At 38.6% G+C, this 144,179-nt stretch overlaps 2 protein-coding genes across 4 annotated transcripts; one reads left to right on the forward strand and one right to left on the reverse strand.

Annotated features, from left to right (window-relative positions):
- Positions 1–31,851: 31,851 nt before the first annotated feature.
- On the reverse strand, positions 31,852–61,787 carry rnf114 (ring finger protein 114). Its single transcript, XM_039734466.1, has 6 exons — positions 61,578–61,787; positions 56,617–56,767; positions 46,767–46,873; positions 46,008–46,122; positions 37,449–37,556; positions 31,852–33,348 (listed from the first exon to the last, which is right to left on the reverse strand). The coding sequence occupies exons 1-6, from the start codon at positions 61,712–61,714 to the stop codon at positions 33,283–33,285; spliced, it is 684 nt and encodes a 227-aa protein (XP_039590400.1). The 5' UTR covers positions 61,715–61,787; the 3' UTR covers positions 31,852–33,282.
- A 12,986-nt stretch (positions 61,788–74,773) lies between these two features.
- On the forward strand, positions 74,774–94,044 carry spata2 (spermatogenesis associated 2). 3 transcript variants are annotated; one of them, XM_039734957.1, is made up of 3 exons: positions 74,774–74,864; positions 85,747–86,178; positions 88,864–94,044. In XM_039734957.1, the coding sequence occupies exons 2-3, from the start codon at positions 85,834–85,836 to the stop codon at positions 90,100–90,102; spliced, it is 1,584 nt and encodes a 527-aa protein (XP_039590891.1). In that variant the 5' UTR covers positions 74,774–74,864; positions 85,747–85,833; the 3' UTR covers positions 90,103–94,044. The 3 variants fall into 3 exon arrangements, with proteins under 3 accessions (XP_039590891.1, XP_039590892.1, XP_039590893.1); XM_039734958.1 differs by having other exon boundaries at positions 74,860–74,912; XM_039734959.1 differs by lacking the exon at positions 74,774–74,864 and adding an exon at positions 74,957–75,619.
- Positions 94,045–144,179: the final 50,135 nt, after the last annotated feature.

The raw sequence follows: 144,179 nt of genomic DNA on the forward strand, positions 1-144,179 counted from the left end.
TTACGGTTTGACAAATAAAGCAGTGGCACCGTTAACAAAGCTGTCTGCGTCTCGCAGGCACTGCTCCGTTTGGGAGGCAATTTATCACGCCTGAGTGGCTTTTTTCCTGGTAAATCTTGCACACAGGTATAAATCATTCACTTTGATTTCAGGGTTTTGTGTTTAAATAATTAAAGAGCTTTCATTTGTCAGGATTTAGTTACTTATAACTGGTGGCATGCATTTGTGCATATTTATGTGTCATTTGAGAAAGGTAGAAAGGATATATTGTAAGAGGAAATGAGAACCATAATCCATGACAAATTTAACGATAACATTACAGTGGCTGTAGTATCTGAGCGAGGGGTGGTGTATGCTTGAGTGTGCCCTGCAGTGGGCAAGTGCCATGTCCAGGGCTGTTTGCAGCTTTGCACTCGGTGTTGTTAAGATATGCTCTGGCTTCTGGAACAATAAAAAAGACTTAGAAAAATGAAAGGATGGATTCTGTTTTCATAGACATATGTTAACAAATATTGCTAGGGTGTAGTCTGGCACAATGTCTAGGGTTACTGCCTTGGGCTGAATCAGGCTTTGCCTCCTGTGACCCCGAGACCACATTAAGGCAGTTTAGAAATGAATGGATGGATGCTTTTATCATTGACTTGCGTGAAGGAGTGTACAGAAAATTGGACTGGCACAATGTCCAAGAGTTGGTACCTGACTTGCGTCGATGCTTCTAGAATACGTTCTGGCTTCAGCAAAACTGAGACTGGATTAAGAGAGTTAAGAAAATGAATGAAAGAATGGAAATTCTTATCGCTGACATTTTTAAATGGGTGTATCAGACATTGGGCTGGTACTATGTCCAGAGATGGCCCTTGTCTTGTGCCAAACGATTCCTTGATATAGACTTTATTTGCTGTGGCACTAAGATTAGATTAGGTGGTTTCAGAAAATAATAATAATAATTCTTTGCATTTATATAACGCTTTTCTCACTACTCAAAGCGCTCAGCAATTGCAGCTTAAGGGCCTTGCTCAAGGGCCCAACAGAGCAGAATTCCTATTGGCATTTACGGGATTCGAACCGGCAACCTTCCGATAGTCAGTGCAGATCTCTAGCTTCAGAGTCACCACTCCACCTGGATGGTTGTTATTATCAATGAAATATGTGCCCTGGACTCTTGTCCAGAGTTGTTTGTTCCCTTGTATATATTGCTGGAAGGATGAAGTGATAGACTTGAGATCCCTGTTAGAAAAATGAATGTGTGAATGACTGTCTTTGTAGAACCATAAATTCATGTAGGCTGTGGTCAAATAAATAAAATGAAGATTGTTATTCATCAAATGCAAAATATAAATTTGACTGGATTTTAAAGAAATATGACCAAGATACCCTATATGGACGACAGTATTGGGATACACCTCTTAATTATTGAATTCAAGTGTTCCAATCAGACCCATTGCCACAGATGTATGAAATCAAGCACCAAACTATAAAGTCTCCATTTACAAACATTCATCAAACAAAATGGGTTGTTCTGAATAGCTCAGTGGCTTCAAGCATGGTACTGTGTAGTGTGCCACCTTTACAATTAGATGGTTCGAGAAATTTGATCCCTTCTGGAAATTCCATGTTCAACTGTATGTGGTAATATTGGAAAGTGGAAGCGTTTAGGAACAACAGTAACTCAGCCACAAAGCAGAAGACCACGTAAATTCACAGAGCGGGGTCAACGACTGCTAAGGTTCATGATGTGTAAAAGTCACCAATAAACTATTGAATTCATAGCTGAAGAGTTCTAAACTTCCACTAGCATTAATGTGAGCACAGAAACTGCTTCATGGAATAGGTTGCCATGGCCTAGCAGCTGGATGCAAGCCTCATATAACCAAGCGTCAGATGGAGTGGTGGAAACATGTTCTTTTGATATCCCATGTGGTGGGAAAGTGACCAGAACTTACACTCTGGACATCTGACAGATTATGAGCCGGATGGGTCAGAGGAGAGAAGGGACACAGACCAAAATTGAAGGGTGAAAGGATCAAGTTTGTTTACAAAAAGTGCTGTACAAAAAAAAAGCGCAGTGTCAGGTGGGCTTTGTTTTATAGTCCTTGAGCGCTGGTACAGCATCAAGAGCAAATAGAGACAAAAAGAGAGAAAAAAATGCTTTTACAAGTCCCGTGCACTTCTACAGTTCTATATACAAAAAATGCACATAGACACTCCAAAAATCAAGGCAGTCTTCCTTCTTTGTTCCTGGCTCACTAAGCTCTTCTAAGGGAGGAAAAACAGAAAAAAGATATGCATAAGAAAAAAAATCAAGTATGTATGTGTGTGTGTATTAGAACTGCTTTTAAATTTTTATTAAGAAGAAAAGAAAACCTTTTTAAACTGAGGGAAACTATACCAATAACTGTCTGTTAAGGATCTCTTTGTATACCACGTTGTCAGTTCAGCAGTCCGGTTGTAATATGACCAAGCTGTGCACTGAGATTACTTTTGAGAACGTATAGTTTTGTCCAGGAGGAAACCAATGTTGCCTCAAATCAATGGCAACCTTTTGTAGGGTCCGTCCCTGAGACTTATTAATTGTCATTGCTCAGCATAGCCTTACTGAAAATTGGAGGCATCTGAATTGAAATGGGAGATCAGAGGGTATAAAGGGGATGCGAGGAAAACATTGAGTGTGGAGAAACTCTAGAGACAGCGTGTGTATTAACTTGTGGATTTTTCTGTGAGTATTTGGTAGCAGCGTGATGAAGTTGCTTCCGCAAGACCGTGTTAGCTGTGGAGCTCAACTCGGAGCATATTCTTTTCCTACCTTTTCAATTGTGTAATGAATTTTTTTGAACAGGTTTGATGCATGGAAGTGATCACTCGTACTGCGTTCAGTCAGTTCACGTGAGCTGCTCTCTTGTGTGATGTTGCGATGTCCACGGCTTTATTTAATGTTAGCTAAGACCCGGCACTTAAAAGTTTCTCGCTACAGCAATTTTAACTCCGTTACAAAGTGATCCAAAGTCTCGTTTATACCTCGTGTCTTCTCATTAAACTTGAATCTCACGAATAAAGTATTTGGCGTTTTTCTTCAGCACTCTTTGGGAGCTCTTCCTTCTTTTCTACGTGCTGCGGTCACAGTCAGTTCACGTAATTACGTGGGAGGCATGATGCTGTCACATGCAGCTCCGCCCCCCACGGCCATTGACCTAACGTCCATTACAGCATATGGAGAAAAATAGGTTCCAGTTATTACCATTACACGTAGAATTTCGAAATGAAGCCTGCCCAACTTTTATAAGTAAGCTGTAAGGAATGAGCCTGCCAAATTTCAGCCTTCTACCTACACGGGAAGTTGGAGAATTAGTGATGAGTGAGTGAGTGAGTCAGTGAGTGAGTGAGTGAGTGAGTGAGGGCTTTGCCTTTTATTAGTATAGATAAAATTGCACCAATCCCAAAAGAAAAACTATCCCAAAGCCAAAAATGTATATATACCTTCACCAAAACCACCAAAAAGGTAAAAGAAAGTATTAAAAAAGCCGTCAAGTAAAACAATTGCACCTTCAAAAGCTCCGCAGTACCTAACCAGACCTCTTCCTCACCTTTAAGTTGACTGATGACACCTGTTGGCCGACACCTCCTTAAATATAACCGGCAAGATAATCCAGCCAATATGACACCCCCGTCTGCCCCGCATATCTATCCAGGTAGACGCTGGCATGTTGACGCCACACCCCGGGCATCCTTCTATTTAAAATCGAACCCCTGCAGGTCACGCGAGCGTAAGCACCACCAACATGTTAAAGGCGCTATATAAATAAGATTTATTATTCTTATTATTATTATTATTATTTATTACAGCTATGCTGGTTGCCGACGCTACAGTAAGCAAACTTTATTTACTTAGAATTACGGGATCCCCGTTTCTGACAAAATCTCAATTTCAAAAGCAGATGCCGTCTTTCTGTTCCAGGTGCGATGGCCAGGCTGTGGGGACACTCACTCGTGACGCTGAACACCTGCGCAGGAGCTCATACTGACCATTACACATGTGCTCAGACCCGCTGAAACTGCACAGCATTCCTTCAACACACAAATGATAAGCTCCCTTCCTTTACAATGGCGTATTTTTACCCATATAAGCAATGATGTTCAGTTTTGTGTTACTTTTAAACTTAAATTTGTAATGCACAGAGACGCGCTTTACTACAATTAAATGGAGTGATGAATTGCACTTCTCTGTTTTTCAGTCAGTTGGGCGAGTCTGGGTTTGGTGAATGCCAGGAGAATGTCATCTACCTGAGTGCATTGTGCCGTGAAGTTTGGTGGAGGAGGGATAATGGTGTGGGGCTGTTTTTCCGGTTTTGGATAAGACCCCTTGTTTCCAGTGAAGGGCCATCTTAATGTTTCAGCATACCAACCCATTTTGGAGAACGCTATTTTTCCAATTTTGGAAAAATAGTTTGGGGAAGGCCTTTTTCTATTTTAGCATGACTGTGCCCCAGTGCACAAAGCAAAGAACCATAAAGACATGTTTGGATGAGTTTGGTGTGGAAGAAAATGACTGACCTGCACAGAGTGCAGTACTCTACAAGGGATGAAGACACTCCAGAAATGTTTTCTCAATGCCGGCAAAAACTACTGCCTTTATTATTGAATGTGCTTAAAACTATATACATAATTGTTGCCTATCCACTCATCATCTTACCTCCTCCTACATTGTGAATTGTGTCTTTACAGAGGCACAGCATTTCTAGCCGCTACACAGAACCCCCACCCCAGAATTCACATGCACGGGCAATGTTAACTTTGTTGGGGCACGTACAATGCACCCTGTCCGAGTGCGGGTAGGCAGCACTGGGACCGGACCCAGAGAACTAACATCTGAATGCCCGGTAGGTACAGGTGTGTTAGGGGAAGCAGGGGACGGAAAAGAGTTGAGACTAGAGGAATGCATGTGTGCTGGCTTTAGGCGATCCACCAAGACTGTCTGCTGTTTGTCACCAATGTCAAGCACAAATGTTTTGTCTCCACATTCTAGGATTTGGAAAGGGTCATCATAAGGTGGTTTCAGTGGGCCACGATGTGCCTTGTGTGGGACAAACACGAACTTTGTTGATTGTAGGTGGTATGGAAACCAGGAGTGAGGAGAGCCATGCTGGGCAGGAGATACCAGCTGGAAGGTGACTGCTCTGTCTGGGAGCAGAGATTGGTTTCGAGATGAAGTCCAGGGAATAGAACTCTGAGGGATAAAATCCCTGGGCAAACAGAGAGGCTGACCAAACACCAGTTCAAAGGATGAGATGTGCAGATACTCTTTCGGAGCTGTATGTAACCCCAACGCCACTCATGGCAGATGGTCGACCCAGCTGTCTTTGGTAAGAGAGACCTTGAGGGCTGACTTTAATGACCGGTAAAATCGCTCACAAAGGCCGTTAGCCTGGGGGTGGTAGGCAGTGGCATGGTGCAGGGTCACCCCAAGGTCCTCTGGCATTGCAGCCCAGAGCTGTGAAGTAAACTGTGCACCTTGGTCGGATGTGATTTGGGAGGACGCGCCACGCTGTACAACCCAAGTACTGATAAAAGCTGTCAATACTTCTGCTGCAGTTGTGGACATCAAAGGGACAGCTTCAGGCCACCTGGTAGTCCTGTCAACCACAGTGAGCAGGTGTGCAAAACCGTGAGAAGGAGGAAGGGTACCTACCAGGTCCACATGAACATGCTTGAAATAGTGAGCAGGCATCGGGAAAGGTGTCAGTGGGGCTTAAAAATGGTGATGTATTTTAGCCCTCTGGCATGCAACACAAACTGCTGCCCGGCTATGAACATCTTCTTCTTTGAGGCCCCGCCAAACAAACATTCAGCTGTCTTCCACCCTGGATGTGAGAGGCTGTGTATGATGTCAAAAATATAGTTGCTGGGGACAGTTGGGCATGGGTAAGTTGTCCTGGTGTCACACAGGAGCTTAGCAGTGCTGCTGTAAAACTGCAACTCTGACAAATGTAGGCTGATTTCTGCCGCGTGAAGAGCTTGGACCTCCAGGTCCTCAGCTTGGTCAGCTGCCTGCTGGGAGTAGTCAATTCCAATGTGTATGGTTGCTAGTGCGGGCCGAGAGAGACAGTCAGCTACCACATTGTTGTAACCCTCAACATGCTGGATGTCTGTTATGAAGTCTGATGTGTAAGCCAGGTGTTGTTGCTGCCAGGCAGACCATGACTCAGTGACCATGGACGCTGCAAGGACAAGTGGTTTGTGGTTGACAAATGTAGTGAATAGCCAGCCTTCAAGCAAGAAGTGGAAAAGTCAAATGGCCAGACACAAACTGAGTAGTCCCCAGTCAAAAGTGTTATACTTGCGTCAATTGGGCTGTAAATGTCTGCTGAAAAATGCCAGTTTACTGCCGTGCATCATCAGCCCACTGTTCAAACGCCGCCCCCACTACATGGTCTGACGCATCAGTTGTAAGAGCAAGTGGGGCATTTGGCAGTGGGTGTGCATGCATGACCTCGTCAACTAAAGTACGTTTGGTGTTTGTAAATGCCTCATCCAGGTCTTTGGACCATGTGATAGGGGACTTCGCGGACTGGCCCTGTAGTGCCTCATATTAAAGTTGCATAATGAGTGCTGCCTGAGGAGTGAAGCATTGGTACAAATTGATCATGCCCAAGAACACCGGGAGAGAACGTACGGTGTGGGGTTGTGGAAAATCAGTGACAGCAGAGACTTTGGAAGGCAAAGCAATCACACCCTTTTTTGAAATGTGATGCCCCAGGAAGTCTATGACAGGCACTCCAAATAGACACTTAGCAGGATTGATAATCAGCCCAGGCAGGCTCAGGCGTTCAAACAAGGCAAGGGGTTTCCACTTTGGAAGAGCAGGCAACTAAGATGTCGTCTACGTTGATGAAAAGGAAGTCAAAATCACTGAGGACAGAGTCCATCAACTTCTGAAATGTTTGCGTAGCGTTTTTAAGGATGAATGGTGTTTGCAGGATTTCATACAATCAGAAGGGGGAGATGACTACAGTTTTGGGGATGTTCACTGGGTGCACAGGTACTTGGTGGTAGCTGCAGACCAGGTAAACTTTTGAAAAGATTACTTGCCCGGACTGCCGTGCTGAGAAACCCTGTATTTGTGGAATCGGGTAGCGGTCTGGGACAGTATGATCGTTCAGGCAGCTAAATTCCCCACGTGGTCGGAAACCTCCACCTGCTTTGAGCACCATACGGGAGGGGTGATACCCACAGGCTGTTTGATTTGCACACGATTTGCCCATAAGGATTTAGATTTAGAACTTTTGAGACAAAAAGTTTTTACTAGGCAATCAAATAAAAACTTTACAAGTAGTATGTGTTGTAAAATGTGGTAAAATATTCCAACAAGCATCTCTTTAAAGATCCCATTAAGTGGAGAAGTCTGTGTACAAGCAAATCATCTGAATTTTCACATTAATTGTTAGTGAATGTAAGGTGGTTGATTGCAAAAGGTAAATACTTTCTTTTTAATGGCCTTGTGCCTTTTTGAAACGTGGAGACACGGCTTGCTTGTGTCATACAATAAACATTGCAGGTAGCTGGCCTCACTCAGTCACTAAGTGCTCTTGTCACTGGCTTCTACCCTAGCAATAATTTTAACGTTTTCTAGCTTCTTATTTGCAAGTGCTCAAATGGTTAAGTCAGTTTTATTTTTATTTATTTAGATTTATGTTTTTATTAAGAATTCATCTTGTTAACTAAAGGCCCTGTACGCTAGTTCATAGGTTTGAAATGTCACAGTGCTAATGTAAGTCATTTAGTTTGGTTATCTGGATGTCATCTTTATCCTTTCCAACTGGTACAAATTTGCATGGGTTCAGAGAATAAGCTAAAAGTAAAGTAATAAGTAATGTGAGTATTTTTTATAGCAAGTAGTACGTACATGTAAATCCAATTACAATTTGAGGGAAGTAATTAGTAATTTGTAATGGATTACTTTCGTTGAGTACTGTAACAACGTCAAAGTGTCCTGACTTGCTCCTCATGGTTTTACAATTATATAGACCAAGACAAGAGAAAATAATAATGAGGGAGAGACATATGGAATGAGATACACTGTAATTTATAATATCTTTATTGGTTGTCTTATTGTGTTTTACAATGTGTAATCAACTACATTTGCTTAACTAGTTTACAGTCAGAGGAGCAATAACCAAACAATGTTATATAGACTCCATCCAGGATTATTTCCACACAAAAAAACTCACAATGGGCATTGGTTGACCGCACAGTGTGTCTTTGATATATGACAGAAGGCTGAAGAGTGTGATGATAATGCATGCAGTCACAGAGAGACCAAAGAAGGCTCCCCAACATGTGCCCATGTGCTGGCAGATGGTACAATAACTGCTGCACTGTTGTGCTGCTCTAAAAGTATTAAAAACTGTATATGAATGAATCCATCCATTTCTGAACCCACTTAATTCAATTAAGAGTTATGAAAACAGAAGCCTTTCCAGAAGCATGAACCAACTCTGAGCAAGGCTTGGGCCAATTTAGACTCACCATTTAATTTAATATGGACATCTTTGGAATGTGGTTGTAAAACCAGAGTATCCAGATAAAAATACATATAGGAACAGCATGCCAAATACACACAGACAGGCATATGAGTCTAACCTGACATACCGGGATAGCTCAATATACAGTATACCTATGCTTACATTAATCTTTCCATCCATATTTTATTTTGCACATAATTCAGTTCAGTGGAGGTAGATTTATTTTTTCAGCAAACCGCACAAGGCAGGAACATGACCTGGAATCATATCTATCCATCATTTACATATGCACCTTGACTTCAACATTTACTTCCTGCTTTTCCAATTGAGGGCTGCAGGATTCTGGAGATCATCTGGGTGTATTTTTCAGGGGCACAATGTTCTAGAAGCCATTAACTGACTGACGAGGCACTACATGCAGTTTTCATATACTGTGGTTGTACAGGCCAAAATGAACAGGTAATTTGCAGCAGTGTCCAGTTTTCCTAACATAACTGTGGAAATTGACTGAACCCATAATGCAATAAGGCTTGTTGTTGTCAACAGGTAAATCTGTTAATTATATATGTGTGATGTTGATTAGCATGGCCCATATGTAGTTTTTAATTTTTAACAGGTATATTGCATACAAATGTGTGTTGGCCAGGTCTCAAAAACTGAATTTTCTGTGGTATACGCATATTCTTGGTTTTTGGAGTATACATATTTTCACACTCAAATCTATGCAAAGTTTTATAAATGAGAGGGGAAAAGTCAGAAACTCATATCCAAGAAACAGACATTTCTCTTGTTTAATCAAAAATCAGTAAAAACAGAAGCCAATGTCGGGGACTGGGAAATCTAAATAGCATTGCTCTAACAAATGCATGAAAGGTTTTTGATTAGCCAGTCCGCAAACTTGGATATTAAGCTACAATAACATAAATGTCTGCACAACCAATTAAAGTATGAATCACAGTTATATACTAATTATTAATTACATTTGCTGCACTCTGCACCATAGATACTGTAGATACTTAACATTCAACCCCTCCTTGGGTGAGGTTTCAGAGGCAGCATCTGGTGTTGTATTTTTCAGGAGGTTAACTTCACATATCTTCTATTCCATGCCTGATTGTTGTCTTTCAGTCCTAGTGAACACACCCAATGAGGTCTGTTTCTCGCACTCATATTCTGCTTCCATCATAAATGGAATATCAGTGCTCTCTAGTGGCCATAAATGGTATAACCAGTGAAAGTATCTGTACCCAAGCCCAGGGTAAGGAAATTACTTAAAAATGCTTCCTTGTAGTATAGAAGGAGGAAAGGTAAAATGTAATAAAATGTGAAAAATGTTTTATGTACATATCTGACACTAACTCAAGCCACTCATTCTGATGTGAGTGTGGATGTGTGTGAGTGTGCCTTGGTGACAGCTTTGCAACCAATGCTTCTACATCCCTATGACTGGACTAATTGGGTTTGAAAACAGACAGATGTAAGTATGGCCATGGCCAAACTACAGTAGAAAATACTGAAAGTAATTTCTATAGCTGGTAAAGTAAGATCAGCTTTGAACTATTCTTGGATATGCCAGGATCACAGAAATTTCTGAAAATTCATAAGCAAGATATAAACCTATCTAAGGATGCAATATATGCTGAGGTTTCAAAAATGAATCTTCATAGTGCAGTTCCAGAGTTAGCAGTAACCTTTGAAGGAAGGAAGGAGACTGAGCGTACAGTAAACTAGTGCAGATTGTTTGCTAATAGGAGAATCCTAGATTTGGCACCATATTTTAAATGACTCTTCATATACCTACAAAAATTGTTGTTCATTATCTTGGCCTAAGCACTTTCACAAATGGACTATTGTTAACATTTTCATGCATTACATAAGATATAGCCATAGATTCAGTTGGGAATTTTAGAGGTATGAAGATTAAATTGTTAGTTTCTTAACAAGAATATTTCTCATAGCTGACCTCTTGAACTCTTCTTTTAGGGCACATGTGCCCCATGACACAGTATACGTATTCAGCAGATATAATTTTACATAACAGTTAACTGCAGATTGCTGACTAACCGATACATCATGTATGATTACAAGCTATGTATATAACCATTTTGTATTTTAGATTCCAAAGTCTTGACAGTATTCATCATTCATCAATAATCATTGATTTTGTTCCTAAGATTTTGAAGAAATCCAGAGAAGGGTATATACACTTTGGGCCCCTTAGTAGCAACTGAGAATTGTTCAAATGCCACTGGCTAGCTGAGTATTGTTACTGACTATGTCCAAACCTTTCTTGCATGTGACAGTGAGTTCACTGTACTCAAATGTCCTCCACAGTCACCAGGGGCCTCATGCAAAACACCATGCGTAGAATTCACACTATAACAATACAATTAATTTTTTGTATAGCCCAAAATCACACAAGAAGTGCCACAATGGGCTTTAACAGGCCCTGCCTCTTGACAGCCCCCCAGTCTTGACTCTCTAAGAAGACAAGGAAAAACTCATGAAGCGAAAAAAAGGAAAATACCTTGGGAAAGGCAGCTCAAAGCGAGACCCCTTTCCAAGTAGGTTGGGCGCACAGTGGGTGTCAAAAAGAACGGGGTCAATACAATACAGTACAATACACAGAACAGAACAAATCCTCAATACAGTATATATAAAAATTTTAGAAGTACGGAGTAGAATTTAACATGAGATGATATCACATAATATGATTTAGATTTGTTTAGAGTCCTGGGGCCTCATGTATAACGCCGTGCGTAGAACTCGCACTATAACATGGCGTAAGCACAAAAGCTGAAATGTGCTTACGCACAGAAAAATCCAGATGCAGGAATCTGTGTGTACTCCAACTTCCACGTTCTTCCGTTACATAAATCCCGATCAGCGTGAAAAGTAACGCTCGTGCACGCGCTTTATGTAACGCCCCAAATCCTCCCAGAATTACACCTCTTTGAATATGCAAATCAATATAAATCGCCCTTAAGCGCAGCCTTCTGTGAAAAGACAATGGGAAAAGCACGGGGAAAATATAAGAATTTCAGCGAATACCAAGTGGAGGCAAAGGAAAAACATACTATGTGGTCAAATAAACCGTGGTATAATCAACAAAAGGAAGTTGATCAAGTGACATAGCGTGTTGGAGAAACTTGAAAGCTCACGTTCACAAAATCACACAGTGCCGGAAATAAAAAAGAAGTCATGTATCAAAGTCGCCGTGAAAAGGCGCGCTGTAGCCCACTGTCTGAGTGTCATATGAAAGCTTATTAGGGTACAGAGAAAAATAGGCACACAGTGGGGAAAAAGCACAAAATGTCAACTTCAATTTCAACATTTCCACTTTAATCACGTAGTTTATTTTGTCATTAAAGTAGAACATCATAAACTTCATCTTAAAATCGTTTAATTAACCAGTTTCTCAAATCACATCGTAATTAAAGTAGCACGTTAAATGCTTTGTTTTGTATTTGATCTTCTATGTGCCTATGTGTGGGAATCACTACTTGCTTTTTAAACCGGCTCTCTTCCTCCGACTGGACACAGAGTCCATTACATTCGTAATATTACAGTTCTCTGAATAACTCAAAAACTGAGATGTATACGTGATATCATTTTCATGATGATAGGAGTTAAAGCACGTTATTAAACATGTGTTTCACTTCGATGAAATAATTTATTGCAGCAGTACTCGGGGCGGCTCTAGGCTTGTGGTGGCACTGGGCAGAGGAAGAATCGGTGGCTCCTTCCCCCGTCAATGTTAGTAAAGTATCTTATGCACGGTGGATGGCCACGTCCGTTGCAGACACTGCATAGCCGCCTCGTGCTCATGACACAAGCATTTAACTTTTGCCAAAATTTCAATCAATCAATCAATCAACATTTATTTATATAGCACATTTTCATACAAAAAAATGTAGCTCAAAGTGCTTTACAAAATGAAGAATAGAAAAATAGAAGACACAAAAAATAAACATAAGTCAACATTAATTAACATAGAATAAGTAAGATCCGATGGCCAGGGTGGACAGAAAAAACAAAAAAAAAACTCCAAAAACTGGAGAAAAAAAAAAATCTGTAGGGATTCCAGACCAAGAGACCGCCCAGTCCCCTCTGGGCATTCTACCTAACATAAATGAAACAGTCCTCTTTGTATTTAGGGTTTTCATGGAAGGACCTGATGATGATGGTCACATAGACTTCTGGCTTTCAGTCCATCAATGGTGGTGCATCATGATGCATTGAGTAATTGGTGGTGGCGCAGGCCGCCACCACAAAGAAATCGGAAAACGAAACAGAAGAGAGAGTTGGGGTCAGTACGCATTTTGGAGCTACTGTGAATAGTTATTGTGATGAATTGAACATACAGAGTATCAGGATTAAGTTAAAGTGAAGTTATAAAAAGGCCATGTTAAAGTAATGTGTTTTCAGCAGTGTTTTAAAGTGCTCTACTGTATCAGCCTGGTGAATTCCTATTGGCAGGCTATTCCAGATTTTGGGTGCATAACAGCAGAAGGCCGCCTCACCACTTCTTTTAAGTTTAACTTTTGGAATTCTAAGGAGACACTCATTTGAGGATCTGAGGTTACGATTTGGAATATAACGTGTCAGGCATTCTGATATATAAGATGGAGCGAGATTATTTAAGGCTTTATAAACCATAAGCAGTATTTTAAAGTCAATCCTGAATGACACAGGCAACCAGTGTAGTGACATCAAAACTGGAGAAATGTGTTCGGATTTTCTTTTCCTAGTTAGGATTCTAGCAGCTGCATTCTGCACTCGTTGCAAACGATTTATGTCTTTTTTAGGGTAGTCCTGAGAGGAGTGCGTTACAGTAATCTAATCGACTAAAAACAAAAGCGTGAATTAATTTCTCAGCATCTTTCAATGATATAAGAGGTCTAACTTTTGCTATATTTCTTAAGTGAAAAAATGCTGTCCTAGTGTTCTGATGAATATGCGATTTAAAATTCAGATTACAGTCAACAGTTACCCCTAAGTTTTTTACTTCCGTCTTAACTTTTAATCCTAATGCATCAAGTTTATTTCTGATAACCTCATTGAATCCATTATTGCCAATTGCAAAAATTTCAGTTTTCTCTTTATTTAGTTTGAGAAAATTACTATTCATCCATTCAGAAATACCAGTAAGACATTGTGTTAGTGAATCGAGAGAGTCGGAGTCATCAGGTGCTATTGATAAGTACAGCTGTGTGTCATCAGCTTAGCTGTGGTAGCTCACATTGTAACCTGAGATAATCTGACCTAACGGGAACATATAGATTGAGAAAAGCAGCGGACCCAGGATAGAGCCTTGTGGAACACCATATCGGATATCATGTGTCTTTGAGATTTGATTACCACAACTCACAAAGAATTTTCTACCTGCCAGGTAGGATTCAAACCAAACATTTGTCGCTGCGTTTTTAGCTGTGTTGTTGTTTTCTCTTTCTGTTTTATATTAAATATATATTGGCGTAGCCGCCACTGCAGTCTTTGCTTTTCTTTCCCCAAGTAACAGATCGCCACACAATCAGCTCTATAATAGAAGTTAAGCCATCTGTAAGCTTAGCGCCGATTCTTCAAAACGTTTAAGGATCATTGAAATATCTTCGTAGTACATGTTTAATTATTCTATCCTTCACGACACTCCCAGTGAAGAATATAGATTATTTAAATGAAGTTAAAGTTTTATCTGTATAATTTAATAAACATATTTTGCTGCATTTCACCTTAAAATGATATCGTCATTATATGTAAATACGCGCTTTATAAAGTGGCTCAGGTTGTGCGATATTATAACTATAGTGCAAGTTTACAGTGGGGTAATTGTACTTATAAGTACAAACAGTTCTACAAGGTGCAATTGATTGAGTGCATTTAAAGTTCTTGGGATGAAACTGTTTCTGAACCGCGAGGTCCGTACAGGAAAGGCTTTTAAACGTTTTGCAGTGGCTGAGACAGCGTGTCCTTGAAGCTGTATACCGATAATTGTCTTTCTGATCAGCTGCTGCTGTGATTCACACTCAGATACAGTGATATAAATACTCCGAGTAGTGCAGTGAGAGTAATATGGAAAAAGATGATCTGCTGTGGCAACTCCTAACAGGAGGAGCTGAAAGGAGAAGTGAGAGTAACAACGCTAAAGCAGTTATGGTATTTGGAATACTATGGCTGTTCCCTGGACCATTATATTGTTACAAGTTAATTACAATCAGATGCGTTACAATAATAAACAATATGTGGTTAGTTTCAGTGTATTTATAAAGCCGCATTAGGAAAATAAGATGTAACCACACAGGAACAGTAGCACTGCTTTGACGCTAGGTGCCGCCAGTCTGCAAAACCGAGCGGAGAACTTGCGTACGACAAGGTATGAGGTACCGTGGAAAAGTGCGTGGCTTTACGCCAAGTGTAGGTTTTATACATCGCGATTTGAACGTGGAAAAGTTTTTACGCAACATTTCTGTGCGTACCCACCGTTTATACATGAGGCCCCTGGAGACCTCATCCATCAAGCTGCCTCCCCCATTTGGCCATTCCACAGCTGAAATAGCGCTAATCCGATGAAAGGACCATCAGGGAGGATCATGGCATACGGACAAAAGCGGAAATGTGCTTACGCACTAAAAAAATCTAGATGCATAAATCTGTGCGAACGCCAACTTCCACATTCTTCCGCTTCATAAATCCCGGTCAGCGTGAAAAGTAACACACGCGCCTGCTGTCCCGCCCCGTTTCCTCCCAGAATTACGCCTCTTTGAATATGCAAATCAATATAAATAGCCCTTAAGCTCAGCATTCTGTGAAAAGGCAATGTCAAAAGCACAGAGGGAAATAGAATTTCGGCGAATACCAAGTGGAGGCAAGGAAAAACGTACTATTTGTTGATTTAAACAGTGGTATAAACATCAAAAGGAAGTTGATTGAGTAACATAGAGTGTCGGAGAAACTTGAAAGCTCAAGTTCACAAACTCGCACAGTGTCCGAAATAAAAAAGAAGTTGTCAGATATCAGAGTCGCCGTGAAAAGGCGAGTCGTAGCCCACCGTCTGAGTGTCCTATGAAAGCTTATTAGGGTACAGAGAAAAAAAAAATAGGCACACAGTGGGAAAAAAAGCACGAAATGTCAACTTTAATCTCTAAATTTCCACTTTAATCACACAGTTTATTTTGTCATTAAAGTAGAACATCATAAACTTCATCTTAAAATCGTTTAATTTACTAGTTTCTCAAATCCCATCATAACTAAAGTAGCACGTTAAATGATTTGTTTTGTATTTGATCTTCTATGTGCTCTAGGTGTGTGAATCACTACGTGCTTCCAGGCTTTCTCTTCTTCCACAGAATCCATTACATTCATGATATTACAGCTCTCTGAATAATTAAAATACTGAGATGTATACTTGATATCATTTTCATGATGATATGAGTTAAAGCATGTTATTATACATGGAAACACAGTGGTACAGTGATTGTTCATGCCTTACGCAAGATGCTTGCTGTGCCGTGCGCGACCTTTGATGAAATAATTAATTGCAGCAATACTGTCTCTTTCAAACATACTAACCTCCAATTCCTGTCCTTCCTTTTCTTTCTCCAAGTAACCAATCGCCACACAATCAGCTCTGTAATAGACGTTACGCCATCTGTAAGCTTATAACGCTGATTCTTCAAAACTTTTAAGGGACACTGAAATATCTTCGTAGTACATGTTTAATTATTCTATCCTTCCAGTGTCGCGCCAGCCCCAGCAAGAATACAGCGCGAGGCAGGAACATTCCGTGAACGGAGCGCCAGCTCCTCTCTAGTGCTGCGGCACCGTATTCTCACATGTTTAATTATTAGCAATATAGATTATTTAAATAAAGTTAAAGTTTTATCTGTATAATATAATAAACATATTTTGCTGAATTTCTTCTTAAAAATGATATTGTCATCATATATAAATATGCGCTTTATAAAATGGCTCAGGTTATGCAATATTATAACTGTAGTGCAAGTTTACAGTGAGGTGATTGTACTTATAAGTACAAACAGTTCCACAAGGAGCACTTGATGGACTGATTGAGTGCGTTTTTAGTTCTAGGAATGAAACTGTTTCTGAACCGCAAGGAAAGGCTCTGAAGCGTTTGCCGTATAAGAGCAGTTCAATAAACAGCATGGCTGAGGCAGTGTGTGTTAGATGCTGTATACTGATAATTCTCTTTCCAGTCATATGATGTAGAGCTGTGATTCACCACTCAGATACAGTGATGTAAATACTCCGAGTGGTGCAGTGAGAGTAATATGGAAAAAGATGATCCACTGTGGCAACCCCTAACAGGAGCAGCTAAAAGAAGAAGAAGGTGCAGTGAGAGCAACAACGCTAAAGTAGCTATGGTATTTGGAATAGTTTGACCATTCTGTGGGCCATTATATTATTACAGCTTAATTACAATCAGATGCATCAAACTAATAAACAGTATGCAGTTAATTTCAGTGTATTTATAAAGCCACGTCAGGGATGTGGATCTAAAAAAGAAAGGGAAACCACACTGGAACAGTAGCACTGCTTTGACACTGGGTGCCACCAGTTTGGAAAACTGAGTGGAGAACATGCGTACTCCAAGGTTGGCGCTACTGTGAAAATGTGTGTGGCTTTACTCCAAGTTTAGGTTTTATACATCGCGATTTGAACGTGGAAACGGGTTTATGCAACCATTTTTTTGTGCATAATCACCGTTTATACATGAGGCCCCAGATCTCAATCCAGTGGAGCACCTTTGGGATGTGGCTGACTGAGTAAAGCATTGTGTGCATTTGTGTAGCACTTTTGTTTTCTGGTTTAATATTACAGTAACGTATGCATCTAGCAGCTTTAGATAAGGATAGGAGGTAAAATAGCCACTTGCAGTTGAAAATGTATTGTAATACAAGTAAAAGGAGACAGATAATTTTATAATCAAGTAAGCTAGAAATATTCTCAAAACATACTCAAGTAATTTAACAAAGTAGGTATAAAATACTGCTCTTGGCTATCAGCTCCAATGAAAGGTATGGATTAAAATATATATAAAAAAGGAAAATGAGAATGCCAATTAATACAAAAAACAGAAAAAATCAGGATATTCCCAAAAGCAATTTTAATCAGTAACAAAAATACCTGCAGTATTGATATACACAGACCTTTTGTTGGACAGTAGCTCAAAAGGGGAGAAGGGCACTTTACAGAACAGGGTTTGTTACATTTTAATAATGGATACAAATAAGTTCTCATTTTTATTTCTATGGGTTTAATTATATTGTAATTTTGAGTGCAACTTTAAGGCCATTATAAAATTCCTAAACATGGCAAAAACGTCCATGATTGCTGATTACATCAGACTATCAAAAATGACACATTTTAACAAGATTGAAAGGCAAGTAAAAGAATCCCATCTAGTTACATGGACCATAACAGCAAGAGTTCACATTACAGGAAAACAAATGAACTATTTTTTCTTGTAAAAAAATGACTATTTTGGGTCTGACACTGGAACTAATTATTTGTTACTGTATATGACCATAATATTCTGTGCATTAGACATTTAGCAATATGAAAGCTCTGAACCGCACAGTGAAAAAAAATTATGGGATAACCCTTATCTTGTACGTACGTGAAAATATCTTGTACGTACAAGATACTTTCACGTACGTACGAGATGTTTTCACGTACGTACGCGATAAACTTAGAGATAAACTTAGATTAAAATATTACAAAAGTGTGCTTCGGGGCTTCCTAATTAACAAGGCCGTGGCGCTTCAGTTTGACATCACTTCCAGCGCTTGTAGCGCGGTGATATAAAAAAGCAGACAGATGAGCTTTTATTTATTAAAGGAGTGTGGGATGATTAGAGTTGGGTTTAACAGCAGCATGCAATACTGCATTCATATTCATATTCATTTCTGTGGACTGTAACTGTGTGAGGAAAACATCAGATTGTTCAGTGATATGTCCTGTTTCCAGAAAATGATGTACAGTAGCATGCAACGGCATTTGGTGCTCATCTGAAAGTATGCGGTGCACACGCAATATTGGCAGGTGCGACTTTAAAGAACCTGGTGCACAGGCTATGGTAAGTGGTGGGCACGAGATAGTAAGTTGTACGCACCAAATTGTTTCCCATGAAGAAACAAAACACCATATCTCCTCAGGTACTCCGAACGAGTGTGCAGACAAATACCTGTAAACTAAACCCTTACCCTCCCACAAGCGTACTCTTTAACCATAGTGTAATGGGGTATGTGATGGGCATTTCGTGACTGACGTTCTGGGCATTACCTGACGTAGGTATTGCAAGCTGCTGTTAAACCCAACTCTAATCATCCCACACTCCTTTAATAAATAAAAGCTCATCTGTCTGCTTTTTTATATCACCGCGCTACAAGCGCTGGAAGTGATGTCAAACTGAAGCACCACGGCCTTGGTAAGGTCGTAATTAGGAAGCCCCGAAGCACACTTTTGTAATACTGTAATTTAATCTAAGTTTATCTCTAAGTTTATCGTGTACGTACGTGAAAACATCTCGTACGTACGTGAAAACATCTCGTACGTACGTGAAAGTATCTTGTACGTACGAGATATTTTCACGTATGTACGAGATAAGGGTTATCCCGTAATTTTTTTTCACAGTGCGGTTCAGAGCTTCAGTAGGATTTAGAACCATGAAGTACAATGTAACATTACTTTATATATGCTGTATGTATTACGATTGTTTAGTAACAATAACAAAAACTCTTTATAGGCTTTGTCAGCTTTTGGGTTTTATACCAAAAAAATTATTATTTAGGTTGGTCTCCTGCCTCAGGCATATTTGTACTAGAAGAAATAGATTCAAATAAAGAGAATTGAACCAAATATAGCAGTAATGACATTTTCACTCATTTAAACAGAACCTTTAATATAAAAATCAAACAAAACTGTTCCAAAATCTATTCTTCAAAAATTGTCCTGTCCTTTATTCATTGTGTAAGTGTACCAATAAAGCCTTGTAAATTAAAATTTAATGTCACTTGGCAGTCTTTTGAATACAAACACATTATTTACTCATTACATTGCAGGTAATGTCTTTGTTGTGTCTTACTGTTAATACATTTATTGTTAATTTATTAAGACTGTTATCTTTTAAAGATGCTTTCCTGCTTCGCAAGAGTTCTAATGTTGAAACTAAAAAAACAAAGAATGAAAAAGAAAAGAATACATTCGATAGATCTCTGTGTTCTGTCTCTTCACTACAGCCTATGCCAGCCTGGGCAGCAGTACACAAGTGTCCACTGTCACTCTCACACATATCTACAAGTCACTGAAAGTACCAGTACATATTTTTTTGAACTGCAGGAACAAGTTGGAATCAAAATGAACACATTTAAATACCAAGGGATTGTGTAATCAAGGATATGAATTTACTTTAAAGAAATTCAAAAAATTACTACTCATTTTAAAACATTAGGTTCAACTGTGCAGCATAACCTGTGTTTGTTGGTGACTTATCACAAGCAGAGGACAAAGTGCAAGACCTCATAAGGTAAAATGTATTTGGTAGCGTATTTGGTCCCTGACTTCAGACAAAACAGCTAATGCTGACTGGCATTTTGCAGAAGATGCCAAACAGCCTTTTTATGATGCATCCTTAGCTGGTGCCTACTAACTTGAGATTGTTATTCTGAGAACACTTAACAAAGCCACGTAAAACAGTATCCAGCGCAACATGAACAAAATAGTTACACACCTTATTTGTCATTTCATCCTGGTTTCTGTCACATGGCAGAAACTTCTAGTGTTTTGCAGCTCCAACACCATCATTTTTTATCTTTCAATGTTAAAGTACCGCTTAGTCGCAGTCACGGACCTAAAAAAAGTGCCTCTCGCGAGAACTCAGTTGCATGAATTTTACACAGAAGCAGCAGACAACTAAAGTCATTTGGAATGATTTTGCTTAAAAATGCATAAAGGTGACTTCACTTATTTAATAAATCTCAAATAGTGGGGAGTGGCCGAAAACCATAAGAAGAAAGCTAAAAAAAGCTGGTACTGTAATCAGTAACCTACATGAGCCCGACCCCTTTGACTTCACTTCATGTCTTCGCCTTTAAAAGCCTCCACCTTTTCCCTATTCCCTCAGTTCTGTTTTGGTCTTGGTTTTGTGCACATCAGTGCTGTATTTATTGAAAACTACTTTTGCAACCAGGAAACCAGATTATACAGGTGGCTGCCCCAAACCTTTATACGACTCTGTCTCGAGTTTGTGACAGTGCATAAGACATGAAGCACAGTGAGTGACCTGTACTATTAGAAACTTGACATGAACATGCCACTTGCGCAGATGAGAGAGAAAAAAGAAGGCAGCTGAACTTCGTTGAGACCAAAAAATATATAATTTACAAGATGAACAGTCACAGAAGAGAGTCAGCAATTGAACCAAAATAATAGACAAGAATTTCTCTTAAATATCCACCACTTTCTGTTAAACCACTGTTGAAAAGCAACTTCATCTGTAAGGCAATGTCAAGAGTGGTTTACTTACCTAACATGTGGAAGTTCTGTTAATTGTGGAGAAATACAGTTATTGTTGGTCAAAGGTTGGCCAAACTGGCTTGGTTTATGGCTGATATGAGGGGATACACCCTGTTACCCACAGTTAAGCAGCAGACCACATGGAGAGGTACAGATCCATTGCCATTCTCTTTGAAAAAAACATCTTATATAACGTTTCTAACACTACAGTCCTTTGTCAGTCAGTGATCCAAAACCTGGAATTTTGATTTTGTAGACAGAAAAACATTTCTGGAACAGGCTATTGAACATTTATTTAGTTTGTGCTCTCAAAGCTTCCTATTGTGATTCTGGAAGCATAATGTCAGTTAAACAGAGAGGGTGGTAAGGAAAAATAACTATTATTTAACATGGATGGACCTACTGGAATTTTGCTAACCACTGCTTGCATGCCCAAAAGCCCTGCATTTCATTTGCCATGAGTGTGCAAATTATTAAGAATACTGTTATCTTAATTATTAAGAATACTGTTATTCTTAAATTATTAAGAATACTGTTATCTCTCTCTCTCTCTCTATTGTCACACACGTGCGCATGGGGGGCAGCTAAAGGGCTTGAGTGTAGGCAGTTCGGAGGTATGCCGGGATGTGGCAGAGTACACTGACTCTTTTTCTCCCTTGCCTGTAGACCATTCCCAAGGGATTCCACCTGGCTCTCCTGACATCACTTCCGGGACCGAGCCAATGGAAGTGGACCACACCAGCTCCAGCCCCTCTGATGTCACGTCCGGCTGTGATCCAATGGCTGAAGACCACGTGCTTGATCCTTATGACCTCACTTCCTGCCTTCCCCTTTAAAAACCTGCCCCTTTTCCCTTTTTCCTCAGTCTTGTTTTGGACTCCGTTGTATGCACTTCAGTGCTGGTTATTTTAAAAAAAAAAAAAACTTTTGCAGCCAGGATACAATATTACACGGGTGGCTGCCCCAAACCTTTATCGGTTTATGTCTCGTTTTTGTGACACTATATATATATATATATATATATATATATGATGTGTGTATGTATGTATGTTCCAGCATCACTTCCGAACGGCTGGACCGATTTTCATGACACTTGGTACACATTTCTCATTGGTCGACTAAAAATAATGTGAAATCAACCCTAACCCACTCTTCTGGGTACGGTGGGGGTTATCTTGCGGTCTTGTATGCATGTTATCAAACAGTTGACACTTGGAACGACCACCAGAGAGCGAACTGGAGGTGACTGCCAGCATTCTTTATGTTTGAGCACCACCACACCCCTGTTGCTTTTGAAATTAAATAGAGTTGGCTGGTTCCGCGCATCAACTAGATGATAACATATATACAAGACCGCAAGTGAGTCTTCATTGTTTGTTAATTTGTTTATTTTTATTTTTAAAGTTGTGGTTTTTTTAATTATATTTTTCTCAAACAAATAAAAAAAAAAAACTTTATTTTCCTCCTGGGCAACGCTGGGTATTTCAGCTAGTGGAAAATAAAGAGAAACTGAAAGTTTATCATGTATCAGAATGATCATCCAAAACACACAAGCAAAATGATAACGGAATGGTTAAAAATGACTCCATTTACTATTTAAGTGACCAATCAAAACACTTTTGACATTATTAATTCTATATATACACTGTGTCCAGATATTAGGGGAGTGGAGTTTTTTTAAAAATGAGGGAAAAAAACACAGGTCAGGTCATGGAAGTGTATTGTGTATTGTCATGTGACATGTGCTTTCATGTCTCCTTAGAACAGTTGACAAAAATACATAGAAAAATAAATAAAAAGTATACACAGCATGCAACATACAGTATATACATGTAAACACAGTATGTATTCCCTTCTTGGATTAATATAGTGTACCAAATACTGATATTTGCTCTAATGATTGACTGTTCGGCAACCTTACAACCTGTGGGTAGAAACCATCTCTAAATCTACTATTGTGAGTGCCAATGGCCCTGTACTGTTTCGGAGGAGGTAGAAGTAAAATAAATGGCTGTGCAGGGTGGCTGAGGTCTTTACCTGTTTTGTCTGCCTTTCTAAGGTAATCCTGAACAAAAAGATACCAAGCTGAACGCAAGTAACATTCTCTGCCTTCACAGCCCTTTTGTGATGGTGCTTGTACTGCTTCATGCTCCCACTACTCTTCTGGGAGCCTCGCAACACAACACCGTCGGTAATGTAACCAGATGAGCTGGTCTGATGGGGACAAATCTAACTGAGCAAGGGGATAGTGGAAAAGTGCAACAGTGCTTTTATTAAAAAAAAAACAAACAAATCAGTGTCCAACTAAAGTGTAGTGCATCAAAGTTGCATTAATAAATAAATCCATAAAAAAAGCTAAAAATCCAAATGTTTAAAGTAAGGCTAAAACACAAGAATAATCTGCAGCAGTCATTGGGGCCACACCAGCCAAACACAGCTCCTTCCAGTCTCTCCAGCTCACCCAAGGGGTGCTCAGCTAAAGAGACTTCAGCAGTTACGGTCCTCTCACTATCGACCCCTGTCTTGGCTGCTTCTGCTGGTGTCTGCCAGATCACTCGGGGTCAGTTGTCCTCCCATCTTCCTTCTCGCACATGTACTCGCTCCTACACATTGTCAGTGGGCACGATCCGTCCCTCGAGCGCCAATCCTTCGCTCCACACAGGACCCCTGACCACGCTGACCTCACTCTTTTTGGTGGCTGGCTCGTCCACTCTCTTTCACCTCCCATAATGTTGCACTCTCGCTCTCCAAGCTTTTCTTCTCTTTTGTTCTGTTTTTCCTTTTTTCCTCCCCTTCACCCATGCCAGTCCATACTTATATGGCTCCGTGGGTGCAGCAGCTCAATTACGCACTGCAGGAAGCCAATTAAGCAATCCTCACGTGCAGGTGCGACTCGCCCAATTACCTCATCACCTCCCCGTGGCTGCACGATCACACCCACAGAGACTGACCCGGCCAAAATGGATTATTTAAAAACTGGCCTTTCATTCAGAGCTGTGGACCCGCTATACCACATTCCTAGCCCCTTAAGCCATCAGTTGCAGGGGGGCTCCACACCACTACCAACCCAGTGCAACTGGCTGCCCGGGTTCGCAGCTTGGCCCTGACACTGCACTAAAACCAATAAAAGCACCAAAACCAACCCCACATTAAAATCAACCCAAGCCCCCCTTGCTAAAACAGGACATAAAATAATAAGAACTTTAAAAGACAATAAAAGCAATCAATAAATAAATGTCCATAAAAACGTTTAGTCTCTAAAACATCCTCCTCCGGCTTGGTTCTGTGGGTTCTTTTTTTCGATGTCTGACACCTATTCCAGTTGCTGCTGCTGTTTTTGTGACATTAAAGATGGGATTTATTGTCCCAGCATCACTAAGTTAGCAGGTAGACCTCTTCTCTGCAAGCCGTCTCATCATTGTTGGTGATCAGGCTGATGATAGTGGTGTCTTTAGCAAATGTAATGAGGTTGCAGCTTTGTCTGGTCATGCAGTCAGAGATGAACAAGGAGTACAGAACGGGGCTCAGCACACTACAGGATAGAGGATTTAATGCTGCCAGTCCATATATGGTGGGGTCTATTAGACATTTAAATATAGAGATCTTGTTTAGTTTTGATTTGGATCAGAGGTTTCCCGATTTTCCTCTTCTCCATTTTTATTAACATTTTGAGACTTATTATTTTGGAGCCTTATCCCCATTTTGGGCCTTTGTAGGCTTTGAAGTAAACATGTTTTATGAGATTAGGATCACACTGTGTGGGATGAGGCCAATCACTGTGGTTCAGACCAGAATTAAAAAAGAAATGCCCTTTTCTGTTGGATTTTTGGAGACCTGCTCTGCCTTTGGTATTTCATGTGGAAGATTCTGGAAGACTGGGGTCATGTTTAGTATTGGTGCCTGCCTTGTGACTGATATGACCCTGTGTAATCAGAATATAAGTTTAATATGTCACTTTGCTCTGTACAAATATTTTATAATTCTACTTTTCTTTCTACTCGCATGCACAGCTAATACAAAGCCAGATTTAGCACGGGGGCTCATCATTTAGAACTGCTAGGCAAGCATTAGAAGACAAGACAGGGACACCTGTGAAATGGGCATTGTATACTATTTTTGTGTGTCGAAGTCAACATGAAACTGTATCCTCTTTGCCTTGTTTGGAATGGCATGATTCACCTAAGTGGGGGCCTGCACATGAAGAAAGAGTATAAAGCCTTGGAGAATTGCCCGGCGCACCTTTGAAGCCAACAGATGGATGGGAGATAACATCATCTGATCCAGAAAATCCTTTCAATGAAACAATGAAAATGGCAGACTCTATACATCGGGCCCCCACTCCAAAACTGGGTTCTTGTCATGGCTTCCTGCATCTGTTATGTAGCGTAAACTGTCATTAAAGAAAGCTAAGTTACTCCTCTTATGTGATTTCCTGCCACCGTATCACTAAGGGAGGGGTATCGCCTTTTTATATTATATCTACCGTATTTACTCGTGTACCACGTGCCCTCGTGTAAGACGCGCACCCATAATTTTTACAAAGAAAATCGCAAAAAAAGTTTTGCTCCATGTAGGACACGCGTTGTGATTGTATAGGAAGCATTTAGAGAGAGAGAGAGAGCGCTGTCGAGCGAGAGTGCAAGTAAGCGAGCAAGCCAGAGAGAGAGAGAGAGAGCGCATGAGTGTGCAAGCAAGCAAGCGAGTGCGCGAGCAAGCGAGAGAGAGAAAGAACATTACATTACATCTCCTCGTGTATGATGCACACCTGATTTTCTAATGCTAATTTTCGGGAAAAAATGTGTGTGTGGTACATGCATAAATACGGTCTATAGTTTTGGGTTATGTAACATGCCGCAATTACAAAAGAACTTATTCCAACAAGGGAGCAAACGCCCCCTGCTGGATACACTCTGTTGTTAAATGTATTTACTAATGGATGAATATAAATTCTGCTTTGAGATGTGGGCATGATTAGGCCTAGTGATAGTGATGGACTGACACCCTATCGAGAAAGGGATTTATGCCCTGGAGTTATGTAAATGGGTTTTTAGAATGCTGTTAAATGCCTTAATATTTGGCAATTTAGTTTGGTTTAGTGTGGGTAAATGCAGACAGAGACCATTTATCTGTTCTCATCCTCCTAGATCTGAGTGCCGCATTTGACACCATTGATTACAATATTCTTAAAAATCGCCTTAGTCAATGGGTGGCCCTCCCTGGCAGGGTCCTAAATTGGTTTGAATCCTACCTGGCAGGTAGAAAATGCTTTGTTAGTAATTACAACTCAAAGACACATGATATCTGATATGGTGTTCCACAAGGCTCTATCCTGGGTCCGCTGTTATTCTCAATCTACATGCTTCCGTTAGGTCAGATTATCTCAGGGCACAACGTGAGCTACCACAGCTATGCTGATGACACACAGCTGTACTTATCAATAGCACCTGATGACCCCGATTCTATTGATTCACTAACACAATGTCTGACTAGTATCTCAGAATGTCTGAATAGTAATTTTCTCAAGTTAAATAAAGAGAAAACTGAAATTGTATTGATTGGCAATAATGGATACAATGAGATATCAGAAATAAACTCGATGCATTAGGATTAAAAGTCAAGACGGAAGTAAAAAACTTAGGGGTAACTGTTGACTGTAACCTGAATTTTAAATCACATATTCATCAGACCACTAGGACAGCATTTTTTCACTTAAGAAACATAGAAAAAGTTAGACCTCTTATATCATTGAAAGATGCTGAGATATTAGTTCACGCGTTTGTTTTCAGTCGACTAGATTACTGTAACGCACTCCTCTCAGGACTACCCAAAAAAGACATAAATCATTTGCAACTAGTGCAGAATGCAGCTGCTAGAATCCTAACTGGGAAAAGAAAATCCGAACACATTTCTCCAGTTTTAATGTCACTACACTGGTTACCTGTGTCATTCAGGATTGACTTTAAAATTCTGCTTATGGTTTATAAAGCCTTAAATAATCTCGCCCCATCTTATATATCAGAATGTCTTAACACTTTATATTCCAAATTGTAACCTTAGATCCTCATATGAGTGTCTCCTTAGAATTCCAAGAACAAAACTTAAAAGAAGTGGTGAGGCGGCCTTCTGCTGTTATGCACCTAAAATCTGGAATAGCCTGCCAATAGGAATTCGCCAGGCTGATACAGTAGAGCACTTTAAAACACTGCTGAAAACACATTACTTTAACATGGCCTTCTTGTAACTTCACTTTAACTTAATTCTGATACTCTGTATGTTCATTATAATAACTATTCATGGTGGCTCTAAAATCCGTACTGACCCCTACTCTCTCTTCTGTTTCTTTTTCTGGTTTCTTTGTGGTGGTGGCCTGCACCACCTCCACCTACTCAAAGCTTCATGATGCTCCAACAATGATGGATGGATTAAAAGGCAGAACTCTACGTGGCCATCTTCATCAAGCCCTTCCGTGAGAACCCTAAATCTAAAGAGGACTGTTTCATTTATGTTAGGTAGAATGCCCAGAGGGGACTGGACGGTCTCATGGTCTGGAATCCCTGCGGATTTTATTTTTTTCTCCAGCTGTCTGGAGTTTTTTTTGTTTTTTCTGTCCTCCCTGGCCATTGATCATGTACTCTTATTCTATGTTAATTAATGTTTACTTATTTTATGTCTAACTGTGTCTTTTATTTTTCTATTCTTCATTTTGTAAAACACTTTGAGCTATAGTTTTTGTATGAAAATGTGCTATATAAATAAATGTTGTTGTTCTTTAGTTGCTTTGTTATTAAATGTCACAAAGACATTACCTTCAAACCTACCTGTACTTCTTCTCACTGAGTAAGTATTTTCAACCATTTTTGTTTTATTGTTGGTTTTAATATTTTGGAATTATTTTTTACTTTTTTATTTCCATTATGTTTTGCATGTTAATAATATTTGTGTGTTGTCTCCTTAAAAGTTTTCATACTTCTTGTATTTTGTTGGTGGAACCCAAAGTGATGGGGCCATCCTAATGTTGCTGCTGCTGGGATCTCCATCCAGCTGTATGCTGACAGAATCTCAACAGCAGATTATTGGGGATGTGTACTGGAGTTTAAAGTGAGTATTCTTATCACTTGTTTTGCTAATTTCTCATTTTTGTCTGTTTATTGAATTTGTCTTTGACGTTTGTGTATTTGGACTTGTTTGCTTTGAATCACTGCGGTGGGCTGGCGCCCTGCCCGGGCTTTGTTTCCTGCCTTGTGCCCTGTGTTGGCTGGAATTGGCTCCAGCAGACCCCCGTGACCCTGTAGTTAGGATATAGTGGGTTGGATAATGGATGGATGCTTTGAATCACTTTGAGGCAAATCCTTTTCCATTTATTTTTCCATCTTTGTTAATAAAACCTTCTTTTATAAAGATTCCTTGTTTTGGATTGTCTCTACAAACCCGACGATTACGGTTTTCTCAATTTTTTAAGACAATATAATATATTTTGGGACTTTAAGAGTATTTTTTAATGTTTCAAAGCAGCTCCTCATTTTGGCCTTGTGTAGGCTAAAGCCTGAAAGTAGCATTTGGAGGGCTGGTTGTTTGGGGTGAACATTAGCTGGGCTGGTCAGTGAGGGTGTTGGCCTGCATTGGTTTGTGAAATTGTGGTTACAACAACTTATTTTTCATTAATACTGTCCAATGTTGCATTACTGTTTGATGCTGTATTCAATGTCTGGAAGTGCAGACATTGTCATTCTACTGTCACTTGTCTGTGGTAGAAAATAAAGTAAAAAGTTCTTTGTATCATGTATATATGCATGCATTTAAAGTTAAAAATGAGCTCCAAACACAAGCATCTGATTCTCAATATTACTTTCTCAACTTCAGGCTACATTTTGTACCTCAAAAAACTCTAAAAAAATGTAAATTAATCAACATCACGATTAAAGTTGATAAATGATGGAATACATTTTACAGCTATGATACAAAGTAGTATAGCTAACTAGACAACTAAAAAAGTGTGAAAAATTACATAACTGAATGTACAGCATACTTTTAGTTTTTCTTTTTCAAATTAATGCCAGTCATATCATAATGACTACCACAACATGGCTAGAAATTAGAAACAATACAAGCAGGACATTCTTATTGTATGAGCCATGATAAAGTGAACAACTCTTTTTTTCGCACTAAACTTGCATGCCAAGGGCTGTGGGGAGAAGGAATCAAAATAGGTATTGATGGCCAAGGTAGAAACTTGATCTGCTCAGAATATCAATCCATAAAAGCACATAAGCACACATCTACCAAGGTCTTTAGTGATTATCAATTGCCCTCACAACCTGTGTACTTAAAGGCAAATTCTGCCAAGGAAAGCTAAACAGAATAATACTGTGTGGCAGATGGCTGGGGCTCCTGCCCAGCCAGGACGCCTGGAGAATGGAAGGACCAGGAGAGGGACAATGCTTCCCATGGGACACAAGAGGGCAGCCACCCTAGTTTGCAGCAGCAGAGGGCGCCCAGGTTGTTACGAAGCCATGGATTGCAGCACTCCCTGGAACCAAGTACCCAGCAAAGTGCTTCCGGGTGCCCATGCAGCGATTCCGCCACACCAGGAAGTGCTGCAGTAAAATCATCAGGGAGCACCTTAAACACACCCGGGTACATTATAAAAGGGGCCGCCTCACTCCATTCGGGGAGCTGGAGTCAGGAGGTAGAAGACAGAGCTTGCAGAAGAGGAGAGGACAGGCAGCAAAGGAAAAGAAAACAAAGAGAAAGAAAAGGAAGGAAAAGGACCGAGTTATTTATGGTGATTTGTGCACTGTGTGCTGCAAGAAGCAAAGAAGAAAATAAAAAGCATGAGTTTTGTTAAGAGTTTTGTTGTCTCTTGTGTCTGTGTCGGGTTGGGTGGCTGGCATGGCCCTGGAATTGTCACAACTGCCTCTTTTATTTTAGTTTGGTCTGCAGTATAATCGTATTTTGTTCAGGGTTTGTTCCTGCCTTGCACCCAGTGTTGCCAAAACCACCTCTGGCCTTCTTCAGTATTATGCAGGACTACTTACTTTAATGATTAGTTACAATGAATGGATGGATGGATGGATGGTATTGCTGAATTAAGACAAGGTTGACTCTTAATTCACACATCCTTAACCCAGTGGAATATACCCTGTGACTTATTTACCCTCATGGCTGCGGAACAGCCCTAAACTCACCTGAAAAGACCACAAGAAGAGATCCATTACAATCATGTCTAGAGTTCCCTATTATGGTATCATTATTAGGAATTGTTGCTCTTCCTGTCTTTTATTTTTTGCTAAACATTTCTAAGATAATGCTAGCCAGGTACAATAAAAGCTTGTTTTTAATTTTTTGTTCAGAGTATCAATTCACATGCTGTGATGATGCAGCTAATTACTGACAGCTTAGTTTCTGTTTTCTCTCCCCTTTTCAAATATATGTTTTAAATGTTTCAGGAAAGCACAAATGATGACTAACTACTTGAAATGAAGAAACATACATTTCTTTTTATCAATAAAAACTGTTTATTAGTCCTTATTATCATTACTGTTAACAAAATAATATGAAAAAATTATTCTCATTTGGAAACTATGGGCGTTTAAACACAAGTGAAATCCTTACTATTAACATTTTGCCGCAGAAATGTTAAAGAAATATGGCCTTATCCAATGACAGTAGGGTGATATCAGCAACTGTAGTTGGAAGCAAGTGGATTTTAATTGTTGCACCACAATTTCTGACAGAGTAAGCACCAGGGTTAAACTTGTTGGACTTTTTTTCCCCCATTATTTATATAATGGAAAACACTCAAAGACAACCTTATCCTACCACTGAAAACCATTAAAATATATTCATATTGTCCCACACTCCTGCCTAAACTATTCAAAAACTGTATTAAACAACATATATTTCAAAGAATTCGGCAAAGTCTTAAAAACTAAATACAAGACAAAAAACAAACTTTAGGACTAAATTCTTTACAAACACAGTAATATTTTCAAAATGCACTCATGTTGTCCATTTAATTAAAGTCTGGGAGTAAAGCTTTAGCAATAAAATCAGTAAAGTATTAAGTGACTGTCATAATATGATTAAAAAAAGAAGCAAGGAATTTAAAACTGCATAGGCCTTAAGAAGGTTAGGGTGGCTGCCCTTTGCCAAACATTTAAAGAGTAAACCGTTTAGCTTACAAAAATAACATTCTGTTTACTGGAGTGGTGAAATGCCCTTTGTGATGCCATGATTCTCTTATAGAGATGGTGAAGTTAAACTGTTTCATCATAGACAATACTTTTCACAGATTCCAGAAAGAAAAAATCCAACACTGTGAGAGCTTTATTTCTTAGCAGGAAAGTTGTTCAATGCTCCGATTTACAAACTGATCATTTGTAGTGTGCCGATAGCATAGCACGTTCTGTGAAAATTACCTTTCAAAGTAAAAAGTAAAACACAGTGTGACAGAGGTGTATCTGGAAAAGGCCAGATCTGAAAAGGGTGCGAGTTTCCACATATTCCAATACAAACATCATTGTTAACACCTCTCCAATACAAAGCACTGAAATCACGTCATTCTCTTTATATTACACACACACCCTGTACAAGTGTGTGTGTGTGTGTGTATGTATATATATATATATATATATATATATACACATACATACATACATATACATACATACATATATATACATACATACATACATATATATATATATATATACACACACACACACATACATACACACACGTCACACACATACATATATAGTGGTCTATGCGTCTTCATAATGTACCATTTTTTGCATTTGTGTATTATACCCAATTTTCTAGATAACAAATATACAAATTGTGTTAGCAAAATTCCTTTCTAATGTTAAACAACCACTGCACAACTTATTCAGTATGGACTGTTCTGAGAGTATAAAATGGTGCAATGGCACAAGTATTATAATTGTGCAAAACCAATTAAGCATTCAGTCAAAGGTTAAGGTGTTCATTCTAATATTTAACATAAATTCAATTAATCTATTTTCCAACCTTCTTAATCTAATCTCAGATTTGCGGGCTAATTAACTTCTGGAATTAAAATAATTTCCAATTAGCCCAAAATTAAATGTATGATATTGCATGACAGGCAACAACCTGCATACATCACAAATTCTGTACTGGGATGAGTTTAAAAAAAATGAATGGAAGTGAATAATAGCTGTTTAGGCTAAATAATTAACAAATGTGAAATCACAAGGATAATCTCACTTTTGTGCTAATGGTGGAGCCCAGTCAAAAATAAAATAAATAATAAAAAGAAAACATTCATTTCACATGTTTCTTTCGATAATGAAATAGTGACATGGAAAAGGTAATCTGACATGTTTCAAATTAAAAACTACAATTTACTTGTATTAAACTTTTGCCTCTATCTATTTATTTGTCTATCAATTTCTTTTTTAACAGAATAGGAAATGCAGATTGAAAGGGCTGCACTTCGCAATTAACTTTGCTAAATATGTGCATTAGTGATTTACTGTAGCTTGTTTCCAGCTGAAATGGTTTTCTTTCCCTTCATTTGCATGATCTCATTATTGAGGTTGCTTCCTTATTTTTATTATATATTTCAACAATTTAAGACTTCTCCTGCTTTTTACATCGTACATCTTTATTAGGATTCATTTGCAATCATTTAGAAGGCACTAAATGCTTCCTTGTTAAAAACATAGTAAACGTTTGAATAACTCTACAAAACAAATTCTCATTGCTTTTGGAATTTAAGGCTTCCAAAAATGGGATTCAAGACTAATACAGTATATTTCACTGTAAACTGCACAGATGCTCAACAAACTGAACTAAACTCAACGGGCTTATATTGCACACCCTGTTACAGATCACATTTCTTACATGTTAATGTATGATATTAAGTTAACCTGTTAATATATGTTCCAAAACTTAAAGCAATACAATACAATATATCATCCCAAGGGATACTCTAAAATAAGGGTGTGTGCTCTAAGGTTTTGGTCTCCCAATGTGTCTTCTAGAGACAACACAATACAAAGATAACTAAAAAGCAAACAGAACAATACACTCAACTTATAAATTGCTGACCCATCCACACTTCAACCAGGAAAAATGGGAATACATTAGTTATTTCAGTGCAGGACAATGCTATTGGGTGAACATGAAATCTACACCTTTAACAGCGTGGCTTGAACTCTGATGCACTGCATCTAGACTCCAGATGTAACTAATTGTCTAAAAGAGAACGTTGTAGAGCTTCTTGCATCATGGCATTCTCATCTGCATCAAAATCCTAAAAACAAAACAAAAAAAAGCACAAACATAAAACATACTAAAACAGCTTTTTAAAACATGAAAAAATGTTAAAGAATATAAACATTGCATAATATAAAGTGGCTTAGACACTATAACTCGTAATCTTACAAGGATGGTAACAGGATGTTACGTTAGGTACGAATCATCTTAAATCACATTCTGGCAATAGGAGCATAAAATATGTGGAAAACAGTATTTAAATTGGCACTTCAGAATAAATAAAGAATTACAAAATTAATAAAAAAGACCAAACATTATGTAAAACTGGAAATGTCCATGAAGAAACTAAACTTTCAACTAACATCAAACTATCTAAAATGTATTCTGAATAAATAAAACATATTCTTGAAAGTCAAGCAGCTGTACTAAAAATAATGTTAAACTAATGTGAAGCTATCAGGAACTTCTCACCACAACAACCTCTTCAGCATCACAATACATGTGGGTCGAGTTTTGCCCAACAGTGTTAAAAATAGGGTTAGAGGAAGCAAGTGAAAAAGTATTTGGTACTGGTTGTGCCACTTAGGAACTGGTTACAACAGGTGAAATAAAGTTATAAATAAACCTGCAACAAAAAAGTTTGAAAATGCAAACAAGAAGCAAAAACTACCAGCGCCACCTTACACGAGTTTGATCGATAACAACATATGTTTGGCTTGTTACTGTGTGATCCTACGACTCTCTCTAGGATGGAGTCTTCTTTGCTGAAGTGTGTTGCTTATGCCCTCTCTTGTATTTGTTGTGAACCACAAATAATGGGGGCTTTATTTGCATTGTAACCAAACATCGCTTCCCTGTGACAATCTGGTATCCCTAAATCTGTTCTGATGCTTTTCCTACTTTGGGATTGAATTACTTACACATTGTAATTTTCACAGGTACTGGTAGATGAAGTGCAAATGTCAAGAGTCCTATTTGCAGCATGACTATTATTATCAGAATTTAATTCATTAACTTAATATTATACTGTAATTACAATTCAGATTCGGACACTTTTCTGTACGGTTTCAGATAATAAGGTTTAAAAATAACATTGTATTTTGAACTCAGAGTTTTAAGTAGACAAACTTAGCCATGAAATTACACCTTTTAGCATGTTAGGATAATGATTAGCTACGATTATAATCAAGATAGCATTAATCTGAGTAAATAATTATTTATCAATAACCTTCAAGCTGATCAGGTCTATTTTTCCTAGATTCTGTTTTCCATACACTGTTAAGCAGTGCTACTGTATATGCCACACACAGTGTTTCAGCAACACATGAAAACTGAAATTAATATTTTAACAAAGGTGCCTGCAGCAAGTTATTTGATAGATTTAACATATAAGCAACACATTTATTCATTTGGCAGTGTGAACCAATACCAAAGGTACCAAATGAGAGTCTTACAGATTTGATAAAATATCAGTAGGTTAATGTGAAATACTGTACAGTTCACCGAAATACAAACATACAGAACACGGGAGATTACACTATGTAAAATAAAGACTAGATGGATGAATGATTAATAGTTGAATAAAAGTGAGGTTGGGCACATAACGTGTTCAAGAACAGAATGTTCAGTACAGTCCTGTTTTAACTACCATGCTGCACTTTGTTCCATAAATGTGTCATAAAGCTGTGATAATGAACATAGAGGCCACATCATGGGATTGTTTCGTACATAAGGGATACATTCTTAGACATTGCATATAATTTAAAAATCATATATAGTAATACAGTATATTATGTTCCTAAAGTATGGCACATTAAGATTTAACCATACCCAGCCACAGTATATATACAGCATGTATTCAAATCCGTCGTTTCAAAGGCAAACATACATCAATAGCTATAAATACAATGTACCTATTGAATATAAGTCATGTTATCTTATTGTGACACAGGTGCTATGTACGAGCTGAAGCACATATCACCTTGTAAGAGTGTAATTTCCCAAGATCTCAATTTCATTTCTTCTTGCTTCATCATAAGCCACAATGAGTGAATCCCTATTCGTTTAACAGACCAAAATCAAGGGTGGAGTGGGTCAAACTCCTTCTTAAAGTCATAGAAGAAAGAAGCTGCAGTAATGCAAACATTTAATTTTTAGATTGCTTTCCTTCACTTACTAAATCAAGTTAGTTTTTCACTAATTCTATCCACACACCAATATATGAAAATAACTTTTTCATGAGCTACAATGTAGTAAAATGAATCATCCTCCTTAAATTTTGCTTAAACCAAACATTCATGTTCTGTTGGAACCTCTAAATGCAAGTAGCAGAGAACTAAAGGAGGCACAATATGGGAACAGGGGTGGTGCACAAAATGCTGGAATGATAAACCAAGTTAGTTAATTAACTGCTTCTGAGTAACTACATCAGTTAATAGCATTCAACAAATCAGAAGTGACGTAATTAACCAAACTGTGTGCCCAAATATGTGCATTAACTTCACAAAAAGGGGGTTGTTATCATATTCAGTTTTGTTATCTCATATTTGTGAACATTTCTCAGGGCTGCCCAAAGATTTTTACAACACCTCCTACATTTCTGACAAAATTACTGGGAAATATCTGCAAATTATTCTGTGGTTTACTTGAAATACCCTACTTTATGTATGATATTCAAATGTGTGTGTACATTGGGTTACACAAAGCCAAATTTTAAATCACAAAAATGTATGAAAATTTTGTCAGGTGTCAGCACTCGGTTTAAAACATGATCTATCACTTTTAAGTAGACGCAAAATGCACTCAGTGGAATGCCAAAAATGAAATTATCCTCAGAAAATGTGGTTGTAACACTAGTAAGGATTTTTTTTCAGCAGTGAAAGTTATGGCCGGTGTTTTTTGGGATGCAGATGGGGTGGGTTTGGCAGGTCTTAGTCAAACTGTTAACTGAGGGATGTGCCAACTATTTAAAAAAAATTGTAGACGCATTAAAGGAAGTTCACACTCAATACAATTATCTGCCCACACAACTTTGCACAGCCACATAAGCAGGCAATCACAACTTACACAAAATTTCAATGAAAAGGCACCTAAATTAAAATATGCCATGTTTTACTTTGGAAGATACAGCTAAATAGTTTGAAAATTGGAGCCCTGGAAAGTTTTTCAAGCTCAGATGGCCTGGCCATGCTTCAAATGTGACTTGTATATCTGAAAATAAAAGAACTTTGTTGACTGTGTTGTAGATATGATGCCTATAGTGGGCACATCATTGCATCAACTGACATATTTAAAAATAAAAACACTTCACTATAATGAACTTTACTGCATTATATGAAAGGAAAGACATAATACACATAAGTGGCACATACTGGCATCAACTATATATTTTTTTTTAAAAAAAAAAGTTGCATCCTGATAACATCAGAATCAGGATTAAACATCAAAAGACTTACTGGCAGGTTTGGAGTTTAACATTTCATTAGACTGACATGAATTATTGCAATGTTTGTAGAGAAGAGACTGTTACACTAAGCAACCCAGTAAAGTTTTTTTCTTGGTACAGTCTATATTTCACATTTGTCAAGTTTTGTAACAATACATTGGGGGTTTTCAGCATTGGACACTGAGGATTAGCAGCAATGGACCAAAGTCAGAAAATAGTACAGGACAGGGTGAAAGTCTATCCTAGTTGTCCACTCTCACACTCACTCACTTACACACACACTAAAGACCAGTTTGGAATCATCTGTTAACATATTATGAACAGGTCTGAGAATGTTGCAAGAAAACCAAGAGAAAAACTCACACAGATATGGAAGATTGTGGAAACTCCACATGGACAATGATCAGCATGGGATGGATAGATAGACCAATAGAGGATACTGGATTAATGATGTGGCAGAACTACTCACTTGCTGCCAAAATGCTAAATTTCTTGATAAACTATCCATAACAAACAAATGTGAAACAAACGTAAAAATAGTTTTTAATATGATAGCATCATTAAAGTTATACTAAAATGATACCACTGGAAAATAGTATTTTGCACTGTCTACAACTCCAGTTTATTGGCAAAAATGGTATATTATAATTGAATAATAAAAGAAAAAAATTGTAATAAATAAAACAGATTACCACAAAAGTATCATAGGAGAAAGTGTGTCGCATTTTCAAGTGCTGGAAGAAGTTTGTACTTCTATAATTAGGATCTCCCCATGGCATTGAAGCACAGATTGGGCAGACCTAAAAAACACAATAATAAAAGTAAAACAAAGCACCTTTTTACAGAATGTACATTAGATCTATATGATTGCTAATACGACTGTATAGTGTTTAAAATATATATTACTTGGAAAGGAAAGCTAGGTCTATAATGAAACATTCAAGCAAGTGTTCAGGAATCAGGTGAATGCCTACACAAAACATTATATATAATACTATGGTACATACTAGGTGAGGTCCTTTTTTAACAAATTAGAAAAGTACAAATTTCTGATTAAATAACAGAATAATAAAAAAATAAATAAAATGAATTTAACCAAAATTCTCATTAGTGGGAGTTGGTCTTGTTCGTTACGGGAGATGGATGTCTGAAGCAGAGCTCCGTTAGCAGCGATGTTACTGTTTCTCTTATTTCTTATTATCCCGAGGTATCCTGTATTTACCCAATCCGAGGAGTTTCTATTACAGTATATGAAAGCATATATAAATATGAGCAACAAGATAACAGAATAATAAAAAATAAATAAAATGAATTTAACCAAAATTCTCATTAGTGGGAGTTGGTCTTGTTCGTTACGGGAGATGGATGTCTGAAGCAGAGCTCCGTTAGCAGCGATGTTACTGTTTCTCTTATTTCTTATTATCCCGAGGTATCCTGTATTTACCCAATCCGAGGAGTTTCTATTACAGTATATGAAAGCATATATAAATATGAGCAACAAGAAAGGGGCTAAGAAAGAAACGGAAAAGAAACCTAAAGCTACATCCAAGCTTAGAGAGGCATCAAGTCCAAATTCAAGGTACGGCCTTTCAGAGACTGACCTGGAATAGACAGGTGAAAGTGCAGACTTCTCAGGACATCGCTCCGTTGCATCATCTCCAGTCGAGAGCGAAAATGGGAATGAATGTGCAAGTGATGCAGACCACGATAGTTCGTTGATTCCAGATCACTTGAAACTGGAAGTGGCCTTGCAGTCTGCGCTTTCATCTACTCCTAGCGAGCCGGGAGCATCGGCTGTAATAGGGCTCGCCAGTTCACCTGCGGAGCACGAAGGCCAAAACGTTCTGTGCGAACTGAAGGTAATGATCGCTACAATGGCCACGGCTCGTGACATAAATGATCTCAAGAAAGATATACATAAATAAATGGTATGCTCAAGACAAACAAGAAGCTGCAGTTGGAGCTGCGGCAGGATAATAAAGACTTGGAGAAACGTGTATATAATCGCTTTGTGGCAGCCTTTAAAGGTATGCTGGAAAAAATTGAGGAACACATTCAGGATAATGTTTGAGGAAAAACTGAAAGCACTTGGCGATCAGCTGGAAGACGTTAAGCAATCATTCACAACTTGAACTGAAACAGCCGAACATCTGGCATCCACCGCTGACGAAAAAGCAACAGCTGCGAATTCCAAATGGAAAAAACTTGGAGACAGACTTGCTGCTCTGGAAGATGGATACAGAAGGAGTAATATCAGAATCGAAGGTCTACCCGAGAATCATGAAAGTCCAAACCCAGTGAAATTCGTAGCTAAACTATTCTCAACAATAACTGGAGAGGACTTTAAATCAGACACCAAGATAGCAGCAGCTTATCACATACGGGGATCAAATACCTCTAAAACTAGGACTTTTGTCGTGCACTTCGAGAAATTACAATCTAAATTTAATGTAATGTCACTTCTCAGACAGAAACAAGAGATTATGTTTGAAAGTAACCATATTCGTATCTTCCCTGATTTCTCACCCTCAACAGCTGCTAAACGAGTTGCTTTTTACAACATTAAACAGCGCTTCCGGAAAGCCGAGATCAGATACAGCCTCTTGTATCCTGCCAAACTGAAAGTGGACATTCAAGGCAAGCATTATATCTTTACCACTACAGAGGAAGCAGAAAAGGAACTAAGAAAACTGAGCATGACACTCAAAATATGATCGTGAGTCGCACCCAGTCATGGCAAGGCAAAGAAGATCTTACCAGCTGTCTGATCTGCTTGCAATGATACTGGTACCGTAATTATACATCCTTTTTCCTTTTCTGCCACTTTCTGTTCCTGTTTTAATTATAATTATACGCGTATATGTATATAGTGTGTGTGGAAGAAATTAAATTAGTAACTCTTCATTTTTTTTTTTTTTTTTTAAGGAGACTGTTTAACATCATACCCTTGGTTTATTGTTATTGTTATTATTCTGTTAGGGCTTACTATACTTACCCAGGGCCACTTTTTAACACTAGAATTACCAGAGCCTACGAAAAAACTCGTAAATCCGTCTTACCTTAAATCGCTTCTTAAAATCGTTAGAATGGACTGGTGCAGGATCGAACTCGCGACCTTTTGATTCCCAGTCGGCAGCTGATTCCATTGCACCACGGACGCAGTCATAATAAACGGGTCTCAATGTTGCATGTTAAGGCGGCTTTTTGTTTCTGCAGTTATATTTTTGAATAAAAGCACAATTGTTGTGTTAGATTTGTACCTTTGTGAAAGTATTTATTTGATATTTGGACTTCAAGCTTCATACATTATATAGTTTATGCCTACATTTTGTCATCTACTACTAGAATATAAAAAACATTTCTGTTTTAACAATGTGTTTACACAGATTACTGTAGAAACGGAACAGACATGAAATGCGTGTGTTCCAAACAAGGATCTATTATTTGCACTCTAAAACTCCACTTCACTCCCAGAAAATCAATCAAGGCATGAGCTGGGAGAAGTTTGTGCACATTCTAAGTCGGTGGGAGAATGAAATAGCCGGCTGCGTGCAGCCTGATTTTATCAGAACATTTAGATGACAAAAGACGCTGGTGGAGAGCTGTGAACGATTTTAAGAAGCGATTTAAGGTGGGGCGGATTTACGAGTTTTTTCGTAGGCTCTGGTAATTCTAGTGTTAACACATTTTCCTGGGTTTACTATCTTACTATTTCAAGACTGTTAAAGACTATATTTTATGCTTATAGTATTTGGACTGTATTTGCTCTGTCTCTAGGTTTGTCAGAGGACTAGGACTTTGTGAAATGTGGTCCAGCCTCAAGTGGGGAGGCAGAATTGGGGGGATTGGGGGAACTAGGGGGTAAGAAAAAGAGAGCAAGCTTTATCTAATATGTTCTTTTAAGCCTTATAATGATAAGTGCCAACATAACAATAGGCTTCATGGCAATAACTCCTGGGAAAATTGAAAATTAAGGTCAAGACTACAAAATGACATCAAAAATTCAGAATCAATGTTTCCATGATGTGACAGTGAACTTTGTGAGCTGGAATGTTAAAGGCCTGAATCACAAATTAAAGAGAAAGTAAGTATTCTCTCATCTAACAAGTCTAAATGCTAAAATAGTATTTTTACAGGAGACCCGCTTATTAAGTAAAGATCAGTTCCAGCAAAAAGACTGGATTGGCCAAATATTCCATTCCAGCTTTACAAAGAAAACTAGAGGTGTGGGAATTCTTATATATAAAACAGTCTCATTTGTAGTATCAGATGCAATATCTTATCCTGAAGGGAGATATGTAATTGTCATGGGTAATTTATTTAACTGTAAAGTGATTTTGATAAATGTTTATGCACCCATTGTGGATGATAGGGAATTCATGCAAAATGTATTTGCATCCATTCCTAATGTGAACACTCATAAAATTATAATGGCTGGGGACTTTAATTGTGTTTTAAATCCAGAATAAGAGAGGTCTCCTGTCACAGGGGTGATGACATCTAACACTGCAAAGACAATTACACAGGTTGTAACTGATCACAACCTATCAGACCCCTGGAGATTTCCAAACCCAAACTCAAGAGCATATTTCTTCTACTCACCAGTGCATCATTGCTACTCAAGAATTGATTGTTTAGATTACAATTTCTTACCTATGATTAAATCTTGCAAGTACGATGCTATTGTTATTTCCAACTATGCCCCTTTGATCTTGGAGCTAAAATCATTATGCCCCACATACTCATCTCGCAGATGGCGTCTTAACCCACTTTTATTAGCAGACGAGAACTGTACAGAATTTATATCCAAACAAATCAGCTTTTTTCTAGAGAAAAATACATCCTCAGAGGTCTCTGCAAGAATACTCTGGGAAACCCTGAGGGGCTTCTTAAGGTCAGATTATCTCATATCTTTCCCACAGAAATAAATTGGAAACCAAGAAGGTATCAGAGCTAATGGAGAGAAAGCTAATAAGATCTTAGCTCAACAAATCAACAAGCAAGAAGTTTGCAATGCAATCCCACCAACACAAACAGAGATAAAATCATTGACTATAAAAATATAATGCACACATTTAGAAACTACTATAAATTCTTATATCCTACTGAGTTTAAAGAAGACAAGACACAATCAAAGGCATTTCTGGATACATTACAGATACCACAAATAGATACTCTCAGTGCAGAATAATTGGATAAACCTCTGACGCTAACAGAATTACTAGTGTGGTATTTGGCCGGCTTGTCATTCCGGCCAATACCCCCAGGCTGCCAGATGGAGCACTTCCTGCAGTATGGAGGTGTCCCGAAGACAAGCAGGGAGTCATGGACTTTGTAGTTTTTATCCTCAGCCCTGCTGGGTACCACAGGGGCCGTAAGAGGGAGCTGCAGGGAGAACCAAAGACTTCTTTGTGCCCTATAACCCGGAAGTGCATCAAAGGAAGTGTGACGTGCTTCCGGGGTGAAGAAGAAGGACTTGTATCTGACCCGGAAGTGATATTGAATCACATGGACTGGGTATTGGGAACACTTCCGGGTCAGTAAGAATAAAAAGATTATGGGAGCTCCCAGACAGCGAGCTGAGCTGGGTGGAAGGGTGGCAACGCGTCTGGGAGTTGGAGGATTGTTTATTTGTTATTAGTGTTTTGTTATTTACGAATATAGTGGAGGAGAGGGTGCTTTGTGCACTGTGCCAATTTAATAAAGTCATCGTTTGGACTTTTACCTGGTGTCTGGAGTCATGGATAGGGGTTCAAGGGATCGCTATGGCCCAAATCTGTCACACTAGATGCTATAAAGTCACTTCAGAGTGGGAAAGCAGTAGGCCCCGATGGCTTCCCTGCTGAATATTATAAGAAATCTCTACTCAGCTAGCTGCCCTCTTATTAGCAACATTTACAGAAACAAGAGACAATAAAATTCTACCTCAAACTTTTCGCCAAGCATTAATCACCGTCTTTCCTAAACAAAATAAGGACTTATTACAATGTGCATCATACAGACCAATTTCACTTCTGAATAATGATGTTAAGATACTCTCCAAAGTCCTACCTAGAAGGATGGAGAAAGTGCTGCCTTCAGTAATACAACAAGATCAAACTGGATTTATTAAAGGCCGACACTTCGCTTCCAATCTTCGAGGCCTGTTTAATGTAATAATGTATTCAACCGCATAGTCAAACACCCCAGAGATGATATTATCGTTGGATGCAGGAAAAGCATTTGACATGATTGAATGGAACTACCTTTTCACTACATTGGAGAAATTTGGGTTTTGCCTGAACATTTGTGCATGGATCAAACTACTGTATACCAATCCAGAAGCTTCAGTTTGTATTAACAACATTAATTCAGACTACTTTAAACTAGAATGTGGTACCGGACAAGGATGCCCCTTGTCACCACTGCTTTTTGCAATTGCCATTGAGCCACTGGCAGTCCATTGTCGAAATGCTTATGAGATAAAGGGGATTACCAGAGAAGGACTTGAACAGAAAATTGCAGATGATATGGTACTGTATATATCGGATCCACAAAAATACTGTGCCTGCAGTCCTAACAGTACTTACAGAATGTCAAAAGATTTCTTTTCTCAGAATTAATTTGACTAAAAGTGTGCTCTTTCCAGTGAATTCTCAAGCACACAATATTAGATTGGACATCTTCCCTTTTATCATCGCAGATCAGTTTAAATACCTAGGGGTAAACATTACCAGTAGACATAAAGCTCTTTATCAACAAAATTTTGCTGTGTGTATAGAAAAAATTAAGCAAGACTTGCATAGATGGTCATCTCACTTTAGCTGGAAGAATTAACATTGTTGAGATGTATATCATTTCTAAGCTTCTCTTTTTATTTCAAAACATTCTAATATACATCAATAAACTGTTTTTTAAGAAATTAGATTCAACCATAACCTCATTTATTTGGAATTCAAAACATCAATGTATCCAAAGAGTGACCCTACAAAGACCTAAAGCAGAAGGTGGCATGGCTCTACCTAAATTTCAGTTTTATTACTGGGTAGCAAACATTCAAGCTATAAAAACATGGACATGGACACAAATAGATGAACATACACAGGTTTGGTCCGCAATAGAAATGAAGTCCTGCAGCACTTCTTTACATTCCTTGCTTTGTGCCCCAATAAATGCAAGTTATCGCCAATATACTAAAACAACCCAATTGTGCTTCATTCACTCAGAATAAGAAACCAATGTAGGAAGCATTTTAAGATAAAGAAGCTTTTAACTGTGGCACCTCTGCACAAGAACCACCTTTTTCCATCCTCTCAAACATATGCAGTTTTAAATGTCTGGAAAACATTTGGGATTAAATCACTTAGAGATCTTACATAGACAACGTCTTTGCATCCTACGAACAACTACATTCCAAATTTAACTTTCCAGCAACACTCTTCTTTTACTACCTTCACATCAAAAACTATGTTAAACATAACCTGCCCAATTTTCCTTCCCACCCACCTAACTCTATGCTGGAAAAATATTGATCAGTGTTGAGGACTCAGACAGCATTTCTGCAATATATATAACCATTAAAGAGTCCCTCCCTTTCAAAGATCTAAGAGGACATTGGGGAAAAAGATCTCTCACTCAACATCTCAGAAAAGAAGTGGAAGATAGCAATGCGGGGAATTCACTTGAGCTTCATATGTGCAAAGCATATAATTATTCAACTCAAAATTAAATATCGAGCACATCTGTCTCGCTTTAAATTGTCCAAAATGTTTCCAGGGCAAGATGCAACCTGCTAACGTTGCAATCAAGTTTCAGCCTCACTGGGCCACATGCACTCTGGACCTGCACCAAATTAACATCATTCTGAACCAAAATCTTTAAATGCTTATCAGACAGCCTTGGTGTCACAATCATTCCTAACCAAATGACAGTTGTGTTTGGTGTACTCCCAGATGGACTTAAAGTGGAGAACGACAAACAAACTGTAATTGCCTTTACTACACTATTGGCACGAAGACTTATCTTGCTCAACTGGAAGATTCCTAACTCTCCTATTCTAAGTCAGTGGGTAACTGATGTTATATACTATTTGAAACTGGAAACAATCTAATTCGTACTTAGAGGATCTGTAAAGAACTTTTTCAAATCCTGGCAGGATCTAATCAATAACATTTTAGAATAAGCTTTTAAACAGTGAGGAAGCAGATTCTCTCCAGTTTTTCTTTTTCTTCTTCTCCATTTATCTTTAGTCGCTTATTAATTCATCTATTTACTTATTTTTACTAACTTTAAGTTTCGCTCAGCTGGCTTAGCTCTCTTTCCCAGGGGTGGGGGTTAATTTGTTTTAGAATTTATCTTTGTAAAAATTGATTTATTTGTATGGAATTTTGTGTGATTCCAATAAAATCAAAATAATAAAAAAAAAATCTCATTAATTAAGAAAAAAACAGAATGTAGGCTCTGTTTGGTTGGACTATTAGAATGGTGCCAGGTGGAAGGAAAAGCAAATATTCTGAAAAATAAAAGGTGTTTTTGTTAAACATGCAACACTAAAAATATGTGCCATTTTTCCGGATTATTTTTCTGTAAGCATATTCTGAATCATTTCTTATTTTTTCCAAACAGCCATGAAAGAGGTAAAACTCCCCAAAATATTGGTTGGACATGCAAGTAAAACTTTCACTGTAATCTGTACATGTGACAACACTACTGCTACTATTACTAGCAAAATCTAACAAGAAGAACCTAGTGCTAAAAAAAAAAAAATCTTAAATGTGTCACAGTTACATTTGCAATAAGAACTTTTACAACATAATTCAGGTATTGGCTCTTTTTTTTTTTTTATAGCAAGACAATCCTGCTGTACCAGCGACAATCTGCATAATGCCTAACAGTGACTGTGACAGCAAAGTCAGAACTTATTTGCTTTATAATCAGTCTGGTGTGTGTTTATTTATTTAAAGAGCATCAGTAAAAAGCCAAACTTCCCCGTGGGGACAAATAAAGCTAGTTAATCAGTTCGAATGAACATTCACTTGTGCTTGCTTTAGCTATGCTAAAAGCATACTTAGGCTCAGAAATATCAATTAAGTAAAATGGTGTTAGGTTAGGGACTTGCACCTGGCAAAATGGGGAAAGCAAAGCATATTTCCATGCTAAAAAAAAAGAAAAGGGTACAGACACAATTTCTGTTTGTGTAGCCTATTTAAAGTGAGAATAACATTTAACTGATAAAAGTAAAGCTTGCATTTATCTTTCTCTGGTATACTTACCACAAGGCGAGGATCACGGGCATGCTGAGAAGTGCAGTGCTCTATCAATCCTTCCTGATCCAGATTTTGGGAATTACAATAAGGGCAGGTAAATGTGAACCGATTTGGCACAGGGCTACAAAACATGTAGATAGATATGGATTTTTATTTTAGAATTGCATAATTTAAATGCTCAATAATATAAATTAGTTATGGTCTATACATCAGTATATAAAAGTTTACAAGCTGTGCTCACTCAAGCAAATTCCCTGTGGATAGTTGGGACAATGTCACTTTCTGTTGATGGGAGTGCAGGTTGTGGTCCACTGCTGGTGTGCCTTATAAAAGCAGCAGAAAGTAATGATGATTTAAAATGGTGCTTGGGTCTAAATACAAAATGTTGTGAGGATGCATCCTTCAGAGTCATTGTTGAGTATGTTCACTGATCTAAGTATTATTCCAAAAGATTCCAGGTTTGAATGATAACCTACTTGTTAAATGTAACATACTAAATATAAAAATAAGTTAGTAGGAAACCAAAAATGGAGAATATTTACTGACATTGCAAAATAAAATTTAAATTTAAAGTTCAGTAAAGTCCAAAAGGTGACTTGAGCACCAATAATGTATGTCATCACAAGCAACTTCTAGTACTGCATATCAACTGACAACCTTCACATTAACTTATTTATTGTCTGGACCTGCTCATTGAGATAAAAGTCATTGGGAACTAGAGATTCACTATTGTTCCTTGTATGTCTTCAATGTATATAAACATACTTGACTACTTGTGGCTGTGACTTGGCAGTTCTATTGACTCCTTCCATGATGTACTCCTGAAATTTAGGGCAACCAGCAGTGTGACTCCTCATCTGGGAAAGGTATATCTGAAAGATATAAAAATAAAGCTGACTTTCATCACATCCGTCAATGGTGGAGTTGTTATGGAATACTGTATAATGGTTATGTTTGCTATTCCTTTAAAAAAAAAATCACATATTGAAATGTAAATTAACTAATTCTAATATGTACATTAAGGTGTTTTGGGTCACATAGACAACATCATTGATTTTTAAAGAGTCATCTTAGAGTAGCATTCACAAGTTACTTTTCAAGGGAGTTTCACCTCCCTGTCCCTTATCAGAGAATAAACAGAAGACAAGGTAAAAAGGAAAAAAAGCCCCCATGGTCACAACTCTTTCAAATTTAAAACTGTAAGGTGGGCTCCAAATAGGGATGCAATGATGCAGGTACATGAATTTATATAGTTGGTGTGGGGTGTCTGAGACAAAACATCCATTGAGCTGTATAAATCTAGTTTGTTTTTAACTAATTCTATCCACGTACCAATAAGCCTATTTCAGATTATGCCCAAATCTTTCATGAGCTAAAGTGTGGTAAAGTGATTCAACCTCCTTAAAATTTTTGCTTAAACCAAATATTTATGTTCTGTTGGGACCTCTAAATGCGAGTAGCAGAGAACTAAAAGAGGCAGTCTGTGCACAATATGGGAACAGGGGTGGTGCACAAAATGCCGGAAAAATTAACTGAAATTAATTAACTGCTTCTGAGTAACTGCATCAGTTAATAGCATTCAATAAATCAGAAGTGATGTAATTAAACAAACTGTTTGCCCAAATATGTGCATTAGGTTAACAAAAAAGGGGGCTGTTATCATATTCAGTTTTGTTACCTCATATTTGTGAACATTTCTCATGGCTGCCTAAAGATTTTTACAACACTTCCTACATTTCTGACAGACTTACTGGGAAATATCTGCAAAATATTCTGTGGTTTACTTGAAATATCCCACTTTATGTATGATATTCAAATGTGTGTGCACATTGGGTTCCACAAAGTCTAACTTTCAATCACAAAAATGTATAAAAATTTGGTCAGGCGTCAACACTGAGTTTAAAACATGATCCATCACTTTTTGTGATTTTGGTAGATCTTACTGTGAGTCACATAGTAAAACTGTTAACTCAGGGATGTACAAACTCTTTAAAAAAGTTGTAGAAGCATTAAAGGAAGTTCACACTCACTAAAATTATCCGTCCACACAACTTTGCACAGCCACATAAATATCTAAAATCAAAGGCAGCAAACACAAAATTTGGGTTGGTTGTTCTTCTTTATCCTTCCTAAAGTTGCACCCTCAGGTTTCAGTTTCCTTGTAACTATAAAAGATGTCATCCATGAGAAAATGTTTGGGAGTATTGAAGTGAAGGTGTGTCTGTGAGTGCAGAATACAGACTGGCATAAGAAGGAGATAAATGCTCTTGTTTCTCTGTCTTGTGTAAGACTGTTGAAGCTGATAGAGGATACATAGAAAAATGAGGAGAGAAGCAAATCTCCTATGTGTAGCATTATCTTCAAGGGTGTTTAAACACTTCTATTATAAAAGACTAGCAAAACATTATCTGCTGCCCTCATATAAACTAGTTTTCTTTTATAAGACTTTTGTGTTTTAGTCTTTGCATTCCTTACCACTGGGGCTTTTTGGGGAATGTTGGTAAGACTCAGATAAAACATGTTAACACTCAGTGATGTAGATGGATTAATAAGTGAGTCAGTGATCCATGTCTTTGTCATTTGACTTAAATATTCAAACTATTTTGAAAGACCAGACTGGTCATCTCACTCAGCAAGTGATGGGCAGGCAAAATATACATTTTAAACTTTAATTGCATTACATAAGCAACAGAGTTGGTTGCTGAAATGTAGCGAGCCATGAAGCTAACATCTGAATGGTTATTTAAACAAGGAAGACTTTTTTTTGGCATGTAATGCTAAAGCAGTTGGTTTTGCATTCTGTCCCAGCCTGGGACTGACTTACAGCAATGGTACCACCTGTATAAGCTAATCTTGGGGTTGTGACATCAAATCTCTGCCACATACTTCTTAGTATATTTTAGATCACTGCTTTTGATACAGAAGTTGAAGAATATATAGTAATATAAATAAATATAACAAATATCAAAAATGTATACAATTATAATAAAAACAAAGGCTGAATTAAGATTTCCCTTGGCAAACGTTTCTTAGAAGTGATCAATGTTCTCTTTATGTTTGCATTTGTTGCCACTCCACATATTTGGTGTTGACATATTTGTTGCCGCTCCCCATTATATTTTTAGCATAACACACTTTTTAATTTTCAGTTTTCATGGCTGCCCCATACTTGATCTTCACTTTTATTTCTTTTTTTTTTTTTTAAATAAAGCAAACCGCATCTTGGGTAGCAAAGCACTCAGAAATTACAAGTATAAAAATTAAGCTAAAGCTAAAACATGTTCTTTTTGGAAATATTATGCTTTGCTTTTTAATTATGGCAACAATGGGCAAATGTGTACCAAGATCATGATTAAGGTGAAAATCTTATTTTAAAATGTATCTGTTGTTCTTCCACCCTAGGTCTGAGATTCTGCAAATACTCTTACCTTACCTTTGAACATTACAACATACAGAAACGGCAACATGAATAACAGTACACTGACTGCATTCCAATTTTTGGATATCTCTGATATGTAGACAATTTAATTCATTGTTATATTATACAGTTTAAAGATTGGTGTTATGTAAAAAAATAATGTTGTTTACTTTGAAAATGGAAACTAAAGCAGATTGCTGGCGGGAGGAGGAGGTGGGAGTTTCTTTCACAAAACAGATTTATGTATTCTGAACTGCAGGCTCATCCTGCATCAAAAACAAGTTATACATTTGACATCATATCTTTAATTTAAATTCAAATGGTTTGTTTCAGAGTTTTTGTAAAAAAACTTTATCCATCGATTCATCTTTCTAACTTGCTTATCCAGGGCATAGTCACAGGGCAGCTGGAGCTTGTCCCAGTAATCACAGGGCACAAAACAGGAACAATATCTGGAAAGGGTATCACTCTATTACATGGCAAATGTACACACACCAACACACATTCTCACATACTAGGGCCATATCAGCAATACCAAATCACAAAATACAAAATAATATATTCAATAGAAACATGAACTTTTTAAACCATTATGGCATTTACTGTACACTTATGTGTGGTTAATTATCTATTATCCATATTAATATCCAGTTCCAATAATTAATTAGTTATCAGGGGAATTCAATAACTTAAATATTTAGAGCCTTTCTACACAGTTATGTATAGTTCTGTGTCCAGTTTCAAAGTAGTAATTTGATAGTTGATTAATATAAGACAATTGTTATGAAGCAGCAACTACAAACAATGTTGTATGAATATGCATATTCATTATATATTTTCAGACATTTAACTGTTTTATGTTCAAACCAAGGAAGCGGGAGTAAAATTGACCATGGAGAAACAAAGTACTGCTTTTTTTCCATCATCTCTGACTATTGCTATATCTATATTTCCATTTGAAGCGAGTCTAACCTCACATGTTTTGTAGCCATCCCCAAGGCTGAAGAAGAATTCTGGAATTTGTTTTATTAGAAGAGGCTAATACTATGCATCAAAATATATCAAGGAATTGCTTGTCTCCACCATTGGTTATGTTTGTCATGAATAAGCTATCAAAGCACACTTGGGGCTTAGAATGTACCCAGTTTAGCATCATTGCCATTAGCGACATAAGATGGAGGGAATTACAAGACTGCATCAGCACTGAGAAGCAGTAAATGGTACATGGATTTTCAGTAAGTTAAGCAGGTGTTAAGTCCACAGATGATGGTATCAAATAACTTGATCAGTTATATTCTCCTTCTCACCTACAGCCACCAACTGTTGGCAAAGACCAAAAGAAACAGGTTACACATACAAGAAACAAAAATATGGTTCTCTTGTAAAGCTTACTTACTGTCCACTTATGGGAGGTATACTGTGGAAGACTTGGGGAAAACCCACTGCCTGCTAGAGAAACTACATTAATCAGTCGGTCTGAGAACAGCTGAAAGCCCTTCAGAATAAGCCTGCTTCCAATACAACCTGCCTCACAACAATTGGAGTAACAATAAGAATGGGAGGAGTCTGCATATATTTAGAAAATAACCCATGTTGCAATGTAAATAAACCTATAGAACTCTTAAAATTCTGGACTTATCTGAACTCTTATTGGCGTTTTCTCTCAAAAACAACTATTAGAAATCAGAACTTGATGAAATGGACTTTTTCATTTACGGACAAAAGAAAAAATGTTTGCAGTAATTAAACCACATTTACAACTGAGTCCAACATTTGAAGCTTACACAGGACTGAAAACTGCACGGTATTGATGCTACATTTCTATCCTTCCATCCATTTTCTACACCTGCTTATCCAGAGCAGAGCCACAGGGAAGCTAGAGCCTAACCCAACAGGTAAAAGACAGGAACAATCTCTTGACAGAGCACCAAACCATCAGGGTTTCTGCATTTCCTCATACATATATAAATGTGAATTAAATATTCCATGTAGTGCTGTGACTGTTTGGATTGACTTCATGCTCACTGGTTGCTTCCAGGAGCTTTTTAAACCTGGAACCATCGATAATCATAAATGAGATGAGCCTTGGAAATGAGGACACATACATTCAGCAAGGGGTTTTTGCAGAAGTGCCAAGTGCTTTTATTAAAATTCACAAAGAGTGCCCAATTGTGCACTGCAAAATTATCTGTCCTAAGTAAATAATCCATAAAAACAGTATAAAACAACAGTCATCAGGTCCTTGGTCTTTCCCCTTTCTTCCAAACTGAACTGGGTGCAACTCCATCTCCGGCTCATCCATAGCTCTCTCAACCAGCACAGTCTCCAATAGCCGCGGAGCTCCTTGCTGACCCCTATTTTGGCTGCCTCCATCAGCATCTGCCAGACCACTCAGAGTTGGCTGCCCTCCCGTCTTCATTTCCACACACTTAGTGTCCCTCAGACCCCTGAGTAGGACTCCACCACCGTCAAACCCACTCCACTGATAAATCAGTAAGGAAGATCTACTCCCAGAGCACCGATCCCTCGTTCTTCTGCAGTGCTATCAAACGCTCTGCCTCTTTCGCTCACTCTCTGGCTCTGCTCAGGTACCCAATAGTGCACACTCATGGTCTATCTCAGTTGATCTTGTTTTCTTTCTTCACCCCCCTTCGGCTGTACAGACTCCTTATATACTGTCCGATGTGCAGGTGTTGTCTTTCACCTACTCTGGGAGGTGAATGAGGCACCTGACTGATCCAATCGCATTTGCACATCAATGCGTGATCAGCCAAGCACCCCAATCAACCCCACCACAGTGCCAGTGTGCACCCACCCCGCACCTGTTTGAAGCCTACATACTCCGGGACCCAAATATTTATTTAGAAATCACGCTTTGCCATGGACCTCTTATGACAAGTTTACAGACACAGTGCTTCACACCATAAATAACAGGTTGTATTAATTCTGACACACGTATAATATATAATCTCTCAAGCTGTAAATATTATGTTACTTTGTTTTTACTCGCGACCTGCCTAGGATTTAAACTGTTTAGTATGCTACTTAGTCATTGCTGAAGGGATACCACAGAGCAGCTGTGACAGACAGCACACAGAAAATGCTCAACCACTAGAACTCCATCTCATATTGTAATATAAAGACACACCAATGGGACAAGTGGTTGTTCAGTAATTATATAAGCATGAATAATATGTTATTTCTAAAAGTTATAACCACAATGACTGTGACTGATGCATTCTATGAGATGAAATAAACTCGTGTTCAGTTTCAGTTCGAAACAGCATGGAGAAATTAAAACATCAGCCACATGAAGCAACAGCAGGAAGCACTCATGGGGCAATCCTCTACTTCATTACACAGGACGTATATATGCGCAGATTTTAAGAGTGAAATAATATCCATATGTTTGTGTTATTATATTAACAAATCTTTTACATGTTTTGGTAACCAGATAAAAGCAAGACTCACTTTTGATTGAAAATATAGATTTATTTACACCTCTCTAACTTAAACTTAAACTTTGTCATCTATAGCCCAAAAACCATAATTCTTACAGGTTAAAATTAGTAATGAAAATACTGAGCACCAACGTGTTTTAGGTTTATTCAAGGCATGAATTAGTTAAATGGAGATGTGAAGTGTCCCAGTTTATAAGACTCCTGGTGTTAATTCCCTACTACTGGGAATCCTATATTTATCATTTATTTATGTATTTGTATTTCTTTTAAAATGTTCACTGTTTCAAATTGAACCGGCTATATACAGTTTAGTTTACTGGTAGTATAGTTCTCCCTTGTTTCTCGGTCAACATAAACCATTACCTTAGAGCATATATATGTTAAAATGTACCAAGCTGTTATATGGGAGTTATATGGGATACACACTTTTAAGATTTTTTTTTCTTTGAATTGTTGCTATTTCATTAGTTTCACTTTTATTTCAGAACTTCTGTAAAAACAATGTTTGGAATCTTTAGAGTCCCAATGTGCTTAATCTTTTTAATGAGGTCAATGAGACTTGTGTTTAATGACTTTGTACCATAATTCAGGATAGGTGTCTCTGTTTGGAATTTCAGCACTGACAAAACGATCTAAATCATCAGCAGTTAATAAATTTTTTTGCAAATTAACCAATAAATGCAGGTGAGGTAAACTCCGTTTTTGAAATTCTCTTGACTTAAACTTCAAAGCCTTACAATATTTACATACTTCTGACACATCACATATGTCCATATATTCGATCTCTATTCGCCTTTTCCTTATTTCTCCGAGTAATAATTTCTCTTTCTTTGCGTTAATGCGATGTTTACTTTCTTTGTTTTGACATTGTCGTTGTTTGTTGCTTTCATATTCTGTATCTTGCTCTGCATGTGTTTCGCGCCTACATTTTTTTTTGAGTCTTTTGAATTCCAGTTTTCATTATCTCTAACCTGCCCTGCAAGTGTTTGGCCCCCTTATTTTTTAACCTCCTTATGACGTTCTACTTTGTTTTCTACTCTGTCTTTTATTTCTGACCTCGCTTTATCCTGCTTCTGTTTCAATGACTCCTGGTCTGTGGTGATTATTTTCCCTTTTTTGAGTAATAATTTCTATTTATTTGCGCTATTGTAATCTTTACTTTTTTATTTATGCTTTGTAATTTTCCTACTTTCATATTCTTTAACTTTCTCCACATGTGTATCGCACCAACTCTTTTTTTTTTTTTTGAGCATTTCGAATTCCACTGCTTTCATAGTCTCTAATCTAATCTAATCTAATCTAATCTGCATGTGTATAGCGACAACATCCGGATTGGATATGCTTTTTTTTCAGTTCCATTTGTTACGGGCTGATAATTACTTTCCTTATTTTCTGAATTTGCACGTAGATTATTCTTTTTCTTTTTTGTCTCTCCAACACTTTCGAGTCTGTTTTCTCCGCGCTGCTTTCTTCTTTGCTTAGTAGTCTATGTTTCATTTATAATGTATTGTCCTTATACGCTTTACATGTACTGAGAGCCCTGGATCTGCGTGTGCTCAAAGCCAAAACACGACTGAGTGTGTTGCTGCCTGTGCTCTTATTTGGTTGTAAGTAAGGCGTGTCTTGCATGAATCTCATGTTCTACATCCCTGCGTGACGGTCCTGGCTCAATCTCTTGGCACAAAGTCTTATGTTTAAGGTCCCCACGAGACACTCCGTGGATAATATGTTTAGTCTCGCGGGTCTTTTAAGCGTCTTCCGTGATCTTAACGTGAAGATCACATCTCGTCACCCTACTGTTTCTCTCCAGGATTTTTTTTTATAATTGAGAGATATTTTCATCTTGATTTTCATTCTACTTTTCTAGGTGTTCTAATTGTTTAATTAATCCATTATTTACTAACTAGACATTAAGCCCGTTACAATAATGGGCGCTAGAACAGTAGTGCATAAACATTAGTAGGAACATTCTATATTAAATGGCAAGAGACCTTGTATGTGGCTGTAATATTCGTCACTGTATTGCATGCCTTTAATTTTCTCTCTCAGTAATACTGGTTTGTATTTCCGTAAAATGCCTGTAATTCTCTCTGACAGTAATACAGTGGAACCTCGGTTCAAGACCATAATTCGTTCCAAAACTCTGGGGTTACTGGTTGTAACCCAATTTGGTCATGAACCGAAGTAATTTCCCCCATAAGATTGTATGTAAATACAATTAATCCGTTCCAGACTGTATGAACTGTATGTAAATATATATTTAAGTTTTTAAGCACAAATATAGTTAATTATACCATTGAATGCACAGCGTAATAGTAAACTAAATGTAAAAACATTGAATAACACTAAGAAAACCTTGAACAACAGAGAAAACTAACACTGGGAACACAGGGAAAAAAAGAACATTTGAAAAATTTGTAATTTAATAAACAACCAAGAAAAGTAACATTGCAACAATGCAAGCGCGCGCCTGTGTGTGTGTCTGTCTGTGTGTCTCTCGCGCGCGCGCACCTGTGTGTGTGTGTGTCTCTTGCGCACGCACCTGTGTGTGTCTCTCTCTCTCTGCACAGGGAATACACAGGAAGAGACTGAACATGTGCCGTGTGGCCCCGCGCATGCGCACTTCACCAGAAGACACACGGACACCTGGACGCACACAGGGGTTTTATTAAAGAGGATTAGTGGGTCTGATGAAGTAGTTGCAGCCTTTGATTATTCAGTGTTATTTGCCAGCGTGTCTGCTCTGCCCTTTTTTAATTGTCATTAATAAGATACAACGAAGGGGAAAAACTGCACAGAGAAAGGGCAAAATATAATGAAATCAACAAAAGAGAGTTAAGTATTTAAATCTATAGCAAAAGCAAAAATATTTCTAAATATCTTATAAATTATTAGATTAAAATCATGCTTCTGTGCTTTTCAGTGTTATCAGGTGTTGTCACGGATTAGGAATCTGGTTGGTGTGCCCCGAGGACAGAAGTTGGGAAACACTGCCTTAGAGTTACGGTAGTGCATTCTAATGTTATCTAACATGATAGTGAGGGCAGTTTTCTTAAGTTGTTTCTTGACCAATTGACAAAAGAAAATGCCGATCTTCAATGTCTATGTTCTCCAGGAATACTGAAAAAGTAAATCTAACATGATACTTTTCAGGACAATGTTTGCCTATGTACCATAATAACCTCACTAGCTATTTAATCATGAGTTGAACTTTCCTCACTCTGTGCTATGTCCTTTCATCTTATCAGTCAATGCACATCAGAAAGAGCAGGCTGCACGTTTTAAAAGTGATATATAAATTATTAATGAAAAGTAGCAACTAAATGGCCATCTCTTCATTAATCAAAAAGAAAGATAAAACAAAAAATAATTTGAACACTTAGCATGAATATTAAAAGCATTTTGCAAACCATTACCTGACTCTTTATATAAAAGTAATGTCAAAACATGTGACAATATCAAGAAAAAAATTACCTGAATACATGACCAAGGCAGAAAATATGGAGAATTTGGTGGAGTGTCAGCCGTATAGAAGCCTGCTATGGTATTAAAGCAATTGTTTACAAAGAATTTACAGTGCATTGCTCTGTTGACATAAGCTACTGCAAAACAAAATTAATCATCATTGTTAAAAAACAACATAAACAATGAACAATTTTAAAATATATTAAAATATTCTGATACCACAAGCACTCATTTACTTAATACTTCGAACGTTACACATCTTGGTACAAACCTGGGTATGGCACCCCTTACATTTTCCCTGGGACTTCTGTATTAGAGCATCCAGCTTAACTGCTGGTGACCATTTATTAAGCTGAGACCGGCACACTGCACACACAGGTTTCTTAGGGCGTAAACACTCTTGAAGACAGGAGTAGCAAAACCTGATTAAGAAAAAGAAAAAGGAAAAAAAAAGCTTGATGTCAGTAGATTGCTCTTTCTCATTCCGCACATTAATTGTATTTGGTTAATAGTGGCAGCAAGAAATACAGGATTAAAACAAGTTTTAAAAAAGGTAAGAGAACTGGTTTTATTCGGACTATACATTTCAGCAAAAGTACCACAGGTCTTGTGGAATGTAATTTTAATGCCACATTATACAGTATGTAAGGATGAAATTTTTAGAAAGACTGAAAAAATATACTTTAAAAAATAAATCAGTCACACGCAATGCCCTGTATCAGAGTATTATGTGCACCATTGGCTATGTAGTTATTAATCATGTTTAAGTTTACTCATTTTGGACAAATATTACTTATTACATACTTTTTTTTAGGTTTTAGTGATCACTTTTAGAATAAATGACAAGATATGATGGACAGCATAAACAAGTAATTTAATGATAACTATACTGACAGAAAAATATTTCTTTTTTGCGAATTATGACTTCCCATCCAAATTCAACTATTTTTTATACCACTTATCAAGCAAATGCTAAAATGTACATCAAAACCTGTCAGCTATGTTTCTGAAAATATCACTGACAGTTGTGTTACAATATACAAAATAGAGTATGAAAATGTTCTTTCTTAGCCAGAACCTAGCCTTAGCCAGAAGTCTGCCGGAAGAACAACAATGGCAGTGCTACACAATCGCCTGAAGAGGCTCCTTTGGAAGAGCTGTAACGCTCTCCTTTGTTGTGCAGTAAAACTAAACTCATCGTTATTGGACAAGCCATCGTGTCATTGTTGGTGAGTAACTATAATTAATTTTCTACTTACAGTACTTAGTACATGTACGTACGTTTAGTGTCACTGTACACACATTTACTGTATACAATTTTTCTTGCATTGTACGTATTTATTGCTGGTGGCCTGTCTATTGTAATGGCTGTAACATATGTGATAACGAAGACACTCGAAATCTTTAAAATAATATTTAGGTTTTACTGTATATAAACAGTGTGTTTACATACATAATTTCAATTAATCTTACCTAATATTTAAGAGAATACAAAGGGTTTATGCTGTATAACTGTGCAGGGAATATTTATAAGCAGTGTGGGAGAGTTTATAAGGGCTTAAAAAAAAAGAAGGTGAATTGACCAAAAGCTGTAAAGGAAGGGCAAGTATAATGTTCTCGTGAGTGGGGGTCCTGCATGATGAACAGATGAACTTTGATGACTTGTTGAGCCATATTTAAATGTTCATTCATAATACTAGCGCACACATAACCAGATTCTTATCCAAAACTGGCCACTTTGGATACACAGTGTCACATCCACACTGCAGTGTAGTTAGAAAAAATTCCATGAAGAGCAGGCAAAGAAAACTCAGCATGCACAAGCCATGCACAGGAGTTTGCTGGTCTGTCTGGTGTCATTTTTACTGCACAGCCCTCACACTCGATTCAGGCTCATCAACTGTAAACCAGCCTTTAGTGTTGTATATGACCATAACAGAAGGCAACTGGATGCCAGTAATATCCTGTGCCGCCAGTGCAGTGCTTTGCGATCTTGAGCTCAGCAGATGCATATCAGGATATGATGTAGCCAATGAGGATTGATAACTTGAACCCGTAGAAGTTCATGAGAGCAGGTTTAGAAATGTGACTGGGCCTCAAATGCATGAGGAAATAGAGACAGTAGAGTAGAACTGATGAACCTTTTTGACACTTCAGCTCAATGATGACAGTCAATCCAAAAAAATGTGAAGCTGCTTGCCCTTTCAAGAACATTCCCTCCAATGTACAGTAGATGTTGGCATTGTCATCTGCCTTCTTTTTCCTGGTGTCTATGATTAGCTCCTTGGTTTTGCTGACATTAAGAGTGAGACTGTTGCTGTTGTTAGTGATCTCATTATTTTTGGAGATTAGGCCTGATGGTGGTGATTATAAGAATATTTAATGATGAGGATGGTGCAGTGTATGGCCACACAGTAAGTAGTGAGCAAGCAGTTCAGAAGGGAGCTCAGCACACTACACTGTTATCGGCATGGAGGATGAGATGGTGCCAATTCTCAATACCTCTATAGTAATACAGTATATATGTTGTAGAACCTAAATAGCAGTCCTCCTATTACTTAGTTTAGCTTGCCTCATATATATTGTGATCACTTACAATGGTCCACCTTTCTATATAATTTCTTTCTTTTATTTCCCAAAAATCATTTTCTCTCCCTAAATAAAGTGAAAGATCACAATTAAAACATTCTTTTTTTATTTTCTTTGCCTGTATTATATAAAAATATGACTCGGGCAATTAACATTATAATGAAAAGTTTATAATGTTACTTGCAAAATAAAGCATTTAATAATCCTGTATGTATATTAAATTAAATAACTAATAGAAACATTTTCCCTTTTGACATACAGGCTCCTAAGCCATTTGATATCATATTGTTAACAATTTCCAATGTTGTTGAAATGTCTATTTTTGCTGGCTCTAACTTTCAGAGGACTGACAATGTAGGTTTTCCTCCTACAATACATAGAGATGTGCAGCTTAGGTTAACTGGCACTTCCAAACTGGTGCTCTTTGGTGGACTGGTGTTCCTACCTAGGATTAGTAATTTCTTTCTGCCAGATGCTAGCATCTGACTCATAATCCTGAATTGAACAGGGTTTTGAAAACTGATAAATGTACATTTCCTCCAAAATCTTATTAATTTAGTGCAATGTTAATAATACAGTATTTAAAGCCCTGCGTCTTGTGAGTGAACATTGGGCTATCAAATAATTGATAACTGCTTTCCTTCATAGGCAGCATCTTTTACAATTATGAATTTAAGAGAAATATTAAGCAGATTGGTAGAATGTAATCTGTGCTGTTCATCACTTCCACATAACCCACCCACATATAAGGTTGTACACTGTTACTTCATAACATCCTACACTTCAAAATGTAAAATATAATATTGAAAACATTACTTAATTTTTAATTATTTAGGGGGATAAAATTCTTACAGTGGGATTTTGATACTTCAATTAGTTTTTATAGGAAATGTAAGTTATATTCTGCTGTACTCAATACATATTACATTTAACGTAGTAAAAATATTTTAGCTATTGCATATTTTAGCCCGGGCGGCACGGTGGCGCAGTGGTGCCTCGCAGTTAGGAGACCTGGGTTCGCTTCCCGGGTCCTCCCTGCGTGGAGTTTGCATGTTCTCCCTGTGTCTATCCCTAATCCCTACAGATTTTATTTTTTCTCCAGCCGTCTGGAGTTTTTTTGTTTTTTCTGTCCCCCCTGGCCATTGAACCTTACTCTTATTCGATGTTAATGTTGATTTATTTTGTTTTATAATTGTGTCTTTCATTTTTCTATTCTTTAATATGTAAAGTACTTTGAGCTACTGTTTGTATGAAAATGTGCTATATAAATAAATGTTGTTGTTGTCTGCGTGGGTTTCCTCCGGGCGCTCCGGTTTCCTCCCACAGTCCAAAGACATGCTGGTTAGGTGGATTGGCGATTCTAAATTGGCCCTAGTGTGTGCTTGGTGTGTGGGTGTGTTTGTGTGTGTGTCCTGAGGTGGGTTGGCACCCTACCGAGGTTTGGTTCCTGCCTTGTGCCCTGTGTTGGCTGGGATTGGCTCCAGCAGACTCCCGTGACCCTGTGTTCGGATTCAGCGGGTTAGACAATGGATGGATGGATGGATATTTTAGCCCTAACGGGGCTAATATAAAACAGGGTGAACTTCAAAGTTTTAAGTAGACAAAGGATACCAGAATATATGGGGAACAAAAATATGACACTGACTAATATTAACAGAACTAATCAGAATAAACAGCTATAATGCTAGCTATAATTGCTTACTTAATTCTTCACTGAATTTTATCTAAAACCTCTGATGCTGATTCCTGTCAAATAAAACTGGACAATAACTAGATAAAAAAGGAAAAAACCTGCATAGCGCATTGTTGTGTCCTACGTAAACTACACTACAAAATGTTTAAATATTAAGAGCCATATATAGTACATCAGTTACTTATAACATGGCAATACATACTAAATGAAAAAGGCTGACCTTACTGCCAGTGTTCAGAATTGTTCACTTCAGCCATATTAAACTGAGTCATGCTCTTAGGAAACTAAAGCTGAAACAGGCACCATTTGTTATTTTTCAGCAACGCTTTCAAGTATTATCCTGAAAGATCTATTTTTCATTAAGTACACAATACAAACTACTTACACCATTAATTAAAGCACGTGAGGCAAACGATATTATTCATTTAAAAAGATATGAATCACACAATGTAATCGACAACACTCAAGGAAAACAGATTACCGTGTAAACACGACAAGTGTTAAAAACACAAAGCGCATACATATTATACGTCGTCTATTAGCCAAAGAGAAAACATAATCCAGGTTTCATGAGAAAGGGAAACTTAAGCAAGATGATAAACGCCTAAAGTCTTGTCGGTACTTGTAGTCACAAACACGAGCAGCGACGTTTTCCTTTAGGAGGCGAGAACATGTAGAAACTTCACTTCCCAGCATGCCCGCGGCCGGAGCTACATGTAAACAAAACCGAAAGAACATACTGTATATTTGGCATTCGTGTAAATATCTGATTGTTAATGAGAAACATTTGAATAACATAACAATTTCGCCAATAATGCTGGGTCAACTGAACAACTATAAATGAACTGCCTATGCCACTTTTTTCGGCTAAACAACATTTAATTGCTCGATCACAAAGAAATTACACTTCCTCATGGACGAACTGCGCACCAACGGAGAAGCTAACTTACGTGTGGTTGCAAATCGTTGTTACTGGTCGATCGTAGATCTCCAGGCAAACCGGGCAGACGAATTCTGAAGGATCCCTGTCACCTTCTGCTTCACCAGTCTTCTTCCATCCAGTCTCCAAGCTCCGGAACATCGCCATTTCTCACCACAGTCTAACGATCTACAAGCTGCCTTTTCCGTGTCCTCGATATGACCGGCTGCCGACGTCAGTCTGTCAAACGGTCCGAGTAGGAGGAGCGACGGCGGCTACAGTGCAAAGAGAAAGAGAAGCACGGTGGGTGGAATCCAAGAAATAATACATTGAACTAGTGCAGAGTCGGTTTTCTTAAGCCTGACATGTATCTTGCTTTTCTCTGTGTTTCGAAGTTTAAGACTTTATGAAGAAAGACAGCGTACAAGTGAAAGAGTTTTCCGCTGTGTCCTCCAATCCTAAAGTTTTATCCCCTGGAATTTAAGTTTTAATAGTGTAACCTGCATGCAAATGAATACAGGCGACACTCCCATATATTGCAAAAAACAGTCAAAATGTTCACTTACTACACATCAAGAAATCCAATAATACCGACTATGAAAAAAGCACTTTCAATAAATATATATATACATTAGTACACAATGACTGCAGTCTACTGTCTGTATGAAGTTAAAAAGAAGTTCTTTATATAGTTAAATCATCCTCTTAGTTTTATTATCTTTTTTAAAAGTATGTATTCATTCACTTTCAGAATCGCCTCAATGCTTTTAAACATCTTTGTCTTTGGAATATTTTTGACAATCAACAAAGAGCTGAACTTGTTACCTGGCCATGAAACAAATGCCCATTCATATAACCATTCATTTTCTTCACCTTTCCTACAACAACATGACGGACATGGCCTTGTCAAGTTGGACAGTGCACATTTTTCACATTTTAATTGTTTCTCTTCAGAACTTAATATAAAGATATTATGAAAGAAATTCCAGATGAACTATTTGTAAAGCCCCATGCCAGCAGCCCACGGCAGACTACACTTTTGAATAGTCATAACCTTGAAGAACCACCGACAAGCAGAAACACAGACAATAGCTCAGTGTCCAAACGTTAAACTTCAAATGCATAAGTTCAGTGCAAATACTTAAATAATTCATAAAAGTCATAAAAAAATTATTGGATAAAACACAAGAACAGTAGACACCACCAGGAGGTTTTGTTTCATATAAAAATTCTTTTCCTGGGCAAGTGCCACCCATATCCAACCCATATACAGCACTGTTATAGCACTTCTGCCATCTAGGACTTCCAGGAATATTAGGCAAAGACCCCAGCAAATGTCACACACTGTTCCCATCGCCACATTGCCTCCAAAGCACATCTTCCCAGACTAACCCACTCTCTCCATCTCTGCACTCAATCCTTTACTGCTCCTCTATGAATAATTCAGCAGGTCTGGATCCTCTGTACAGCAATGTCTCCTCCACTCCAGGACATCAACTCCATTGCTTGCACTCCACACTCTTTTTCCTCTTGATGCGGCTCCTCCTCCTCCTCCTTTCCAGCTCTCAGCCTACCTTTTAAGCCCAAAGAGCTAGTTAGCGCTCACCCAGAAATAGTCCCAGGTAAACAGGATCAGCTGTGATACCTTATGTAGCATGAGGCACAAGGTAGGGCAATATGGTGGTAGTGGTGGGAAGAACAAATGTGCAGTGGAAAGGATTGACACTATGGCAAGAAACCACTGTAACATACAGAATACTTTAGCATCATCCTCTTATGATATATGTGCATTTTTTTCTTTAAATGTGAATGAAGCCTGCCTTTTTTATCACTTTTACCTAGTAAATGATTTTGTATGTTTTGTGTTTGACTATTAAACAGACTACTGTATAACGTTTCAGCTATAATAAGGATTTCTAAAGAGCTTCTGTGTACAGAAGGGACCATTAGGTCCACAAATGGACCAGGTTCAATGTTCAGAAATGCAATGTTCTGCTTACAGTACCACCTCAAACTCACAACAGAGACAAAATAAGAACAACAAAAACATCATGAAACTAATACTAATTTTATACTTACAGTGCAGCTTATATTTAACAGTCATTTAAGTAATGTAAGACTTTGCCAGGAAAATCTCATTTGGAAATCTTGAAGAGTGAATGCAGGTCCAGCATTTTTGCTTTCACTCCCTTTCCTTCTGTGTTAGCTGAGGAGTGTTCTGGCCATTGTTTTCTCCAGGAGTTGTTGGAATATGCAGAATTTTAGACAGTTACAGAGGGTAGCAATTCAAAAGTCTCAGGGTTGAGCAAATTAGCAGTTGTGGAGCATGTCTGGAGATCAGTACTTATAGAGGGTACAACTGACAAGGTATGGTAATGCTTTTTAGAACTTTAAGGTAACAGTGTTTTGGTATACTATGTCAATCAGGGTTTAAGGAGGAGTTTGCCCTGATTGTTAGAAATATTTGGAAATGAAAGAACTTTTTCTCTTGGCAGAGCCCAGGAAATACTTTCTCATAGACTAATACATGATAATATTTTAAACAAAACAGTCAAGAATATATAGTAAAAGAAAAAAGTAAACAATGTATAATAAAAGATTAATTTTTCACAAGCAGGGTAAGCATACAAGTACAAAGTCTGTTAAATCTACAGACCACAAATTGAACACTGACTGAACCTCACTGAAGCCTACATCTTCACAACTAAACAAAATACTCCTGCAGAGCTGCAGCTGAAGGGGCACTTGGTGGAAAATCAAAAGTGTTGTGTATGTTTTATGTCTGTATCAAACACACAGACAACTTCAACCTTCAAATTTGTGCTGCCCTACTGATATAGTGTTTTAAAACCATCAGCTTTCAATCAACAGTTAACTGGCATTGATTTTACTACTGAGCACATTTTCACAAATGCATTTTATCCATCATTAACCTTTGAAATATGTTAAAGTTAACTATTAATAAATCATTTGTGTGCAGCATATAGTTTTTGACAAATTTACAAACAGACTATTACATTCCTGTTGAATTAGCCAAGTTCACGATGAGCTTTTTGAAACTGCATGTAAATCATATAGGTAGATATATCCAAGCTGCTCTTTCATCATTTCTACTAATGAAAGATTAAAATGATGAATTTGGGCTCTCTTGACCAAAAAGGAACATTATTGAAATGTTTGTGGGTGCTTACTTATAAATCTTCGCCTCTTGCCAGAAAGTAGGATTGAATTCATTTTAACATTAGTGGTTGTGTCTCTTTTCTGTAACATGCTGCTAAAGAATTGTCTTATTAGGTACATTATTATTATTATTATTATTATTATTATTATTATTATTATCTTTCTATTATAAAAAAAAAATATTGGAAGGAGACAATACATGATTTTCTTGGAGACACTTTAACATCCCGCGAGACAAGGCAGTGAGACAAAAGGACAGCTGCTGTACAGGCTTTTAAATGATCAATGCGCAGCGCGACAAGCAGAACACACAACTCGGCAACAGCAGCAGCAAGCCAGCAGCTGATCCGACCGCATCTCCTTAGCATGTGCTCAATCCCCCCTTTTCACAATGCAAGAGACAGAGACATGAAGTGGCTGGCGTGTACCTCACCCCAGGGGGGCGAGCAAAGCAAGCAGGGGGCAAAGCCCGCTAGTTAATAATCATTATTTAATTCATGAACTTTATTTACAAATGAACATTCAGCTGCACAACTACATTTACTTATTCTTACTCTAAATACCAGTTAACATAAACTACAGTTTGTATAGCGGATAATGGTGTACAGATTGTATTTTTGGTGCTTAGGTTACTTTTTGTGCTTGTGCAGATGCTGTTGTTTTTTATTTTTAGCCAACATAATCCCAACAAAATGTACTGATTTTCCAAGCTTAATTATTTTTTTAAGTTTACTATTAGAACCCCTTCACCTTCTATTGAGATGATAAAGATTGGCCAGTTAAATCCAATCTGTATACCAACAGTACAAGTAGAACTTATGTATTGAAAGCGTGTCTATAAAAGTGCTGGTCCCTTTATTAGCTTATATATGTATGCATACATTTATATTCAGTGGCCACTTCACCAGTGTGATGAAATAAACAAGATGAGAGAACTTGAAAAGAGTTGGGGAATTGCCCCTTATAATGTCCAGAAGATTTGCAAGAGAAAACATAGTTTTTTGGATAAAAAATCAGAGACATTTGATAACAAATAGCTGTAAGTAGGTCGTTTTTATAGACAAAATGGTGGCCGGAAGGAAGTATGTGGGGAAATAATGTCACAACAGGAAAGGCGGAAGTGATGTTATAAATCTGAGACCGGAAGTGATGTCATCATTTGGTAACCGAAAGTGCCATCGCTATGCTGGTCCAGAAGAGACGTCATCATTTGGTGACTGGACATGATGTCATTATGCTGAGCCGGAAGTGACGACATCATACGGGGGCCGGAAGTGGGAGTGATGTTTAGTCCAGAATGCAATTTTGTGGATTTGAAATTGCAGATTGTAGGTGAAATGTTTACTTATTTTTCTTCAGTATTTTTCATGAGAGAAGAGGAGAGGCATTAATGCTCAATAATAATGTTTTATCTCGCAAGAATTCACTCACCTTAAGGCTTGTTGACTGCCTTCTAAGCGCTTGTGCGTAAAACCAGATGCATCTTGTTCTTAATTTAAAGATTCCTGCTCTTCCAAATAACCAATCATCTGCTTTCAACTCATTATATACAGCATGAAGTCATAGTCAGTCATTTCATTTACTGTCTTATTATACCTTAGAAACAGCAAAAAAGCAGTGGATGAATTTGGACAAAGTATAATTATTGCAGTCAATTAGCCTTGCAATATCAACTGAGCATTATCTGAGTCCCACAGCATACACAAGAATGCATTCCTTTATGGCCACACCCTTCCCTTTCCAAGCCTAGTAACAAAGCTTGCCTCATCTCAAACTGGTTCTACTAATATGACAGACAGTTTACTCTAACAGTCTGCACAGTCTCCAGTTCTCAGTCCAACAGAGTACTGCTGGGATGAAGTTCACAAAATAATTGTGATCAAAGAATCTGCCAGGATTGCATGATGCTATCTCATCAGCAATGATCAAGAAATATTTCCTGAAAGTTGTGGAATCTATGCCTGAAATAATTTAATATGTTCTGGAGACAAAATTGAGTTACAACTGGTACAAGACAGTAGTACCTAATAAAGTGACCTTTAAGTGTACTTGTCTATTTATTTATTAAAATTTTCCTTGTTTTCTTAGGTGTTTAAAACATAGCTTAGTAAATATGATCGAAACATCATGAATAATTCAAACAAATGCCAAACTCAGAAAATTCAAGGTTTAGTCTTTTTTTCTAACACTCTTTAGTTAGTCTGCAGTTCAAATGTGTATTTTTGTATATTATAATATAAATGTGTACTACTGTACATGTGCATTAACTGCAGTAGCAAACCTGATTTAAATTCTCATTTCAAACAGTTTTAAAAAAGGACAATGCATTCTGAGAGATACAATTTGCTTTTGCTTGTGCAAGCTAAATTGTTAGTATGTTACTATCTGCAACTTTATTGTCATTTTAGATTATGTGCCTCATGCTATGGTACTGAAATTAATAGGTTTCAAAAGTGCAAATCCATTGGTTCCAGTTACTGCGATTATACTCTTTATTATACAGAACAGAAAATGGTATGTATCTTAAATGCATTCTTTAAATGTTTATACTTCGTAAACCATTAAATCACTTAATGCAGAACACTTACAAAATTGGTGCAAACAGCATTCTGCATTGCCTGTAAAAAATGTCTTTATTCTCTTGTTTACTGCATTTTGTTTTTTAATTTGGTAGCCAGATATTCTTGTTTTGTCAAGCAGCATAAATCAGAGTTTCTTTCAGCTGTTAGTTTATTTCTAAGTTTGGATACAATGTATGAATTTAAGCAAGCCACGTTATTTGCCTCTGCTTGGAATATAAAAAAAAAAACTATTACATAAACATTTGTAATGTATCCTAACCTTTGTGAGTTGCCCTGGAGTAAAATATGTAAAAAATCAACTAACCACTTGACAGGGATGGCTCTACTAACTGTGGCCAACCAGTTAGTACTTGCTAGAGCTACTGGTGGTGATTGGTGGTGATCCTGCTAGATCTGTCCTCTGCCTTCAACACAGTCAACCGTGATGCCCTTCTTGCCACTGCCTCTGACATGGGCATCATTAGGACTGCTGTCAAATGGTTTGAGTCCTACATCCTGGGCAGAACATAATGTGTGTCCTGACAAGAAGAGTTGTCAAGGGCACACCAGACATGCACAGGTGCATCCCAAGGATCAGTGCTGGATGCTCTGTTTTTCTCTCTGTATACCACCTCGCTAAGCTCCATCATCCAATCCCATGGATTCTCTTATCAATGCTGATGTACCTGTTGTTCCCTCTGAAGGACTATATGGTATCAGCTGGAGTCTCTGCATGTCTTACAGATATCTCCACCTGGACAAAGGACCACCATCTATTGCTCAACTTGGCAAAAACCAAACTTCTTGTGATCCTGGCCAGCCAGCCTGTTTAACTCCCCATCTCTGTACAGCTTAGCTCACTGTCAACAACAACAACAACAACAACATTTATTTATATAGCACATTATCATACAAAAAGTAGCTCAAAGTGCTTTACATAATGAAGAATAGAAAGATAAAAGACACAATAAGAAAAATAAAACAAGTCAACATTAATTAACATAGAATAAGAGTAAGGTCCGATGGCCAGGGTGGACAGAAAAAGCAAAAGAAAAACTCCAGATGGCAGGAGAAAAAAAAATAAAATCTGTAGGGATTCCAGACCATGAGACCGCCCAGTCCCCTCTGGGCATTCTACCTAACATAAATGAAACAGTCCTCTTTGGATTTAGGGTTCTCACGGAAGGACTTGATGATGATGGTCATGTGGACTTCTGGCTTTTAATCCATCCATCATTGTTGGAGCATCATGATGCTTTGAGTAGGTGGTGGTGGCGCAGGCCGCCACCACAAAGAAACTGGAAAAAGAAACAGAAGAGAGAGTAGGGGTCAGTACGAATTTTAGAGCCACCATGAATAGTTATTATGATGAATTGAACATACAGATTATCAGGATTAAGTTAAAGTGAAGTTATAAAAAGGCCATGTTAAAGTAATGTGTTTTCAGCAGTGTTTTAAAGTGCTCTACTGTATTAGCCTGGCGAATTCCTATTGGCAGGCTATTCCAGATTTTAGGTGCATAACAGCAGAAGGCCACCTCACCACTTCTTTTAAGCTTTGCTCTTGGAATTCTAAGGAGACACTCACTTGAGGATCTAAGGTTATGATTTGGAATATAAGGTGTCAGACATTCCGATATATAAAATGGGGCAAGATTATTTAAGGCTTTATAAACCATAAGCAGAATTTTAAAGTCAATCCTTAATGACACAGGTAACCAGTGTAGAGACATCAAAACTGGAGAAATGTGCTCAGATTTTCTTTTCCGAGTTAGGATTCTAGCAGCTGCATTCTGCACTAGTTACAAACGATTTATGTCTTTTTTGGGTAGTCCTGAGAGGAGTGCATTACAGTAATCTAGTCGACTGAAAACAAACGCATGAACTAATTTCTCAGCATCTTTCAGTGATTTAAGAGGTCTAACTTTACTTACGTTTCTTAAGTGAAAAAATGCTGTCCTAGTGATCTGAGGAATATTCAATTTAAAATTCAGATTACAGTCAACAATTACCCCTAAGCTTTTTACATCCGTCTTGATTTTTAATCCTAATGTATCCAGTTTATTTCTAATAGCCTCATTGTATCCATTATTGCCAATCACTCTCTTTTCTCTTTATTTAACTTGAGAAAGTTACTATTCATCCATTCAGAAATACCAGTAAGACATTGTGCTAGTGAATCAAGAGAATCAGGGTCATCAGGTGCTATTGATAAGTACAGCTGTGTGTCATCAGCATAGCTGTGGTAGCTCACGTTGTGCCCTGAGATAATCTGACCTAATGAAAGCATATAGATTGAGAATAACAGCAGACCCAGGATAGAGCCTTGTGGAACACCATATCGGATATTACATCGCTAATCGCTAATATCTGCCAAATCAGTACACAACCTTGGGGTTGTGATTGATGAGTAGCTATCTTTTCCTGACCTCATTTATCCATCCATCCATCCATCCATCTATTATCCAACCCACTATACCCTAATTACAGAGTCACAGGGGTCAACCTGAACCAATCCCGGCCAGTGCACGGCGCAAGCCAGGAACGAATCCCTGGGCCGGGCGCCAGCCCACCGCAGGACCTCATTTATACTATTTCTCATTTATACAGGTTTATGCTATGCAGCACCCACTAGATCAGACCTTAGCTGACAGAGTATGCAGCAGAACCTCTGGTCCAGGTCTCGACCTTGCCGAGTCTGGACTATTGCATCTGGCTTCTGGCAAGAGTACATGCATGTGGTATCAAGACAGTGCAGATAGTAAGGAATGCAGCAGCCCATCTTGTATTTAACCAGCCAAGATGAACATATGTCTCTCCTCTCTTCAGGTTGCTACATTGGCTCCCTGTAGCAACACACATTAGGTTCAAATCCCTGATGCCTGCCTACAGTGTAATCAATGGATCAGCACCTGAGTATATGGAGACACTGGTGAAATCCTTCTCACCCACTCAGGCCTGCCAGGGAACAGCGTCTGGTGATGCCATCTCTGCATGCTATCAAGTCTTAATCCAGACTCTTTTCCTGTGTAGTTCCTAGTTGGTGGAACGGGCTACCCTCCTCCTTCCATACTGCTGACTCCCTCATTGTGTTCAAGAAGCAATTAAACACCCATCTGTCTAATTGATAAAAAAAAAAAACTATATAAATATTTTATTTTACTAAAATATTTTATATTGTTGGTTAATGTGTTGTTAAATTAAGTTTAATTGCTTTATCCATTGTAATCTATGATTGCAGATTTATTAGTTATTCCATCTTTTCACTTATAGCAATCGACTTTTATTACCTGTCCTACTACTCTTGCTGAACAAACAGGTTCTAGCCTAATGTTATTCGATTATTTTTACTTCTTTTGTAAGTGTCTTTGGATAAAAGCATATGCCAAAAAAATAAATGTAATTGTTAAATTATAATATGCTATGGGTGTGTCTTTGTTAGTGATGTTTCTAAGTGTCATGATTCATATGCCTGCTGTTTCTTTAGAGAATCCATGTTCCACTTTGGTGTAGATGTATGAATTATTTTTAGCATACTTGTTTTTCAAACTTGGAATTGAGTTTGGGCGTAGTAGGTACTTGCTATTAGTTCAATCCATGAAGAGCTGGAATGGATGAAGTTTTTATTCTAACCAATTCTTAATGTTAATTGAACTATTTTAATGAAAATGTCACTATTTGCAAGTTTAAGCCTTTATTACATCAATCCAGAAATTTACAACATGGTTGATTTACTTTCTAAAGCTATACAAATCTCTTTTTTAAGATTTACATGTTGGATTAGATTTGATTGGATAGAACTTTATTTTATCCATCCATCCATCCATCCTCTTCCGCTTATCCGAGGTCGGGTCGCGGGGGCAGCAGCTTAAGCAGAGAGGCCCAGACTTCCCTCTCCCCGGCCACTTCTTCCAGCTCTTCTGGGAGAATCCCAAGGCGTCCCCAGGCCAGCCAGGAGACATAGTCCCTCCAGCATGTCCTGGGTCTTCCCCAGGGCCTCCTCCCAGTTGGACGTGCCCGGAAGACCTCACCAGGGAGGCGTCCAGGAGGCATCCTGATCAGATGCCTGAGAACTTTATTTTAATTTCTTTTTATTTAATTTAAAAAGGAGTTGTTTAATCAGCTGCTTGGTAATGATAACAGAAGGAGAAACAACAGTGAAGAAGCTGCTACTGTCATTTGCACCTGTGTCTGCTGCTTGTTAACCATTACTATTTGAAAAAATATATGCTAGTTCTAATTAAACTCCTGTTTATTAAACTGCCCTTTTCCCACTCTTTTACACAAACACAACTAAATGTGAAATTTGGATTGTCCCCACAGGTTTTAATACACAGCACTCCAGGTTTAATTTTCTTCTTTTTATGTCACTTTTTTTATACAGTAGAACTTAAACTGTAAATTATCGCCAGATAGTGACAACTGAAAAAGAGAGGACACAGGCATTAAATGCTAAAGAGAAGCAACTATTTCAATAGCAGATAGTCCCTAGTGTGTGCTTGGTGTGTGTGTGTGCACGCCCTGCGGTGGGCTGGCACCCGGCCCGGGGTTTGTTTCCTGCCTTACACCCTGTGTTGGCTGGGATTGGCTCCAGCAGACCCCCGTGACCCTGTAGTTAGGATATAGCGGGATGGATAATGGATGGATGGATGAAATCATTATTAGGTAACTGCATATGGTATTTCAAAATAAAGAACAGAGCACATTTTCAAGATTGTGTAGATTTAAAAACTGCAAGATCTATAGAAGTGCCCAGTTTGTGAATTCTGACTACAGACTTGTTGTTGCTAGTCTTAGGATCCAGCTTACCACCTACTAGGAAAATGAGCCTGGACTTGGCCAGACTCCAAGACAAAGCTGTTTCTAATGAGTTTGCACGCAGTTTGTGTGAGGAACTTTCAGATTTGGGTATGACTGCCGATCCTAATGTGAGGTGAGAGACCTAACGTGACAAGACCCTGAAGGTTGCTGAGGGTTGTGTTGGTGTTACTGGTGTACACAGAAGGAGGTGTTTCATCTTGCAGGGCACCCTAGATATCATTGAGAGGAGTCGCAGCAAACGGCTCAATGGCAATTCTGGTCTGTACCAGTAACTGAGAAGGATGGCTGCAAGGGCTCAGAGGGCAGATAAAGAGGCATTTGTTAAAGGAATCTGTGAGCAAGTGACACACCATCTGTAGTCTAGTGACCAACGTCCTGCTTACAGAGGAATCAAAGCATTATGCACATCTGAATCTGTTTCTCAGAGAGTCACAGTCAGGGCAGCTGATGGAACGGTCCTTACGGATGACACTGCAGTTGTGACCCGCTGGGCTGGCTACTTTGAGCAATTGTTCAAAGCTGATCCTCTGGCTAGGATGTTGGATATCTCTGGGTCCACGGTTCTTGAGGTTGATCCTCCAATTAGCTGTGAACCACCCAGTCTCACTGAGATTGCACAGGTGGTGAACCAGCTGAGGAGGGGAAAGCCTGCAGGGATTAGTGGTATCCGAGATGAACTTCTCCAGGCTGGTGGTAAGGCTGTCCTCCTGGCATTGCAAGCAATCTTTGCTTCCATTTGGGAGACTGGCATCATCCCAACTGACTGGAAAATGGAACTTGTCATCCCTATCTGGAAAGGGAAGGGTGATCGCGTGGATTGCAGCAACTACAGGGGATAACACTGCTCTGTGCCGGGTAAGGTCTTTGCTAGGGTCGTCCTTAATAGGTCTATGATCTCTTGCTCACCTACCAGCGACTGGAACAGTCTGGTTTTATGCCTAAGAAGTCTACCATTGACCGCATCCTGACACTGAGTCTTCTCATGGAGTGTAAACACAAATATTGGCAGAGTTTCTTTGCAGCCTTTGTTGATTTTCACAAAGCATTCGACTCAATTGATCCAGCTGCCCTGTGGCAAATCCTGAGGATTCGCGGGATCCCCTCGAAGTTGCTAGATATCATGGCTGGCCTGTACACTGGTACTGTGAGTGCTGTGCAGAGAGGAGGTAGAACCTCTGCATTTTTCCCAGTTGATTCTGGGGTTCGTCAGGGGTGTGTTCTTTCTCCTACTCTGTTCAATGCTTGTATGGACTGGGTGTTGGGCAAGGTCGTGGGGTCCAGCGGCTGTGGGGCATCTGTTGGTGAAGAAAGGTTCACGGATCTTGACATGGCTGACGATGCTGTGATCTTCGCAGAGTCAATGGAGGCTCTGATCGGGGTGCTCGAGGGACTGAGTGAGGAGTCTGAGTGTCTGGGCTTGAGAGTGTCCTGGATAAAAACCAAGGTTCAGGCCTTTAATAACCTTTTGGGCACAGCCATCAGCAGTGTGTCTGTTTGACCTTGTTGAGAGGTTTACTTACCTTGGCAGTGACAGTAGACGGATTGGGAGAGCATGGGGGGTCATGAGGTTGCTGGAAAGGGGTGTGTGGCACTCTCAATATCTATGCAAAAGGACAAAGGTCCAAGTTTTTAGAGTCCTTGTGCTTCCTGTCTTGCTATATAGTTACAAGACATGGACGCTATCCAGTGACATGAGATGAAGACTGGACTCCTTTGGTACTGTGTCTCTCCGGAAAATCCTTGAGTACCATTGGTTTGACTTTGTGTTGAATGAACGGTTGCTCATGGAGTCCCGAATGAGGCACATTATCTGCATTGTGAGCAAGTGTCAGTTACGGCACTATGGCCATGTGGCGCGTTTCCCCAAGGGTGATCTGGCTCGTAAAATCCTCATTGTTGGGGACCCGAGTGGCTGGACCAGGCCAAGGGGTTGCCCACGTAACACCTGGCTGCGACAGATAGAGGTTCATTTCCGGAGGGTGGGACTGGACTGCGTGTCTGCCTGGAGGGTTGCAAACCGGGATCCCAAGTTGTTTCGCTGTGTACATGGGTGCGACCACGCACTGTACCAGTGTATGCTACCCAACTTGACTTAATTTAATCACATTTTTAGAATTCTTATTAAAGGTAAATATTGTATCATTCTGTCTAACACAGTAAATGATAGTTTACCTAATTAAAATAGGAGTTCTGGAGTTTTGGGTGGAACAGCTAGGTAGGCCTGAGCTTTGGAATCAAAAATATATTTTTCTTATATATGTAACCAATGAAACGATTTCCCATGCCAGACAAGTCATATTTGTACAGTTTTGTACCATATTCAGAAACAACGATGGTTCCTTCCTTTGAAATTTGTAATTATGAAACTCACAGATGAGAACCTAACGTCACCAGCAGTATTTGGCAGAAGTTACGGTTAGGTATGGTTCTTAGTTTAATATTTTCACTAATTTTGTTCTGGAAAACGACACTATATTTTAATCAAATGGACGAAACACACATATGTTCGATTTCTCTCCTTAGAAATATTTTCCAGCAAAAGTAGCCATCACTACAAAAAGGTTCCACCCTGCCGTGTCAATCTTTGAATCTTTTAAAATCTCCAGGAAGTCAACAGATACAAATAACTTTGATGTGGGGGCAGCCGTCGACTGGCTCTCGTTGATTATGCGCGCGACTGCAAGTACGTTGACGCGCGCACCCTCACATGTGAAGCATGCGCAATACGACAGTGGGGATTTCCAGCAGAATGCAAAGGTAAGGTTTCGTGGAGTGGAGTGTGGCGTCTTTTTAAACACCTTACGTGTAGGTTGCTTTCATTTCTCCTCAAAACTCTTAAAATAATCGGTTTAACTTCCTTTACTTCATTATTAGCAACCTTCTTCGGTTTATTTTGGAGAGTGCGCTGCAGGGGTCAGACGCTGTTTCCTGAACCGAAAACCTTGTTTTCATAGCAAAATACATTTGCGTAGAAAGCAGTTTATCCTCAAGAATGTTCACTGTGTTGGGACAGGTCTTCGTACTCATTTTGAAAGGAGGGAGAAACGAAGTAAAGGCATGGAAACCTTGGAGAACCGCACTAAAGCCTTTTCAGTGCAAATCCTGTGGAATTTATATGACGGCAAAGGCCTGTGGAAAGCGACAAGCACCGTGACGCTGGCATGCTGCTGATGGAGTGAGTCGGGATCGCTGAGAGTGTGCTGTTGCTACGGGTGTCTTTGCTGGTATACCGTCAAAACGTTATGTGAATTCCTTGTTGTGCCGCTCAAAATCCCCTAGTTTCCTGATATCCTGCGCGGTGTTTTCCGTGGCGATTCACACCTCCCGTTAAGAATAAAAGAGCACTACGCAGACCCAGACTAATCATACGCTGCGAAATCATTTTGGATTTACAGTATATGTGATGTTCTCATTAGAGATCAATCTAATTATTATAGGCCTGTTGAACGTCTACTGTCGGTCTTTTTGAATCATAGCATCTTCTGATATAAGGTAGCAGAACCCGACTTGTGGTGAGTAACTTTTATTAGGAAGATTTTTTTTTTTCTTATTCTTTGTTCTTAGCTGGCAAGTTGAAAACACAGATTAGGTTAATTTTGCAGCCATGTGTGATCCAAAGGGAGTTGTTAAATCTTGTGGCTTTTAAAGTTTTGTGTAATGTTCCATTGATGGCATGTTCTGTTGATGTTGGATCCTGGCTTGCGATTAGTCAAGGAAGGAACATACAATATAAAATATACAGTACTTAAGACACAAATAATGTCTTTTTGGAGACGTAGAAGACTCAAAAATATGTTCAGTCCACGCACTGTTTTTAACACCGAAGGAATGAATGACGTCAGCTTTTGTTAAAATGAATGTTTTTTTTATTTTGTAGAAAATATGATCGCTGATTGTTGGAAACAGTCTGTGGAAATAAATCTTAATGTTTCTGAAGAATTTGATTTAATCAATTAAGATGCATTCAGCGCCAATAAAAGGATCACAAAATATGAAAGGGAAAACAGTACGTTTTAGAAAGTAATTGTAGATTTTATCATCTTTGATATCCTTTGTGTTCATTGAGTAACTGTAACAAACATTTTGTGATGTTAATATAGTGATGCCCACCAGCTACATCAAACGTTTTACACTTTGTATATTTTGCAATCTAGGTTGACTCTGGGTCAAATGCTGACAGTCTGCTTAGTGTTAGGCCACTGTTTTGAAGTGGCCTGGGAAAATGCAAGTCTAGAAATGAGTTTGACTTTGGATCAGGTACTCATAAATCTGAATGCAGCTGCACTTTTTGCTTCTCCTTAATTTTGATGGGTAGCCTCTCTAAGCACAAAATAAGTGTTTTGCCCAGCAAATTCCTAGACAGTTGTGAATGTGAGTATAGATCCTGTTCAAAACCTGAGTGTGTTATTCTTTACTTGCGTACAACTGTAAATATTAACACAAAAAAAGGCTTCATTATATACTGTAGTCCATGTGTGGCCACGCAGTGTCAGGTGTGTGCTTGTTTCCCTTTCTTGTTTCACTAAAGAGGTCATGCTTTAGATCAGATGCTTATTTGTTTACTTTTTTTTTTTCTTTTATTAATAATTTGACTGGACAAGAAATGTTTAATCAAGAAAAAGTTCCACACCGTTTCTTATTGAAACAGAACTGTCAACCATCTAATTAAGTGATGTAAAGTTACATACTGTCGAGTCTTAAAAATCATCATTTCTGTGTGCTTCAATGATTTTTTTTCTTTAGAGATCATTACAGACATAAACTGCTTTTTATTTGATGAGATGATCATTCCTAAAAAGCTTGCTTTCCTATCTTCGTGCAGAATGCTTCAGACTACTGGGTAGAGTAAAATTTAAGAAAATGGAATACTGGAGCGTTATATTGGATTAGAGTGGGATGATACTTTTGCATGTTAGAGAGCTCCAGAGTCTACAAGTTGATTTAGAATTGACCATAAAAATACCTGTTGCATCTTCTTGAGTTTATTTTTCTCTGAACTAACTGAAATCAATGCTCAATCTGCTTTTACCCATTTAATATGCAACAATGTCATGAGCAAACGTTTTGCTGTGAACTAGTCAGCAGTGTTCAGGGTGACATGTTAAAAGTAATTGGTTATACCTACTCAGATTACTTTTTTAAGTAATGAGTAACATGACATAATGCTTATTTTAGAATACTTGCAATATTTAAAAAAAAGAATTCTTCAACCTCTCCTGGACTTCATAAGGCTGCTTTTGCTTGAAGTGTCACAGCTTATAAACAGCACTGTAAGGTAAATGCTGAACAGTTCAAAAACAGATTTTAGAAGATGGGAGTATTCACATTATTCTGGCTTCAAATAATGAGCTCTAAAAGCTTTATAATGAAATAGGCTTGGGAAAACAACAGCTCTCCCTGGCTGCATCAAAGTACCCCAGCAGGGCTAGCCATCAGAAATGCAAAGGGGAACTCCACCAGGAGAATACATAACCCTGAGAGGCAGTCTCCCTCAGCCCTTCCACTATCATGGCCTCCTGAATGGGAAAGGCACCAGCTGTCCGTGTCCCACCAGTAAAAGGCATCCCGACTGGATAAGGAACTATTGATCCCATCTGGGATGCCAGCCAACCTGTCAGTGGCACAGCATACAAAGTTGCAATTTTTTGCTTGCACACAGCAGTTAATTGGCACAAGCTATCTCTGGGCTAAGTATTTAGTAACAAATGCTGGCCACTGAAATATGTAGTTTTTCATACAAAAGTAGTAATGCAAAAGTAAAGCACTGTTTGTAGAGTCCTATATTTTATAATACAGTCCTAAAATTACACATTGCACATCTATACTCAGTGCATACAGTATTGTATATAACAAGAAGTTTTGAAATATTCAGAAATAAGTACAACGGAAGAAGGTAGAAGTCTTGGTTTGATAAGTCTTCACACACCATGACTCAGTACTTGCTGGCAGGTTCTGTTACAGCACTATCCACAATTAGTCATTTTAAAGTCTACCTAATTTGCACTTTTGGAAAGTGCATTTTGTGCCCATTTCTGTTAGCAATGTTATTTGAGCTCTTTCAAATTGGAAGTGGATCAGTTTTGAACTACAGTCTTGATGTTCTCATGCAGATTTTTTTGTCAGATTCTGGGATGAGTCATATGAATGTTAAACTAGTTTTGCTCTAGTGATTTTTTTTTTTTTAAACTGAGATAAACGGAAGCTCATTTTAACGATATATTGTAGATATTAAATTTCATATTTAAAAAACCTATTGTAGTACCCTCTTTGAACTGTAGTGTAGTCTACTAATAGCAGGTATGTTTAATCAATATAATGTTTAACCCTGTAAATCTATAAAAAAAAAAAAAGTGCTACTGCAGTTGTGGTTATCTACTTGAAGAGTCAGACATGACATGTTCATTTAATCACGCTTCATGATCTAATTCATTCTTATTCAGAGGTCGTGGATTTGACATGTAGCAGCTTCCTTTAAACCCAACAGATCTGTCTGATTTATTATTACATTAATATATCGATACCATCAACTTTAAGGTATAAACACTAAATATTTAGAATTAGTTATGTTTCATTTCTTTTGGCTGGTTTATACTTCACACTCAGAACGCATACATATATCATGTCTGCCACGCGTTACCAGAGCTCATTTGATGTGTCCTCTGAGCAAGTCCTCAAATTAATACAACGCGTGCGTAAGTTGCAGTGCCAGGAAAAAATTGGAGGGTGCAGTGTGATCAAGTCATGTTTACTATCAACGTGTGACATAAAACCTCTTAGCAGATCCTACAGGATCAATGTGTGTGCTTCGATGTTTGATGTTGTGAAGCAAAAAGTGTTGCATATTCCTCATCATAATGACACGATATACAGTATCTCCCAAAAGTTAGTACACCCCTCACGTTTTTGTAAATATTTTATTATATCTTTCATGGGACTACACTGAAGATATGACACTTTAATATAATGTGGTGAGGAAGTCGGGCTCTATTGTAGGCATGGAGCTGGACAGTTTGACATGGTAGAGCGACAGGCACTGAGCAGGCTCCTGTCAATCATCCACTGAACAGTATCATCTCCAGACAGAGGAGCAGCTTCAGCAACAGACTGCAGTCACCGTCATGCTCCACTGACAGACTGAGGAGATCGTTCCTCCCCCACACTATGCGACTCTTCAATCCCACCCGGGGTGGGTGTAAACGTTAACATTATACTGAGTTATTGTCTGTTTTTCCTGCATTTTTATCACTCTTTAATATTGTTTATTTTAGGGATGCACCGAAATGAAAATTCTGGGCCGAAAACGAAACCGAAATTTTTGGATGCACTTGGCCGAAAACCGATACCGAAACCGAAAATGGCTTCATTAAAAAACATGTTTAAAATATTTTCTTTTTGTTTGTATTAAAAAAACTACAAATTAATTAAGCAATCAAACTTTTATTGATAATAAATAACAGTAATAAGGCTGTTTAACAATAACAAAACTAAATAAAATTTCTTTCTGTAACAAAATTGTGCAAAAAAAATGCTAGCTGCTTTTTTACTTCAATTTTAAATTACTGTACCAAACAAGAGTGCACAAACAGAAGAAAAATAAATAAATCCAACCTCTTACTGTAAACAACATAACTATACACACTAAATTGGTCTGCTTTTAATTTAAGCAAAAGAAGCAGGTTTATCTTTATGAACAAAAGTTTTTCAGTTTTCTGCCTGAAGACACAGTTCCTCTTCTCATGAAGAACATACTGCACTGAATAAAATCACTCAGTCTGTGCTAGCTTTTAGTGCCTTTACGAATTGTGCAAAATATTACCTGCATTAAACGTTTTACTTCAATTTTAAATTACTGTGCAAAACAACATTGCAATAACAGAATAAATAAATCAAACCTTTAACTGTAAACAACATCAAATTAGGCTGCTTTTATTTTAGCAAAAGTGGCAGATTTCTCTTTATGAACAAAAGTTGTTCAGCTTTCTGGCTGGAGAACGATTTCTGTTCTCATCAAGAACATGAGATGCTGCACTGAATAATCTCTCACTGTCTGTGCTGGTGCTTGGGGCAGATTAGTACTTGCGCAGTCCATGCAAGCAAAGGAAAGCGATCTTTGTTCGCGCCAGTAGTCAAGTGGATTGTCACTTCTGCCAATGGGTAGTTCAGCTAGATAGGTTGCTACTTCTTGTGAGGCTGCGCTTGCTCTTACACCGCTGTGGGTTGGGACGCTTTCCTGTAAAATTTCGTCAAACATATCAGAAAGTGAAGGAATGTTCGCCTCATCACTTTATGCGTGACCGTTTCTCAGGCACAGTTTGCTCTGTTCTCCCGTCGCGCTTGTGCTTCACCAGAGGTTTCAAGAGCCGTAAGCTCTGTTTGCACCATTTCGCGTACATCCTGCCTTTTCTCATCGTCAAAGTAATGGTCTTTAAAGCGTGGATCTAATATTGTTGCAATGCCGTAAAGAGGGTTGGACTCAATGTCTTGGAAGCGTTTGTTAACAGCCTCCAGTAGAGTTTTTTTAGCTGTTTTTACGCCATGATCTGTTTCCGCCTCTTTTCCAAGCAGGCGCTTCAGTGCTGCGATCAGTGGAATAACTTCAGCAACAGACGCTTGAGCTGAGCTTATTTCCTTGGTTAACTGTTCGAACGGGCGAGAAGAGAGACAATGTTTTCCACCAACATCCACTGATGTGCACTCAAAGTTGCTGGCAGGTCGTGATCTGTCATGTATGCAGCTAAAACCCGCTTCTGTTCAAGTAATCCTTGCAACATATAGTATGTACTGTTCCAGCGAGTGGCCACATCTTGCTGTAGTCGTTTGTTGGCATCCCAAACTGTTTTTGCAAATCTTGTAGTCTGGAATAAGCAAGCGGAGAATGCTTAAAATGTCCCACAATTTTTCTCCCAGTTGCTGTGATTTCTGATATGCTCCGCTGACTAAGCACTCCCTCATTCACAGCCAACTGCAGCGTGTGTGCCATGCAAGGTATGCTCTTTAATCCACTGTCATCCATAGCCTTTATCATGTTCCGTGCATTATCTCTCACAATCACATGCACTTTAGACTTGTCTATGTTCCAAGTTTCAAACATGTTAGCCAAAGCATCAGATATTGCTGCTGCAGTGTGTGAGCCGACAAACTCCTGTGCATGAAGCAGAATGTTTTGCAATTTAAACTCCGCGTTTATCCACTGCGCTGTCAAACTGAGCATGCTAGTTGGACTAACGTCAGAGCTCCATATGTCTGTGGTAAAACTTAGAGCAGAGATATCTGTGGTCATGAGCTCATGAACATGTTTTGCAACACGGTCATACATTTCAGGTAGAGAGGTCTCTGCAAAATACCGTCTGCTTGGCAGTGTGTAACGCGGCTCAATGTGGTGTATTAGCCTACGAAATCCGATGTCCTCCACGACTGAAAACGGCTCGTCATCTAAAGCAATGAATTCCATTACTTTCTCTGTTATGTCACGTGCTTTAGCACTGTCATTTGCAAATTTCTTAATTTTTTCGAAAAATGTGGCAACCGAGGGTGTTGATGTGCTAGTTGGCTTAGTTTTAACCAACGTTGTTTGACGGTATTCCTCAAATTCAATTGCGTGTCTTGACTTAAGGTGGTGTATTAAACCTGTAGTCGAAAATGTCTTTGCTGTTGAACCCCCTCTTGAAACTTTTGCAGAGCAAATGTTGCATATTGCAACTTTGTTGTCCTCATCTGAAACTTTGAAGTGCTTCCAAACCGCCGACATACTCCGTGTTTGATGCGTAATGACAGCGCGAACGAGACGGGAGGATGGGAGAGGCATGGCGACAATTTCAGCTTTTATTTTCGGCGCTTTCTTACGTTTCGGCCGAAACCGATAATGCTATTTCGGCCGAAAATTTTTGGTGGCCGAAATTTCGGTGCATCCCTAGTTTATTTTTATCAGTATGCTGCTGCTGGAGTATGTGAATTTCCCCTTGGTATTAATAAAGTATCTATCTATCTATCTATCTAAAGTAGTCAGTGTACAGCTTGTATAACAGTGTAAATTTGCTGTCCCCTCAAAATAACTCGATACACAGTCATTAATGTCTAAACCGCTGGCATCAAAAGTGAGTACACCCCTAAGTGAAAAATATGCAGATTGTACCCAAAGTGTCAATATTTTGTGTGGCCAACTTTATTTTCCAGCACTGCCTTAACTCTCTTGGGCATGGAGCTCACCAGAGCTTCACAAGTTGCCACTAGAATCCTCTTCCACTCCTCCATGACGACATCACGGAGCTGGTGGATGCTAGAGACCTTGCGCTCCTCCTCCTTCTGTTTGAGGATGCCCCACAGATGCTCAATAGAGTTAGGTCTGGAGACATGCTTGGCCAGTCCAGCACTTTTACCCTCCGTTTCTTTAGCAAGGCAGTGGTCATCTTGGAGGTGTGTTTGGGGTCGTTATCATGGAATACTGCCCTGCGGCCCAGTTTCCAAAGAAAGGGGATCAGGCTTTGCTTCAGTATGTCACAGTACATGTTGGCATTCATGGTTCCCTCAATGAACTGTAGCTCCCCGGTGCCGGCAGCACTCATGCAGCCACACACTTGTCTTTGTACTCCTCACCTGGTTGCCACCACACATGCTTGACACCATCTGAACCAAATAAGTTTATCTTGGCCTCATCAGACCACAGGACATGGTTCCAGTAATCTGTGTCCTTAGCCTGCTTGTCTTCAGCAAACTGTCTGTGGGCTTTCTTGTGCATCTTCTTTAGAAGAGGCTTCCTTTTGGGATAACAGCCATGCAGACTAATTGATGCGGTGTGTGGCGTATGGTCTGAGCACTGACAGGCAGACCCCCAACCCCTTTAACCTCTGCATCAATGCTGGCAGCACTCGTACGTCTGTTTTCAAAAGACAACCTCTGGATATGACACTGAGCATGTGCACTCGACTTCTTTGGTCAACCATGGCGAGGCCTGTTCTGAGTAGGAACCTGTCCTGTTAAACTGCTGTATGATCTTGGCCATCGTGCTGCAGCTCAGTTTCAGGGTGTTGGCAATCTTCTTATAGCCTAGGCCATCTTTATATAGAGCAACAATTCTTTTTTTCAGATCCTTAAGAGAGTTCTTTGTCATGAGGTGCCATGTTGAACTTCCAGTGACCAGTATAAGAGAGTGTGAGAGTGATAACACCAAATTTAACACACCTGCTCCCCATTCACACCTGAGACCTTGTAACATTAACGAGTCACATGACAATGGGGAGGGAAAATGGTTAATTGGGCATATTTTGGACATTTTTCACTTAGGGGTGTACTCACTTTTGTTGCCAGTGGTTTAGACATTAATGGCTGTGTGTTGAGTTATTTTGAGGGGACAGCAAATTTACACTGCTATACAAGCGGTACACTGACTACTTTACATTGTATCAAAGTGTCATATCTTCTGTGTTCTCCCATGAAAAGATATAATAAAATATTTACAAAAATGTGAGGGGTGTTCTCACTTTTGTGAGATACTGTGTGTGCTGTTATTTGGCATTTTGTTCAGAGTATATCAGTTTTATTATTAAAGCATAGGATACCTGTTTTTGTTCAACTGTATACAGAGCCAGTTTCAGAGACAGGAGAGAGATTTATATGCAAGCTGGTCAATATTAGTTTAATGTGTCAGGTTTGAGTTTCACATGCTATCAATGATTGTTAATATGTAGGACATGACACTCCTCCAGTTTTACTCTGAGCATGTATTTATAAGGAGGAGAATTGATCAATTTGAATTAAGTAGTTATCTGAAATTTATTTAGAGGACTGATAATTTGTTTTGAATAACAAGCATCATCAAAAACAAAGTAGAGCTAAAGTATGATTATACAATTTAGAAAACACTTCCAAGTTAAGTGTGAGTAACAAGCTTTTCCTGAGGTTGTACATTTTCATAACCATGAGTAATCAATAACAACCTTTAAGGCTACATTATCAGAGATTATGAGATACAAGTTTGCAAACTTCTGCTTGAATGATTTGAAGTGCAATGGTGACCAATAAATTATTACATCCACTGGTGCTTAGTTTTCCTTTAAGTTAGATTTTTGATTTGATACACTTTATTAATCCCCAAGGTAAAATTGTCTTTTTGCATGAGGTCAGCCATCGTACAGCACCCCTTAAGGTCTTGAATAAATGATCAATTTATTATTACAAATTACTCTAACATCCACACCTTGCCTAATAGTGTGTGTTTTCCAAAAGACAGACATAGCCCTTAACCATGGCAGAAGTGACTTTATTACAAAGTCTGGTTTTAAAAAACAGAGTACAGCTTGTATTTGTGCTAATGGACAATATCTTAACAGCTTTATTTAGCAACAAAGGGATATGTTTAGGAATTAATTTTGTAATCCTATTAACATGAAGAGAAAAAACAAATTTAATATTCTATTGGTTTGCCACAAATTTTATTTATACTTGATTTGGATAAGTTACAGTAACTATTTGTTGTGCTGCATTTTTACAACTACCCCCAGTTAGAGGGCCAGGAAAAAAAAAATAAAACAAAACCAATTGTTATTACAATATACCGTAAGCACTGAGACTTGGTTCAGAGTAGGTTTGGCTATTAGTTTTATTCTCTTGGATTTCTTGGATTTTTTTTTAAAACAATATTTCATCAACAATCCCCATGAACACTAAAATGTTCGTAAACCCTTTCTTAGCTTTTTCTCTTACAGTTGGTTAATTTTTTTTTGTGTGCAATCACTCTCCTGTATCTGACTTGATATCTGTTTCATTAACATCACCCCTCCTATGGACATAACCCTTCAGATTGGGGAACAAGATGTAGTTACACCGGGCTAGGCCTCGTGAATAAAGGAGGATGTGACATTCCTTTAAATCTGCAACTTTGCAGAGCAGCCTTTGCAACCCATGCAGTGTGAGCAGGGGATATTTTTGTTACATAGAACAGGGACTTCTGCAGACACCAAAGCAAAGCATTGTAATTTTGACAAGGTCTTGCGTGGGACTTTTGATGCATGTAATCGTTATGAATTTAACTACTTCATGGGAAGTTTGGCACATGATCATGTGCTTGGGGTTTGGTAATGGCAATAACCATACATTTATTATTTGTATTGTGTTTTGACTCTGGCTCATAGTAATGTATCCGGGTTTCATCCTGTTATGAATTACTTTAAAAATTTCGCCTTTGTATTTCTACAGTGCTGAATAAAATCAGTGTAGTTTTTTTTTGGCAGGACCAGATATATAGTGTCTGTGACTGGTAATTCACAACTTACTTGAAAGTAACATAATGAAACAAATTATTATTTAAGATACAGGCCACCCAGGAACTGAGTCTAATCTGTTTAAAGGAAAAGCCAAATTTTATTGTTATGGTATTCCAGTTAGCCAAATAATTTCCTCCATCTTTTATACTCCTGCACTGGTGATGACTTTTAGGTATAGTTGTTTTGGTAGTAGAGCTGTCACAAGCACAGAGGATAATGAAAGTTTCCTTGCATGCCACATCAGTGTTATGTCTAAGGCTAAAGTTATCCAAATGTAATAATCTGTGAAAGTTATTAAGTAAATACAATGTGTGTGTGGCAATTGGAACGATTTAGACACCTATTTCAGCCTTTTTTTAATTATTTATTTCTTTGTATAGGATTTCTGAGACTGGCCAGTTAAATTTGAGTGACAGAGATCTCAAGTGACTATGAGAGGTGTACAGTGAGTAACCTTGTTACGTCCAATGGATTCGAAGCTACGAGAGGATCTTTATAAGAAGTATGTTTCTTTCCTGGAATCACAACTTGAACTTGCTGGTGGAGCAGGAGCACAGCAGCACCAACGTTCACAACAGCATGGTATTAGTGAAACTGAACTTCATTCAGCTGCAACAGCATTCCTTAGTCTGTACCAGGTGGATCCAGCGCATCGATTTTGGATAGTTCGCTTTTATGAAATTGCAGAAAATGCATTGCGTACAATTAGAAGCTCAAGCCTTGAAGCACTAGAGACTGCATTTGCTACATTGGAAACAATCTGCACCAATCTACTACTTTATCCTTGGAAAAAAGAATTTCGCACTCTCAAGGTATTTTATTTATTTACATTTTTTATTCACAATTAATTGCATATTAATCAAATTACGTATTTTCCTTAAAGCATACTAATATTTTCTGTAAACCAGAAATAACTTTATTTCTTCTGAATATGAACCAGTTTTAATAACCAGTTGACTATACATATTAAATTATTCCGGTTGCAGACCAAGTTACTCGCAATCCAAGGTTTTACTGTAAGTGTTTTGCAAGACAAGTTAAAATTTATTAAAAATTTTAGCTTGATAAACGAGCGAGGTCTTGCAATACGAGTAGTATATGTATATATATGTATATATATATATATATATATATATATATATATATATATATATATATATATGTTTTGTCTGCTGAGTGTCACGTGATCACAACTGAGCTGATGGTTCTTCCCTGTCTCTCTCGCTGTGGGATTGTGGGTAATCGTCTCCCATTCTCTGTCTCAGTCGGCGTGCCTCACTCATATAGTCAACATCCATACAAGCGTATACTGTTTACTAAAACATTGTGACCACGTGTGTGTTGTAACGTGCAAGTCCCTGTCTTGCACCCCAAAACACGAAGCTGAGTCTCAGTACATTAGCAACACCAGCTTTATTCAGCTTGAAACCGGAACAGCATGGTTATTTATTGTAGTGGGATCTGCCACTCTTCTAAACACAGACACAGCACTCGGGCAGGGTCATGGCCAGGTTAGTGGTCAAGTAATACTGTGCCCTGCGCATTTATAATATTCCTTGTATCACCCATCAACAGCAGGTGCTTATAGCATGTCCGCGATCTTTTCGGATTCGCTTTTATGGCAGCCTGCGGTTGCTTCGGGACGTTCTTCCACATGTCGTCCTATTGGGTGGAATCCCAAAAGAGTTTAGAAACCTTACAGTGCGTAAAACATTTTTTTTATTTTGTGTCCAAGTGTAGTGACTCTTCAGGCAAAAGCAACTGTCATTGGATAGGCTCCTTGTGAGCCAACAGAGAGCAGGGATTCCGTTAGTTAGATTGAAAGTCATCCTATACAATAACCCTCCTCTCTCTCGTCTCCCTCACAACAGCCATGATTCTTTTCAAAGGTAAAGTGCAGGTTAATTTGTTATATGTATTTTTACTTTTATATTTTGTATTAATCATTTTTATGACTAGTTTTGGGTTGTGGAACGAATCATCTCAGTTTCCTATTATTTCTTATGGGGAAATTCGCTTTGATATAAGAGTGCTTTGGATTACAAGCACATTTCCGGAATGAATTTTGCTCTCAATCTAAGGTTCCACTGTAGTTTATTGATGATTTTGTGCAACGGAAACAACTGAATAAACGGTGAAATACTAATGGGTCAACAGCTCAAAGTAAGTTTTCATTTTGAACTACATAACCGTACAGATTAGTCTAGCACTTTAATGGTTCTGCCACTAATGCTGCATTTAAAATAATATGATAAAAAGACATTTTTGACATATTGGTTTTTTCAATTCAGCCAATTGCCTAAGCACACCAGTTTATTTAAATGGTTTTGTTTAAGTGATTTTTTTTTTTAAATAATATTACAAACAGATGTAGAAAACAATCACTCACAAGGAACAGTAGTGTCCAATTCTATTTTTTTTCTAGCTAACTTGGCCAGGGCTAGTTAGTTGTCCTCTTGTAGCTACCACCACTGTACGGCTGCAGAAATGATGTTTTGGTAAGTGGTGCTGCCGACCACAAAGATTAACCCGCCTATCCTGGATATGAGTGTGTGAATTTATATAAAAAGTATTGAAACAGAGAATCTGCAATGTTAAAGCTTAAAATGATACTTAATAGCCATCAGATTGCAGTATGTATGTTAATTGTTAAACAGAAAGTCCAACCCTACAAGTTATCTATTTTGAGTGAGATACAAGAAGAGAGAAAGTTTAAAAAAAATATTCTGTCACCTACTTAGTTTCACAGAGTCTGATAACGCTGTTTCATGCTTTGGGGAACAGCAACTTTGACAGTCACCAAAAGTACATTTACACCATGCATATCCAGAAGAGGATGAAGTTATCATTTCCATGTGCTTCAGTATCACTAGAACTAGACTCGGCTGTATAATGCAGTCACTGCTTTACATTTTGACAGCCCATATTTCATTCGTCCCGTTGTCAGAAATGCCATGTCAGCAGCCACTCTATATTGGAGATTAGTATACTTTGGGAAGGCAGTATACGTACGACTAGCAGTGGACAAGGGATCTTGGGAATAATTATAATTAGGTTAGGACATGATTGGTCTGTGTAAATGCATTAATTCTTTACTGTAGTGGCACGGTGAAGTACCTTTTTGTTCCAGAAGCTTTTTTCTCCCCTCTCTTCAAGTGAAACACGTTCATCTTACCTGGACTTGCTTGATGCATTTAGGTGTTGCTTTAACAGAGTTTAATACCATAACTTTTTAATGCGTTAATCGCACATGTTAATGTGCAATTCACCAACAGCCCTAATATATTTTTAGACTTTATTCAGTTTAAACATGAAAGGGTGCCTTACAGGTAAAGGTGGGCAAAGAAACAATACATAAAAGAAAAGGCAGGTTACACTTTCAGAACATTATCTGCATAGTTTAGTCCAAATATATTGGTTTTTGTGGTGGTTTGCATTATTATACAATTCAACAGTTTGAGATTTCATTCTAATTATGTTTTCCTTACACTTTTCAGACCTTCACTGGGCCTTATGTTTATTGTCTACAGTCGGCTTTGTGCGAGTCAGACCTACGCAGTCTGCTTCGTTCTATGGGTTACTCAAAAGACCAGGAATTGCTGTATCATGCTCGGGAAGCACCAGGAGGTTTTTCTCAGCTACGTCAACTAGCATTTGAGCTTTTTTTAGCACGAATGGAATGTCGGTTGCTAAAGGAATTGGTGTCCCAGGCTGGTGGAGGGCTTGCTTTGGAGGTGGAGGCTGTGGAAGTCCGTAGGATCAGTAGGGAAGATGCTAGAGGTTGCGCTGAAGCTTTGTGTCCCCAAGAAGCCCTCATTGGAGAAGTATCTCGCCTCTTTGTGCGGCGTGTCGAGCCTGACCGGGCTTACCTTAAACGTGGTGGACGACCTTCAAAATCTGTAGATGTGACTGATGGGGCAGGTCACTGGCAGCCTGCTACCAAGCCTGTTCTGAAAGCCTCTCTCAGTCTACGTAAAGAACCATTGTTTGTAGATGCTGAAGAAGACCAGAAGGATGAAATTATCCGTCCAACTCCCTCCTTACTTTCTGTAGCTGGAATCCCCTATAGCCCTGTGGCTGACTTCTTTCCTGTGCCTCCACCTTCCTTGGAACAAACGCAGCATTCTTCCTACCCTTATATGTCTTCACTTGAAGAGGTAGACCTCTACACTGACCGTGGTGGCTTCCGCCTCCCATCCCGACAACAGTGTCGTGACCCAAGAGATGGCAGGGAGAACTGGGGTTCCAAAAGTCCATCTGCTTCAACTGCTGGTATGAAGTGCCAGATTTGTGGGCTTGGTACCAGTAGCCTTGCTGCGTGTCAGAAATGTGATATGATCATGTGTCCTAGCTGCCATGCAGATGACCATTCATCTTGTTCTGGAATGCAAGACTTTCCTAAAGTTACAAGGCCTAGTGAGGGGTACCTGCCTGTTAAAGAAAAGATATGTGTCTATTCTAGTACTCAGTCACAAGTTCCTGAAAAAACACTCTCCACATCTAAGTTTTTTTCTGGTAAGACCAGTACTACTACAAGCAGTGGTTCACGATGTGGATTTTGTAATAAGCCTGGAGCCTCCAACACATGTCTTCAGTGCTCAAAGGTGTCCTGTGACAGTTGCATTATACTATATGCAAAGGATATTTGTGGACGAAAAAATATGCTCCACAATTTTGCGTCCAACAACCAGCTTAACTACAAGTCCAGTTCTATTTCTCACCTAGTATATCGATAGGAAAAGTTAGGATTCTAGGTACTTTTAAAAGTTTTTACACAAGAAATTATAGATCTTTATCTCCATCTGGAGTATGTTGCCACAAGCTGGATGATGGTATGTGGATATTTCATCTGTCATAATATGGATGCTCTTGGTCCTCATTGCAGATCTCTTAAACTCCTTTTAGTTGCAGGTGTTTCAGTCATCCCATGTCTCATCATATCTATCAATCAACACATGTCTAGTGCATTTGGTAAAATAATTAGATTGCCAAAAGCAAAACCTGAAATTCATAACAGGATTTATTTGGTGAAAATGTATGGAAAAGTATGTGCCTGTCCGTGGGTTTGGAATTTAATCCATATTTAAATTTCTGCTGTATTTTGTAGTGTTCTTGAATAATTTTACATTTAGGACACCAGAAACCTAATGTTAACTTTTATCTATATAACTACTTGTGGAAAATGTGACTTAAATTACAATGCTTTTAATAATTCTCATGTTTTCAGTGCAGTGTTTACAGCCGTTCACGGCACAGAGTCCGAAGTGTGTGCTGTATCGCACCAAATTTTTTAGTGGCAATGCTTTTGCTTTTATGCGATCACCAGTAGTCATTGCACCTGCATACAGATTATATTACTTCATGACCGTATATAGTGAGTTTGAGGTTACCACTTCAGTTCTTGTCTTGCACTGAAGGAAGTGATCAGTGAACTGAGCTCTTCTTGTTTTAATAACTGAACAAACTGGTTACACGCTCGAGTTGGCTTGAAAGTTACTGTGATACAAATTGTTCCTGTTTACAGCACTTTCATTATTTTGTTTTCATGACTGTTTTGTTTTTGCTGGTTTGTTCAAATGGACAGTGTTCTTCTTATCACGCCGGACACTTCTCTCAGTCTTTACCAATATAGCTTCCCATGTTGATGTGGAATCTAATAAAATGTGTATTTAAACAAAATTATGGGATTGGTTATTTATGTAGGAATCCTTTTTATAATCTCACCCTGCTTTTTGGTGTGATTTTGATTTTTTCCTTAGGCAAATGAAGTGTTGCATCAGTAATTGAACGTAAGTCAAAATTTGGCCTTAAAATGTTTGTGTTTCGAACACTGTACTTAAATAGACATTTGACTGTGCTTTGTTTTAACATATTGATGTAAAATAATTTTACATATGTTGATTATTGTGTATTTGCAGCATGTAAAGAGTTGCCATAAAATCTGAAAAAGAGTACTGTATATCTACACATTGTGGAATATTTAAGAACAGAAAATATGTGACAATTTTGCCATAATCTCACGCTTTTCAAACCCTGATATGTATATTAAATTACTGTTCTAACTGTGAAAACATATAAATCCGTATTTTCTAGAAATGAATTTGCTTTTTTTTTTTTTAAAATCTTTTCAAGATATTTATGTTTGATTTGAAACTCAAGCTTTTAAATATGGGTGGTGCCTTCAATTAACCAAGGATAACTGGAGTTATAATCTGTTTTTGCAGAGCTGAAAAAAATGTATACTGCAAATGTTGTGCAATGTTCCCTTTTTGTAAGCGCTTTATGTACACAGACATTACCATCTTGACAATATTTTGGTTTTCTTTTAGTAAAGTGGGTCTTGCTGAAAAATATGCCTCATTTTAGAAAGTCTTGTCCAGTCCCTTCTGGAATGTGAAACCTATCTAGAAAAATGGGGAAAGCTTCAAGAAAAGTGGCAGTTTTAAAGCAGTTAAATGTCTAGATTTAATTTTAAATTTTATTAAAAAAAGAAAGTTGTCCTACTACTTCATTTAAGTAGGAGTCTTAAGTTTAACAAAGAAGTGGGCAATTGTTTGGATACGGTCATTTGAAATCATATCAGTGTTTTTTTTTTGTTTTAACTTCTTAAACACTAGTTAACACTGATTTTTCTTAGTTTTGGATAAATTGTTACCACTTTGCTTATACTGAATTTATCTCTTTACTGATTTATAATCAGTGGGGTCAGTTTTGTTTTTATTTGATTTTCATGATAACACATGAACATGCAGTCTTGCTAAATAATATTAATAAATATTTTTAGACTATTTAAAAATGTGGCATTGTTTAATATGTATAATTAAAAATGCAGAGCAGCAACGTGTTTGCTAGCTGTTTCAGAATGCCGTACCGTGTTACAGGTGTAAGGTTTTATACTGTTCTTTTGCGCAACTTTTATTGTTTCGGTCTTTTTATATACTATGCAAACAATTGTAAAATGCAGATTTTTCCATGTCTTATTTCAGTTTTTACATTCTGTGTATATATAGTGTTTTTGTCTTATATTGTCATCAAATTCCTAAGCAGATTAGAATTTCAAGTTAATAAGTGCTTCACACACTAGTTGCACATATGTGCACAATTAATAGTATGAAGAAGTAAACACATTGAGGAAGTGTCTAAGGTTCAGAATGTGCGCAGTTTGGAGAGTAGGCGTTTTGAAGTTTTTTTTAAAGTTGAAGTTATCTGTCTTCTCCATTAGATTATGTGCTTAATGTTCAGAATATTGGACTATAAATGAAATTCATTTCACATCAGGTTAAAGACATCCTTGATATATGTGCAGTATCCAACTATTTTGACCTTCCAGTGCCCCTATTTAGTGATAGATGTTAGTATGGTACATGGTTAACACATATTACTCAAAGCTGTTTACCTCTAGCAGGAAATTTGCAGAGTATTTTCACTTTGCTAACTGCATGGCAGCTCGGTGATTAGCACCGTTGCCCCACAAATCTAATATCCTGGGTTCAGGTACCGGCTGTTTTCTTTGCTGAGCTCACCCCATAACTGTATGTATTGTCCTTGGTATACCCTGGTTTTCTTTTATCTCTCCAAGGAAATGTTAATTGGCGATTCCAATTGGCACTGTGATTATTTTTTACTCTTATCTGAAGGTCTTGTTTCTGCCTTGGGTAGGGTCCATCCACCCATGATCCTGAATTGGATTAGGATGGTTTAAGAATGTGATGCTGCATTTGTTTTGCATTGAAATATTATTTTGCACTAAATGTAAGGAATCTTTAAACTGCAGATGTATTATTTGGGTGATGGGTAACAATGCAATAAATAAAAAAGCAAATTCTTTCAGACTTGTACCCCATATTCAGAATATCTTTTAAAGATGCACTTTATAGTCTATTGAAAGTGAGATTAAAACTCTTCACTGTTTTTGGTTTGGGTGGTGGTGTTGTAGTGGAGTTTGGATTGCAATATTATTTGCTTCAATATTTAATTAGTGTGTGGGATGATGTATGCATTCAGCATGAAATGTTATAGCTATATCACCCTCATTACATCTGAGGTAATGTGGCAGTCCACAATTTTTCCACAGCCCTATCACTAAGGTTTAGTTTTGCAGAAACCTTATGTTCTGACATATAGTCTCACAATAATGGGTTAGAGTGCATCAGAATTATCCCTTATTGTTGAAGAGTTAGTAGAGCATGCATTATGAAAGTGTGTATAAATCCTCCAACTTTAGAGCATACAGTGTATTCCTTTGAGTTTGCTAATCATGTCAGGCTTGGGGCCAACTTTGTAAAAGTGTTATAGGTGTTCAGTAAATATGGAAACCTCTGTGCAGTTTTAGGTTGCCAGGTAAGTTAAGAGTTTAAGATTTGACTCAAGTTGTTTTTCCCCAGACACCAGTTTCTTTTAATTAATAGTAATGAGTGCTGGTGTGTGTTATTGGCAGCTAAAATCTGGCATGTTTGTAGACATCACTGTGTCTTGTGCCATTTGTAGTGCCCACCCTCCTGAAAATGCAGTGAATACTTCCTGTTAACAAAATGTAAAGAGTGATGTTCAAGCAGGGTTTATTTTTTATTTTCTATTTATTTATTTTTTATTTTGTATTTTTGGAAGAAGTAGCCAAATGATTTGTTAGTAAAAACATAATTTTCTAACACAATGCCAAGAATAAAACACTATTTAAAGAGAAAATAGTTTTGTTTGCTTTTTTTCATGTGTGTGTATATTATTTTGACATTTGCAGATGTTTGTTTATTTTTCCTCCTAATAGCAAGATTAATCCAGATCGGGTTGAATAAAGTTGTTTGCAAGTTACCATCTACAGTAGGCATCATTTTTGCTACTAATACAGAAAGGAATCTTCTTGGAGCTTGCTGCTTACTGAAGTGGACAAGCAAATGAAACATGCTAGTGCTGTTTCCAGTGTTATAGAGAAGATCATGAAGCTGAGGCTTTATGGCTTAATGCCTTTAGAAACTTTTGTTGGAAGCATGCAAAATACAGCAGACCTAAAAATGATTGGCATTCTTGATAAAAATGCTGATAAGGCATATTATAAACAGTAAAAATATCACACCATATAAAATCTTATTTATCTGCTTATAACTGTCTTAAAAAAAAAAAGTATTAAGTACTTTTTCCCTAAATCGTACATTGCAGAATTACTAAATCCCAGACTGTTTTAGATACCAAACTAACCAAACTAATGCTAATCTGCAATAAGATTTCATTTTCATTTATTGACCTGTTTATTAAATTGAAAACCCCTTTTTTTCTCCCCAATCACCAGGGGTAAAGACAACAATCACAATATAGTACTCGGCTTTATTATGGCAGGGTTTATTAATCCATTAACACCATCCAACCTCTGCTCCTTAAGGACAAGCTGACAGAGATGGGAGTAGATTCATACCTGGTGGCTTGGATCGTGGACTATCTTAAAGACAGACCTCAGTATGTGCGTCTCAGGAACTGCAGGTCTGACATTGTGGTCAGCAGCACAGAAACGCCGCAGGGGAATGTGCTTTCTCTGGTCCGGTTCAGCCTATATATATCAGACTTTCAATACAACTCGGAGTCCTGCCACATGCAAAAGTTCGCTGACGACAGTGCTATCGTGGGCTGTATCAGGAGTGGGCAGGAGGAGAAGTATAGGAACCTAATCAAGGACTTTGGTAAATGTTGCGACTCAAACCACCTACAACTGAACACGAGCAAAACCAAGGAGCTGGTGGTGGATTTTAGGAGGCCCAGGCGCCTCACGGACCCCATGATCATCCGAGGAAACTGTGTGCAGAGGGTACAGACCTATAAATATCTGGGAGTGCAGCTGGATAATAAATTGGACTGGACTGCCAATACTGATGCTCTGTGGAAGAGAGGACAGAGCTGACTATACTTCCTTAGAAGGCTGGTGTCCTTCAACATCTGCAATAAGATGCAGCAGATGTTCTTTCAGATGGTTGTGGTGAATGCCCTCTTCTACGCGGTGGTGTGCTGGGGAGGCAGCATAAAGAGGGACGCCTCACGCCTGGACAAACTGGTGAGGAAGGCAGGCTCTATTGTAGACACGGAGCTAGACAGCTTGACATCTGTGGCAGAGCGATGGGCGCTGAGCAGGCTCCTGTCAATCATGGAGAATCCACTAAACAGTATCACTTCCAGACAGAGGAGCAGCTTCAGCGACAGACTGCTGTCATTGTCCTGCTCCACTGACAGACTGAGGAGATTATTTCTCATCCACACTATGGAACTCTTCAATTCCACCTGGTGGGTTAAACGTTAACATTATACAATGTTATTGTCTGTTATACCTGTCCTGCACTCTCCCCCTTCCATTTTTTTTAACTTGTACTGCATTTTTATTTAATTAATATTGTTTTTAGTATGCTACTCCTGGAGTATGTGAATTTCCCCTTGGGGATTAATAAAGTATGTATCTATCTACCTACCTACCTACCTACATCTTTGTAGTACCTGCTTATTCAGTGCAAGATGCTGGTGCCTATTCCAGCAGCATTGGGCATGTGTTAGTAATGACCACTGTGTGGGTTGTCAGGCTGTCTAAGGGTCAGCATTGATTGATCAAGTCATCGTAACATGCATTTTGTTTGGAATGTGGGAGGAAAACTAAATAATCCGGAGAAATTTTGCTCCGTGGATGTTGTCCAAAGTAACTTTATCCTGAATGTATGTATCTCTCCAACCCAATTCAGCAAATAATTGCAAGTAGTCTTTTCAGCACTTAGAACCAAGGTAAATTTATCTACAAATTTTTAGTGCGGGCATAGATTTGTATGGATGCGCTGTTCTCACTGTTGAACATTCTTGCTGAGTTTGGACCATTCTTGCACTGTTTGCCTTGCCAGCAGCACCAGATGCATAATCCCTGACTTGTCATTTTCCATTTTGTGATTTAAAGCCTTTCACAAGTGTGCAGAATCCGTAGGATCTTTGGCAAGTTACTTACTGGAGTCATTGAAATGCATTTGCTAGGTTTCATCTAAACTTTGAACAAAGTGAAGAATAATAAGTACAGTACTTGTAAAGAATGATGCATGTGATTCTGACGCTGAATGTTGGAGTTCACCATACTGTTCCTTCAAATCATTTTATTATTGTTTCTGTTGTGTATATCTTTAGGAATTTCTTTTAGACTGGCAGGCCTGCACTTGTCTGTTAGTCATCCTTATTTTCCTTAGTACTGGGCAAGGACTACCTAGGGGTTGGGATCAGTTCTGCATTGTGCACAGTTGAATGAGTACTTTCACTTCCAGCAATGATCTGGCTTGTTTTCTGGAATACATGATTTTTTATTTTTATTTTTTTTTAAACTTACTAGTCTTAAATTTAACATTTGAATTGATGGCTTCAGGCTTGTTACGGATAGTAGCCACTGCAAATTGGATACATGGATTTTAAATTTACAGATGAAGTAAATGCATGCAAATCCAGGCAGTAGCTTGTCATGACTGCACTTCAAACAGGCTGAAAACATGGATGGAGTTGTGAAGAAGACCTGAAGTCTGCCTTATGTGTGCAACACCTGAAACAGTAAGAGACACTGAGAAAATGAAGCCGGGTATGTTAAATACTCCCCTAATCAGCTAGTTGTGCTGCACTCACAAGCACCTATAATTGGCTCAGTTTCAGCTCTTAGGAGGGGGACTGATCATCTGCATTAATGAGTAATGTTAAACAGAACATATTACAGATTAGTTTAGTTTGCTGAAATTTTAGCTGTTGGAATTCGTCCCCGTTATTTGCCCAGGGGAATACAACATATCATCCTTATTAATGTTTATATTCCACCCTCCGTAAATGGGAACCTAGCAACAGAAATGATTCACTCGGTTACCAACACTTTAATAATGACTCACTCGGACACGACATTTAAAATATGCAGTGACATCAGCTGTGTGACTGAAACAAATGAAGTCACATTTCTGTCAGTTGGTGACTTGTTCCACTCGAGGAAACAAACTGGACCTGCTATGTTCCTGCCTTTAAGTGTAATGTACTTGCCTCTTTAGGCAATTCTGCCCCCAATCTGATTCCTCTTATTCCCAAGCCTGTTATTAAATAAAAACCTGCTGCCACCAGAATAGTGAGGAATTAGAGCCTGGAGGCTGAAATAGCTCAGAATGGCAGTTTCCAAATGACTGAGCAGGACATGATGTGCAAGTCAAAAGAGGACAGTATTGAGGAACGCTGTTGCTGCATTATAGACTTATTAACTTCTGTATTGACACAGTGGTACATACAAAGACATTGCTTTGCTTTCCAAACAACAAGCCTTGGATTACTAAGGAGCTAAATTGTATCTTGAATGAGAAAAAGAGCATTCAAAGAGCTGTGAGCTGAGTGAAGAAAAGGAAGCTTACAATGCTAAAATAGAAAATAAAGCCAGAATAACATGAAGGATGTCTGGAATGGATTGGGTATAATTACTGTTCTCAAGCCATCCATGGCCCAGGTGCTAGAATGGGATGTGAATAAAGCTAATGCACTGAACTAGTTTTTTAATAGATTTTCCCTCCCAATTCCACCTTCTTCCAGTGACCAGTCTCCCTACACCATCCCTCCTACATCAACAACTCCTACCACATCATTTGGAATGGCTAGAAACAAATCCATTTCTGACCATTAGTGTTGGCTGTCCATGACTGAAGACCAAGTAAAGAGATAACTGAGGAAACTACACATAGGAAAAGCTGAAGGGCCAGATGGAGTCAGTCCTTGAGTTCTTGAAGACCTTGGAGAGACTGGTCTTGGACTACATGTGTTCTCTTGTGGTAGACCACCTGGACCCACTGCAGTTTGCCTGGCAGACAAAGATTGGAGTGAAGAATGCAATTTTCTATCTGCTCCACAAGGCTTATACTCACCAGGACAAAGCTGCAGCACTGTGAGGATTATGTTTTTTGTTTTTTTCAGTGCCTTCAGTACCATCTGTCATCGCTGTTAAAGGGTAAGGAGGATGAGCCTGTGGTGTCCTGGATAATGGACTGTCTGTCGAGCAGACTGCAATTTGTAACAGGAGAGCATTAAAACGGCTATAACTGAGTGCCATTATCAACAATGCTGCACCTCCTACATGTGACACTAACACTGAGGACTTTCAGCCAACAAAATTTTCAGGAGAAGTTTGTCAAGAAATGCTACTGGGGATCCTTTAAACCACCAGCAATACATCTGCATAATGTCATGGTGTGTTTGTGACAGCCAAGTTTGAACTTTTCTTTCTTTTGAATTTTTTTTGCTTAATAGTAATTCCAATGTGTGGTCAGACCGAAGTGTGTGTGTGTGTATATATTTATTTATTTACTTATTTATTTAAAGAGCCTCTGTAAGAAGCACAATTTCCCACTAGGGACTAATGAATATCTTATCTATCTATTATGGAAAATAAAAATCTATGTACTGTATTAGCATAAAAGTAATTAACAGCTTCTGGAACATTAGATTCAGCACATATTTGACATGTTGAGCAAATAAGATAAGTCAAGCAAATAGTTAAATAAAAGACATTAGTCATATTGCATTTCTAGTTAAGCTTGAAGCAAAATTACCAATATTGGGAAACTTGGAAGGATAGAACAGAAAGAGAATGACTAAAAGAGAAAAACTACCAGAGGACACAAGAATGGGGAATAAGAACACCTGTTGTTGGAAGGCCAGAAAGAAAGGAATGATACCAATGATGAAATGCAGAGAAATGGTCATGGTAGGCACATGAGAAGCCAGCTGGAATAGTGAGTCAGAAGAGACAGCAAAGGCATTGTTACAAATGAGGTCAAAATGAGTATATTTATGTATTAGCATAAATAAATATAGAAAAATATATAAGCATTAACCTTAGTGCAGATATTAATGCAAGTCAGGCCTGCCAAGCAAATGGTTAAATAAAAACACATGCCATATTTCTTTTTAATTTAAGCTTGGCTCTGGCCATTATTATAAATTAGCTTAAAGGCCCATGAAGGGGAGTGATAAGATAGAGAAAGCCCAAGAATGGAAGAGGGAACATCTGCTTACCAAGGCCACCCAAAAAATAAGCGAAGCAGAGAAAGTAAAGATGAACAATAGACAGTAAAAATACCAGTGGCCAGCTGCAGAAGAAAGTCAGAAGATAATAATGGTCCCCATGAAAACTTGAGGAAACAGCCAGTCAGGTGCAGGAGTGAATCAGAAGGGAACAGTGAATGAGCTGTTTTGAGCGAGGTCAGAATGATAAGAAATGATTATATAAACTGTGATTTTTGAACTGTTCGGGGCTCAGCCCAATTTGGCCGAATTGGGTTGAGTCCATGGTATCTTTTTATGGCAATAAAGCTATAAACTCTGTTTGCCTATCCTCTGAATCCTAATAGCCTTCATTTTAGGTAAAAACCTTTTGGTGCATCTTTTGCTCCGAGATTTCTCCTCTATCTATCTATCTATCTATCTATCTATCTATCTATCTATCTATCTATCTATCTATCTAAAGTTTAATCTGTCATCAAAACTGCTAGATCCAAGATGTGGTCATAGGAAATGAAACATTAATTAATAGTAATAATTTAATTTATAGATATTGTCTAACCTTCTCAATGCACTTTACAGTGACAATGCAGAGCTACTTCGATCACTACCAATATGTAGCATCCACCTGAATCATGTGACACCAGTAGCCTCGCCATACATTAGCTATTAGGTGGTGAAGGGGTAAAAGAGATAACTAGCCAGTAAGGAGCAGGGGATAATTAGGGGGTCAGAATGGCCAGGTTGTTGTGGACAATTTAAGCAGGACATCAAGGGTACACCCTGCTTTTTTTGAGGGATCTTTCTTGACCAAATTGAGTCAGGACCTCAGGTTTACATCTCAGCCAAAGAACGGCGCCCATTGTAACAGCACAGTGACCCTGTTACTGCACTGGCATTGAAATCAACACATAAACCACAGGGTGAGCGGCCCCTGATAGCCTCACTAACACCTCTTTTAGCAGCAAGCCAAGCTTTCCTTTGTCTCCCATCCAAGTGCTGCTTGGGCCCAAATAAGCTTAACTTTGGGTGATTACCTGTTCTCAATTGTAGGTGGTAAGGCTGCTGGTTTAAAATAAATAGCAATTAGGTAATACAATAGTTTGGCCAATGCAGCACTTTATCTCTGTTCACAGTTTATGCATCTTTAACCTAGGCTGAGGCCATCTGACTAAATAATATTTTGTTTGGATGTCTTTTTGGATCTTTTCAAGCAGACATACACTCTTTAAAATAATGATTCTTTACTTGCACTGTATGGCTCTTTATGGGTTGTGTGGTTCCTTGTAGGTCATTGCTTGACCAAACACCATTTCATTCTGGGAAGGGTTCTTTGTGCTTTGAAAAACTTCTTAATTTGAGGGAAAAAAAACAGAAATCTCTCTAATGTATGGTTGACTACCTAGAAGGACACCAGCCTGAACTTAGCCTGTGTGACTGTGTGTATGCAGCAAGAGTTCTTTATAACTCATGAACCATTGGCATTTCATAAATCTGTTACCTTCTAAGTCCTGCAGTGGGTTGGCACCCTGCCCGGGATTGGTTCCTGCCTTGTGCCCTGTTTTGGCTGGGATTGGCTCCAGCAGATCCCCGTAACCCTGTGTTCGGATTCAGCGGGTTGGAAAATGGATGGATGTTACCTTCTATTCATGGTTATTCATTGTATAGATCCTGTTACATACCTAAATAAATAAAGGTTCATTCTGGAACCTTCATGTGGATGGTTCTTCAGAGAACCAAAAATGGTTCCCCTATGGTATCGCTCTGAAGAGTTACTCTGGCACCTTTATTTTTAAGAGTGTCCCCTCTGGCAGTTTACCACTGTTTGGGCACATTACCAAAAGACAGTGCTCATCTTTTAGAAAGCCACCCATCGATCTTCTGAACCCACCTCCTTCATTGCATTGACATGAAGCCTACCCCAGTACTGGACAAACACCAGATCGATACTGGGTACATCCAATGACACCATCATTTCCTTGCTCCAAACCAATTTGGAAATCGGCAAAATTCCGTTTAACAGAGGGTATTTTTTGGTAATGGAGCCATGAGACATAAGAATTTGAGTATATCGTCCGGTAGTCAATTGGTCGATGGCCTGGCCCATGACTTGATCCCCTCACTGGTATGGCTGGTTTCTCCTGGAAGTTGGATGATTGGTTCGTCAGCAGATCTTTAGCACAGCTTAATCTCCGGGTTCACATTCAAGTGCCGTCATTTACCATGTGCTAGGAAAAACAGCATTTACCTGCATGTACAAAGACTTTGAAATTTTGTTCCATATTAGTCAGTATTGCAGTACTTCGGCTGTAATTATTGAGAGTTACTTATGGATCTCAAAATAATGTCTCATAAGGTGTTAGGCCTAATTAAAAATAATGCTAGAGCTAAAACAGATGGCTCTGCTTGTCTATTGGTCGATTTGATTTTAATAGCCAAAAATAAATTCTGCAGGTGGTAAGCACAATGTACAAGTTTTCATTCATTGCATCCATTATGTTCAAAAATAGATCCCTCAATAAAAAAAAAAAAAATCATCTATAGTTCTGTCTGGTTTGGCCATTGTTGTGGACTCCACTCAATTGAAAGCATATTCATCATAACAAGTAAATTACCACAATATAAAATAAAGTCAATCTTAATATATATACCAAGGAAAATGGACATGCAATTTGTCTCACAATATTCAAACTGTTGGCACATAACCTTTGCCGTTATGAAATTTGAAAACTATAATAAATCTAAAATTAATTTACTATAAAACATTATAAACTCCCCCTTTATTGACAATATTTCTATTAGTTTTGCTAGAGGATATATGGAGCAAGATGGTAACAGTCACTAAGGACCTTGAAACTGATCCCATTAGTAAGACAACTTGATGAGAGCCAAATGTTATAATTCTACAGATGATACAAAAACATCCAGAGACAACAACAAAGAGATGGTGAAGGCAGAGTGGTGTGGAGGTTATTAGTTAAAGAGCCATGTATTGTGGAGTTTCCTGAAGAAATTATGAAAATTCCAGTTGATTATTGTAAAAATTGTTTGTCTCTATGTTCACTGCACCCTTCCCCTAATTAAATGTCAGTATAACACCAGTGTCCTCCATAGAAAATCTCTCAGTCAGCATAGCAGACAGACGTTAAGAAAGAATTCCTCAATCTGGTGGACTGGTGATGAATTCCTGATTAATTTAGAAATGAGTTCAAAATAAGATAAAACAGTTAAGATCCATGTTCCCTTTCTCCATTTTTCTAATTACAGAAACTTGTTCAAGTGTATGCAGTTTTGATATTTAAATCATTTATGAAAGAAATGTATTTTCCACAATGTCTAAGACTAACAAGATAATTTATATAAAATATTTATTTTCCACATTACATTCTTTAAATTATTTCAATAGTTATGTAGATCAATAGAAATTATATTGAAACACATCTATTAATATCAATGAACATGTCTTAAAACTTAAAAGTCTGTTTATACATATTCCGGCTATATTTCTTTAAGCTCTTGTTTTACAAACTAATTAAAATTAACACATACATTTCTACTTTAGGCTTTAGAATTTAACAGGTGCTAGAAATGTTTCCTTAGAATTTCAAATGATAGGAAATGAAACTAAACCTTCCATCGGACATGTAGTCATTCAAACACAACATTCTGTTCTATTTCACATTTAAGTACACAAGTATTTATAACACAAGAAGTGGATGGGAAGCATAAATCAATACATCACATTGTAGCAAATGCTTTATAACTAAAAATCTATTTGTATTTAAAAGACTTTCAGTATAGGCAGTGCATCACATAATTGCATACAGTACTTTAAAGAAAATATTGTGATCTGTACTAATAAAATTTAGCTACTATGCTTAACAATATTGATTTCTTTTATCCATAACTTCCTGTTAAGGCTAGTTGTTCATGCACACCTTTTTCGTTGATATCCTACAAGATGTTTCTTGCTTCTTTTCCAGAGTGTGGATTCTGTAGAAAAAGCACAGTCTACCATTTTGTTAGTTAACACTCCTTATGTACAGCATATTTTAGTATGGAACACTAGACGGGAGCCAGTGCTCATCACCAGCTTCCTTACTGTTTTAAAGAATATCTTAGAACTTTCTTCCATTTGAGTATGGCTAGTACTCAAAGGAAAAGGGTAAACACATTTATACTAAATCTGGAAAACTTTTATTGGATCTAATCATATTCATTTAAGTTTAAACTCAAAACATATTGTGACGCATGAGTTCCTGTCTTGCACCCATAAACACGAGGCCGAGTCTCAGTACTTTAGCAAAACCAGCTTTATTCAGCTTGAAACAGGAACAGCACGGTTATTTATTGTAACGGGATCTACCACTCTCCTATACACAGACACAGCAATCAGGCAGGGTCGTGGCCAGGTCGGTGGCCACGTAATATTGTTTCCTGAATTTATAATGTTCCTTGCATAACCCATCGGATTGCAAGCGTTTATATCAACTTGGATCTGCTTTAGCTGCGAGTCGCTGCAGCATTGGGAGATAAACTATCTTCCACAAATGCTGCAATTGCGCTTTGGAGATGCTCTTCGGCGTGTCGTACCATTGGGGAGTTCTAAAAGTGTTTAGAAACCTTATAATATATATTTATGTATGCCTTTATCAATTGCTTTATCATTTGAAACTACATCACATATTTTCACACATTGTCTTTAATCAAAAATATTCCCAAACTCACTTAAATTCCTTCAGAAATACTTCAGTCAACCCACTTTTATAAGCAGACAAGAACTGTACAGAATTTATATCCAAACAAATCAATTTTTTTAGAGACAAATACATCCTCAGAGGTTTCTGTAGGAATACTCTGGGAAACCCTGAAGGCTTTTTTAAGAGGACAGATTATCTCATATCTTTCCCACAGAAATAAATTGGAAACCAAGATGGTATCAGAATTAATCAGTGAAATTACTAGAATAGATCAAGAACATGCAGGTGTCCAAGTTAGGCACTTCATAGGAAAAGACATGCTCTGCATTCAGAACTCAACCACTTAACAACTAAAGAAATTGAACTAACTCATTTCAAAATCAAGACAATCACAAACTTCTACAGATCTGCTATAGAAACCATTCTCTGTCACAGTATGACAGCATGTACGGCAGCTGCACAGCACAGGACGGGAAGGACTTGGCATGGGTGTTGAGAACAGAACAGGGGATTGTGGGAAGTCCTCTCCTAGACCTGGACTCTGTATATGCTGGAAGGGGGCAGAAGAGGGCCAAATGTATAGCTGCGGATCTCACCCATCTGGGAAATGGACTGTTTGTACCACTGCCTTCGGGAAAGCGGTACAGAAAAATAAAAACATGTACCAGCAAACTGAAAGACAGATTTTCCCCCAAAGCTGTGAAGTCCATTTGCCCCTGCTGATACACAGACATACAGTACTGTGCAAAAGTTTTAGGCAGGTGTGAAAAAATGCTGTTCCATGTTTCATGAAGACAGTTTCAAGTCATAGCAAGATTGAGCACAGCAACAAGACACAAGGTAATTATACTGCATCAGCAAGGTCTTTCCCAGACAAAGATTTCAAAGCAGACTGGGGTTTCAAGATGTGCTGAAACGGGCAACTTTGAGGATTGTAGACGCAGTGGTCGGCCAAGGAAACTTAGTGCAGCAGATGAAAGACACATCAAGCTTATTACCCTTCGAAATCGGAAGATGTCCAGCAGTGCCATCAGCTCAGAACTGGCAGAAACCAGTGGGACCCAAGTATACCCATCTACTGTTCGGAGAAGTCTGGCCAGAAGTGGTCTTCATGGAAGAGTTGCAGACAAAAAGCCATACCTCCGACGTGGAAACAAGGTCAAACGACTCAAGTATGCACGAAAACATAGGAACTGGGGTGCAGAAAAATGGCAGCAGGTGCTCTGGACTGATTAGTCAAAATTTTAAATATTTGGCTGTAGCAGAAGGCAGGTTGTTCATCGAAGGGCTGGAGAGCGGTACTCATTATTGTCTACAGGCAACAGTGAAGCATGGTGGAGGTTCCTTGAACGTTTGGGGCTGCATTTCTGCAAATGGAGTTGGAGATTTGGTCAGGATTAATGGCATTCTCAATGCTGAGAAATACAGGCAGATACTTATCCATCAGGCAATACCATCAGGGAGGCGTATGATATGCCCCAAATTTATTCTGCAGCAGGACAACAACCCCAAACATACAGCAAAAGTCATTAAGAACTATCTTCAGGGTAAAGAAGAACAAGAAGTCCTGGAAGTGATGGTATGGCGCCCACAGAGCCCTGATCTCAACATCATCGAGTTTGTCTGGGATTACATGAAAAGACAGAAGGATGTGAGGAAGCCTACATCCACAGAAGATCTGTGGTTAGTTCTCCAAGATGTTTGGAACAACCTACCAGCCGAGTTCCTTCAAAAACTGTGTGCAAGTGTACCTAGAAGAATTGATGCTGTTTTGAAGGCAAAAGGTGGTCACACCAAATATTGATTTGATTTAGATTTCTCTTTTGTTCATTCACTGCATTTTGTTGATTGATGAAAATAAATGATTAACACTTCCATTTTAGAAAGAATTCTTTGTTTACAGCATTTTTTCACAGTTGCCTAAAACTTTTGCACAGTACTGTACATCTACATCTACCCCTAACCTGCCCCTCTGTAGACATGCACACACATTTTCCCTCGTAATCAAACACACACACTCATATTCCTCCCCTGCAGACCCACGCACACAAATCACTGGTCTCTGCAGGCATACTATGTCAAAAAGTCTGGACTTGATGATGTTTTATTGCTGCTCTTTTATACTTATAATGTTAAAATACACAATACACTATAAATAATAAAATTAAGTATTCTGCCTTGAAGCTGAGTCCTACCAACAACAAAATTCTATCTATCTATCTATCTATCTATCTATCTATCTATCTATCTATCTATCTATCTATCTATCTATCTATTTGCAATGCAATCCCAGCAATTACCAACACAAACTGAGAAAAAATTAACCATCCATCCATCCATCCATCCATTATCCAACCCGCTTTGTCCTAACTACAGGGTCACGGGGGTCTGCTGGAGCCAATCCCAGCCAACACAGGGCACAAGACAGGAAACAAATCCTGGGAAGGGCACCAGCCCACCGCAAGAAAAAAATTATCTCCCATAACAATATAATCCACGAATTTAGAGACAACTATAAGTCCTTATACTCTACTGAGATAAAAGAACACAACACAATTTAAGGCATTTCTGGATGCATTACAGATACCACAAATAGATACTTTTAGGGCAGAGGAATTGGATAAACCTCTGGCACTATCAGAATTACTAGATGCTATAAACTCACTTCAGAGTGGGAAAGCAGCAGGCCCTGATGGCTACCCTGCACCCTGCCGAATTTTATAAAAAAATTCTCAGTTAAGTTACCTCCCCTTCTATTAGCAACATTTACAGAAGCTAGTGAAAATAAAATTCTACCTTAAACTTTTCGCCAAACATTTATTACCATCTTTCCTAAATAAAATAAGGACTTATTAAAATGTGCATCGAACAGACCGGTCTCAATTCTGAATAACGATGTTTAGATAATCTCCAAAGTCCTAGCTATAAGAATGGAGAAAGTGCTCCCTTTGGTAATTTCACAAGAGCAAACTGGATTTATTAAAGGCAGACACTTAGCTTCCAATCTTCGATGCCTGTTTAATGTAATATATTCACCAACAAAGTCAAACACCCCAGAGATATTATTATTATTGGATGCAGAAAAAGCATTTGACATGGTTGAATGGAACTACCTTTTCATTACATTGGAGAAATTTGGGTTTGGCCCTAACATTTGTGCATGAATCAAACTACTGTATACCAATCCAGAAACTTAAGTTTGTATTAACAATATAAAGTCAGACTACTTAAAACTAGAATGTGGTACCAGACAAGGATGCCCCTTGTCACCACTGCTTTTTGCAATAGCCACTGAGCCACTGGCAATTCACTGTCAAAATGCTTATGAGATAAAGGGGATTATTAGGGAAGGACTTGAACAGAAAATGTCTCTATATGCAGATGATATGGTACTGTATATTTCAGATCTACAAAACACTGTGCATGCAGTCCTAACAGCACTAACAGAATTTTAAAAGATTTCTGGTCTCAGAATTAATTTGAACAAAAGTGTGCTCTTTCCAGTGAATTCACAAGCATACAACATTAGATTAGACACCTTCCCTTTTATCATTGCAGATCAGTTTAAATACCTAGGGGTAAACATCATAAGTAAACATAAAGCTCTTTATCAACAAAATGTTGCTGTCTGTATGGAAAAAATTAAGCAAGGGTTGCATAGATGGTCATCCGAAGGAAAAATGTTTTGCACATGTATAAATATTTTTATAAGAAAAAGCGGAGATGTTTTCATTTTGCCAAATATTCCGCATATTCAAAACTCATTTTAACCCTATATTTGCACTGGGTTCTGGAAATTTATTTTAGATTTTTAAAAATTTCTGTGCATAATACATTTTCAGCAGATGCTTCAATAATCAGTTTATTTAAAACAAAGAAATCCCATGCACACGTCCTCTTGATCTCACTTTCTCACTACATTGTATTCTCGTCTCTCATGCTTCGCTGCTCATTTATATATAAGCATTATAAGTGACTATTTCAAGCAATCCCCATTGTTTCAAATCATCTTTCACATGTATAATTTCTGCATGTAACAATCTCGCAAGCGCTGATACAGTTAAACTTTTCTTTCATTTTTCTAATCTATGTAAATTGTTAGAAGGAACATACAAACATTGGCCACTTTAAGACATATAAAGAAACTGAAAGAAAAAAAAAAACAAACCCTATAGGAAAACAAGTTAGCTGCCTTTAACTTTATATATTCCTCCCTCACTCAAATTGTTGATTAGAATAACGAAACCCCCTACAGCATCTGATGACTTAACCTCTGTTGCTGCAATATCTAATAAGATTTACAAGCCGCAATGTCTACTTAGGCACAAAGAGAACATACCCTCACCACACAGAAAACATAAACCTTGCATTCTATAAGAATGACTTAAATTTGAACTTTTAATCTATGCCCTATTCTTTTTCTTACAACACCTGTACAAACACAGAAAGGTCATACAATAGCCGTTGCTCTCAGACTCTCAAACCACTATTCATTCACTCAGATAGTTGGTCAATCTCATTACAATGTGTTAATAACATCTTTGATCTCACCCCACTTCCTGCTTTACCTTCAATAAAATTCGACTTTTTTCATGGATAGTAATTATATAATTTTCAGTATGTTCCCGGTTTTATCCCTTCAATTGCAATATTCATCATTAATTCTTTACCTAAGCATCCTGTTAACAATGGTAATGTCATTCCCAATTAGAACTTTCTCGGAAGCCCTTGCTTTCCTGATTGAACCCAAACCATGGGTCTGTTTGTCCAAAAGCAGGTTGCTGTTGGTACCGATTTTTTGGGATAATACTCCCTTACTCTGAGCTAACCAATTACAACCTTGTTGCCATGGGTTCCCTAAACAATTCCTTCTGAAACGTCCTGGTTGACCACATCTTTGACACACCCCAGTTGGATTTTTAGGTGTCACTTTATTTCGACATTTTTGACCATCCCTTATCCCAATCTAGTTGCTGGACATACATAAATGCTCTGATACATTACCCACCACCTTGCTCATGAATGTCAGGGAGGCTAACTGCCAGGCTCTCTAAGACTTGCATTTTCTGTGGAACGTGTTGTGTTCTTGTTCCCATGATCTTACTGTCTCCTCAAGGTTTGCACTCTCTCTCTGGGCTCAAGTAACTATTATCCATTAATCACAGAGAGCTACACTATATCTATAACCATTTTATTTAATTATTATTATTTTTTAACTAGATCTCTATCTATCTATCTACACTCCTCCTTTGAAAGACCTATCAATTCTGCCCTCCTAATTGAATGCCTCCTTGGTATTATCAACACCAAGGCGACTTTCTGCTAAGGTCGTTTGACACTTCTCCTGGAGCATAGGAATAATCTTATACAAAATGTGTAGGCTCTTTCTGTTATAGTAACACTCAGTCCCAGTCCGGTATGTTATTTGAGAGAACCCATACAAACTGGCATGGCTCCCACGTTGGTAGTAAACACCCAAAGTCCCATGTTGTAATCCACTATTTGGAATCCTTCCTAGTTAATCCTTTATTACAATAGCTGCTTACCGAAGATAATTAAGCCCCTCAACCCCAGAATAATGGTGCCCTTTCCTAGTTAAATAGCTATCATAATAGCTATTTACCAAAGACAGCCTGCGTTCCCAGACCTTAGCATCGTGTTTACCTGCTGTCCACACACTCCGATGGAACTACTTAGTATAATTCATTGAGGCGGCCTTCCAACTGGCCAAGTTCATCTCTTTTCAACAGTGATTGGCTCAATAATACCTTACAACTATGAACCGATGACCCAAGTGACCCACTGGAGCAGGATTAAACAAGAAGTTTTTTGTCTCTAACTCATCCCCTCACTAGGTTTACTGGAAGAATAAACCTTCAGTGAAGCAGTACCTCGAAGAATTTCGTCTACCTACTGGGTCCCCAAATATTACACTTCCACTATATGCAGCAGCATGGTGACCTATAAGTACTCTATAGGCTCTCCATTATTTACAGCCTTAATACAATAATCCCTCAATTTGACCCTTAAATTCTGCACTCTCACTGCTCTTGCTAACATTATTCAAAGTTATTGTCTGCTTTTACATGCATTTTTATTACTCTTTAATTTAATATTTTTTTGTATTAGTATACTGCTGCTGGATTATGTGAATTTCCCCTTGGGATTAATAAAGTATCTATCTATCTATCTATCTATCTATCTATCTATCTATCTATCTATCTATCTATCTATCTATCTATCTATCTATCTATCTATCTATCTATCTATCTATCTATCTATCTATCTATCTATCTATCTATCTATCTATCTATCTATCTATCTATCTATCTATCTATCTATCTATCTATCTATCTATCTATCTATAGGCTCTCCATTATTCACAAACTTAATACAATAATCCCTCAATTTGACCCTTCAGTTTTGCACTCTCACTGCTCTCTCCACACTTACTGGTTCTAAAAGAGAATGTGTCTCCTTTGGTGAGGCGAAATCCCTGTGAAGCCAATACAAAAAATTTAACAGTGAAAGATTGCTTAGCTTTTAAAGGGTGCCAAGTTTTGTGTCTGGAGAACAGAGCATCGCCCTGTTCTCCAGAGCATGTGGTATAGCGGGTCTGCAGATCAGAAAGTGGCCGTTTTAAATAAATAAATAAGCACCGCACTTGCCTCTTTGTGAGGGAGTGCGCAATGCGGGAGTGAAGTGCTGTAAACTTAGTGCACAGCTGTAGGATCGTCCGTGATCCTAATTGGCACCGGGAGCTGCTGATTGCCACCGCTGTGCCACATCCCTGCTTTAAAAGGGAAGCACAAGTGCAGGAAGAGTAAAAGCTGCCGTGGAGGCCATCAGACAATATTGGTGGACCCTGCGAGTTGGTTTGTGAGAAAACCTGGTGGCGGTTTACATAGACTGGTTTGTCACTCGTTCAGTATGGAGTCTCATGTAGAAAAGGAAGAGTGACTTTGGTGACTGGTCTTAAGTTTTGGGAAAAGGGAGAGAAAGAAAAGTAAAAATGATTTAAATATGAGTCAGAATAGTAAAAGGAGCCAAGAAGAAAACCACTCGGGTGAAGGGAGTAAAGTTGTAGGGGAAAGACTGAGCAGGAGGCTCATAGGTAGGAGAGGTGGAAGTGGCTAAAATATTTAAAGATGGGAACATGCTGGTCATATATAAAATAGAGGAACAGAAATGTAAAGCGTTGCAAATTGAAAAGTATTTTCAAGAAAATGGTGTGTGAAAGTAAAACCTTAAATAGGCAAAGAGTAGTGCGGAGAATGATAACGGGTATTCCAATAGACGAAGATTTGGAAAAACTTACGGAGGTCAAGTGAGTGAAATTAAATAACTTGATAGTTTGTTTTGTTGGAGTTTCAGTGGTTAGTTTAATGGATAAACTTATAGTTTGATTTACGTGTTTTCCAGTCAGAGCATATGTACTCGGCCACTTCTGTGTTTTACATGCCAGGGATACGGACATATTGCAGCAGTCTGTAGGGGAAAGCAGAGATTTCCTGTGGTAGAAATTTAACATTTTATCAACAAAAGAAACATCCCCTAACTGGACAATTCAGTAATCAGGCAGGAGAAAAGCTGTTCATTATATCTTTTAATTGCACTTCAGCAAAATGCCTTAGAGGGAGCATTCTTCAAAAGCAGTCTGTTACGGTATGGTCAGAATTGTCAAAGAAATAAAGAATAGAAGTTCATTTTATAAACTGTTGAATTTACATACAGTGTCAATCAATGCATACATTTTACTCTGGTTGGTTCATTGGTTTACACCCAAGTGATTTATATAAAATAAAAGTCTACTGTATTCTGGTTCTTCTTGTACCTTTTGAGATGAGCTACCACCGTTGAAATTTCTGTGCATATAACAACTGTTCATTTGCGTTTATAGGACATCTGCTGATTTCTTAGTCATCTCTTAGTCATCCTTCAGTACATTTTTTATATTACATCAACCTTTCTTCTGGTACATTCTTTATTTGACTATCTCAGTATTTTTCCTAAACCAATTTGTCAGTGTACATTTTGTTGTTTACTTGACCTTTATCTGGTGTTCTGGTGTGCCTGAACAGGTTTCTGACATTTTTAACCCATTATGCTATTTGTTTAAGATGAATGTTATATTATCCTGAAATTATTCTTTCGCAGTCCTAAATGTGGAGATAATCGCAGATTTGAAGAATGTGGAACTGAGTTGCAGGTAAAATGCTGTAGTTGTGATAGTCAGCACCAGCTAACACATAGAGGATGTGAAATAAGTAAAATGGATGTTGAAATCGAGCAAGTGAAAACCATTAATAACAATAGTTATGCAGGGGCAGCTAAAAAGGTTCAAACACAGGAGGGAAAGGGAGTAGCTGACAAAGCTGATCAAATAGTGGAACTAAAAACAGTCTACATTGTGGGGGAAAAGGTAAAGTGCTAGAAATAGACTGGTTCTGTTTACTGCTTATGTAGTCAACTGTACTGATTAAGTGAAACACAAAACAGAAAAAAATTAAAATAATTGTAAAGGGAGCTTAGAAGTTCCTAGATCTTAAAGATATGTCATGGGAACAGATTAATAAAAAATTACAGGTTGAAGAAAAGCTGTGAGGTGTTGGTGTTTAGGTAGTTATTTGATATGATTATCCTCCAGTGGAATGCAAGGAGTTTAATTGCAAAAGGGCAGAAATTTAAAGGATTTATTAAACACCTTAAAAATAAACCAGACATTATGTGCTCAAGAAAAAGGTAGAGGAAAGTCTGGATTTTGTAATGAAAGGTTATGATTGTGTTCATAGGGATAGAGGGGAGGATAGTGGAAGAGGTTGTATAATATTTCTAAAAATTGGGTTACAATATGGGGTCATGGGGAAGAGAGTGGAGTTAGAATCAGTAATTAAAGTGTGGACTTAAGAAGGAAGTATTACAATTATATTTTTTTTTATAATCCAGGTTGACAGAGGAGTTGTTGGATGAACTAGGTACAATTTGGAGGTAAATTGAAATGGTGTAGAGATTTCAATGTCCATAGTACCATGTAAGGTAAATCTAAGGATAACAATGGGATGGTAATTGACCAGATAATGGAGAATAAAAATTTAGTATGTCTGAATAATGGGACAAGTACAAGAATTAATGTTAGAACTGGTCTATAATCAGCTAATGATCTTGCTTTGGTCTCAGATTCAATAGCAAGGGATTTGCTCTTGTGAAGTAATTAGAGACAGCTATTGGTAGTGATCATATAGTAATTAAAATAGGTATGTATTTGGAGGATAATGGCATTGATGAAGTAAAGAAATTTGGTGTGTTAGTGAACAAAAAATGTAGAAAGTGGATGTGAATGATATTAATATACTTAATTCTTCTGTTTGTAAAGCTATTTTAGAAGGTGTTGAACAGTCCATTAAGAAGTCGGGTTATACAAAAAGATTGTGTCATGGTGGGCAAAAGATTGTGATAAAGCAATTAAAATATGAAATAAAGCATTTAATGTATTAAAACAATCTTAGTTTTCAGTGTCTTATTAAATATAAAAGATTGTAAGCAAATGTGAGGAAAATTATCAAACAGAGTGATTTTTGGAGAAAGAAGAGCGACAGAAATATATAAAATATGAGGTATGATTAAAAGAATAAATGCTATCAAAATTGTACAGGTGTCTAGCTTTAAAGAATGGTGAACTAACTACAGCAAGTGATGAGGAAAAAACTTTGTTAAGATTCACAGCTCTGATAATATTAGTAAGGAAGGAAACTTACAGTAAAAGAGAGTGAAGAATTTTTGCAGGATGAGGGAGACTCGGATGATTTGTTGAATGTTCTGTTCACAATAATGTAATTGAACTTTGCCCTTAGAAAAACTAAAACTTCAGCACCAGGAATGGACAAGATATTGTATAATGAGCCGTCTCAGTGATTCCTGAAAATTTTTTTACTTGAACTGTACAATAGGGTATGGGGGAAAGAGATGTTACTAAAAATTTGGAAAGAGTCTGTTATAGTGCCAATACAAAAATCAGGAACAGACTGTACGAATCCGAGAAACTATCGGCCTATTGCTTTAAAATCTAACATACGTAAAGTAGTGGAACGAATGACAAATGAAAGCTTAACGTATTATATTGAAAAGAGAGGTTGTTTATCTAAATATCAAAGTGGATTTAGGAGAGGTAGAAAGACAATAGATTCAGCGTTATGTTTGGAACATAAGATCAGGATGGCACAGGTTGATAAGGAAAGCATAGTGACTGTTATCTTTGACATAGGAAAGGTTTATGATATGATGTGGAGGGAAGGGTTGCTAATCAAACTTCATAAATAAGATAAAAGATTGGATGTTTAGATGGATCAAGAATTTTTTGTATGGAAGATAAAAGTTAAAATAGGAAATAATTACTGGAAATTTGCTATTGAAAATGGTACTCCTCAAGAAAGTGTCATTAGTCCGTTATTGTTCTATATAATCACAGATGATGTGTTCATGGAAAATGGGATTATCCCTTTTTGCAGATGATGGGGCAGTTTGGAGGAGGAGTGAAGTATCGTTTAATAGGAGCATGCAGGAGGCTATTGTACAGGTGGAAGAGTACTGTTACAATTGGGGTTTCAAATTTCAAGTGGAGCGAAAAAAGTGGTATTTACAAGGAAAATAATTGGGAATATGGTAAAACTAAAGTTGTATAATTAGTAGAGAACTTCAAAGTTATAGTCATATGGTGTGATGACAAAGTTACTTGGAATGTACACGTACAGTAGAGAAAATTCTGGACAAGTGTAAGAAAATGAATACAATGAGGTGTTTATTGGGAACTGAATGGGGAGCAGATCAGCTTTAAAAGCAATGTGCACTTTATTAATTAGGCCAATAATAGATTACGGTTGTATGGTATACAGCACAGCTTCTGATACAACATTTAAAAAACTAGTCTGTATTCAATATCACATTTTGAGATTGTGTACTGGGGCATTTGAGACAACACCGTCAGCAACAATGTAAGTGGAGTTGGGGATAATGCCTCTAGAAATTAGAAGACAACAACTGAAAATGAATTACTGGGTTAGTTTACAAGGGCATAGTCCGCCTCATCCAACTAAAGAAACATTGAAACATTGTTGGGTGAAGGATAGAAAGAAAATTAAGTTCTGAGTGGGAAATGGTGCAGAAAGCAAAAACTTACAATACACAAATTAGACATTATTCCAACAATACCTTTACCTGTAATACAACCTTGGATGCTTCCAGATGTGATTTTCTAAAAGTATGAAATCTACAAAAAGAACAAGGATAAAGAATTTAATTTTAGTGCATATACTATACAGGAATACATTGACAAGTATCACAGCTATGTACAGATTTATACAGATGCATCAAAGGATTTAGACAATAAAATGGGAGTAGCAGTCATCGTCCCAGAGTTCCATATACAAATGGGTAAAAGGGTCAGTGATGAGATATCTGTCTATGCAGGAGAAATGATTGCATTACTGTTAAGGAGTAAAATGGATTGAAGAGTTTGGTCCAATAAGATCAGTACAGTAGTTTGTTCAGATTTCAGTTCATCCCTATATAGCCTAAAGTATCGGTGCTCTGATGATAAGTATTTTGATTGAAATTCAACTAACATTTTACAGAATTCAAATGATAGGTCTTTACTGTAATCTTTTTTGTGTGATATTACAATTTCAGAAGTATGACAAGGATAGGGACATTTTTAGTAGAAAACATTGGGGAACTGAAACTGAATCTTGTTTTAGAAGATATTTTCCAGAAGTCTGGGGATGTGTGCTATTGGTGTATGTTACAATTTTTTACGGGATACTAAGTTTAGTGAGAGGATATAATAATGAGAACATGCTGATCCACACTCCATACCATGTGGTGGTGGTGGTAATGCACCAAGCTGTTTACCAACCACAAGTAAAGCAAGAAGAGAAAAAAGAATAGACACTGAGCCGAGAGAGAAGGTAGCATTGGGGTGGAGAGACAGGACAAGCCAGCCAGTTTGAGGAAAGTCAGTGTGGTCATTGGTCCCACGATGGAGTGAAGGATCGGCCCACTGATTATTTGGAGAATTGGGTGCAATCAAGGTGGTGCCCTCTCCAGGGATTCAAGATATGCTGATGCGAGCAAGAAGGAGGATGAGATGACAACTGACATAGATTGGTCTGGATGATGCCTCTCGAGGCAGCCGAGACTGGGGTTGGGTTGGAGAGGACCATAACTGTTGAAGTCTCCGTCAGCAGAGCGAGCAGTGGAAGAGCTGGGGAGACTAAGAGGAGTTGTGCAGGGCTCATCCAGGAGGGAAAGGAACATTGACCCAATAACTGTGGTTTTTTTTTTTTGTTTGTTTGTTTTTTTAATTTTCTTGTTATTAATCTTATGGAATCACACTGTTTTATTGGATTATTTATCAAATTTTGGGGCACTGCACCTTTTTGAACACTTATTTTGATTGGTTTTAATAAAAGCACTGCACTCCTTTACACCATCCCCTTGCTTTATTTGTGTTTTATCTGCCAAGGTCATCCAGTTACATTCTCGATGGTGTCTGGTTCAAGAGGCTCCCAAAATTGAAGAGGGAGGATGGAGCTGACCCGCACCACCACAGAGCACTTAAGCCTCTTCTGTTTCCTGGCTGGCTCACCAAATTATGTTGTGGCAAAAACCTTTCCTCTGTATTCAAATAAATCATTCTCAGAGACCAGGTGAAAATGCAGAATGATTCTTTATTTGCAATATAGATATGCACAAATGTCTCAGTCCGTGGAGTAAGAATCATTAATACAATTCGTTCCCTTTTATACTTTTATTATCTAATAGATCCTGACATCTGACTCATTATACAAATTCTACCATCACAGCTAGTCCACTACAGCTACCAGTAACTTGTACATGTTGATTCTTCCATTATTCTAAACATCACTTCATTAATAGGGGTGTTCTACGTGTTTCTCCATTACTCTTACCACTGCTTATATACTGTATATATACTAGCAAAATACCCGCGCTTCGCAGTGGAGAAGTAGTGTGTTAAAGAAGTAATGAAAAAGAAAAGGAAACATTTTAATAATAACGTAACATGATTGACAATTTAATTGTGTTGTCATTGTCATGAGTGTTGCTGGCATATATACACTCACCTAAAGGATTATTAGGAACACCATACTAATACGGTGTTTGACCCCCTTTCGCCTTCAGAACTGCCTTAATTCTACGTGGCATTGATTCAACAAGGTGCTGAAAGCATTCTTTAGAAATGTTGGCCCATATTGATAGGATAGCATCTTGCAGTTGATGGAGATTTGTGGGATGCACATCCAGGGCACGAAGCTCCCGTTCCACCACATCCCAAAGATGCTCTATTGGGTTGAGATCTGGTGACTGTGGGGCCATTTTAGTACAGTGAACTCATTGTCATGTTCAAGAAACCAATTTGAAATGATTCAAGCTTTGTGACATGGTGCATTATCCTGCTGGAAGTAGCCATCAGAGGATGGGTACATGGTGGTCATGAAGGGATGGACATGGTCAGAAACAATGCTCAGGTAGCCCGTGGCATTTAAACGATGCCCAATTGGCACTAAGGGGCCTAAAGTGTGCCAAGAAAACATCCCCCACACCATTACACCACCACCACCAGCCTGCACAGTGGTAACAAGGCATGATGGATCCATGTTCTCATTCTGTTTACTCCAAATTCCGACTCTACCATTTGAATGTCTCAACAGAAATCGAGACTCATCAGACCAGGCAACATTTTTCCAGTCTTCAACTGTCCAATTTTGGTGAGCTTGTGCAAATTGTAGCCTCTTTTTCCTATTTGTAGTGGAGATGAGTGGTACCCGGTGGGGTCTTCTGCTGTTGTAGCCCATCCGCCTCAAGGTTGTGCGTGTTGTGGCTTCACAAATGCTATGCTGCATACCTCGGTTGAAATGAGTGGTTATTTCAGTCAAAGTTGCTCTTCTATCAGCTTGAATCAGTCGGCCCATTCTCCTCTGACCTCTAGCATCAACAAGGCATTTTCGCCCACAGGACTGCCGCATACTGGATGTTTTTCCCTTTTCACACCATTCTTTGTAAACCCTAGAAATGGTTGTGCGTGAAAATCCCAGTAACTGAGCAGATTGTGAAATACTCATACTGGCACCAACAACCATGCCACGCTCCAAATTGCTTAAATCACCTTTCTTTCCCATTCTGACATTCAGTTTGGAGTTCAGGAGAGGTCTTGACCAGGACCACACCCCTAAATGCATTTAAGCAACTGCCATGTGATTGGTTGATTAGATAATTGCATTAATGAGAAATTGAACAGGTGTTCCTAATAATCCTTTAGGTGAGTGTCCCAGCTTATAAATTTTAACATTTTCCTCACTTTAAGTTCCCAATTAAAGAAGATGTATTATGTCCAAATCTTACTGAAGAATTTCATCACAAAGGGTTATCAACAGAAAAACTGAGTACACGGGCAATCCTAGCACTGAGAAACGATGAAGTCAATAGAATTAACGCCAAAAATGCTGATCGGTCACACGGCAAATTGTTTAAATGTGTATCAATGTTGAAACAGTTGGTGGTTATTGTGCGGAAGATGAAAACATTAACTTACAATATCCCAAAGAATATCTGCAACTGCACGAATTACAGTAGAAAGAAGGATGTATCCAAGAAAGGTAATGTAGTACATCTTCCGTCGATAACATTACACAAGAAAGGAGATCTTGATATGCCATTCGTATTAAAACATTAACAGTTTCCCATTAGAATAGCTTTTGCAAAGACAGTTAACAAATCTCAGAGCCAAACATTTAAAAAAGTGGTTTTATTTAATGGAGAGATAGAAACAAAATTCAGTCACAGGCATTTATACGTCGTGTTGTCACGATGAAAGTCCAAACATAGAATCAAAATTCAATGTGATATTGATGAAAATATAATTAAAAAAATAGTTTTTACTGAAGTTTTACAGTAAAAGTGTAAGTTTAAAAAGTATTTGTATATTTAATTTCAAAGCCAAACAGAACAAAATCGTATTATGCAACGAATAATTCTAACGCAACATGAAACATAATTTACTTTCAAATTATTACATTTTATTCTTTTTTAATATGGTTCATTACTTGCTGTAATGTAAAATAGTTAGTTCTATTATGCATATGTATCAATTCCCATGAAAATAAAAATCTGTTTAAATTGTACATCCGCATCCCCATATGCGACTGACAGAACAGCAAAGAGGCTAGCGTGTAGTGCAGGCACGGAGGTTTGCAAGTGAAGTGAGCAGGGGGCTAGTATATATAATTTTTCAAAAAATTAAAGGAACACTTTGAAAACACATCAGATCTCAATGGGAAAAATCCTGCTGGATATCTATACTGATATGGACTGGGTAATGTGTTAGGAACAAAAGGAGGCCACATGGTTTGATGGAAATGAAAATTATCAACCTACAGAGGGCTGGATTCAAAGACGCCTTGAAAATCAAAGTGAAAAAATGATATGGCAGGCTAGTCCATTTTGCAGAAATTTTATTGCAGCAACTCCAAATTGTACTCAGTAGTTTGCATGACCCCCCACATGCTTGTATGGTTGACTGATAACATCGTGGCGTGCTTTTAATGAGACGACGGATGGTGTCCTGGGGGATCTCCTCCCAGATCTGGACCAGGGCATCACTGAGCTCCTGGACAGTCTGAGGTGCAACCTGGCGGCGTCGGATGGACCAAAACATAATGTCCCAGAGGTGTTCTATTGGATTTAGGTCAGACGAACGTGGGGGCAGTCAATGGTATCAATTCCTTCATCCAACAGCAACTGCCTGCATACTCTCGCCACATGAGGCCAGGCATTGACGTGCACCAGATGGAACCCAGGACCCACTGCACCTGCATAGGGTCTGACAATGGGTCCACGGATTTCATCCCGATACCTAACGACAGTCAAGATACTGTTGTTTAGCCTGTAGAGGACTGTGCGTCCCTCTATGCATATGCCTCCCTAGACCTCATCCACCCACCACCAAACCGGTCATGCTGAACAATGTTACAGGCAGTATAATGTTCTCCACGGCTTCTCCGGACCCTTTCACGTCTGTCACATGTGCTCAGGGTGAACCTGCTCTCATGTGTGAAAAGCAAAGTTTTTTGGATTGTTTCTGATTATTTTGGTCAGAGACAGTCACACCAGTGGCCTGCTGGAGGTCATTTTGTAGGGCTCTGGCAGTGCTCATCCTGTTCTTCCTTGCCCAAAGGAGCAGATGCTGGTCCTGTTAATGGGTTAAGGACCTTCTATGGCCCTGTCCAGCTCTCCTAGAGTAACTGTCTGTCTCCTAGAATCTCCTCCATGCCCTTGAGACTGTGCTGTGAGAAACAGCAAACCTGGTAATGGCGCGTATGGCTGTGCCTGCCATCCTGGAGAAGTTATAAAACTACCTGTGTAGCCTCTGTAGGGTCCAGGTATCGCCTCATGGTACCAGTAGTGACACTGACTGTAGCCAAATGCAAAACTAGTTAAGGAACAGTCAGAAAAGATGAGGAGGGAAAAATTTCACTGGCCTCCACCTGTTAAACCATTCCTGTTTTGGGGGTCGTCTCATTGTTGCCCCTATAGTGCACCTGTTGTTAATTTCATTAACACCAAAGCAGTTTAAACTGATTAACAAGCCCCTCTGCTACTTAACTGACCAGACCAATATCCCAGAAGCTTCATTGACTTGATGCTATACTCTGATTAAAAAGTGTTCCTTTAATTTTTTTGAGCAATATATATATACTGTGTATATATATATATATATATATATATATATATATATATATATATATATATATATATACTGCGGTGGGTTGGCACCCTGCCCAGAATTAGTTCCTGCCTTGTGCCCTGTGTTGGCTGGGATTGGCTCCAGCAGACCCCGTGACCCTGTATTCGGATTCAGCGGGTTAGAAAATGGATGGATGGATGGATATATATATATATATATATATATATATATATGCTTATATTAAATTGTAAAAATTGTCATGTATCGATCAAAAATATATGATTAAAATTGTTTACAAGGAAGTCCAGGGAGGTAACAGTGTAAATAGAAAAGTTCTCAATGTCACACCAATCCTTAAATTTTGTTAATTATAAGTTGTGAATGTTTTGCATTCATTGTGCTATGTATAAGTGATATAAATATACATAGTTGCAGAGATAATTGCATTCTTTAATTTATTCTGACTTTCATATGTTTTAAATTGTGTATGTGTTTAACATTTGTATTTATAATTTCCTTGCATGCCCATTGCACATGTTAAGTTTGCAATTACTTTCATTTATTGTGTTAAAAACAGGTACTTTCTTTACATCTATTGTTTGTGGATTTGTTTTGCAATGTGTTTGTGTTTTTTTATTTTGCAATGTATGTTTTTTTTTTTTTTTAATATGGAGAACACGTGGACTTTCAGTCCATGTATACTGCTAGTGACAGCAGTTCAGTACCAGCAACAGACCATAAATACAACACCATACATTAAAAAAAAATTTAAAAATCATGAAATTAGGCAATAAAAATTTTGAAAGATGTGTTAAAATATACTTTCCTATTTTGCATTCAGTGCTGCAGGGAGTGGCTTTGGTCTCCTGTGATCAGACTTTTAAAACTGATGGATAGGTTTTGATTCTGGGGTTGAAATATGAGCAGTCTGACGGTATCAAATTATTTAACTTTTTAATTTTAACACTAATACAATTGCATAAAACAGGTAACCACTAAAACGTAACTTTAAATCCATTAGTCTCCTTCTTACCCGCTATGTTCTACTGATGTTCAATGGGAACCTAAACCCAGACTTCAAGAGCTACGAGGCGGAAGTGCTAAACACTGAGCCACCACCGATTGTTGTTTTTATTGGTTGCCTCAGTCTGTTCGCCGCAGTTCCCCAGTAACGACATGACGTCATCTCCTTCTAAAGACTTTAAACTGCCCTGCAAAAATATTTTCTCAGCAGTCACAACTGTGACGTCAGGAAGTGCGGACGTGTTTAATTACTGTCTGTATTATCTGGATTATCGTTGTACTTTCTGGTTTGCATACGACATAAGGTAAAGTAAAGTAGAGCTGCAATCTTTATGGAAGTAGTTTATTTAAATTGTACCGTATCGTCTGTGCGTTTTATCTTAATTTAGGTAGAAGCTCGGCGTTCAACCCCATAAAGACATTTAACACTGGGCATAAAGAGTTCGAGAAGTTTGTACTAATTACTCTTATTCTTGGCATGCATACACCTTTAAAATCTTAAGATGGTTTATATTTGAATTCTGAACTGTATTGTTTTGTGGGTTCTGAATTACCATGATATTTTCAACTCATCTGGTTTATAAAAAAATAACTTTATCATAAGCTCCACGCTAATAATTACTGTTCTAATGAGAGTTCTCTTATCCTTCATCCTTTTTCTAAAATTTGCAGCTGGGAAAGGCAGCATAGCTACTACTTTTGTAATATGAATGCTGATTGTACATTGAAATTTTCATGATGCATTCACAGTGGATCAAGTAAAATAAATAAATGTTATGTAAGTGTAACTAGCTATTTCAGTCAATTTTCATTATAAATTATTAATCCATTAATGGATTATTTATTTGAATTTTAAATAATAGATGCAATTGTTAGGGCATATAGCTAGAAATGACACACTAAATGACTTAGTAGCGCTTTTTGAAATTAATTATCCATCCATCATCTGTAGATATTTTTATGGTAAATGAATTTTCCATGTATTCAAAAACATTTTATGAAATTGAATTGCCTTTTCTAGCAGATGTATAGCATGCTAACCACAGAATGAAGTGCAATGGAAGCTTTCTTGTATAAAAATTTGAAATGTGCATGAGATATTTGACAATTCACTCCATCAAGCTCATTTGTTGAGCTAATGTAAGCTGTCCCATTATCTTGTCCAGACAGTTCTTGAAGTTTGTCAAGGTTTCTGGTTTAACTCCATGTCTCTGTAGTTTGTTCCAGAGTCACACAACTCTTTATTTAAGAAACAATTCCTGGCTTCAGCCTTAAATGCTCTTCCCTTTCATTTCCACTGATGCCCTCTAGTACATGAATCCCACTTAAGCTGAAGGAATTCTGCTGGGTTTCCTTTATGTCTTTGAGGATTTGGAAGACCTGGATTAGGTCCCCATGCAGTCTCCTCAGCTCGAGACTAACAGGATTCATTCTTTGAGTCTGTCAGAGGAGGACATGTCCTTAGTTGCACAGCTTCAAGTTCTACTATGTCCTTGTTGTACTGTGGTGACCAGAACTGCACACAATACTCCAGATGTGGTCTCACAACTGCATCATATAATCTAAGCTTAACGTCCCTTGATTTATATTCACCACTTTCTACAATATAACATTTTATTTGCCCTTTTAACTCACTTCTTCACATTGCTTGGATAATGAAAATATTGTGTCAAAGTAAAACCGTAATTTCAGAGGTTCTCTCCAGTAGGACAGTGTCTCCCATCTTGTTTATAATTGCTTTTCCATTTCCCACATGTAGTACTTTGCACTTTGCCACATTAAACTGCATTTCCAGGAGTCCACCCAGTTCCGAAGCTCGTCCAAGTCTTTTTGAATTGATTTTGCTGCCTCATTTTGCATAATACAATTTGCCTCAACTATACAAAACAATACACACAAACTAAGCTAGGGTTGGGTCCAGCCTTTGCCCAGTACTGCTGGGACAGGCACTGGCTCCTCGTGACCATCAACTGAATAGGAATTTTAGAAAATGGTTAGACTCAAAAGTACCACAAAAACTGGTTTAAGAGATTTTAGAAATGCAATGTGGCAACTCTCTTGAAGGGACTCTTGTGGGCTGAGCAGGACAAATGCACTGGAAATATTTATTATTGTTTCTTCCTATTTTATTCCAGACCCTGTCTTTCCAAATCTTTATATATACAGGTATTATTTCTAGAGCAAATACAGTATTCCATGCTCAAAGTGCATCTATGTTTTAAATATATTTTTTGACAGTTGAAGCATAGACAGGTTATGTGATTTGCTGAGAGTCAGAAGTGGGGACTGAGCTGGCAACCCAAGTCCAGTGATGTATTAAGATATGACTATGGAGGCCTCTTTGTTAAGCTCGTTTCCCTGTCATGTTTTTAAAACTATTCCAGGACTATACAGTACCTACTCTTTTCACATTCTGCATATAATGTATATAATATATATATAATGGATGTGTGTGTGTAATTGCTACTCCCTCTCTATCTCTTTATTTATATACAGTGCATCCAGAAAGTGTTGACAACACATCACTTTTTCCACATTTTCTTATGTTACAAAGCCTTATTCCAAAATGGATTAAATTAATTTGTTTCCTCAGAATTCTACACACAACACCCCATAATAACAACGTGAAAATAGGTTACTTGAGATTTTTGCAAATGTATTAAACATAAAAAAATTGAGAAAGCACATGATTTGTATTACATTTTTAAATTACAAACTAAAATATCAAGAAAGTCGTGGTTTTTAATATTAAGAAAGTCGAGGTTTTTATTTTGATCAAGTAAACTCTCTTTTACAGGAACACACTATTAAAAAAAGTGATCTATTCATAAGACCAATGTTTGTATTTAGGTGATTTTAGTTAGCTGAAGGTTGAGTTACGATGACCCATTGCATACCACTTTACAGTAGTTATCACATGATTTTTCCTGTTATTTAAATGAGTCATTTTTTTTTTTTAAGTTTTTTTATTTATGAGAATGTCAGTTAAAACGAATGGATCATTTATTTGGTATTTTATAAATACTCATCGAGCATAGTGGACCTCAGTTTAATGGAATACTCCAATCAGTAAGAGAGTAAATATTTCATTCTCATTTCATGATTTTTACTCCGGTAAATAATAACTAATTTTAGTTTTACATATTTATAGACTTTTGTGAATTTGACTCCAATAAATAATAATTTTTGTTTTGCACATTTACAGATTTCACTAATATTCTGGCCGCAACTGGGGGTTGGGGGTATATATATATATATATGAGGGATGCTCAAAAAGTTTCTGCCCTTTTGTCGGAAACGGTGAAGGTGGGAGTAGTAGTAATTGGGCATTAAAAAGCTTCTTTGATTCTGGGAAAATTGCATTGCAAACGAAGGCGACTATGTAGAAAAGTAATCTAATTTGTTTTTGAAATTCTTAATAAATACAGTTAAAAAAGTGTGGAAACTTTTTGAATGTCCCTTGTGTGTTTTATACTGTATATATATATATATATATATATATATATATATATATATATATATATATATATATATATATATATATTAATTATTAATAATTAATTATATATTATATGTTATTTTTTCCTTTTTACAGAGGGCCACATTGATACCTTGAATGGATGCAATTTACTGAAATCAATGTCTAGCTATCCTGCACCATTCAAAAATTGTTTAACAGGTTTCTGGGGACTCATTTTGTGCTGCTAAAACACAGGACACACCATTACACCACCAGCAGCTTGCCTAGCTGACTCCACTAGTTTCTGAGCTGTGCATTCTAATCTGCCTTTTTTGGCACAATGTTGGTACTCTGCCATTAGATGCCCATCAGTTATTTTGCATAAGTTGTCTCTTTGTCTACAATAGATCCTTTTTATGTATCCATTTGCATTCGTGCTGTTGTTCCAATTGTTTTTTATCCCATGTATGGAACATGGATTAGTGTAGCAATACCTCGGTGAGGCCGTAATAACAAATTGGTTACACCCTGTGTCGTCATGTAAATAGTCTTGTACCTGAAGATTAATTGCTCTGTTTAAACTGTCTCCTTAGCTGTTGGGATTGGATTTATGTTGTGCAGTATTGTGACTTGGAAACTTTGATGTGTAATCATTGTGTCTTTAGGAAAGCCTGTTGGCAATGAATGTCCATGTATCTAGCAGCAGTTCTTTTTGCAATAGTATGTTCTTTGTTGTGTGGTAAATTAGCAGTGTCATCCATATAGTTGGGCGGCACGGTGGCGCAGTGGTAGCGTTGCTGCCCTGCAGTTAGGAGACCCGGGTTCGCTGTTCTCCCCGTGTCTGCGTGGGTTTCCTCCGGGCGCTCCGGTTTCTTCCCACAATCCACAGACATGCAGGTTAGGTGGATTGGCGATTCTAAATTGGCCCTAGTGTGTGCTTGGTGTGTGGGTGTGTTTGTGTGTGTCCTGCGGTGGGTTGGCACCCTGCCCTGGATTGGTTCCTGCCTTGTGCCCTGTGTTGGCTGGGATTGGCTCCAGCAGACCCCCGTGACCCTGTATTCGGATTCAGCGGGTTAGAAAATGGATGGATGGATGGATCCATATAGTTTTATCTAATACACAATACACTGGAAAAACTACAGTTAAACGATGTTGCAGAGCCAAAAATGCAAAATAATAATTTCTCACTTCTATCTGAGAAATGTTTAAGCTGAGCAACCTGCACTGGAGATTCATCCAGTAATTTATTTTTCTCGATGAACTTACTTACTTCAACATTTTGAATTGCATCCAAGGTACCATCAAATTGAAAAAGAGAACAACACAGATATTAACAGTTATGTTCACAGAGCATTCAGAAAATAGTAGCCTCATATAAAACATTGTCCACAAGGCCGAAACAACCCCTGGTGCCATTATAAAGAAAATGGATGGATGAATAAAACATTACACAATTTATATTCAGTTTTTTCACCACGGCAGAGATTTCAGATTTTGATATATTTTTTTTTAATATTCAGCAGGAACAGTTCTACTTACCTTTCTGTGATATCCATGCAACGGATGCTTTTCAAAAGAAAGACTTTTAATATTTTCATTTCATCACCAAGTATGAAATCAGATGGCATGTTTGAAGGACTTCATTCTTCTATAGAAATGGATCCTGTAAGCTGTGAACATTCATTCACAGGAAGTCCTGCTATACTCCTTAAACAGCATAGAGGTATGACTTTGATAGAACGAGACAGTAGGACCAAAAATAAGAAAATGTATTCATGTGAGGAAGGAGCTGGTGATTCTCATATGCAGAGTATACCTCCTTATGGTTTACACACACACTCCTGTTTTAATATACAAGGTGTTTGGATTTATTCATATCAGGTATGTGTTCCTATCAGTGAAGAGTCTGATGCAGCAATCTTTCAAACCAGCATGATGGCTTTAGATGCCTTATTCCTTCTGATGACTCCCAGAACACTTCCTACAACTAAGCTGGTGGCAGAGGGAAATATTGGTGTCCAGCTTTTAGAGAGAGAAAATGGGTCTAATATAATGGAGGGAGGTGTCCCCAACTTTACTCCCGTCACTTCCACCATGAGCCAAACAGCCATCCATTCTTCAGCTCTAAAGAACACCCCGCTTCACTTATTTGAAATTACAGGATATTTGCCAGTAAACGTGAATGGAAATTACATATACCAAAGTGATATCCTGCAAGCAGGAAATCCAGATGACAATGAAGCAGCTAATACTTGCTCTATTTGTATCATCAGTAGAAGTGAAGAGGAAGAAAAACAACAAATGTGCCAACTTCTGTGTCATCATAAATTTCATTTAAAATGCATCACCCTCTGGTTAATGAAGAGAAGCACCTGCCCTGTCTGTCGCACGCCAGTATTTCTTTTGCCTAACTGATCTGTTTCCAGTACCGGCTGTTTCTATTTTCACAGTTGTGAGAGCCTTGATTTCCAGTACATAACAATCAAGATGGTTGCAAGTTCACTGCAGTGCACCCTCACACCCAGATACCTGTAATCTTTTATTCAAGATCAATATAAAAACACCACTCAACCCAAACTTCACATCTTTAGAATGTGGGAGGAAGCTAGTGCACCTGTGAAAAATCCACACAGAAAGAGGGATAATATGAAAAATCCACGCTGATCCCAAAACTGGCTCTGCTCTGTGTTTCTGTAACTGTGCTACCATTAATAATCATAATGTTAGATTTTAACTGTATCAATAGTTTATACCAAGGATAAAATTAATAAAAACATCTTATATGTCAAATGATTGATTAATGTAAATAAAAATATGTACTTTATATCAAGTGATCAACATCTGCCAGTGTAGTTATGACCCAGAAATAGTCAATATGGTGAATGTTTACCATAAAGGAGAATGTTATTTGTTCCCAGGGAGAAATTTGGCCTTTTACGGAAACTCAGTAAATAAATAGTATTTACACCAGACTTACTAAAAGGAAAGAAAACTTTTGACTTGGTAGTCACATTACAGTATTGGGGCGGCACGGTGGCGCAGTGGTAGCGCTGCTGCCTCGCAGTTAGGAGACCCGGGTTCACTTCCCGGGTCCTCCCTGCGTGGAGCTTGCATGTTCTCCCCGTGTCTGTGTGGGTTTCCTCCGGGCACTCCGGTTTCCTCCCACAATCCAAAGACATGCAGGTTAGGTGGATTGGCGATTCTAAATTGGCCCTAGTGTGTGCTTGGTGTGTGAGTGTGTTTGTGTGTGTCCTGCGGTGGGTTGGCACCCTGCCCAGGATTGGTTCCCGCCTTGTGCCCTGTGTTGGCTGGGATTGGCTCCAGCAGACCCCCGTGACCCTGTATTTGGATTCAGCGGGTTAGAAAATGGATGGATGGATGGATTACAGTATTGCATTTTGCAGTGTATTGCTATTGATACGGAGGAGCCGCAATAGTGATTCTTGACACACTTCTAATGAATAGTTCATGGCACTAAGGCCATAAACATTCTCAAAATACTATAAACATCAGTGCTACTTCTGCATTTTTTATTTTTGTGTTTTGTGAGATACTGATGATTTTGTTTTGGTGTTAATATCATAAATAAAGCAATTAATCATCACCAGGGCTGTTGAAATCCAGAGCCTAACCTGCTAGTTGTTTGACTATAGCAGGAATTTTCATTCATTAATCTTGTCTGGAGATAGTTGAAGCAAACTAGGAGACACTGTATCTGAACAGCATCACACATGCTTCAAGATAACAGCTTTAATTACCACACCATCATCAGTTCATTAATCGATTCTTTTTTATGTTGCCCTTCTGTCAGAGCATATATCAATGCAAATCACATCACACAGCCAACACAAGGCGCAAGGCAGGAAACTAAACCTGGGCAGGGCGCCAACCCACTGCAGGACACGCACACACACATACCAAGCACACAATAGGGACAATTTAGAATCACCAATGTACCTAACCTGCATGTCTTTGGACTGTGGGAGGAAACCAACGCAGACATGGGGAGAACATGCAAACTACACGCAGGGAGGACCCGGGAAGCAGACCCTGGTCTCCTTACTGTGAGGCGGCAGCGCTACCCACTGTGACACTGCGCAGTATTTATAATACAATAAATGTATGTCTTCTTCTTTTGGCCGCTCCCACTAGAGGTTGCCACAGTGGATCATCTTTTTCCATATTTTCTTGTCCTCTACATCTTGTTCTGTTACACCCATCACCTGCATGTCCTCTCTCAACACATCCATAAACCTCCTCTTAGTCCTTCCTCTTTTCCTCTTTCCTGGCAGCTCTATCTTTAACATCCTTCTCCCAATATACTCAACATCTCTCCTCTGACATGTCCAAACCAAAGCAATCTCACCTCTCTGACTTTGTCTCCCAATCATCCAACTTGAGCTGACCCTCTAATGTACTCATTTCTAATTCTATCCATCCTCGTCTCACCCAAAGCACGCCTTAGCATCTTTAACTCTGCTACCTCCAGCTCTGTCTCCTGCTTTCTGGTCAGTACCACCCATATAACATAGCTGATCTCACTAATGTCCTGTAGACCTTCCCTTTCACTCTTGCTGATATCCGTTTGTCACAAATCACTCCTGACACTCTTCTCCACCCATTCCACCCTGCCTGCACTGTTTTTTTCACCTCTCTTCCACAAACCCTGTTGCTCTGTACTGTTGATCCCAAGTATTTAACCATATCCACCTTCGCCAGCTCTACTCCCTGCATCCTCACCATCCACTGACCTCCCTCTCATTTACACACATGTATTCTGTCTTGTTCCTACGGACCTTCATTCCTCTCCTCTCTAGAACATATCTCCACCTCTCCAGGGTCTCCTCAACCTGCTCCCTACTATTGCTACAGATCACAATGTCTTCAGCAAACTTCACAGTCCATGGGGACTACTGTCTAATCTCATCTGTCAACCTGCCCATCACCATTGCAAATAAGAAAGGGCTTAGAGCCATTCCCTGATGGAATCCAACCTCCACCTTGAATGCATCCATCATTCCTACCGCTGACTTCACAACCGTCACACTTTCCTCGTACATATCCAATACAACTCTTACGTACTTCTCTGCCACTCCTGCCTTTTTCATACAATACCACAGCTCCTCTCGAGGCTCCCTGTTATATGCTTTCTCCAGGTCCGCAAAGACACAATGTAACTCCTTCTGGCCTTCTCTGTACTTCTCCATCAACACTCTCAGAGCAAACATCACATCACAACATGTGGTGCTCTTTCTTGGCATGAAACCATACTGCTCCTCACTAATCATCACCTCCCTTCTTAACCTAGCTTCCACTACTCTTTCCCATAACTTCATAGTGAGCCTGAGAATGACCATCCATCCATCCATTATCCAACCCATGCTATATCCTAACTACAGGGTCACGGGGGTCTGCTGGAGCCAATCCCAGTCAACACAGGGCACAAGGCAGGAAAAAAACCCTGGGCAGGGTGCCAGCCCACCGCAGGGTGCACACACACACACACACACACACAAACACCAAGCACACACTAGGGACAATTTAGAATCACCAATGCACCTAACCTGCATGTCTTTGGACTGTAGGAGGAAACCAGAGTATCTGGAGGAAACCAACGCAGGCATGTAAAGGACATGCAAACTCCATTCTCTTAAATTAATTATGTTAAATAAACATGACTCATGTCAATAAAGCATAATGTTTTATAAACTTTTTAAAAATGCACCTCACCAAGTTAATTAGCTATAATCATTTTAGGCTGTCAATTATACTAGTTCCAGTATCATTTTAGTACCAGTATCATTTTAAAGTTCATGTTCAGAGTTATTAATCAGAAATAAACACGTTTGCTTATACCAAAACTAGGTTTATTTGGTAAAAACAATACAAACCAACAAAATATAAAAGATTAGTATTCAAAAGCTGAAATGTACAACAGTTGTGCAAGAACACTCCTTCTTTGGGTGTGCCAGAATGCCATTACCAATGTATAACTAAATATTAACACAAAATGCAAAAATGGATTTATTCATATGTTATAGAATATATGTTAAATATTTGTAAAATATAAAGTGAAAAAATTGCTGGTTGGCATCTTCTTTCACTAAATATATACTGTGTGTGTGTATATATATATATATATATATATATATATATATATATATATATATATATATATATATATATATATATATAGTGAACTTGGCCTGGACACAGACAGGCAGACATGTTGTTTCAACCACCACACGTTTTATTTACAATATGTACAATAATATTAAATGGTCACTAAGACCCAGTAGTGCACACCTTCACCCCAATACACAGTCCTGGCCACAAATGCCTCTCTTCGGGCCGCCTCCACACCTCCTCTGTGCTTCGTCCTGCCTCCTCCCGACTCCAGCCTCGAATGAATGGAGACGGCCCTTTTTGTCCTGTCCCTGGATGAGCACCAGGTGTTCCCGGCATTCATCCCTTGGCCACGCCCCAGCGTGGCGGAAGTGCCGGCTGTCCTCCCGGCAGCTCTCCGGGTGTCTTCCAAAGTCTTCCCCCCAGCACTTCCTGGTGTGGCGGAAGTGCTGGGGCAACAGGTCCCCAAGGCACTGGGCGCCTCCTGGCGGTGACCACGGGCCCCTACAGGGTGGGGCTTCCTTGCCCTGTACCTGTGGCCCCCAAAGCAACCAGGAAGGCAGCCCCCACGTGATCCCAGATGGGCGCACGCCCACTTCCGGTTTTCCAAGGTATCCCAGCTGGGTCATTGCCCCTGGCATCCATGACAATATATATATTGTGGAGGATTGCCGGCTTTCCATGCCGGTCCGCACCCCCAGGCCGCCAGGTGGAGCTCTCCCGACAGCAGGATCATGCCCCGAGGTCCAGCAGGGCATTATGGACCTTGTAGTATTTTACACAACCCTGCTGGATACCTTGGGGCCACCAGGAGTCTGTGCGGGGGCTTATGGGCTCTTTATGCCCTATGACCGGAGTGCGTCATGGTCACGTGACAGGAGCGAACAACGTGCTCCTGGGTTAAAGAAAGGACTGATTGCCCTGACCCGGAAGGAGTAAGGAACTATGGACTGTTGGGACAGGAATACCTCCGGGTCAGGGGCTATAAAAGGACGGTGCCTCAGTCCAGACACTGAGCTGAGCTGGGAGGTAGAGGAGCAAGTGTCTGGGCGAGGAGGAGTGTTTATTATAGTCGAGTATTGGATGAGTAGTGTGGAAGGTGCTTGGTGCACTGTGAGTCACAATAAAAGTATTGGACTTTTACCCGTTGTTTGGAGTCATCCCTGAGGGTTCAAGGGCGCTATATAGCGCCTTCTTCACAATATATATATATATATATATAATATATATATATACTGTATATATATAAACTGCTCAAAAAAATTAAAGGAACACTTTGAAAACACATCAGATCTCAATGGGAAAAATAAATCCTCCTGGATATCTATACTGGTATAGACTGGGTAATGTGTTAGGAATGAAAGGATGCCACATCGTTTGATGGAAATGAAAATGATCAACCTACAGAGCCCTGAATTCAAAGACGCCCAAAAATCAGAGTGAAAAATTATGTGGCAGGCTAGTCCATTTTGCCAAAATTTAATTGCAGCAACTCAAAATTATGCAGCACTTTGTATGGCCCCTGTGTTCTTGTATACATGCCTGACAACATCGGTGCATGCTTCTAATGAGATGACAGATGGTGTTGTGGGGGATCTCCTCCAAGATCTGGACCAGGGCATCACTGAGCTCCTGGACAGTCTGAGGTGCAACCTGGTGGCATTGGATGGACCAAAACATAATGTCCCAGAGGTGTTCTATTGGATTTAGGTCAGGAAAGTGTGGTGGCCAGTCAATGGTATCACTTCCTTCATCCTCCAGGAACTGCATGCATACTCTCACCACATGAGACCAGGAATTGTCGTGCACCAGGAGCCACTGTACCAGCATAGGGTCTGACAATGGGTCCAAGGATTGCATCCTGATACCTAATGGCAGCCAAGGTGCCTTTGTCAAGCCTGTAGCGGTCTGTGTGACCCTCCATGGATATGCCTCCCCAGACAATCATTAACCCACCACCAAACTGCTCATGCTGAATGATGTAACAGGAAGCATAATGTTCTCCATGGCTTCTCCAGACCCTTTTACTTCTGTCACGTGCTCAGGGTGAACCTGTTCTCATCTGTAAAAAGCACAGGGCACCAGTGGTGCATCTGCCAATTCTGGTATTCTATGGCGAATGCCAGTCGAGCTGCATGCTGCTGGGCAGTGAGCTCAGGGCCCATTAGAGGACATGGGGCCCTTGGGTCACCCTCATGAAGTCTTTCTGGTTGTTTGGTCAGAGACATTCACACCAGTGGCCTGCTGGAGGTCATTTTGTAGGGCTCTGGCAGCGCTCATCCTGTTCCTCCTTGCCCAAAGGAGCAGATACTGGTCCTGCTGATGGGTTATGGACCTTTTATGGCCCTCTCCAGCTCTCCTAGAGTAACTGCTTGTCTCCTAGAATCTCCTCCATGCCCTTGAGACTGTGCAGGGAGACACAGCAAACCTTCTGGCAATGACACGTATTGATGTGCCATCCTGGAGAAGTTGGACTACCTGTGCAACCTCTGTAGGGTCCAGGTATCGCCTCATGCTACCAGTAGTGACACTGACTGTAGCCAAATGCAAAACTAGTGAAGAAACAGTCAGAAAAGATGAGGAGGGAAAAATGTCAGTGGCCTCCACCTGTTAAACCATTCCTGTTTTGGGGGTCATCTCATTGTTGCCCCTCTAGTGCATCTGTTGTTAATTTCATTAACACCACAGCAGCTGAAACTGATTAACAACCCCCTCTGCTACTTAACTGACCAGATTAATATCCCATAAGTTTCATTGACTTTATGCTATACTCTGATTAAAAGTGTTCCTTTAATTCTTTTGAGCAGTATATATATATATATATATATATATATATATATATATATATATATATATATATATATATATATATATATGTAATAAACTCAAGAGGAGACAGCACAAAGGTTTGGGGTTTTCCGGCCCCGTATATTGTAGACGATCCACAATAAATCAAAAGAAAAGCAGGTGAAAAATATAAACTAAACAGTTCATATACACGACGCCGAAACATGGCGTTGGCGGCCATTTTGTGAGGGAGGAGCCGGAAGTGGAGGAATGCTGGGAAGGAACCGTGAGGGATGCTAGGATCGATGACGTCAGGACAAGATGGTGGAGGAGGGGCGGAAGTAACGTACTGCGGGCAAAGCCGGCTTATGGCGGCGGAGCGTCTTTTTCTGAAAGAAAGCACAGGGAGAAAGTTAGTCCCCCGCCATTCCCTGCCGGCAAATGCCTTCCCAGGTGTGTTAAATCCGTCCGGTCTCCTACTAGCGTGCGTGACTATATATATATGTGTGTATATATATATATATATATATATATATATATATATATAGTGGACCCGGCACGGACAAAGACAGGCAGACATGTTGATTTCCACCACCACACGTTTATTATATACAACTATTTACAAATTAGGTGTCACTCAGACACAGTCACGTGCACCACAAACCCCAATACAAAGTCCTGGTCACACAATGCCTTCTTCTCTGGGCCGCCTCCACACTCCTCTCGTGCCTCGTCCTTCTTCCACCCGACTCCAGCCCTGAATGAAGGGAGACGGCCCCTTTTATCCATATCCCGGATGAGCTCCAGGTGTTCCCGGCATTCCCCCGTTGGCCACGCCCCAGCATGGCGGAAGTGCCTTCTGTTCTCCCGGCAGCTCACCGGGCGTCCTTTTAAATCTTCTCCCCAGCTCTTCCGGGTGTGGCAGAAGTGCTGAGGTAACAGGTCCCCAAGGCATTGGGGCGCCTCCTGGCGGTGACCACGGGCCCCTGCAGGGTGGGGCTTTCATACCCTCAACCCGTGGCCCCCAAAGCAACCAGGGCGGCGGCCCCCACATGATCCAGGGTGGGCGCAGACCCACATCCAATCTGTCACGGCGTCCCGGCCGGGTCGTTGCCCCTGGCATCCCTGACAATATATATATATATATACAGTATATATATATTTTTTTTAAATTTTTCAAACGAGCAAATACGGCAACTGCATTGTATTGTCTTGTATTCGGGTGTATCATTTATTTGTCTGTATTAATAGTATTATCTGGTTGAGCAATGTTATGGTAATACTAATGAACAGCAAGGCTGAAAGTTGTTGACGCAAAGCGAAAGTCAGAACTTTTGGTTTTTTTAAGTACGTAAGTGTACCTGTACTAAGCAAATAAATCTAGACAACTTACTAGTACATTTACTGACTTGTGACAGTAGTTAGTGAGCATAGTTTGATAAAACATTAAAAGAGAATACAAGGAAAAAACGCGAAACGGAGTAACGTTAGTCTGTGTGATTAAGTGTTTTAAACGAATATCTGAATATTTCTTGTGTATTTGTACTTTTATTTTGCTAACCTATTGCTCTTAACCTGCAACAGTAACTCAAACCCACAACCTGTTGCTTCTTTTAAAGTCACGTGACTTTACCGCCAGGTTATCCAACCTCTGCTGATGATGAATCCACTTGGTGCGTATTCATTTCCGGTGAGGACTAAATATAACTATTTTGACTTCTACCTAAATGACTGAAATTAATATATTGTACATCCCACAAGATTCAATAAATTAAACATGATTGAGTTATGTTCAAAAGTGGAACATAAACAATACATGTAATATAAAAGTAAATACATTTTTGTAAACGTGACAACCTGCCATTTCCCTTTTTTCAGTGTTGGCTGTATGCTCCTGGTCATTGTCATGCTAGAAGTTGAACTGTCACCCCAGTCTGAGGTTGCGTGCCCTCTGGAGTAGTATTTCTTTAAGGACCTCGATAATTGGCAACATTCATCTTCCTCTCAATTCTGAGCTGTGTCCCTGTTCCTGCCTCTGAGAAGCATCACCACAGTGTAATACCTCACTGTAGAGATTGTATTAGGCAGGTAATAAGCAGTGCTATGCATAGTGCCTGGAATTTTGCCCAGAGAGTTCAATTTTTGTCTCATCAGACCAAAGAATCATTTTGCTTGTGCTGTCAGAGTCCACATAGATTGTCATAGGCCCTTTACTCGAGAGGGAACACTCAGAGTCCTGACCTATGCCTCAATACAGTTTTATTACAGAGAAATTCTTGGACTTTTGTCCTGATATACATTTCAAATTTTGGTACCTTATCCACAGGTATAACACACCACTTTGTCAAAGGTGGACTCCAAGTTCTAAACACAACTCAAGAGTGACCTGACCACCATTTGGACTGCCGCAGCAAAGAGTCTGAATAATTATATAAATGAGAAGATATCAGTTGTTGCCTTTTTAATAAACTTGCAGACCTTTCTGAAAACACATTTTAACGTTGTTGCATTGGCCTACTGAGTGTAGATTGATCAATTTATAATTAAATCTACAGCAGAATAAAATGTGCAGAAAGAAAGAAATACATTGTCAATGCACTGATAATGGTTCAACTGGAAAAACAGTTATTTCATTGTAACACACATTGTCCAAATGTCCTTGAGGCCTTGTCTACATGCTTGAGTGTGCTGGCATCAGTCTGACACCATATAATTTTAATACCACAAGCAATGGATGGGCGTCCCTAAGTATGAATCCTTAACATTATAAAAGATAATGGAAGAAAATGCTCTCTGACTGAAAGGCAGGGAGGCCTATGTTAGAAGGATCTGGAGAGACAACAGTTTGTGGATACTGTATTCCTCCAATACAGCTGGGAGCACCTTCCTTAGGATTCAGGTCCACTTTTGATACCTACAGGGCATCATGGGAGTTGGAATCCCAGAGTACAGCCCTGTTGAGTACCATGGGTTCCACCTGGGGGCACTACTGTTTGGTACTCACATCTGATGACCACAGAAGTACTTCCGGGTCAAAGGTAAAAGAAGTTGCTCTCAAGTCTAGAGACAGTGGACAAGGCTTGCTGGGATGAGAAGGGAGGAAGAGGATTGTATTTCTGTACTGGTTATACTTTGTTCTTGCTTGCATTTTGTCAAGACAATATAGGTAATGAAAAGGGCCATATTTGAATCCATTACTGTGTTGGGTGTCGTGTCTGGGGTTTGGGGCTTGGTGGTGCCCCATACTAGTTACAATAGTTAGATTTGTTTGTGCCATGGTCATATTTGCCATGTTTTTCTGATATAGTGTAATGCACAGAACGATCAAGTATCAGGATTTGTTGACCACTGCAGTTCTCCGTATTGGTATTGTAAATGGCAAACCTGAGCTATTCAGCATTTTTTCTGTGATACTTTAATACTTGCAGAGACTCAGTTTGGGCTAATTCAAAGATGTCTTCATGTTTTTGGGGTTTTTCAGTACCAGCTAAAACAAATCCACAGACAAAGGGAGAACATGCAAACTTCACTTTATATAGTTTTTTGGCCTGTGAGATTCAATTCCAATACTCAGCTGTGGTGGGGCAGTAGTGGTAACCATTGAGCACCATTCAGCTCTTGGCTTTCTAGTATTGTTCCAATGCGCATTTTCTCTTTATGCAGTATACTGCCTTTAATGTGCATTGTAAATGATCAGAAACCTGTATCTGCACATTGACTAGATCTAGAGTGATTTATTACGTCAGGTTCAAACCTGATTGTGTAACTCCATGTCATTAATATTGCTTTGAATTTTTTTCTTGAATTTTCTACGTTTCCCTGTACCATTTAACTCTGAATCAACGGACACATTAAATGAAAAAATGCCTTTGTCAGTTCATGCTAGTGGTCAATAGAGTCTGCAGGAAATGACTTAACTTCACAGACAAATAGAGGGCTTTAGAGGACAGCAGAGAGTGCGCAGGCATGGTGGTCTACAGCGAGCAAGCTTGAAAACTGTGTTCCCGAGCAAGAGAGGTTCTAAAACCATTTAGTTCAACTAATCCTGTCTGCTTTAATTTTACACTACAAGTAGATGCAAACTTCATGTACAGTATAATCTTCTAATAATTAATGCTTGTTTTCTTATGGTTTCTGCCTAAATGTGTGATTAACTCCTTTTTTGGAAAGATACTACTTGTGTCTATCACATTCAGAATGAGGGTACTTCCTTGCACATTGTGCTAACCGTGATCCTAAAATTGTTTGACTTAAGGCCAGGATACTTCTAAATGAGTAATATTCAGTATTCTGTCCTTCTAATCGAAGGCTGCTTGACAACCCCACTAAACAGTAACAACTCAAGTCCACACTTTCAGAAAACTGTGTCACCATTATGCCAGTTGACTGTCAGCTCAGGGTGATGATTCCCCTTTGAATGGCACCTTTGCAAGAGCTGTGGGTTCACCTTATAAACATTTTTGACTGACCCTCTTTTACATTGTTATGCAAAAATTAACACTGAGCTGTGAAGAAAGTAACTGATGGGGAGGATTTTGGTTACCAATGTCTTAACTATATGCAATGGTAATGTATCAGCCCGTATTTAAGAAGGAAGTATTTCATGTTTTTTAAACCTGTAAAAGATAACAGGGGGCTGTGGGAGCCTGACTTTGACACTCAGCTCAGCTCCTGTCTCTGTAGAGTTTACCAGTTCCCCTCCATGTCAATATGAGATTTTTTCCTCTCACTTGTCAAAGACATGGGTTACAGATTAACTGGAGATTTTAAACCAGCACCCTATCCTGGGTTGGTTCCTGCCTTGTGCCCGATGCTGCTGTGATAGGCTGCAGTTCTCCATGATCATAAATTGGATTAAGCCATTTCAAAAATGAATGGATTTAAACATACATTTCTATTTTCTTTCACATGTTAATATTTTCTGAACATTACTGATATTTTAATATTGACAGCCAGCAGTTATCAACACTGAATTATCCTACAAGAGTATGTACAACAACAACATTTATTTATATAGCACATTTTTATACAAATTATGTAGCTCAAAGTGCTTTACATAACGAAGAAAGAGAGAATAACAAAATATAAAAATAAAATTAGCCAATACTAATTAACAAAGAAAAAAGTAAGGTTGAATGGCCAGGGATGACAGAAAAACAAAAATACAAACAAACAAAAAACTCCAGAGGACTGGAGAAAAAAAAACAAAATCTGCAGGGGTTCAGAGGCCATGTGACCACCCAGCACCCATTAGGCATTCTACCTAACATCAATGATCTCAATCAGTCCTCAGGGTTTACAGGCTTCATGTGAAAGAATTAGACGAGATGGTCATGTGGACCTCTGGCCTTCAATCCATCAGTGTAGGGACTGCATGGTGCCTTGATCAAGTGGTGGTGCAGATCACCACCACTGAATACTGGAAAAAGAACAGCAGAGAAAGTAGGGGTTAGTACGGTTTTCAGAGCCATGAAAAAAAATGATAATTAAATGCATATACAGAATATCAGGGTTACACTAAAATGAAGCTATGACACACTTCTTTTAAGTTTATCTCTTGGAATTATAAGCAGACTCTCATTTGAAGATCTAAGGTTATGATTTGATAGATAGATACTTTATTAATCCCAAGGGGGAATTCACATAATCCAGCAGCAGCATACTGATACAAAAATCAATATTAAAGAGTTTTAAAAATGCAGGTAAAAACAGACAATAACTTTGAATAATGTTAGCGTTTAAAAAACCAACTGCAACCCGGTGGAATTGAAGAATTGCATAGTGTGGGGGAGGAACGATCTCCTCAGTCTGTCATTGGAGCAGGACAGTGACAGCAGTCTGTCGCTGAAGCTGCTCCTCTGCCTGGAGATGATGCTGTTTAGCGGATGAAGTGGATTGTCCATGATTGACAGGAGCCTGCTCAGTGCCCGTCACTCCACCACAGATGTCAAACTGTCCAGCTCCGTGTCTACAATAGAGCCTACCTTCCTCACCAGTTTGTCTAGGTGTGAGGCGTCCTTCTTCTTTATCCTGCCTCCCCAGCACACCACCGCATAGAAGAGGGCACTCGCCACAACCATCTGGTAGAACATCTGCAGCATCTTATTGCAGATGTTGAAGGACGCCAGCCTTCTAAGGAAGTATAGTCGGCTCTGACTATCTGACTTTCTTACACAGAGCATCAGTATTGGCAGTCCAGTCCAATTTATCATCCAGCTGCACTCCCAGGTATTTATAGGTCTGTACTCTCTGCACACAGTCTCCTCTGATGATCACAGGGTCCATGAGGGGCCTGGGCCTCCTAAAATCCACCAGTAGTTTCTTGGTCTTGCTGGTGTTCAGGTGTAAGTGGTTTGAGTCACACCATTTAACAAAGTCCTTGATTAGCTTCCTATACTCCTCCTCCTGCTCACTCCTGATGCAGCCCACAATAGCAGTGTCGTCAGCAAACTTTTGCACGTGGCAGGACTCCGAGTCATATTGGAAGTCTGTATATAAGCTGAACAGGACCAGAGAAAGTACAGTCCCCTGCGGCGCTCCTGTGTTGCTGACCACAATGTCAGACCTGCAGTTCCCGAGACGCACATACTGAGGTCTGTCTGTAAGATAGTCCATGATCCATGCCACCAGGTGTGAATCTACTCCCATCTCTGTCAGCTTGTCCCAAAGGAGCAGAGGTTGGATGGTGTTGAAGGCGCTAGAGAAGTCCAAAAACATAATTCTTACAGCACCACTGCTTCTGTCCAAGTGGGAGAGGGATTGGTGTAGCATATAGATGATGGCATCCTCCACTCCCACCTTCTCCTGGTATGCGAACTGCAGAGGGTCGAGGGCGTGGCGGACCTGTAGCCTCAGGTGGTGAAGCAGCAGCCGCTCCATGGTCTTCATCACATGTGACGTCAGAGCAACAGGCCGGAAGTCATTCAGCTCACTAGGATGTGATACCTTTGGGATTAGGGTGATACAAGATGTTTTCCAAAGCCTCGGGACTCTCCCCTGTTCCAGGCTCATGTTGAAGATGCACTGTAGAGGACTCCCCAGCTCCAGCGCACAGGCCTTCAGCAGTCATGGCGATACTCCATCTGGACCAGCTGCTTTGCTGGCACGAAGTCTCCTGAGCTCTCTGCTCACCTGCGCTGCTGTAATTGTGGGTGGGGATGTCTCACCTATGCTGGTATCAGCAGAAGGATGGTTGGAGGATGAAGTACTCCGAGGTGAGAGTGGGTTAGGGTGGTCAAACCTGTTAAAGAAGTTGTTCATTTGGTTTGCTCTCTCCACGTCTCTCTCGATGGTGGCACCCCGCATCGAGCTGCAGCCAGTGATGATTTGTGAGTGTAAGGTGAAGGCATTCTGAAATATAGGATGGAGCGAGATTATAAGGCTTTGTAAACTATAAGCAGTATTTTAAAGTCAATTCTAAATGACACAGGTAACCACTGTAGTGACATCACAACTGGAGAGATGTGCTCGGGTTTTCTTTTCCTAGTTAAGATTCTGGCAGCTGCATTCTGCACTTGTTGCAATCGATTGATTGTATTTTTTGGGTAGTCCTGTGAAGAGTGCGTTACAGTAATCTAGTCCAGAAAAAAAAGATAGAAAGGTTATTGGTTGAAAGTGTTATGAGTGATCTGGTGCAGTATTCTTTAGTGCTGCCACCTCAAAGCCCAAAGCCCAGTGGTTTAAATCTTGGGTCTATTATTATCTATCAGGAACACGCTGGTTGTCCCCATTTCCATGATGGTTTTACTCTTCGCATTCCTTGGTTTTCATGTAACATTACAAAAATATTGTGTGTTAGGATACTCTAAATTGGCTCCATATGAGTTAGTGGGGTAGCTCACATGCTAACATTTGCAAATTTTAATAGGATGACAAGCACTATCAGTGGCATTGTAATCATTTATTATTGCTGTTGTCTCACAGTTTCAGAGTCCTTTGTTTCAAACATCATGCCGGATTGTTGTCTGTGTCATTTACATATTCTTCTAGTGTCTGCTCTTCCCCAGATATGTGTGGGATGGGAGAAATGGCAACTTTAAATTGGCTTCATGTGAATGAGTGTGGATGTGTGTAAGAGAAAATCATACTGCAAGAATTTGTAAAATGCTTGTGACTAAGCCTGCCTGTTTGACTAAGACATTCTAAATCATTTGAGCTAGCATATCAATACAGATTTGAGATCATGTCACATTTTAACAAGAACTTTTATTGCAATATGACATTTTAATAAGAATTTATATTTAAGAAGTCCTACTCAATGAATTAGATATTTAACTATTTAGAGACCTTTAGATAATGTAAGGCATAGATGTGTTTAAAAATCATACCATTAACTTGTTCTCTGATTGGCATAAATTGAAGCGCCTCTTGCCTGGGTTAAGTAAATTAACCTAATTTATGTGAGAATATTGTTATGTCATTTTAGTCAGTATTGTGTCGTGCAGAGTATTTTCCCTAACATGTGTTTGTGATTTTGGGTGCTGAGCTTGTGCCTATTGTTTCCATGAAATGCTCTGGCCCAAAAACTTGGAATTGGATGAAGCAGATTTGAAAGTGGATGGTTGAATAAATGGCACTACAGTATGCCTACATAGCTTATCCAGAGGGTAAACTGGAGAGGTACTCTAGAAAGTGAAATTGTTAAGAACTTCCATATGCCAAATTAGTCCATATTTCTGTACTTTCTTGGCAGGACATAGAATTTCACGCTGGATGACACAAGTGTAATTGTTTTCATTTTGTTTATATTATTTGCAAATGGATTCTTTCAATACAACTATTACAGTAGGTGGGCAGTGGGCACAATGTAGTGGTCATTTTTGTGAGTTCACCACTGCTTGTGTTCATCACGCACACCCTCACAATTGACATAATCTGAAATTTAGCCTTGAGTTAGCCTGTGAAAGTCGGCATGTGAATGAAGACCCATTGACCTGTTGGAGATCTGAAGGTAGGACTGTGGAGCCGACAGCACAAAACACTGTCTGTTAGCTAGTAAATCAAATACTTGTTGACATTTATTGCAGTTTTAGTTGTATGGTTACATTAAAGGTCATTTTTCTGTATCTGACTATATTTACTAAAAATGTACTGGCTGAAGATAAGAAAGCACATGTCTCCGAGTAGACAGAGTAAATGGTGCACAGAGACAAAAGGTCCAAGGGTCTTGGCTTAGTGGATCAAATACATTGCACCAATAATCACCCAGGATTTGTTCATATTCTGGGTCAGACTCTTGGCTCCTCAATGCCCTGTATGGGACAAATACAGAAAATGCTTGAATTTGATTATATAATAAATGCATTTGATTTTTCAGAATATTTTAACATAACATTCTTTAACCAGCTTAATCTGATAGGTACCAAAGCCTACTCTGGTACTCTAAAATGATATCCTAGTGCTCTCAATTTTTGTGCATGTAAACACTACTGATAATATGTGCAGTTGGCTTATATTGTCATGATAAAACTATTTTTTTTTGTACTTTTTAAAAATCATTACCAAATCTGAAACTTCTTTTTTAACAAAAATAATACTTTTGTTGGGATAAGTTAACACTTTCTCCCTGTACAGGGTGGTCCAGATCTAATTATGCAGATCCAGATCGTCTGGATGACTTTGATTTATCCGTGGACGATCCCAGTTTGTTCTTCATGTCGTCAGTTCGCACACTTCTCGATGGTCCTGGAATTTTGGGGTGATTTTCTATGTAATAAACTTAATAAGTTATAGCGTAATGAAAATTGCATAATTAGATCTGGGCTACCCTATAGTATGACGTGCTAAAGTGGGATAAAAAGTCAGAAAAGGCCGCACTCTTGGGTGAAAAGTGGGAAACAACCTTAAAAGGGGGATCAGCATATCATGGGGACCACTCACACACAAACACATACACACAGAGTGTAAATTTGGAGGCGCCGGTTAATCTAACACAGGCATCTTTGG

Source organism: Polypterus senegalus, chromosome 14 (genome assembly GCF_016835505.1).
Source record: "Polypterus senegalus isolate Bchr_013 chromosome 14, ASM1683550v1, whole genome shotgun sequence".
Lineage (NCBI taxonomy): Eukaryota > Metazoa > Chordata > Cladistia > Polypteriformes > Polypteridae > Polypterus > Polypterus senegalus.

What these genes read in the sequence shown, in the direction of transcription:
- rnf114 (XM_039734466.1), bottom strand. Translation starts at nt 61,714, where the DNA reads ATGGCGATGTTCCGGAGCTTGGAGACTGGATGGAAGAAGACTGGTGAA. An exon ending in ACAACGATTTGCAACCACAC is followed by an intron (nt 56,768 to 61,577) that starts GTAAGTTAGCTT and finishes TTTCTTAATCAG; the next exon opens with GTTTTGCTACTCCTGTCTTC. An exon ending in CCCGTGATCCTCGCCTTGTG is followed by an intron (nt 37,557 to 46,007) that starts GTAAGTATACCA and finishes TGTGTTTTTTAG; the next exon opens with GTCTGCCCAATCTGTGCTTC.
- spata2 (XM_039734957.1), top strand. Translation starts at nt 85,834, where the DNA reads ATGGATTCGAAGCTACGAGAGGATCTTTATAAGAAGTATGTTTCTTTC. An exon ending in AAGAATTTCGCACTCTCAAG is followed by an intron (nt 86,179 to 88,863) that starts GTATTTTATTTA and finishes TACACTTTTCAG; the next exon opens with ACCTTCACTGGGCCTTATGT.